This window comes from Cydia pomonella, chromosome 13 (assembly GCF_033807575.1).
Source record: "Cydia pomonella isolate Wapato2018A chromosome 13, ilCydPomo1, whole genome shotgun sequence".
Taxonomy (NCBI): domain Eukaryota; kingdom Metazoa; phylum Arthropoda; class Insecta; order Lepidoptera; family Tortricidae; genus Cydia; species Cydia pomonella.
Genome location: NC_084715.1, coordinates 1 through 119,747, shown reverse-complemented (window position 1 = coordinate 119,747; position 119,747 = coordinate 1). Strand labels below are relative to the sequence as shown.

Sequence of the window (119,747 nt, the reverse complement as noted above, 5' to 3'; positions counted from 1 at the left end):
CTGTCACCTACGTTAGTCCTTCTGCATATCAATGAGACGCTGCAAATCAGCGGCATCAACAAAAAAGTTAAGTCGTATCAAATCGTTTTGAGAGCACTAGCTCCCCTGACTGCCACAGTCAGTATCGAAATTCTTGGCGTCGACATCTCAAATGAAGTCCAGTTCCTCGGCCATTTAGAGGGAAAGACCAAATTAGCTTAAAAAAAGCTCTGTGTGCTGTGGCGCACCGCTTACCTATAATGTTCTCATCTATGGGCAGGGGCACCCCAGTACCAGCTTTTCCCTCTGGACCGCATCCAGCGAAGAGCGACTCGAATTGTCGACTGCCTGCGTATTTCGGATCGGCTTGACTCTGCGCTGCGTAGAGATGTGGCTTCGCTCTCCATTTTCTATCGCATGTATAACGGTAACGGGGAGTGCTCCGAGGAATTGTTCGGATTAATCTCTGCCGCTTTTTTTTTGCCATCGCCCTAGGGCCTATACGGTAGGCAGTTCTCAACTGTGCATTTTTCCAGAAACTTTCAGCCTCGCACAACTAAACTGGGGAATGAACTGTCGCCTGCGGTATTTCCGGACCGATATGACCTTCAAGCCTTCAAGAAAAGAGCGTACTCCCATCTTAAAACCGGCAATGCACTTACAACCCCTCTGGTGTTCCGGGTGTCCATGGGCGGCGGTGATCGCTTACCATCAGGTGATCCGTCTGCTCGTTTGCCTCCTATAACATAAAATAAAAATATATCCTCAGGGCCTATGCTAGCTGGCGCGGGTGCACGGAGCGGACGAGCGGGTTAACGAAAAATAGTATGAGCGACGCTAACTGAAGCAGACGCGTGCGGCGGATTTCACCTACAAATAGCACCCGCGTGCGTGCGCACGCGACGGGCGTCCGCGTCAGCTAGCGTAGGCCCTCAAGCTCACGCGGTCGCGGTACCACATCTCGCTGGACCGTTTCGTCGACAATCCTGTTTCGTCGACTAAAGGTCACTTCTCATTATTCATATATCTGATGGTGCCTGTACGTGTTCGTACGGTACCTACAACAGCTGTGACCTTAGACACTAAGTTATATTTTAATGTACATGTACACCTACCCTACCGTAGCTGACACCAGATTGGTACCCACAACAACTGTGACCTTCTAGAATTAATTTATATCTTGATATAATATACCTGCGGTAGCCGGGACCCTAATATAATTTATTTATATCTAATGGTTCCTACGATGGCTGAGACCTTAGGATCCAATATTTTCAAGACACGGGAAGGTTGTACGAAGGTTGCAAACTTAGAATCAATGTACTTTTGTCCTATCCTCAAACACAGACCATTTCGGGATAGTTATGGAATGTTTAGGGTGGCTGAAATAATTAGACACAATTGTTTATACAAAAGTATATTCAGATAGACTTGGAGTGTTTGCGAGTATTGTGGTGCGGGGCAAGCTGCGGCGCCGAGAAGGCGCGGCGCGGGGCGGCCGGCGGCGGCGCGGGCGCGCGCGCGGGCGGCGGCGCCGGCCGCTGCAGGTAGTACCCGTGCGGGCCCATCTCGCGCCGCTGCCAGGGGGACGTCGTTATCCTGATATTCATGACGATTAGTTACACGATTAGCTAGCTACACAATGTTAATACGAGACAGGTATTATCTATACCAAAGAGAATTTGACATAGGTAGAGGTGGAGTGTCAAATAAAACTTTATAGCCACAGTAAATTGATTGCCATCTTTCGACACATGATTAAACCTTTTAGAACGCTATTTGACTTTGATCCTTATTTTTTCACTCATATGTGTTAAATATAAAAAAAGTGGCGCCATCTAATAGATCAAAGACCAAAGGTACTTATGGCGGTATCGTTTCGAGCGATGGTGCCATAACCTTTGGGTTGTGCCAGGTATGTCAAATAGCGTTCTAAAAGTTTTAATCATGTGTCGAAAGATGGCAGTAAATTTACTGTGGCTACAAAGTTTTCTTTGACGATCCTCCTCTATTTCAAGTTCTCTTTGTCCCTACCTACTAATATTATAAATGCGAAAGTAACTCTGTCTGTCAGTCTGTTACCTCTATGAAAATGTATGTAAATGTATGTATGTAATGTGGTATGGAGATAGTTTCAGTCCCGGGGAAGGAAATGGAAATAGGATAGTTTTTTTATCAATCATCATCATTAGTCACACGTAGACCAAGTCGTGGCAAGACCTCGTCATACCATAAAGGAGGATGTCGATCTCACAATTTCGGGATATCGCACGAATTTTCTCGTTCTCTCGTTGACAGAAGATCTCGATTTTTGCAATCTCGGTCGAAATCTCGAGATTGAGAGATTAATTTACTTTGTTTTGAGTTAAGTATCCTTTTGACCTGAGATTCATGTTGTTCAGGAAGTGCTTACGGTCGGCTTTAGGGTTAGCTGACGATAAAAGCACTGTGGCGCGCTATGGCCGAAAGAATCGTGAAACCGGCCGAAGAAACTTAGCGGGCGCGTAACGTAAGGAATACGAACTTTTTGTATCAAGTTCAATTGAACGTTTGTACGTTCAAAACGTTTAATAATGTTAAAAATAATGCACGAAATGTTTATTTTCAATTAGTATCAGGTAAAAGTAAATACCGCTGTTTCCTATAACAAGTATTCTACACATTCCGGTTTATATAATCTTCATTACGTATACACCGTGTTTTTTTTGATTTGCGTTAATTTCGAGGGTGCATTCCTGAGCTTAAATTAAGTAACTTTCTCAAAGATACCGATATTCTAACTAACTCCATTTCGGAGATAATCAATCATAACTTTTTATATTATAAGGCCCTTACGAGCGTGTACACTTGCTTTAGGACCTGTTTACTTATTAGTTAGTGTTTAGTGCGAGTTCATACATTTGCTACTAAACGTACGTACTATCTCGGACGATCGATGTTAGAAATGACATTGATATGTCACAGTTTTCAATTGTTTGGTTGAGTTAAATGTAATGCCCGTGTTACAACAACCCTATATGCAACATTTAGTTACTTTTTATAAAAATAAAAATAGTAAAAAAAAAACAAAAAAAATATTTTTTTTGAAAATTAACTATGCCATTTAGTTTCCTTAAACGTACTTACCGAAACCCCGGAGTTAACGCAATTCAATAAAAACACTGTGTATAAGTTAAAAAAACAAATAACATCTCACGACCGATCTCATTTTGACGACCGGTCTGGCCTCGTGGATAGTGACCCTGCCTATGAAGCCGATGGTCCCGGGTTCAAATCCTGGTAAGGGCATTTATTCGTGTGATGAGCATGGATATTTTGTTCCTGAGTCTTGGGTGTTTTCTATGTATTTAAGTATTTGTAAATATTTATATATTATATATATCATTGTCTAAGTACCCTCAACACAAGCCTTATTGAGCTTACTGTGGGACTTAGTCAATTTGTGTAATAATGTCCTATAATATTTATTTATTATTTATTTATCTCATATAACCAGAACAAACCTGAGCATCACAAGCCTCAGAAATAAATTGCTACCAGAAATGTATGTTAGGTTAGGTTAGAACTGTGACCCCCCACATAAAAAAACTGCTACCCAAAAAGTAGGTTAGGATAGGACTGAAATAAAATAAATTTATTTCAGTATTATTCAAATTCATTGTTATAGTCAACAATTTAGGTAATAATATATGTTTACTACATTATATAATATTCAATTATACATTTTTATATTATACATTTCGCACGTTATACCTATTATACTATAAGTCTTCAGCAATATAGCATAAGTTCGTATTAGCATACCCACAATTATTTATATTTTTTTGCTCGCTTAACTTCACCGCATGCCACCCTCCATTTTCAAAATATGACGTAACGAATCCTAAATAAGTAAGAAATATATACGAAATTTTTGATCAAAATAACACATTTTTAATTACTTTGTCAAATCTTGATCTCGTCGAGATTAATCTCGATCTCGATCAGGTCGGCATATCGCTCGGGATCTCGAAACACCCAATCTCGTGCCAATCTCGATTTAGATTTTTCGTGCGAGATCTAGAATGCATTCCCTAAGCCTGAGGGCATTGTTCAGCACTTGAACTGCTTGAACACCACAACTTAAGGTAGGCCACTACTTAGGCTTTCATCTATGAGGCTCATGATTCGCCGTGTCTATTCCTGAAGCTTTGTGCTCGCAGGACGCAGTACTTAATTCTGTTCGTAAAACTTGAAAAAAAAAAGCTTGCAGCTCTCTTGGAGTCGCCTCCAAGGGGCTAGGCTGCAACTGAGGTCATCACTATCAGTGTCGTTTAAGTCATAATAAATAATAGTTTTAAGACTTTTAAGTAATTATTAGGATTGCTGACGTACCAGATTATCAGCAGCGGCGGGCGCGGGCGCCGTCGGGTGCGCACGCAGGCCGCGAGGGGGACCCCGCTGACGCACTACACGGCGCACTGCTCTAGCACCCTGACGTGTACCGCCACAGACGTACCAGATCATGAGCGGCGGCGGGCGCGGGCGCCGTCGTGTGCGCACGCAGGCCGCGAGGGGGACCCCGCTGACGCACTACACGGCGCACTGCTCTAGCACCCTGACGTGTACCGCCACAGACGTACCAGATCATGAGCGGCGGCGGGCGCGGGCGCCGTCGTGTGCGCACGCAGGCCGCGAGGGGGACCCCGCTGACGCACTACACGGCGCACTGCTCTAGCACCCTGACGTGTACCGCCACAGACGTACCAGATCATGAGCGGCGGCGGGCGCGGGCGCCGTCGTGTGCGCACACAGGCCGCGAGGGGCGCCACGCTGACGCACCACACGGCGCATTGTTCGAGCATGTACTTGTTGCGGGGGTTCCGGAAGTGCTCCGGCTCGTATAGTGCTGCTATGGTCTGGAGTCAGAACATCGTGAAAGTACGAACCAGATAGCAGGTTGAAATAGATGGGGGAACCGAAGGTTTGTAAAATTAATTCTCAACTCTAGTCTGCCTTTCCACTAAGGCGAAGGCGTGCAGGAATCAACCAATATCATTGGTTGTAATCTACATCTCTTCTCCACTGGATTACAACCAATGCCATTAATGCCAATACTATGTGTTGATTCCCGCTCAGCTCCTTCCCTCTCAAGTATCTACACCTCAGTGGAAAGGCAGACATAAGACGGCCTTTAGGCTGTATATAAATACAAACTCATGTTGATATGTGTGTATGGGTAGGCACACGAATGTGTCAGAAAGGCAGCAAACAGAGAAGAATGGCGGCGTATTCAAATGCGAAGTTCGTCACTAATCGCTAAAATTATGACTACGACCACTTTGTCAAGACAGAAGCAACAAAGAAGGGTCATATAGACTCAATAAAAATGTCGTTGGCGTGACGTAGAGCTCGTCACGCTCGGTTTGGCGTTATCTTAAACTTACCAGTCATCCTACTTTCCTATCCGATCGATGGACCATCAGTCTATTGCTCTTATAGGGATGATAATCACACTGCAAGCTAAGGTAAAAACAGTGACGGAAACTATTTTTTAATAATTTCCCTCTATCTAACCCCTTCCCATTAACTAAAAAACCGTATATGTGAATTTCTTGCGCGGCATTATAATATTGAACGTTCTCCAAATGTGCGCTGTCAGTTGACTCGCTCGCCATACACGTGGGGTCATTTTTGAACTCCAGTCTCACTTTTACTTAAAGTTATTTTAGTTCGTCGGGTAGAACACCGATGAAGACAACGACATGGATAATTGATGTGACATGCAAACGTGGGCAACTCACTTCGTTGTAAGCGACGTCGATCAGCAGCTTCACCAGCCGCACTAGTACCACCCAGAAGTGCACGCTGTAGATCACCATCCACACGAACAGCAGGTGCTGCAACAAATAAGTAGTAAGCACTCGTTAGTACGAGTGCTTATATAAGTATAAAAGTAATTTTACTGAAACCGTCCATAACATATCAGACTAAGAGGTGTGGCTTTGTGCACGGGGCCGGGGCGTCAAAGGTTGAGGATTGGTTGAGGGCTTGTACATATGTACAGGAATTAGTTATCCGCGTTTGCTCGCGGAAAGCGCCTCGCATGTAACGCTCTAACGCTCCGGGCTTTCATCCCCACACGGCCTTTCGCGAGCCTCGAGAACAGTCAGCTACAGAAATAACTAACCCCCCTGTATAAAAATTTGTTTGTCAACTATCTCTGCGGCTGAATGTTGTACACGCCATAAGCTCGCTGGACATACCTGCAGCGCCAGCTCCCAGTAGGGAGCGCGCCGGAACATGCTACGTCGGAACAACACGACCAGCAACCGCCGGGCGAGAGCCGCAGCGCCCGCCGCCCATAGTACAGTGGGTAGCGCTGACAGCGTGCCGGTGCCGCACTTGCACCACTCCAACACCTGCTCAGATAAAGGTTCGTTATAATCCGTATAATACAAATAGAGCGGAGAGAGCACCTACTTACCTATACCGTACATTAAAGGAGTGACGGACGAAATTGGACGCCTATTACGTCGGAGGTTTAGCATTAGGGCAATTCATGTAAAGATTAGAAATGTCTCGCGCTCTCCAAATGACAAGAATCCGCTGGGTAACCCGGGCGTATACGAGATACCTGATTGCGCTAAATCCTACATAGGAGAAACCGGACGCATCGTACGTGTTCACTAGACTCTTAGAACACAAACGAAGTATGAACTGCAGCAACTCCGCAGTGGCAGAGCACGCCCTCGATACAAGTACGTCGCACTGTCTTCGATTCGACAAAGCAATATTAATACTGGTAGGGGATAAATGTTACGTACCAAGTAAAATACGTGAAGCGATGGAGATTGGGCGGCGCCCTTATTTCAATCGGTATAGCGGCTCGGCTGTGCCGCCAGCATGGAAGCCTATGATCCGTCAGCAGAAGGCCAGTGAGTGTGGTGACAGTGTAGTGGACATAGTGAGGTCGTGCTGTTTGTCGCTACAAGTGCTAGGTGACTCAAACCCAAACACACCACTATGCCTGCCTGCAGTGCCTACAACGACAGTGCAAGACATCCTCCAACCGGATCTCTCAGCGCGCGCGCAGCGTGCGATGCGGCGCGCAGAGAGATCGCACTGTTAGTGCTTGAGAAAGGAGAACTAGGCTCTCCGAAACATGTCGCGTGAGAGACTAAAAATACGTAAATTTAAACCGTAAAATAAATTTAGTTTAAAATTGATGAAATTTCGCTCGCTGCCCCCGCGCCTATTGACTTATACTGGGACTGAAAAGGTACCGTGTAAACGACTATAGAGTCGGTCTGCTGGTCACTGGCGGCGAGATTTAGGCGGCTGAAAATTAGTCATCGTCTAAACGGTCTGAAGATGTGCTGCCGGTAGACACTGGCGTCGTAATTTAGGGGTCTCCTTCTAAATCAACCTTTATATTAGGTATGGACGCAGCAAGACTAGCAATTTGTATATTACCAGTACATCATACTTAGCCCTAGGGCAGTAAAGTAAGAAATGTCTCAGCTCTAAATGCAATGGGCGGCCGAGCTAGGTGAAGTCGAGGTCGGCAAACATGTGATCCAGAAGCTTCCTTATTTGCTGCCCGAGCTGTGCATGCTATTTTTCTGCTCGACGGAGCCGGAAAGTGCCAACTTCGTTTAGCGAAGCGGGCCGAATTTAAAAAAACCGGCCAAGAGCATGTCGGGCCATGCTCAGAGTAGGGTTCCGTAGTTACTCTTCCGTCACAATAAGCTAAACTGGAGCTTAAAGTATGGTAGATTGTAACAACCAAGGGATGAACTGTAGGTGTACGTCTTTTTACTATGAAGGGGAAACTTTTTGCGATAACTCAAAAACAGCTAAACTGATCATATCCGCTATAGTTTTCATTTAATGTCTTTTTTAAGCTCTACTTCCAAGATTTTTTTCATATTTTTTGGACCTATGGTTCAAAAGTTGGAGGGACCCTTTTTTTTTTCTTTCGGAGAAATTATCTCCGAATATATTCACTTTATCAAGAAATGTTTGTTGAAGACCCCTATTAGTTTTGAAAGACCTTTCCAACGATATCCCACTCTGTAGGGTTGAGGCAAAAAAAATTCACCCCCACTTTACGTGTAGGGGAGGTACCCTAAAAAAAAAAATTTTTAGTTTTTATTGTAAGACTTTGTCGGCTTTATTGATTTATATATCAATGCCAAATTTCAGACTAACGACCACGGAGCAAAGCCTCGGACAGACAGACAGACAGACAGACAGACGGACATGGCGAAACTATAAGGGTTCCTAGTTGACTACGGAACCCTAAAAAGGCATATTGCGGTGTACCTAATAGTTAATGGACATCCAGAGAAACATGGCTTAACTTTCGAGGAGTTAAGAATAGGGTTGTGAGTTAAGTAGGGCGGCAGCTGAGGAGTTTATTTACGAAAACTAGGTATGGCGGAGTAACTGTACTTTTAGCCTTAAGCAAAACCTAATTTAATTCCCAACACGCAATGGGTACACAAGCATTCGAGAGAAGTGTGAGTGGTTGAATACTTGCCTCGTCAACAATCATATTGGCCACACTCACACGGGCTTTGAAGAAACTTTAGAGGGTTTGGAATAGACCATACTTGTTTAATATCTGTTATCATTGATGTTTACTGGTATTATTAATTTAAGTGAACAGTTAGAACATACAAATTATGTTTTCCTTTATGTCACCATGGTAGATGGCGACATTTGAGTGACATCCCCAAGACGTATGGTTGATTTGTTACATGACGTAAGTAGTTTTCATGAAAATAAGTTTTTACTATACCTACTTACAACTACTTCCGATTCGTTGACATACTCTCTACTTTCTTTAAAGTTCAATAATAACTACGAATTGTAGTTTACAAACCAAATTAAGATGAAACCATCGTTACAATATTTATAAGATAAGTTCTCATTACAACAAAATTAATTTTCAAACTTTTTTTTACAATACAAAACGAACTCCCCAATTGCCCGCTAGATGTCGTTGTACCTATAAGTAAATGGCGCTATTAAGATTTTTCTGCGGCGACATATAAGGGCTGGTGGAGTTAGAACATCATACTAACCTTGCGCAGGGTGTACCGTGATCAGGAAGGCGGTTGCCCCAGGCCGGGGCCGGCCATTGCACCGCGGCTGGATGAGCTTGGTCTGTGACTATCCCTCGCGGGTATGTCGTGCGTGTAATTTTTGGTAGTTGGACTCGCGCGTCGCGCAGTCCATGATATAACTAGAGAAACGTGTCAAGAATCAAGATAAATAGGTCGTAAGGTTGACTGACCTATATCTGATCTAACGGAGAAAGTAAAGGCAGCATCGTAGCAGGAATAGCTGGACAAAAACTGGCTGGACAGCAACGATTATCTTAGCAATGCGCATTTATATGTTACGGTAACCGCTATCATCAAGCGGGTTATACTGGGTGTTGCCTGTGACTCGAGCAAATCATACTCCTCAAACATTAAAAATTTAGTTCAATAACTTTAAAAAATTATGAAGTCTTTAGACGTCCTATTTTTCATATAAATTAAATATTAATCTTAATGTAAGCTCTGATCTGTGTAATTGTTGCTTGTCACGATTTAATCATAACACAATTCGCAATAGATTGCGTCTTAGAATAAACTTTAAGGTGTGTTAAAAATACTTACTTTACTCTTTGGTTAAAGATCAAAATACAAACTGTTTTTAAAAGTCCAAATGTTGGTTACTTTGGGGAGTATATACAGACTACAGTTTAATTTTTGCTCGTGTTACAGGCTGCACCTGGTATAGCTCGTTTACAATTTGAAATCAACGCCGGATAATAATAACTAAGACGGGCTCCTTTTTTTTCACGTTCGGACGGTACCCTATGTCAAGCAGGGACTGCATAACCGAAAAAAAAAACGATACCTATAAATAATGGTATGACGTCATACCGGTTTAATCCGAACCATTTAGGTAGACGAATAAATTTATTTCGCTACCGAAAAATAACGTTATTTTTTCGGGTACCTTAATCGCTTTCATAAAGGCACCCTATCAGCTTAGGCGTCGTTGCCAAGCCGCCCGCGCCTTGCGCCTACTTGGTTCCTATTGGATGAAGCTGTCTATGTAAGTGTAAGCTCGTAAGCCCTTTTATCAGTTTGGCTATAATAACGGTTAAGGTGTATACCGGAAAAAGTACCGGTACCATTATTTTAAAATGGTAGCGATACCTTTATATCGGAACCGCGCGGCCTACCGGTATAATGTATTGGTATCGTAATTTTATACCGCTACCATACCGTTATACCGTAACCAAAATCAGTCCCTGGTGGATATGGAGCTTATAGGGATATGCATTCTTACTCTTACTGCCAAGTTTGAGCAAAGTCAGCGTGGTCAGAGTCTAGTTAGCATTAGCACAGGAGCGCCGCGACGCCCGCGCCCTAGAGATAGACAATCCGTCTTATTCTAACTGTATTAATTAGAGAGGGGAAGGGTAGTCTATCTCGCGGGCGAGATACTGTTGCGGCGCTCCTGTGCTATACCTTCTCATGATACAAAGTGATGATACTGATTTGATACTGACCATATTGTTCAAAAATGTAAAACCATAAACACATTTTGCAAACCTACTCAATCAACAACAAAACAAACCAACTAGATCTAAAGCTTTATTGACACGATCTTGTCAACCCGTCACCTCGAGTCAGTCACCATAATGTCAAAGAAATTGTAAAAACATGGAAATATTGGGAAATGGTAAATTGTGAGTGATGTCGATATTACAGCATCGCCGGCTCCGCGCCCGCTGACGCATGGCGAAGACTGTCAGCTTCAATGCCAACTGTGTAAGTACCTTTTGGTTTTAGTTGACAACAATTATCTTGGTGATCAGTCTTCCGGGATAAGGCCTAGTGACTGTTTACACATTGATTAGTGTTTAGTGCGAGTTTATTATTACCACTAAACGTAAGTAGCAAATGTTTTATCTCGCACTAAACTCTAATCATTAATCTATGTGTAAAAAGACCCTTTGCTAAAGGCCCTTTTGGCATTTCCTTGTATCACCAGACTTGAGAAGCGATATCATCCCTTGGTTCTGGCTTTGTCAAACGTGTCTGGAAGTAAACTCCTAGAAAATTGCTGGCGAATGGAATGACTTCTGTTTTCTGTTATCCTTCATAAATATTATCTAGATATCCTAAAGTAAGTACTTATTGACATACATGCCTTTTCATCAACTAGACAGTAAGTTAAATAAAATCGACGTAAGCGCGGTACCGGTTCGTCGTGGACATAAGGGACGAATGTTCAGCACAGCCATGAAAGATATTCCGAGTCTCTCTTCTCTCCATACATGTCTCTGGTTGCAATGATGACGGTTGTCGCAGAACCTGAGTGACTCATACTTGGAGGACGCTGCCAAATGGCTGAGCTGCAACGGCGAGGTGTGGGGCGTGGGGCCGACGGCCCTGTTTGCGGCTGCAGCGGCGCTGTTCTTGCATCACGAGCTGCAGGCCTCGCTGTTTGGCCCTGGAGACCACCCGAATGTGACATTGCTGGAACATATCCTCGTGGTGAGCTGTCAATTTCTTTAATCCCGTCTGCATCCCGTGCGAAGGGGTTGTAAAATGAGGGCCCGGTATAAGGCTGCGGAGCAGACTGGACGTAAGCGGTGCGCGGTGCGGCAGGCGGCAAATCAAGGCCGTTCATTCCTACATTTACTCATCAGAGGAAATTGTAAAGGTCGCCGTTGTCGGATACGACATGGAGGACTATATATATATTAGTAAAGTAAAGCGACTGACGCGCAATATATGAATGGCCTTAATTTGCCGTACACCGCGCCACGTGCCGTTTTGCTTCCAGTCGGCGGCCTAAGTCGGTCGGTCCCAATGCTAAAAACAGCAATTCTCTTAACTTAACTGATCATCATTGACTTTTGCAGCAACTCGTATTCTGCTGCTCTGTCTTTACACAACTGTCGAAGGAAGATTGTTGAGATTTTTAATAAATAATCCATATTTCTGTCCATGATACTAACCGGCTTGCTCTGTCCGCAGACCGCCATGGTGGTGGGAACGCTGGCACTGATGGTGCACATCTGGGTGTGTCTGATGCGGTTCTTCCAGTACTACCTCGACACCCTCATTAGAGATGTGAGTATTTAAAATCTCGGTATACTAAACCACAGATTATATAATAATTCACGAAACACAAAACACGGTTAGATAGTAAATTCTAATGGTTGTGTCAACTTTTGTTTGACAATTATTTTATGTGTCTTCACTCAACCGACCGACCGGTCTGGCCTAGTGGGCTAGTGGGTAGTACCTTGCCCATAGATTAGTATATATTATTACTACCTTGCCTATAAAGCGGATGGTCCTGGGCTCGAACCCCGGTAAGGGCATTTTTTTTGTGTGATGAGCACAGATATTTGTTCCGGAATCATGGATGTTTTCTATGTATTTAAGTATTTGTATATTATATAAATCGTTGCCTGATTACCCACAACAACACAAGCCTTCTTGGCTTACCGTGGGACTTAGTCAATTTGTGTAAGAATGTCCTTACAATATTTATTTATTTATTCATAGCTTGTTGTTGCAGGTTGCCTTAAAAAAAGTTCATCATGTGTCAAGCCTTCACTTGATTGTCTAGCATTAAGAAGATGACATGTGTAGGGTTCAGAAGCGACGCGATTAAAGTAATTTTATTAACAAGCAGATACGTCTGCGAGCGATACTCCAAATTTTATATTAAAGGAAAAAATGGAAAAAGTTACGCTTCCGGCAGGACTTGAACCCACAACCTCCGCAATCCGTGCGTTACTCTTAACCAATTGAGCTACGGAGGCCTACCCGAACCTCGCAAATCTTTCCATTCCTTCCCTTATGTATACACGCCCCCTTCCCTTATGTATGTTACGCGGAAGTGTAGCTTTTTCCATTTTTTCCTTTAATATAAAATTTTGAGCGACGTGGTTAGTTAGAATAGTCTGAATTCTTGCTCCTCGTGTTCCAGAGCCCCAATGTCCTACTGGAGATGACGACGGCGGGCTTACTGGGATCCTCGCAGCCGGAACTGGCTGCACTCGGCCCGCTGACCCGGTTCCTGCGGCAGCAGCAGCCCCAGATCCACATCACGCTCTGCTGGCTGCTGGCGCTGTGCTACGCCGACTACATCAGGAAGCACTACTGCACTAGATTCAATATGCCGTATTTGGAACAGTGGTTGGTGTGCATCTAACCTTGATTTATGATCAGTATACTTAAGTAGTTTCCGTATCCTTGATGCTCGTTTTTACAAAAGACGCAATTCACTCAATGGATTTTGAATTTTCTGCTTTTGAAAAACTTATAATCATAATGTTTTATTTGTAGAACATTGGTACTCATAGGCCTTTACGTATATACATTTCAATCGCTATGTTTTGCCGCTTGGTGACCAAATGTCTAAGGAAACTAAAATTAAATTAAATAATATAAATGTCCTAACTTATAAAACAAATAAATTAGAATTAATAAATTACATTTATAATTAAAACACAATTAAAATTACAATAGAAATATATGATTACTCATGATTATAATTAGTGTTTTATTAATCATATTGATCAAGATATTATTCTATGGAATAATATGCCTTCTTTACAAAAAAAATTGTATATATGTACGTCCTGTAATTTCCATACGCTGTCTGGTAAATTATTATATTTATTATAAAGTCGAGGTTCTTTCCCCAATATACTTTTTGAAAGTAGTGATGTTTTATATTATATTGTGTTTTATATAAATTGTTGACGGAGTCTGCATTCGGAGACTCGAGTCCTTATGAGTTCTCTTAGAAAAAACTCGCCTGGGGACTTAAAGACTCGGAAGTTTTTTACGCGTTTTTAGTTTTTTATTTGTAACAATTGAATGACATGTAAAATGTATTTATTTTACCAATAAAAACCTGTATATATGTATCTGTATATCTGCATTTACCCTGGTAGACCTTACCCATAGTCTTTGCAGACCTACTCGTATTACAACGTGGCTTGGTTACATTTTACCCTGCAGCGCCTATTTATCGAACAGTAAATTGGATTTAAAATTAGAATGCTGACATAGAAGCCCATACAATGTGACAATGCGTGGACACCCAATTAAATATAGTTGTTAACCTACGTAATTTTTCAATGGTTTGAAGGCAAGGGGAACTGCACGCGATGGCGGAACGGCGCGCTCGCGGCGCTCTGTCGGCAGCGCACAGTTTCGCAGCGGGAGTGCGCTTGCGGCTCCGGGGCCTTGCACCACCGCCACCGACTAACGAGGCCCATACGTAAGACTCACTATAGGTCTCTTCGTAAACAGTCTGAAGGACAGCAACGCGGTGAGAGTGCTCTGCGGCTCCAGGGGCCTTGCACCACCGCCACCGACTAACGAGGCCCATACGTAAGACTCACTATAGGTCTCTTCGTAAACAGTCTGAAGGACAGCAACGCGGCGAGAGTGCTCTGCAGCTTCGGGGCCTTGAACCGTCGCCACCGACTAACAAGGCCCATACTTTAGACTCCCTATAGGTCTCTTCGTAAACAGTCTGAAGGACAGCAACGCGGTGAGAGTGCTCTGCGGCTCCAGGGGCCTTGCACCGCCGCCACCGACTAACGAGGCTCATACGTAAGACTTATTATAGGTCTCTTCGTAAACAGTCTGAAGGACAGCAACGCAGCCTAGGGCTCAACGGGCTTGCGCTGTCGCCGCCGCTGACTAACGAGGCCCACAAGTCCCTCTTCTCTCTTCATCCTCCTCTTCGTGAATGGTCTGAAAGAGGAGCCACACGTATGTATGACTTAGTATCATTTAGTATATGTACACCGCATTTTTAGGGTTCCGTAGCCAAATGGCAAAAAACGGAACCCTTATAGATTCGTCATGTCCGTCTGTCTGTCCGATTATGTCACAGCCACTTTTTTCCAAAACTATAAGAGATCTAGTAAGTAGTTTTTTTAATACATCTTAAATGGTACGGAACCCTTCATGGGCGAGTCCGACTCGCACTTGGCCGCTTTTTTTCAATCATATATGATTACAAATACTCTGAATACCCCGGTATGATATCTATGGGCAGGAAAGTTTCTCTTTTACATTAGATAGTATCTTGCTAGCATTTTAGCCTTTTATAATTTTAAAATCAACATTTAAAGTTGGTTTACAATACGTGTTAGGTTGCGTTTCCACCAGAGATGCACGAGGGATGTGTTTTAAAGAACCAATAGAATCAGTGCACGCTGAGCGGCGAAAACAAATGAAGTGATTCTATTGATTGATTCTATTAATACAAACATATACCTCGTTTGCATTCTCGGATATCTCTAGTCGAAACGCAGCCTTAAGGTTGTCTATATTTTATTGTTAATAAAATAATGAATTAATGATGTACCTCTCCCAATTTCTAACTTTGCTGAAGAGGGCAACGAACATTACGTTACAAGACCATAGTATATGCTCTGCTATAGGCGTTGTGTTGTCCACTAGAGTGTCACGTCGGACAAGGGGTCGCGGAATGCCCTCAACAGGTGCGGCAGCTCGGCGTTGGGAGGCCGCTGCCGAGCCAGCGAGGCCGAGGTTTGCACGCACAACGCATCAAGTACAGCCATCGACACCGAAGACTTGCAGAAGCTTAGAGCGTACATCAAGGTACGTGCCGTGCGGCTGCTGCGATGCCGAGATCTGCCTTTGAGAAGTCTCAAACTTTTACACTAGCAAATTTCAACTTTGATAAACGCTTGCTTGCTTTGCTCCAGAAACTAGTCCTGTAAAACAAACAATTTATCAATCACGTAATCTTTTCGTTCGTTTGTCTTCTTAGTATGAAGGTCTGGAGTGGAGTGGACTCAACTTATTTTGTTGTAATGTATCTTTGACACATTTTAACACGATCATAAGACAGCATTTGCGCGCACCATTAAGCGTAAGCGAATATATAATAAACATAACAAATTTTGAAATAACATTTGGATTATAAACTCCGAATTGGTCTGTTTGCAGGCCACGCGGTGTTCGTGCGGCGGCGGGACGAGTGGTACACGAACATGTTCAGTCACACCGATACCTACGCCACCTTCACCCGCGTCTGAAGTGCAGTCAGTCAGCCAGTCGTGTGGCGGCCGAACCAACACTACAGTGTCCTTCGCACAATCTCTCGAGCGGAGACGAAGCAGCGTATGGTAACAGAAGTGTGTCCATTGCACAAACAAGTACAGCCACGCCGGTTCCGACGTCGCTCGCGACAGATACCCAGTTGTCCGCAAGGCGCACGACCCTGCACTGCGGTGTCCGTGGAACATGCATCGGCTAAGCGGAGACGGAACAGTATATTGTGGACCGAGATTAAAACGACCCTTGCTATTTATTATAAATAAATTTATAAGAGCTGGCACGAGATTTGTGCTGAACTGTCAACATTTTCATAGAAAAACCGCTCCAGGTTTCGTGACCTTTAGGAGCGGCAGTAGATCTGGCTTGCTTGGCTGCTTCTGGTGTTGATTGCATGAGGTAGACTATTGCAGAGTATGAAGGTTTAATCTTATTGAATCAGGTGCTCTCATTTCCTCGAAGACCTTTTACGAGTATGTAATAATTTTTAATGATTATCAAGCTGTTTAGGATATATTTTTATACGTTTTCCGTCATGTATCATACTAAAAAACGTCATTCCCACGACAAAAACATGTTCGTAAGTAAGTAGATAAGTCGATATAAAACTACTTGCTTGAAGGCACGAAAGGTCAATTTATTCAATATGATTTTGAACGTTCTTGGTGTCCAAATGTTCTTATGGTTTGTAGATACTCGAATCGAAATGAGATTTGGTTGTTTGATAAGGATCTGCGGTCTCTGGTAAGCTATTAAATTTGTATTTAGTAATAACTATTAGGTGAATTAATAAATGATACACGGTATATGACCAAATGATGTTTGTTTTTGATATGGTATAATATTATAAGATTGGTCAGGTAGAAGTGTATTTGTACGCTGTAATTCTTATTCCTTTGGCGACTTATTCCCGGTCTAAAGGCCGCGAGGGCGAATATTCAGTAAATTCACAATTGGCGACGGTCGCCACGTGGCTGATTGCCCCATCGGGCATACTTATGCCGACTATGTGATCACTACTTTTTGGCAAATCCACATGAAATTCTTAACCTGTTATTACGATCCGACGGCCCGATTCGAAGAATGAGATAAGTTCTTAAATAATTTCTCATTTACATATCGTTTGTATGTCGGATAATTGACAGAAGCAGCTCAATTCGGGTAACCAATGGCGCTTGACGTTAGAGATATCGTAGATAGATCTTATTGGGACCACAGCGGAATCGAAAAAAAAACGTCAATTTTGACATGTCGTTTAGTTATCGATCTTTTAAAGATTTTTCCAAGATTTTAACTGTTTCTTAATCATTCTTCGAATCGGGCTGCGAGTAAGCCTCCATGTTTATCCTATTTATGATTCTTTACTTATGATACTGCTACGCGCTACGATGTGCTATGTCGTAGAGCTGCTACGCGCTAATCGTTCGTTACGGAGGGGGGAGGGGGTGACTGGCACCCAAGACCCAGCTATTGGCACATTTGTTACGTGACTGGTTGTTGCCCTACTGAATAATATTGAATATATGTACCGATAACTAGCAGGATGCCAATATAAGTAATGAAATAAAACACAATAGTTTGAAACAAATGTCAGACTAGCTTGCAATGGCTGATGCAAGACGAGTCTACGCATTTGCATATATTGTCTACCACGATACAACACGACACGACACGACAACGACACGAACTATGAACACATCACTATATCCGAACACTTATAACAGAACATACAAATAATCTTCAAAATATACTCTGTGGGTATATGAACATTTTCATATTTTTTTATAAAAACACTTAACACATATACATATATCTACTACCTAAGCTACGTATGTATATTTGTTATTACTTGTGAACACGCTACGTAATCGAAATTATATATATATATATATATATATTATTTATATATGAAATCACAACTCTACCAATATTAATAAGTACTTCGATATATGAGAAGGGAACGAATCGCCTCACAAGCAGACAGGCTCGAGCAAGTTCCAATATGTTAATTATTCATTAGGCTACTTATCTACGTTATCAATTTGCTAATATTTTGTAAGTATGTATTTTTCGTGATATACGTTAAAATGTAAAATAACTAGATGTATTCATAAAAGCTTTTCAGCACTACTTCGTAATTTAAAACTTTATTTTTCCTATTAAAAGGTAAAGACATTATTGTTGCTATAAGTTCTATTTAATTATTCTAGTTTATAATAAAGTTATATTTCTAAAATTGTACACCATGTCCTGCACACGACTATGTTGACTAGACTTGACTAAGCTATGTATGTGATCCCATTACACTTGTTGTCGTCAATTCATTACACATATAACATAATAATTATGATACTATACACATACATCCAATGTGTGTACGAACGCTGCAGCATCTCCGTATTCATTGCCCTGGAATACAGAGATGCACGTAGAGATTCGAAATTGTATATCATACATATATGTACAAGGGGTTTGCTTATTATATGTTTCGCGTAAAGCATACTTCAAAGAAGTAATATGTATTGCACGATTCAGTTATAGTCTTCCCAGCATAATATCATATTTACACAACATACACTTTACCGTACTACGCCTAGATATTAGTAGATATATCAAATGTCATACATTTTGTTGTCTATAACTATAAGAAATATTATTATACGGTTATGATAGGTCTCGAGAATGTTTTTAAAACACGTACTATTTACAGGCGTCTCGTAAGATGAGTAAAATGTATATAAAATAATAATTCCTTATCTTATTCCCTTGTGTCAATAAGTATGCAGAAGCGAGGAGGTAAACAACATCAAATCTCAGATTACCTTACAGCTACAATCAATGTTTGGCTTTCCTTAAATTCGACCTTCTCTAAAAGAAGTAGTACATTTTTACAAAGTTATTATTTAAATATTATCTTTAGTTCGTTACAATGAGATGCGAAAAAGGTCAATATTATATTTTAAATCTATAGATTAAACGTCTTAAAACTCGTTAAAATTAAAAGATCTGTATTTAGGAGATCTTTCAGTTAATAATTAATAGCTAAACAAAACACAACGCTAGAAAATCGGAAAATAGATAGATCAAATCAGTGCCCCCGATAAGATCTCTTCGTCGGTCTACCGCAAACTTGAATTAGATTTAAATAAGATTAATTAATGTTGACCTACTGGGTACGTATAGCTCTTGAAGATCATTTTATACAATTAGGCCGTCCGGGAGTGAACGTAAGACATCGTCCGCCATTCGATAATTCCGACGTATTCCAGATCAGCTATTGAATAGGAGAAAGGCTATTTAATAGGTACTGAACATAAACATGTACTTTAAGTTTAATTGCTAGGTACTGCTTGGAACCGCCACCGAGCTTACCGCGGCCAACATCAATCGAATAATACTTTGTCCAAATAAAGGTGGCACTTCGATTGGAAAATTTATCTATATATATATTAATAAAAATTGCGATATTTATCAAGAGAGGAACATTTAGCTGGTCTGGCATTCATCGATCTGGTAAACAAACCGCGGCAGCGTAAACAAGACTGCATCAAATGAAACACTCTTTTGTTCAATAAAAAGAGAAGTAAATACTTTCAGCTATGAACTGCCACGTCTGTCTAGCCAGCAGAGGGTGTGTCACACCAGCCACTCGGCGGGCGGCGGGGCGTACAGCGGTGGCGCCGGCGCCCGTCACAGGCTGCACAGCGTGGCGTCCGCCGGCGGTATCGTCGTCACCTCCGGCCGCATGATGGTCTTGATGCGCTGCCAACAAAGCACGTTGTTAGGGCTCTTTCGGGAGGTTACAGAAATATCAAGTAGACGACTTCATCGTGTGAAATATATGATACTCGTTTTGGTTTAGGAACGCACAGTTCAGTCTACTATAGCTAAGTTCGGATCGCTGGCTTTTATTGGACCTATCGTATGTGGTAAAAAATCGTGTGTTCAAACCTTAGTCGTGTCGTATATTTAGAATGAAAAATCGTTCTCGACATAAATTAAAATAATAAAATTAAAAATTCTATCAGCAGCGGTATTTTATCACCTGTCATGCCATGCGTCACTTTCGCATTTACATACTTGTTAGTACGTGACAGGTATGATGACAAATGATAAAGAGCCGACCATATTAGCCCTACAGGATCCTTATCATACATAGACAAGAGGTTATATATGAGCGACTACTTTATTTTCTGCAGTAGTCTGAGGGCCTTCGCCTCTTAAAAATTAAACGATGGACCACTGGACACTGACGCGTACACTGAGACAATGAATTTGTTTGTGACACAAAGAGCAGTAGCGGACAGTTTGAGTGTGAAATGGTGCTCGTTAGAGAGAACAACTGACAGAGAGACGCAGGTTCGATGTGGTGGAATCACTCACGTTGTAGAAGTTCCCTGGTGTGATGAGGAACTTGTAGATAATGTAGAGTGGGATGGCGGAGACGGTGGTCCCCGTCAGCAGCCAGCCGACCTGGATGGACCAGGCAGGGTAGGTGTACTCGCCGCCCAGCATCTCCTCGTGCGCCAGCAGCGAGAACACGAACAGCACCAGCAGGAACACGGGACTATTTACGGGAACAAACAAAATACTTATATTGCTTTAAATGTGGTACATAAGATGTTGCAATTTGATGTAGGTTCACACCAAGAACACCAGCATCTGATATGATTTATTATATACGACATTTTGCTATGGGATACCCAGGTGCATTTTCAACGAGCTATTTTTAAGTGTCACACGCGTGTTATTACTAAACCGGTAACAAAAATACTTTACACTATTTTTAGGGTTATGTACCTCAAAAGGTAAAAACGGAACCTTTAATAGGATAATTTTGTTGTCCATCCGTCCGTACGTCAGTCCTTCTGTCAGTCAGTCTGTCCGTCTGTCTGTCTGTCAAAACCGTTTATCTCGAGAACGCGTGTAGGTATCGAGTTGAAATTAAACCGTATAAACAGGTCCACAGTCTCATCGTGCGGCGAACAGCTAAGTGTGCATTTTAAGTTTAAACTGGATGTAAGTTTGTTACTCGCGGGCTCCCGAGCATATTAAGTAACTGACCTGAATGCAGAAGGAAAGTCGAAACCGTACACAAACACGGCCGGCCTCGACACGCACCTGATGTAGGACCAGCAGGCGCGCCAGAACCAGCCCGGCTCGTGGCCCAGCATGCTCTTGACGTCCTGCGAGAAGCGGCCCACGCCGTACACCCAGCACACGCCGGCTGCCTCCGCGAACACCACGAACAGGATGGCCAGCCCCGGCCCGTACACGTTCAGCAGGTCCACCAGGTACACGCCGCCCTGCGTCACACCCAAACATAACGTCAAGGACATCCCCGTAAAAGGCTACTTTTGGCAGCCATACATAATTTAAGTCTTAGAGAGGAAAGGTTTTACCAGCTTAAGTTTCATGTGGCACCATATTTTTCAATATCCTTCAATCCTTCAAGAAAAGAGCGTACTTCCATCCTAAAGGCCGGCAACGCACTTACAACCCCTCTGGTGTTGCGGGTGTTTGTATTTGTCCGTCCGTCTGTTTGTCCGTGTATCACAGCCATTTTATTCGGAAATTATTAGATATATTTTAACGAAATTTGGTACGCAGATGTATTTTGTAAGCCGCTACTTAGTTTAGAAGTTAAAATTTATACAAATTATTTTTAGAAGAGCACTCCATAACGTGTAACTAAATGTAAAAAAAAAAACATATACAGTCAACATACATCCTATAAAAATAACAGCTTGCTTAAAATGCTTTTTGATTAAATGAAAAAGTCTTTTTGAAAATAATTACTCTGAAAGTCAAAAATATTGTGTCCCCCATCCTCTAACTTTTGAACCGAGCGAGCGAAAATTATGAAAGTGCTGCGGGAAGATACGCTCTTTTACTTGCACGGCTTTTTGCAATGTATGAAGGTACGGAACCTTCCGTAATGCGTGGTCCGACATGCCCTTGGTCGATTTTTTTAGAATTGAATTAAGCACCCTAAATACGAGAAGAACTAAGGTAAACATGACCGCATCTATAAACGCCACTCCGCCTAATAGAAACCCTTGATTTCAGCGTCCGTGGAACAGCATCTCATCCATCTCACCACATTTACACCCCGCTCCTCGTACATTACCCGCTATCAGCGCATTACAATAACTAAATAATTCATTCGCTCTCGCAATGGCCGCGATAGTGACCGGCGAGGACGAGCACATTTATAAATTGCTGGGGAAGGCCGAAGGGGGCATGGTTCCGAAGTCGCTAAAACTGTGCGTATTGGATTGCTATAGATATTTTTTCCGTACGCTTGAAATATTTTTTTAATGATAAAAAGAATTGAAAAGTTCACTTCGTTGAGCAGGATTTTGCAAGAAAATTTCAATATAATTTTCTAGAAGTTAATTTTTGCTTGGTAGTTACAATTGAGTTCACAAACATCTTTATAAGTCAAAACTCTCTAAGACACCGAATATAAGGGATATTAAAATCGCTTGCCAAACCCCAGACGGTTTTTATTTTATTTCTTAATTATAACTACTCGTTTGAAACTCAAGTTAGAGTCTGACCACGCTAATTCTTTTTGTCAAATGCTACGTCAAGTATCTAGAGAATAGGGATCAGTACCTATGCATTGTTACTGCCGAGTTTATGAAGAGTCAGAGTCTACTCATATTGTAGCAATTCAATGCAACGATTTGTGGGTGTGAAATCAGATCCCGGGATTCGCGGGTCAGCTTCCTGGCTCCACGTGAGACTATTGAATGTTACAAATTGTGTGAAACGTGAGAGCCACTCAAATCTGACTCGTGGTTCCGCAATTGGGTCACAGATTAACAGCTGAAGGAATACAGATGTTTGATAGTAAGGGCAAAAGGCGCTCTACACAGTAGATGCAACAAATTGAAATACAAGTTGTTTATTTCAGAAATACATGGAATATAAATAATAGAATACTAACTCCTTTATTCATTAAACTTTAAGGGCCTAATCTAGTTAAATTATGTTTTATCCCTTTCTAATGTATGTATTTGTACATAAGTCAAAATGCCAGATAAAGCTAATAGCTAATTCAGGGCAGTAACGCGTTTATGAATAACGCCATATATATTTCATGTGTCGTTAAAATGTGGGCCATCGCATGTTAACCAAAACTTTCCTAATATTGGCATTAGATTAACTAGCCTAATATCAAATCCAATCACAATTTTAGGTTAATTATAAGCAGTTAATTAAAATTCATTAAATCGGCGCTGAGGTGAAGCACTCATCTCATCACCATCCATTCCATATTACAAAGTGAAAAAGATACGTATAAGGAGCAAACGAAGGTGACTTCCACAAGTCGTATTTGTTGACCAGATATCACTGCAATCTTATAAGTTATAACATACAAGTATACAGCAGCGACTCCGTAGCTCTAATACCCAAAGCTACGTTTTAACTTGGTTGTAAACTAAACGAATCCGTGCCGCCGAGAGCAGCTGGAGTCAAATCGACATCTACAGACCACACGTACACGTACGTACCTAGTGTTATTTTTAAATCCTGCTAGTCAAACTATTTTATGTACTTAGGTTTAATCCTTAGTTATTCAAACGAGTTATTTCTCAAATAAGTTGTTGAAAAATCGGTGAAACAATATTTTGTGCCTATGATGAGAGATGAGATTGATGAGGGGATGCAAAAAACGCAAAATGCGCAAAAAGAAATTGGAACTCGTTCGGCATTATCCTGTTCTCGCGACGTTGCACGCGGCGCGGCGGTCCGTGCGGACCTCGTGGTCTTTAACGTGGGCTGATAAGGTCTACTGTTGCTTAACCGACTGATTTTTTATTGCTGTCCCTCAAATAATAATGGTAAAATAATAATATGCATAAATGTCATGCATGATATTTTTCATGTCTCATGTTCTGAAAGTGGGTCGTTGTCTTTCTAAAAAGTGTGCAGAAAATGATACGTTTCTTCTCTAGAGCACTGTAGTTTCTTACGACGTTTTTTTTTTTTTTTTTTACGATAAGTAATTAAAGGTTTGGTTCGTGTTTTTTTTACGCACATGTATTTTACTTTCCTCGTATTTGAAAAGAAGAGTGTTGAACTCGGGTGAAATTCACAACGAAGTTATAAGGGGTTCGAAAATGGCTTGAACAGATTAGAAAAAATTATGGTATGGCCGCTTTTTGCTCAACTTGGAGGGGGCACTGCCGTGCCCTCAGATAGGGATCTATAAAATACGTCGTAGCGTTTTAAAATAAATTAATTCTAATGAAACAATAATAATTATTAATATTATTGTACAGGAAACAGACGGCAGGGCTGCAGGATGTTCCAATAAAGGAACATTAAACTTCTCGACTAATAAAGTAGTTAATTCAATGAAATTGATATTTTGTGTCTCTGCCGACATTTTTATTTACTTCCATATGCCGTGATACGTCAATTATATAGTTATTTGTACAACAAGAGAGCAAAGTTTGATATTTCTTCGAATGCGAGGTGTAAATAATTTTGATCTCGTGTAGTACACAACATTTTTCACGACAGCAGTGTGAACATATTTGAAAGGTAAAAATATAACCGGAAAAAATGTAATCCGTCTTCATCACTATTTCCATTCATGTTTTCTTAAGGTATTCTAACAATTAAGTTTAATTACCGCAATAAAACAAAACGAAAGAAATTTCAATAAAATAATGCGGAAATAATGAAGTAACGAACATCAATTGACAGTTCAATCGACAACTTTTTTTTGTAAAATAAAAACTTTCTAAGATACGGTCCGAATTGCGGATACTACTATTTGTCAACTATAGTAGAGATCGTTAAAAGTAGAATTATTTACTTTGCGTAACAATTGCGTATTCTTTTAAGTTCATTGTTTTGATTGTATAATAAAATAGGTAAAATTTGGTGTTTTTATTAAATTTTAAACTTCATTAATTATTTTTTACGATTGAGGACTCGTAGGGTGTTTTGGAACGATGCGGTCTGGCTTATTTCTTATATTATTTCTAATATAAACCAATATACCGTTGAATTACGCACTTATTTTTGTCTCTTTCTTTTTGCTAATGACATGAAAGGGACAAAGACAATAGAATCCAAATATTTCGAACTTGTATTAGGCCCCGCACGTCGAAATGAAATTCGAATATAAAGGTCACTTGAATGTTATTTTGTCTCACTTAGTGAGTAAAATGCGATTTTTCTCACTGTTTTTAAGCAGCAAATTACCCTTGTTCCAGCTGCTGACGTGAAAAATGTTTTTACATAGTTTGGGTACGGTGAGTACAATATAATTTTGCGTTTTACGCTTATTATAAATTGTTTGGAAATAACAGCTGTATAAGCTATGTGAAAAATATTTATGGTTACCTAGATTATATTTCTTGTGAATGTAATTGTTTCAAAATGCAAGGAAAATCCAATTATCTTAACATTTAATTTGTAATTATGTAGACGCACTTCATTCCTTCATGCAAAGCAAGGCAAAGCGGCTGAGACTCAGACGGTCCGCTCGCGAGGCTGCACATAGGCTTATGGGATGCGTTTTATAAATTCTGTCTTTTATTGGCAAACCGTGGTCGGCAAGAGTTAGTTCATTCAACATTTTCATTAATTATTTGATGATTCTATTCTTCTTTGGCCCGAGAAATACCTAACAACAGTACCCCTAGTGTAACTTTGATCGACATCATAACGTGACGAACGCGTTTGCGTTAAGTCTCATTTTGTATAGGATTTTGAGGTTCCAAAACGTCCCGCTTGGCGCGCTCTTTCGAAATCCAATACAAAATGAGACTAAACGCAAACGCGTACGTCACGTTTGGAAATCGAATTTATTTACACTAGAGGTACTGGTTGTTGAATTAGGTGTGCGTTTGCTATTTGAGAGTTCTGAGTTCGAATTTATTCGTGAGAGCGGCGAGGTCTACTTATAGTAAAATTCCCGGTTATTTTATTCCAAGCCAGTAGATAACCGGAGCATGCCGTACTTACAAAGGTGCAGGTGGGGAGCGCGCAGATGTAAATGAGGCCTAGCAGCACCGCGACAAAGATCTCGCGGTGGCGGCCCAGCGCGCGCGGGTACTCGTCGCAGAGGGCCGTCGTCACCGCCTCCAGGCCTACACGTCACGCACACATACATATTATATGACATCCTTACACAAAATGACTAAATCACACTGTGAGCTCAAGAAGGCTTGTGTTGTGGATACTCAGACAACGGTATACATGTATAATACTTAAATACATAGAAAACACCTATAACTCAGGAACAAATATCTGTGATCACCACACAAATATATGCCCATACCGGGATTCGAACTCAGGACCATCGGCTTCATAGGCAGGGTCATAGGTAGGTTAGTTAAAATCTTACAGATGCAACGCATAGTGGTTTGGCCGGATACCGGATATCCAGCCGATGGGTCACCCGAACATTCGGTATCCGGCCACCATATATCCGGCTAACAGTTTTGTAAATAATTTATTAAATTAGATCGGGCGGTTGCTCAAAGTTCGATGCATAGATCGATAGTTATAGGCAGTCGTTTATCGATAAGTGAACCAAATTCACTTACTGTTTACAGTGAGTATTGAATAACGGTAGGCGCGTTACAATTTTCTTCGTATTTTAATATCTTCGTGGCGAGTGCTGATTATTTAACTATGTTATTTATATGATGTTTTAGTGATTAGTGCATATTGTATTCATAAATATCGGGCTAAATTATTATTGGGTATCCGGCCGGATACTAAGCAATTATCCGGTATCCGGCTGGATAGTAAAAATATGGCGGGATAGGCCGGTTATCGGATAGTAACCGGATATCCGTTGCATCTCTTTACAGATCATCAAGCATCACAATGTTCTTTAAGGTAAGTTAATATAAGTTGCTCTGCCAGGCTTATCCAAGTATTGTCAATATGATGTATCTTAACATTGATTTATTAGGTGCGTTTTAACACAGTTAAGTTTTATCCTTTCTCTGGTAAAGTGCTCCAAAACTAAGTAAGTAGAATAATAAATGATTGTGATTAGGTATCAAACATTGGCAACTGTGGTGGTGTTATATTTATCAGAGTCAACACTCGATTACGAAACATGGAATAAAAGACTACAACAAGAATGGTTTAAGAACTACCTCCAAAGGTGCTGCCCAGGATCAGCGTGATGAGCATGCGGAAGAAGATGATGGCCCAGAAGACGGAGCCGGTCATGGTGGCGATGGCCTCGGGGTACAGTTTCCAGTCCAGGCCGACCTCCTCGATGCTCTTGTTGAAGAGTTACCTCCGAAGGTGCTAATCAGGCCCAGCGTGATCATCAGCATGAGTAAGCAAATTTTGGTCTAGAAGACGGAGCCGATCATAATAGCGGCGATGGCCCAGGGCCCTCCAGGCCCACCTCCTCGATGCTCTTGTTGTTGAAGCGTTACCTCCAAAGGTGCTGTCCAGGCCCAGCGTGATGAGCATGAGGAAGAAGATGATGGCCCAAAAGACGGAGCCCGTCATGGTGGCGATGGCCTCGGGGTACACGATGAACACCAGCCCAGGGCCCTCCAGGCCCACCTCCTCGATGCTCTTGTTTTGGACGTGTGCCATGTACCTGACAAACGTTTTTAAATCAGTTAGTTTTTATATGATATATACACTGAAATAAATGGCATATACAAAAAGCAACCAAGTCCTCCACCGACCTCAGTGAGTTCTTTCCTGTTTATGATTTTCATTTAGTAGTTTACTTCATAAAATAATACAAATATAAAACATTACATAAAATAATTATTTTTGCTCCCAATCATTTGTTATGACGACTTGTTTGGCCTAGTGGATAGTAAAGTAACCCTGCCTATGAAGCCGTCAGTCCCGGGTTCAAATCCTGTTAAGGACGTTTATTTGTATGATGAGCACGGATACTTGTTCCTGAGCCGTAGGTGTTTTCTATGTATTTATACATTATATATTGTTGTCTAAGTACCCACAACACCAGCCTTGTCGAACTTACTGTCAATTTGTGTAATAATGTCCTATATTATATATGTATTTGTTCCCAAGTTTTGTCTGGCGGTGAGAATGTATGTTACCTCGTGCTCTTCGTGGTAGCACTTGTGTGTGTACTTCTTAATGGAGATTTCTCACCCCAGCACGGAGAAGATGACGAAACCTGCGAGGAAGCTGGTGAGGCAGTTGATGGAGGACGTAACTAGCGCGTCTCGATAGCAGTTATTGTTGAATTTGTTATAGGAAGACAGTGCGAGCAGCGTGCCGAACCCCGGACCCAGCGAGAAGAAGATTTGTGATGCTGCGTCGATCCACACCTAGAAAGATAACTCTTTATAACATACAGTGAGGTGTGTGAAGAATGACGGCATGTTGTAAAACTTGTCACCAACAGCTATAATGTCACCACTGCCGTCAAGAGTAAAACAATTACGAACAAGTAGCAAACGGAAATTATTTAAATGAGGCAACAGTGCGTTCAAATAGAAAATATAATTAAAAATATACAGTCAATAATTCGCTCCAATTATTTAAGAAATGAAGTTGGTGTACCTAACAGTAGTGTATTAGGCCCCTTATTATTTGTATTGTATATTAATGATCTACCTGACATTTCCAATCACCAATATATTCTCTTTGCTGATGACATTTCTATAATTATTCCTTGTAATAATGTAACTACATATAATGATGAAATTAATAATTTAATAAATCTTGTAGGTAATTAATTAGTTAGTATCTAATAATTTAAATGTTAACTTATATGAAACTAAATATATTCAATCTTGTAACAGGAAAGAACATGACAAAATATGTGTTAAGTATAAAAATCATTTAATATTTGAAACTAATCAGCATATATTTTTAGGAATGTTACTCGATAAAAATAATTCATGGAAGCCTGAAATTGAAAAGAAATGTAAAAAAAAAAATAGTTTTGTTTATATACTACGAATGCTTTCAACTCTAATAGATATACCAACAGCTCTCCTCGCCTACCATGGATGCATAGCGTCAGTTCTCAGATATGGCCTTTTATTGTGGGGTAGCTCTTGTGAGGTTGATAGGCTGTTTATCAGCCATAAAAATTATTATAGTCTCCTTGCCACAGTCGCGGACAGGGTAGTTGGCGCTTTCTGGCAGTACTGGAGCAGCCTACATGCCCATAATAATCGAGCTAGTGTACTACATTATAAAATAAAATAGTTATTAATATAGGTTTAATTTATTAGGTAATACGTTACTAATATAATATAATATAATATAATATGGAAATAATTCTGAAATAAATGTTTATTTAATTTATTTAATTTTAAAAAGTGCATAAGAGCAATAAGCAACCATTTACAACATGTAAACCCTTGTTCAAAGAACTCAACCTCCTTACTTTGCCATCAATGTTTGTACTAGAAGTAGGTAAATTTGTAAAACATATCCAGAACTATTCACACAGTTAAAGAGTGTATGTAGTTTCAATACTAGGTACCCTACCAAACTTGTGATGCCTAAAGCAAAATCTAAATAATGCAGCAGAAATTGTTACTGCATGGCAATAATAGTAGTTTATGTGACTGCTACATAATAAAAGGCATTAAAATCACACGAGTGTTTTAATGCCTAATTATGTACAGTTACATACACTATTTTATCTACACACATATTATAAACTTTCTATGAAATATTAATAAACCCAAATTACAGCCACCGTTGGGGCTTCGTTGCCAAATCGTGACTCTCTTGGCGGAACTCGCGGATATGTGGTGGCGTCACCGAAATATTTTTATCGCTTATTTTACAGGAAACTTTTGCTATAGTTACCTTAACAACAACAAAATATATTCAATTTATACTTAAAACTAATTAAAAGATAAACTGTACGTCAAATGGCGGTAAATGAAAACTTTTTCACGCATGTAAATTTTTTTTAAATTCAGAGAAAAACAAGAGTCGGGGGCCTGTTGCCGTATCATTCGATACAAACTAACATGCGAGATACGCGAGATATGTCAAAATGGTATGCAATTTACATTTCATTTCGAACAAAAAGGCATCTCGACTGATATTAGAATAGAGTTCAAATCGAATTACTATTTTTTCGGAGATGTTCCAAATTTGAATGCATAACCAAATCGATTTTGATGTAGTTATGATTGTTATGAAGCTATAACAACATTATCACAGATAAGAAATTTGTTGTAACAAAACAGTTCATCGTAATGTTGGCCATTATTTACGGATTTTGAAGGCATCATAGAGGGCTTATGATATGTGTGTAGATAAAAGGGTATAACAACATTCCGATACAAATTTGACGATCCTCTACAGGAGATACTATCTTGACATTATTTTAAAATACTAGTATCCTGTAATTGTTTAATTTTTGAATTGATATTTTATTGATTATGTTTTTGTACATCTGTTCTGACGATCATAATATCTTTCTGAATCTGAATTCTTGTAGATTGACATGCCTGCAACAAATAAGGAATATCCACAACCACTCTTCCTTAGAAAATAACATGAATGGTTTATGAACAAGCAATTTTACTCCCTACAAGAATATTTGTCGTGTAAAGGTTTGTAGCATGTTTTTAATAATTTCATGACTCCGGTCTATATATTATAGATATAGCTAAATTAATTTAGTTCGTAGGTACTAGTACAATAAGATATATATCGCGAGCTGGATCTCGGCAGATTGTGATGAACTTTTGTAAATACTAACACCTTTTGTACTCCCTTTCATGCAATAAAAAAATTATGAATTATGAAAACATGGGCTGGACGATGGTAACTGCAGGTTACTCAGGTGGGTTCTCTTTTTTCATAGTCTCACCTTAGAATTCTTGAGCTTGTGCCACTCGGGAGTGAGGTAGTAGCGGATGCCTTCGGTGGCACCGGGCAGGGTGACTCCCCGCGCCAGCAGAATCAGCAGCACCACATAGGGCGCCAAAGCTGTCACCCACACCACCTGACACAACCATATTACAGGGTCCGATCAACTATGATATAATTATTATACCGTCATCATAACTATCTATCTGTCCACGCTTCCAATATCATCCTCCTCGCGTTGTTCCGGCATTTCGCCACGGCTCATGGGAGCCTAGGGTCCACTTGGCAACTAATCCCAAGAATTGGCGTAGGCACTAGTAGTTCCTGCTGGCATTTTTGTATCACATATGTTCACCATCATATGTGATACAAAGATGCCAAGAGGAATAGATACGTACCTTCATAAAAGAAAATGTTCGGATACTGAGAATGACTCGAGATTGGTAAATGGTATGGTCTTAAGAAAGACAGATTCCAAATATATTTCGCTCGTAGAGATCGGGACCAACCCTTGACCAGGCTTGGCAGAAGATACAATTTGATTGATCAAGGTTGTTTAAAGAAGGCATACCTTGCCAGCACTGCGCACGCCTTTCCAAAGCGAGAAGTAGACAAGCACGAAGACCCCAAACACGCAGAGTGCTAGCGAAGGCTTGATGGGGCCCATGTCGTCCAGGCCGTTGGATCGCTGCTGCTCCAGCACGTTGCGTCTGCGCATTGCAATGTATTAAGTACAAATAACATACGAATCTTGACCACATGTTTCCTATTTTAAGTGGATGTAGATATTCCAGCATATCTTGTTTTAGAATAACCGCAGCGTAAACAATTCGCTATGATTTACGTATATTATTATATAAGCATATTATATATTTTTATCTCAGCTTAAATCATTGATTAAACTAATAAGGAAATGTTGAATTGAAACTCAGACTGAAGAACATGCTTTGATAATTTGTTATATTATTATTTGGCAATGCTGCATACTGTACAGTACTAGATCCATTTTATGGTTATTTTTATTATGTTATTATGTCAGGACACAAAATCAAAATATTTAATTATATTAAAGTCATACAAATAATTATGCAATTTTATTTTAGATTTAGTATTTATTTTTTGTTTACATCATTTACTTTGATACTTACTTTGTAATAGTATTGAAATATTTGTGTTTTTTGTATTGAGTAGTATTGACATTGTTTTATTTTCATGTTTTTTACTATTGTGACACTTTCACATTCTCTCATTTATTTCCATTTGCATTATTTGTTTTGTTGTTTATTAATTTTAATTGTAATTTTAATTTATATTTAGATGTTCGATCCTAATTCTTATTATTATTCTTATAAGAAAACGATCATTATAATATGATAAGTAGTACAAGCTGAATTGTAAGTACCTATACATATTTTAACTGTGTAAAATTGTATACGTGAGATAAATAAACTAAAGAAGGACATGAAGGAGCGACGAAGTGAATAACAAAAAGAGTCTATCAACTCTAATTTGATGGTTTCAATGGATCAGTCACTACTTAAGTGATCGAAAAACTCCTTAGCAGGGGTGGAGGCGTTAGGGTTGGTCGACTGCGCAGTGATGGGGGTGCAGAGGAGGGTGTTCCGGGGGCTGTCTCTAGTCCAGGGTCCAAGTTGATGGAGGCCATTGGATACTAACTCGAAGAACTCCTTAGCGGGGGTAGAGGCGTTGAGGTTGGTCTGCTGCGCGGTGACGGGGGAGCAGAGCGGGGTGTTCCAGGGGTTGTCGCAGCTGGTCCAGGGCAGCTCGGAGTTGATGGAGGCCAGAGAGGCCACGAGGTAGTAGACCGCCCAGCCGATGATGGTGTTGTAGTACATGCCCATGTAGATGTCGATCATGCATATCGCGTAACCGACTCCTGGTGGGAAACGAACATTTTTATTTCATGCAGAATTGAAAATTATAAAATAAAATTTAAATAATCGTAAATAGAATGAACAACACGTCTGATTGCAATTAGTTATTTATTAGTTTCTTTTGGTAATTGGCACTATCGTGGTTAACCTTTTTGAGGCCAATGACAGATATATCTGCACCGTAGGACTCTTTGACCGCAGGTCCATCGCCGAAGACGGATTAATAATCCGTCACAGACCACAGAGCAACATAGACCCACGTGCATACGCATAAAGTTCAATGTCAGTTTTGACACTTCGGTGACGTGGCGTTCGACTGACAGCTTTTGTATTTGACATGGAGTCGAAAAAGTGAATTAAACCTACGGGGTCAATTTATCATGGTTTAGATACGACAATGGTGTCCCAATACATGTCCTCTTTAAAATAACGTCACTGGCAATAGTGGCATAGAATAAATAATAGTACTACCGATAGTGGTAACAACAGGGTGTCATCCATTGGGCATTAGCGTGTCGAACACTGGTACTTATTTAACTAACTCTTACTGTCGCGATACGTAAATATGCCGATTCCAAATAAGAGTAAGTGTTAAGATGGCCCAAAGATTTATTAAGCCAACCAAGAACATGAAATTATAAAAAAACCATATCATTAAACTTATAATTCACATCGTAAGTCCGAAGAGGCCCTTGAAGCGGACAGACGGACAAAGTAGGATTAATAGATTCAGAGCGCGCCGCACGCCGTCGCTGCACCCGAAGCCCGCACAAAGATGCACAAAAAGCAGGCGGTTGACGAGCCTTTGAATGGCTTGTCGCTAGGTCTATACCATCATGCCTTATAGTCTCTAACTCTCTATAGGTACAATTAAACCAATACAGACGAAAACGAAGGTATTTTACTTTAAAACTAAATACTCCGTGTAACAACAGATATGGATTAAGATGTTATCGACTTTCGACTTTTAAATGGTACCTACTGATATTAAACAAAAAGGCCTAATACGGTAAGGCGTACATCACACGTACATTCTTACGCACTTGAGAAAAATGATATTTTTTACGTTGTATAAAATAAGTATTTAATTATGTACCTACTCAATATAGGTATAATACAATACAAATAATCTTTGTTACACACCTCAACACAGAAACAATACAAAGAATACAGCACATTAAGAAGAAGTAAACAACAGGCGGTGTTATTGCTGAACAGCGATCTCTTCTAGACAACCTTAGGTAATAATAGGTAATCATCTAATCAAAATTGTTTCATATAAGTGATTGAATAGTCTTGTATGGCCTTGCCTATCTATATTGTATGTCCCCGCTTTATCTCCTACGTCGCCCTAGGCTGTAGAGTAGCTGCATTCTGCGCCGGCAATCAAACGAGTTAAACCGACAAGGCACTAAATTGTCACAAATCCGATCATCGCGAGCACAAAACGAATCCAGCAGCCCGAGAACTAATAACAAATCCACACCAATTCAATTAGTAGGCGCGTAAACTTGGCGGCAACTTTTGACGTTTCGCGCCGCCATCTTGAATCGAATCAGCGCCATCTGTCGGCAATCAAATGATGCTGCGTCGGTAATTAGTTTATGAGTGCGATAACAGATCTGAAAATCTAATAATATCGCTGCGAGTGTAAAATTGAATTTGCTTTGCAGACTATACAGAATCTTTTTCACACCCTCATACGTCATACATGACTGAATTTTATAGGTGAATATAAATTTATACATATAGGTCGTTCATAACAAATTTAGTTCTGAGAGCAATCTCAAAATTACGAAAACAAAAAAAAATTAGCTATTTTATTTAAAAAAATCAACTATCGACATGGAACAGAAAAGATTTTTCGTGATGTTGAGGTTATTGTCATTGAAGTTTACGAAACCTTCAACTCGCAGATATTCGCAGAACTCGCAGATAAAAGATGCATAAATATCGTGTATAACTTATCACGTACGTTCATTACGACATATGTTTGATGTGTTTCTTCCATAGGAGTCAGAAACGAGCATCAGTCAGGGCAATGATTGTGCATCGATACGCAGCACGGACACGCTGATAGCGTTTATGACGCGTTTTTATGACGGATGCAATTCCAGTTGCTGCCTGAGCGCGGGCGGATACCCCGTATACTTCCTTGCTTACCTTGTGCAAGATTTAAGTATGTTTTTGTTTTAGTCGAGGCTTACCTACCTACTCTACAATAATAAATACCTAAACTACCGAAGCTCCTTCTTTTTTAGGGTTGCGCAGTCAACTAGAACTCTTATAATTTTAAGTCAGTCTATAACTAAGACAAGTAGTTAGTATTTAGTCGTCAGTATCAGTACCTACTTACTTAAATAACCTTCAGCTCTCCAATCTCAACGTGGTCGAAAACACCTAAGGCATGCGTGCCGCTCATGTTTAACTTATGCCAGATCTAAAGCTCACGTTATGCTGGATTCCTTAAGAAGACAAGGCTCGCGCATCAAATAGGAAATCATAGAACTTCTCAAAGGCATCGCGGCAATTTATAGACTTGATTCGGGAGCCACTGAATACAGACTGGCTAATGTACCTACGGTGATTTATTCCCAGTAAGTGCCTATTGAAAGTGACATGTGTGTGTTCAATTATGGAAATTAAATTGTAACGATTACCTCCTTGAAGTTAGATGTTTCACTTCGCAACTAATGTAAATTATATTTGAGCAGACAGCATGGAAATGAAAGTAAGACAAAATGAAAACAGCATAAATGGTACGAGTAGACCTTTGGTTCGTAGACTAAGTTTACACGGACTTGGTAACAATCCTTTAGGCGGAATACGTTATCTGCTAATGCAGGCTGTACACACTCGTCGAGAGCCTCTCGTCGAGAGTCACGGCAAAGCTCTGATTCAATCGGAGAACCACGAGACGAGAAGAAAGCAGTATGTACACACCCGTTCTCGGCATATCTCAGTGTGTCTCCACGAATGTATACTGCCCGCATTAGAAAGTCAATGAATACAATGCTTATCTCGTAGGAGCGCCATATTTGACGTTGCACTTGGCATGAAAACTGAGTAAATACACCGAGTCAAAGTGGTGTAATAACAATTTAGCGGTGAAGTCTATAAAAAAACCTATGGAAAAAACAATAGTTTTTGACTAGATTAGCATCATTACAGCTTAGTTCATTGTGCATAAATGTTCTGTTAAAAATCTGTTACAAAAGTTGAAAAGAAAAAGTTTCCTAGCTAGGGAAGGAACCTGTGATTGGTCAAATTACGAGGTTGGTCGCTGACGGCAGCTGCGCGGGCCCCGGGGCTCCGGGCCTCCGCTAATAGAGCACGGTGATCTTATTCTTATACAGTCACTTTCCTAAGTTTTCGTGATGTATTTTTGAAATAAATACTCGCTTTTAATATTCTGAATTTGGAAAAGCACGTTATGTCAAAAACGCTGCTATATTTTTGCCTACAGGTGAGGTGAAGAGCCGGAGAACATAGGAAACTCAAACTTATACTGAACTTTATTTAAATCGATTAATTAAAATATGGATTATAAATTACACGCAGGTATACAAATTATAATGGTTCTACTAAGTTTAATAAGTAACTTTACGTAATTAAATACTTATTTATTTACTTAAAGGTTTTTTTATTTCATATTTCTGAAACGAAATGTATCACGATTAAAACGAAACGTATTAAGGTGCCGTAGTTTGGAGAGCGGAGTTTTTGAAAAATCGTAGCGTTTGTTTAGATCACAATACGGTTGCCAAAAATTTAATTAGAAATCTCGAGCCTCCGTTGATCGAAAACAATTACGAACACGGGTCTAAAAATGCATCTTAAAATTCAGCATAAAAACTAATAATATGAAAATTGCATCAAAAAATGAGCAATACATATTTTTGCAATATTCAAACTCATCGATATACCTATGTATTATTCAAACTCATCGATTATATTTTCTTTTATTTAAACTTCCAAAAAAATTAAATTAAAAACATGATGTTTACGATCCCGGGCACGCATACCCATCTCACTTACGCTTACATTCAGTGAGAGTGAGAAAAGAACCCGAAATCTACGGGGCCTTAACAAATGAACAAGTTACAAGTAAAGTACAGACAAAAATTTGAGAAATAAAATTTGGCTGCATTGTAACTGTTGATTGCTTTGTAACGGTTCTGTTATGGGCAAACAATGCGACGTGCCGAGCTCAGCAAGCACGAATCAATCAATCATGCGATCCTCGAGCTCACGGCACCGGCTCGAGGCTGGCGAGCCCGGCGCTCGCAAAACACCGTCTCTACCGTGCCGTATTTCTGTAAAATTAAGTGAACGTCATAAATACATATATATTATTGTCTTTGGCGGCGGCCAAAAGAGCGATAAATCCTACCATGTGGCTCCCATACAATCGGATTACACGTTGTTACCCAAAAATAAATGATTTTGTTCTTAATTTTGGAGTCTGTGCGCTTAACGGAGCATGATAAGATTGATAAGAACCGGTTTTTTTATCAATTCAGATTTTTTAAATGGTTTTTTACAATTTATCGTCAAAAAAGGAACTATAACAGGTAGTATAAAACTAATTCTACCTCCGAAAAATATTAGTAAATCGAAAATGTAAAGATATTCTGCCCAACGTCCGAAAATCGGGCTCTCTAAGAATGACCTTTTAATAAATCTTGTTTGATAGCATTTTGATATCATGAATAACTTATAATATTATAAATGCAAAGCTATTTTACATATTTTTCTCTAATTATGTTACCTTTTCACGATTAAACATCTGAACCGATTTAGATGTAGGTAGTATGGAGATAGTTTGAGTCCCCGAGAAGGACATAATTAGTAGGATAGTTTTTATCAGAGTGTAGGCAGTATAAATTGTTGATATTTTTATGTATAACATCAGTAATTGGCATAGATTAACTGGTCGCAGTTCCCTAAGAGCGCGGGACATAGTCTGGAGCGCTCAGCTAATATTTGCGCTCCGGATCCAGGAACGTCGAGGCCGACGGCATCACGGCACACGTGCGTAGCCACTATAGCCTCTTTTACAAATACTACCAACTCTCACGAAACATTCATAAATAAACCCATACATTTGGATATTCTTTTTTTCTTGTTTTTAATCAATAGTCCTAGTGATTCTAAGTATATAAGAAAGAACTCAAAATCAGTTCTCCGTTTACTGAATAACCCTAAATATACAACGTCGTCAGTCAAGATCAGTTTTCTAAATATAACCTCTTTCGCCTTGCTTCTCTACGGGGATATGCCTTAGCACACTTGTCTAATAGACGCTTGAACAAAAAGCCGATTGCTGGCTCGCAGTAAACGCGGCCCTTTATAAATATACAGCAGGCAATGCTTTTAACGTGCTGCTTAAAATGTATGAACGCCAACAGCGGTCACATTTGTTTGGTCGAGTGATAGCTTTTAGCACGAGAGGGTCTCGGACCACTGGCCAGGAGGTTGGTCGAGAGGGTCTCGGACCACTAGCCAGGAGGCTGAGGCATACAAATACTTATTTATCCTATGTTTAGAGTATGTACTTCGTGGGTGCTTCATTAAAAAACAGCGTCAAATAATTGAAAACCTTTTTCTTGTAATTATGATGGGCCTGCAGTTCCTGCAACTAAACAGCGATTGCAATTTTTATTTATTGATTCGGTACTTCGGAAGCGGTAAGTGTACGAAAAGTTCCACATTTATCATTTTAACCAGATGATTCTTTTGATGTTCGCACTGAGTATTTCCCTCTCAGAATTCTTGACACATTTTTTAAGCTCATGGAAAATCTTAATGTTTTTACTATCTTAGTACATATTCGTAGTTTGTAAAGTTTGCTACTATTGCCATTTGTGTGTAAGACTCTGAGGTTAGAGAAGATAAAGTGATCTGTATGTTGGAGTACCACCTACCTACATGAACTAAGCCTTGAAACCATCTCTAGTCATAAAAATAAATAGGTATAATATTATTCGCGAATTCCCAGCGGCCACAAACAGTTATTGGTCGTAGTTATCCTCGGTGGGTAATATTTAAAGCTACTTTGATGTGTTTGTAAAAGCCTGAATGGCGAAGCCCGAGGGGCCCTTTCAACATATAAAGACATCTTATCTGTCGGCTCGCATCCACTTTCATAAATAAGCTATTGATCAATGGTTTTAATTTAATCGTAATTGATGTCGCTTTTCAAAATTTGTAGACAGGTAAGATTTTTTTTACAATATTGTCTAAATCAGGTGTGATCTTGGTATTACATCAGTCGATTATTGGGGCGTACTATTTGAATATACTTTCTCGGATCTGTATTAAACTTGGCAGGTATATGCAACGTACCTATCTATAAATAAATAGGTAAAATTCTTTTCATGTTCTAAACTGAACAGACTAGGGAGCAGGTAGTAAACAACATCGAGTACCAAACAGCTCAAATCCAACTCCACCAGAAATAGCACTTGTTGATCTTTAGGGTTCCGTACCAAAAAGGTACAAAAGGAACCCTTATGGTGCGACTCTGTCCGTCCGTCCGTCCGTCTGACACAACGCTAAATATCTCGAGAACCACTTAAGCTATAGATTTGAAATTTGGAATAGTTATGATTATGAACAACGCTAACCCAGACACATTGAAAGTATTATTTTGTTATTTTATTTTTAATAACTATGGAAATGCCCAATATAAACAGGGGGCAAAATTTTAAAGTCTAGTGACTAGGACAAGTGGGATATCATTTGAAAGAGCTCAAATAGAACATTCCAAAGCAAAGCAAGCAAAGCAAAGCAAAAAATATTGATTTATGGCGGACAATGTGAAAAAAATACCATTCCCCCGTATCTCCGAAGTTTACCGATGAAAATTTATGAAATTTTTACATAATATTAACATTACTATAAATTTTACAGGAAAAATATAATCAGAGACAGATCTAAAGATAGAAAAAATAGAAGTAACTTTTTTTTTAAGTAACCAAAAACATTTCCGAATTTAGTTTGGTATAAGGTTATATTAAAAACACCTTTTTACAAATATTTTTTTTTAAATCAGTACACACGATAGAGAATTATCCACGAAAAACCAACATACGTGCAATACATCGCGCAAATTAGTTAGACAATTTGCCGATAGATGGCGCTGTACACAATTATGCTTAGTATAGGTACATCTGATCAAAAGCCTTTCGCCTTTATAGTTACAAGAGATAATTCAAAGTTTGTACGGAACCCTCGGTGCGCGAGTAAAACGAACTCGCACTTTACCGAGTTTTTTTATTAACTGTCCACATTTAGGGATCTGCACCGGAACAATGCGTGCCGGCATCCCCGGGCCCGGGGGAGTACAATCACTTAGCGCATTCTCCGAAGCAAACGGGACAATCGGCAGTCGCGCCCAGAATGCCGACAAGTAAATACGGTCGGGGTACGAGTAATAAACCGTAGTTGTATAAAATCGCGCCGAGGGAGTCTTTCGACTTTACATCGATCGGTTATTAATCTATAAATTAAATGTTGAGATGCTGATGGTACCTACTTATTAATTTATTAACTACCTTTTGGAGCTTTTGGATTGGCGGGGTTAGAGCGGTTAGGAAAACTCGACACTTTTTGTATGGAAATGAGCGCGTACGCGCCTATGCTACTTTCTGATATGAGCGTTGGTATAAGTTTTAGTCTTACTGGTTATGGAGCTTTTTTTGCCAAAAAGCTGCATTTTGAGATGGAAGAAAGCCACTTTGCACGGTTATAGTGGAGACCCAATAAAACATTTTTTTCGAAGCACTCGTAACTTTGTCCCTTAATAGGAGCCAAGATAAAGCGAGGTCTGTTAAAAACAGGGAAAAAATCTACAAGTTTCACAGATCACCCGATTAAGATAAATTTTATTAACCGACGAAAAAAACGGAGGAGGTTCTCATGTAAACGCGTATACTTATACAAATTATTACATGCTTAATTTTTGATTACTTTGAAAATAACAAAATGATACTACCTTGCTTTAGCTATTAACCTTACAATCGGTGAGTGAAAAATCAAACATCCCCTATTTTCCTATCCTTAAGGTTGGATTTTTTTTCCAAATTTATATGGGACCAACTTCGGGGTATACCCTTTCCAATAAAAAAATAATTATCAAAATCGAACTACTCTGTAAAAAGTTATGCGTGGTCATACATAAAAAAAAAATACGCGTCGACATGAGAACCTCCTCCGTTTTTAGGGTTCCGTAGCCAAAAGGCTTAGGGTTCCGTAGCCAAAAGGCAAAAAACGGAACCCTTATAGATTCGTCATGTCCGTCTGTCTGTCTGATTCTGTCACAGCCACTTTTTTCCGAAACTATAAGAGCTGTACTGTTCAAACTTAGTAAGTGGATGTATTCTATGAACCGCATTAAGATTTTTACACAAAAATAGAAAAAAAACAATAAATTTTGGGGGTTCCCCATACTTAGAACTGAAACTCAAAAAATCTTTTTTCATCAAACCCATACGTGTGGGGTATCTATGGATAGGTCTTCAAAAATGATATTGAGGTTTCTAATATCATTTTTTCTAAAATGAATAGTTTGCGCGAGAGACACTTCCAAAGTGGTAAAATGTGTCCCCCCCCCCCCCCCCGTAACTTCTAAAATAACAGAATGAAAAATATAAAAAAAATATATGATATACATTGCCATGTAAACTTCCACCGAAAATTGGTTTGAACGAGATCTAGTGAGTAGTTTTTTTTAAATACGTCATAAAATTTAAAAAAAAATTTTTTCATCAAACATATACGTGTGGGGTATCTATGGATAGGTCTTCAAAAATGATATTTAGGTTCCTAATATCATTTTTTTCTAAACTGAATAGTTTGCGCGAGAGACACTTCCAAAGTGGTAAAATGTGTGTCCAAAGTGGTAAAATGTTGAACAAGATCTAATAAGAAGATTTTTTTTAATACGTCTTAAATTGTACGGAATCCTTCATGCGCGAGTCCGACTCGCACTTGGTTTTCTTTTCTTTTCAGTGCGCTATTGTTTTTTTGTTGGTCGATTCGTTTCGTGTTAGCGCCGGTTTTTTTATTGCCTTTTAGTTTTTTTCGGCGGTTAATGTCAATCGAAAGAAAATAACTTTGTTTAATGTAAAAATATATAAACAATTTTTTTTATTAATTATAAAAAAAGCAAAAAAAAACCAAAGACGCTTTATTTTTCAAATATTATCTTCCACGTTAGACAATATTTTCAAATTTAATACTTAGAAGTAATCACTGACTAAAAATCGTCATGTCAATAAAAGTAGGCCAACTTCTAAAACTTGTATCTCAAAAACTACTTGACCGATTTTGATGCGGTTTTCGTCGTATATTAAGCAAGATATTTGACTTTAATATAAAATATTTAGACATTCTTCAAAGTCGAGGGCATTATTTGCAAGAATATAGCGCAAAAGAGGAAAACTAGGTTTTTAATGATTTCACACTAATTTTGTTTGAAAAGATTTTGGTTTTATTTTTTTACGTAAAAAAAGTGTATTTTTTTCCAAATCATGTAGGTAGGTAATTTTTTTTAAATATTTATGGATCCTTGAAATTTGTGCTTTTTTTCTTTTTCCTAACAGACCTCGCTAAATCTCGGCTCCTAGTTTTTGGGTGCTTTGGAAAAAATCGTCTATTTTGGTGTCTACTATATGCAAAGCAGCTTGCTTCCATCTTAAAGTGCAGCTTTTTAAAAATAATATGCATGACTAATTAGAGAAGAACGCTCTGTCGTGTCATGCTGGCATAGCAAAGGATGACTCGCTCTAACACTGGGGGGTTGCCACCTTTTTCTTCAGAAAAATAGTATTTTTGACAAAATAATGAATAATGAAAAATAAAGCATTTACTAGAAAAATAAAAAACGTATAGGTCTCCGATTTGAGACGAATTGTGGCGTAGAAAAATCCAAGTCGCATACGATGCGATATCGGTGACAATTGTACTCGTATACCCCTTTCTTTAGTGGTGGACATATAGTATTTTTCGTACTATATTGTTTGTGTATAATTGAGAAGTTTCAGGATAGACTTCAGAATAAAACACAGGAGTAGCAGTATAGCGTGTACTGGGGCCTTATTCGAGATGCACAACTGTCAAATTTCGCGTCCACATCAAATCAACACTTGATTCTATCGCATGTTGATTGTATCAAGTGTTGATTCTATCAACTGTGGATATTATCATTTGGAACAGTCAAAACTCATTCATAGAAAAAATAATCAAACAAAAATCAACTTTGTTTATTACTACTATATAGTTTGAAATGGCTCTGAACTCGAAATGGTTCGGTTTGATTTGATTGTCACCTGACTGTGGATTGCTAATGTCAAATTTTGACAAGTGTTGATTTTATTGCTAGACTTTATTGTCCATGGGCTTGGGCACCATCTTGGATTTTTTGACGTACGACAGGGAATACCCTTCCTTTCCTACAATATATGGCATAGAGTAAAGCGTCTTTTTTTTTAAACATAAGTTTACAGGAATCAGCGACATCTTGTATTCGATAGGATAAGTAATGCGCTATGAACAATGCGGCGGCGAGTAGTGAAACTGTACCTGACAACGTCAATCAATTAAAAAGTGACCACACAGTTGATGGTCGATAAAGGCGATTATTAATTGAATTTTAACGACAATAAAGAACTATTGACATGCGATCTTTTTGTTGAACCCACACCTACACGTCGAATAATGCTCGCTCCACATATTCTCCTATAAACGCTCAAAATTGTAAAAAAAATTGATGCAATTTACTCCGCACCCAGTCTCAAGTTGCTTCTAAACCACGTTCACGAACCAAGTTGTAACCTAACACATCTGTAAATATAAGGCATATGATTTAGAGATAAAGTCCGTTTTTTTTCAATTACGAGATGGTTCATGAATAACCTTTATTACTATAAAAATAATACTACATTTGTCAATTTTTTTTTTGTATTGCGCTATTACATAATGCATAAAATTGATATAAAGATAGGTACCATAGTAGCTCGCTCACTTGGTCTATCAACAACTATTTAATGCTCTTTGTACTCGTATACGCGACCCCATTGTATGTACAGTCGCCATCAGATATATTACTTACCAAGACCTAAGTACCTATTATTTATATGTACCTACACAAAGAGAATTCCTATGTTAAAAGGAGATTAAATACATATTTTGTTATTCAACTACAAATAAAATAAAATTTATCTTTTTCAGTTAACACATTTTTTTACCGATTTATTTAATAAAATAAAACATTAAAGTATTATGTGACTATATTTCATTGTCTTCGGTGTAGATTATTTACCTACTGATGTTCCAATTTCCTGTATCAGTTTGGTACCAGGAAATATAAAAACTACACCTCTTCAAAAACTTTGCTGGTAGTTCGACATCTGTAAGTTTAAAACACTTAAGTCAAAAACGTATACATAATATATTTGCCCTATATTCTGGTCGCTCGGTAGGGTGCTCAGAAGGCTGGGTGCATTTCCGCGCTGGTTAACAATGCTGATCCTCTGGTCACCAGAAGCCTATATAAGGCGCTCTCATAGAGCCACACTAGTGCCCTAGAGTTTCAAATTCAACCCCAAGTGCCACAAATATGTAGTAAAGGGTTTAAATTCTGGATCAAGAACATGGAATACTGTTCGCTAGTAAGGCCATAGGTATTAGAAAAAAATAATAGTAGGACACGGCCGTGGTCATGGTAGGTGGTACAGGTGGGCCAGGCAAGCTCTGAAATTATGCACCTATTTTACTATAACTTTGTTCACCCGTGTATATTTACTGTTTCCATGATAATCATTTTTAATATGTAGCCCGTGTAATCGGGCTGTATCATTGGTCTCATATTTTTTAACACAAAATCATAATTTTAATTCAATAATTAATGGTGTTTTACATATTAATCATTAATGTACCTATTTTGCAAAATTTTCTTGCATATAATAATATTGTTTACTTCAATTGACGTGTTTATTATTTTCGTTACTATGTCAACGTTAATACTTAAAAAATTATAACGTGAAGGTTAAGTCCGCAGTACAGTTACAGTTTACGTACATAGTGGCATTAGCACAGTCGGATTAGGACCAAACTCTGAACAGTCATGAAATTTGGTATGTATATACGTTAAAGGCCCCTTTTTCATGCCCACACCATTTGACATTTGGGGACCTCGAGGAACCGCAGCCATCGTGGAAAATGTGGACCATCCAGGAGAAATTCGCGTTTTACTCTAAATCTACGTTCTTTATTCAATAATCGTGTAAGGCAACATTCAAGCTTATAAAATTCTACATAAAATAGTTTTAGACATCTTTGCGAAAAAAAATGATCTTGCTTTAAAAAATACTTGCTAAACCCAGATTTAGCCCTTATACCCTTTCATGGGATATTCTCTTAATAGGAAACTTGGAAGAATAAAAATTCAACTTTTAACTATACATTTGTACATAATCTACCCCAATATCAATATTTTACTTGACTGCAACTTAACCAGAAAGTAGGGTTATGGGTATAAGTACTGAGGATTCAGGACAACCTGTAGCTTAGGATACTGGACGGATTTTTTAAATGACGTATTATTTAGCCCTAAACCTTTTTCTTCCGTTAATTTTAGTAACTTTGTATTGCATAGCACTTGTATACTAACTGTGGATCTACTGATGTCTGTTTTACTGTACTCCGCTCAATAGTTTAGGCGCTAGAAGAAAAAATATGATTTAATATTCGGAGTCCTCTCAAGGCGGCTGTATTGATTTTTCTTTAATAGAACAAGTAAAAGTAGGTTGTGAATGGCAAGAGGAATCTAACGATACGTCATTTAAAAAAATCCGTCCAGTATCCTAATACCTAGCTACTGGGTGTACTGAATCATCAGTACTTACACCCATAACCCTTCTTTCTGGTTTAGTCACAGTAGAGTAAAATGTTAATATTGGGGTAGACCACGTACAAATGTATAGTTAAAAATAGAATTCATATTCCTCCGAGTTTCCTTTTAAGAGAATGTCCCCTGGAAGTGTATAAGCGTTAAACTTAGATTCAGCAAGTATTCTCTATAACAAGATGTATTGTTCTGCAAAGATATCGAGGACTTTTTTGTGTAGAATTTAATGTGTTGATGGTACACATTTTCCAAGATGGCTCGGATTCCTCGAGGTCCCCAAATGTTAAATGGTTTGGGCATGAAAAAGGGGCCTTTAATTTATATACATAATAAATTTCATGACTGTTACAGAGATTTCGAGGTTGGTCCTAATCCGATTATGCTACATTGTGCGTCCGCAGCAAATTCGGTTCTCCATACAAATGTAGTTACGCTCTCATTTTAAATCGGCTAGCTAGATTGCTCTGAAACTTTGTACTTACAATAGGATATGGTATGTCTATGCCTATAATTAATTTAAAACATAAATGTGAAATGAGAGCCAATTAAGTTCAATATTAAGAATATGTGTCGTTGTTGACTCGCCGACAACGGAATTGAGATCTATATGGGTGCCATGTTCTGTGCTGTGTAGAAAATCCTGAAATTATAAAGGATTTGTCTTGGCTAGTTTTTACGTATAGGCTACGTATCACCGAAACGTCACAAACACCACGAAGGTTCGGCTTGTACGGGCCCTCGTTTTTCCTATATTCTTATACGCTGCGGAGACCTGGACTATCCGAAAGACAGAGGAGAAGACGATAGACGCCCTAGAAATATGGTGCTGGAGGAAAATGCTGGGGATATCCTGGACCGAGTTTCGGACTAATGTCTCCATCCTTAAAGAACTCCGTATCAAGCAGCGCCTTTCGACTCTCGTAAAGACCTGCATATTCAGTTTTTTCGGTCACGTCTCGAGGAGGAACAACGACTCCATAGAGCGTCTAGTGGTGCAGGGTAGAGCAAACGGAAAAAGACCGCGCAAAAGGCCACCTATGCGATGGACTGACCAAATCAAATCTGCCATGAAGGGTCCCCTGAACGCATTTGCCAGAATGGCCCCCAACCGCGAAAAATGGCGAGAAATCGTACGGCAAGCAACATCTGCGCCTGATATCAGCAGTTGACCACGACGCTCTGCAAAGAGTACAACGACAAAGAAGAAGAAGACGTATCATATTTGTCTAAAATTTGGTTTGTTGGTACACACACAAGGGATAGTCTCTAGCTAGGTACGGGGTGCCACACTCGTCAGCGCGACGGCGATATTTTTTACCTTTTACCTAAATTCTCAAATTTGTGTACGGGCTCAGCTCCTGTTTCGTCTTAAGCCTGAATTTAACAGATTCTGACTCACAGGGGGCTTTGAGCATGCTGTTGCGTTCGTTTTCAAATTTTGAAAAAAAGAACTAGCCTAACAACACAATAAATGCTTGTTTTTCCGCATTCTTCACTATTTCTCCCTGTCTCACTACTATCTGACCTTCTAACCCAGAGGGGAAAATATACCTTATTGGGGCTACTCCATCTTCCTCATGATAATATATTTTACTTTACTGAAAAGCAATCGGTACATGTTACAAGATGCACATTGTTAAGAGCCGGGGTTAGAACCCACGACCATTGGTTTTAAAATGAAGCTTTGTATATAATTTGTATTTTTATAATAAATCTGTTTTCTTGTTGACATTTTGTGGTATTGTATTGCTTTATGTTAATTGTCAAGATAGTTCTTTCATCCTGGACAATTGTCACATGCGTCACATGTACGTTTTATGATAGATCTACATCGACGCAACTGCATGTCATTGTCAAAGAGCATATAATCACTACGTTTTAAGAGACGAGACTTCCATACTAGCGAGTGGAATCAGTTTGTTTCGCAAATCATTACCAAAATGTACGACAAAGAACTGTCAAAGAAGCATAGTACCAACATAAGCGATTTAAATAGTGTAGTACCCTACACGCTTACGATTCTTATCGATATCGATAAAATGGGGAGGGTTGAAACATAGGCTCCTGTCTACAAATTTTGTACTCGAAATCAGGTTAGCATCGAGTCCACATTTAAGTTGTATGTTATATAGTGGATAGTTCTTAATTGGACTACTATCTGGTCGGGCTTAATGTGGACCCGAATTATTTTAATACAGTTTTTAAGTCGTGTTTTTTTATTTTATTAAATGCTTGATTTTCATAATTATGTGCACATACATGTTTGAATAAATGTAACTTTTCTATGGGAAGATGTATCAGGTCTTCGTTCCCAACAAATTTGGCCCACTGCCTGCATCTGAAAACATACAGCCTTGGAAGAACATGACTTTATCTACAGTTTATATTCCATGTGTTTGCTAATGAGATGATCAACTGATTATTTCGCGCTAATATGCATCTATAAATCATGTTTTTCGGCATCCAGTTATCAACAACCCTTTATCAATGCTTTAACTTTTTATGTATTTATATGTCTGTTAATCATGAGAACGGGTCTGGCCTTGTTGGCAGCGAGCCTGCCTATGAAGCCGATGGTCCCAGGTTCAAATCCTGGAACGGGCATTTATTAGTGTGATGAGCATGAATATTTGTTCCTGAGACATGGGTATACATATATATATATATATATATATATATATATATATGTATATACATTATTACACAAACTGACTTAGTACTAAAGTATGAATGGCATGAGTTGTGGGTATATATATATATATTGTTGTCTAAGTACCCACAACACATGCCATTCATACTTTAGTACTAAGTCAGTTTGTGTAATAATGTCCTATAATATTTCTTTATTTATCATAAAAACAGAGATTAATTTTCTTACATTTTAGAATAAAGATAAAAAAAATATGTTAACTAATGACCATTAATGCATAAGTAATAGATAATTTATGCATTATTAATCTTCGACGAATTAATTATGGTCATATTGCATGCTAGTTCTAAGGAAATTTCACATATTTAATTTAATTATTTACACTGATATACAAATAAAACTACAGTTATCGATACTTATAGTACATCCCTAGTTCACAACGAAAAATAATGTAAAATATCTAATTTTCGATGTGTTTATAGCCTGCTGACCCAAAATAAGGTCAAAAGTATCTAAAGCAATACTTACCAGTCTTCATCCAAGGGAAATTTCGCCATAAAATCCCTTTTTTCGTGATTTTCTCGAGTGGCTCGCTTGCCACATATTTCACACTTAGTAAACCGTTTTCTCGCTGGCATTGTAACAAACTCGCTCTTTACTCTGATCACGGTTGACTATTTTCGATTTTTGCACTAAATAATAAAGAAATTACACGAAATACCGGAACAAAACATTGAAGCCTTCAAAACAAACAAAGCAATTAGGCTGACAGTAGACTTGATGTAAACTTGACAGAATAAATAGCACTGACGTTTTCTTTTTCTTCGTTGGCAATGATTTGCGAAACAAATTCCATACAAAACTTTTTTCTTCCTAGTTGCGTCAGCCTGATCGGAATTTGGCAGCTAACTCCATCTTGCGTCCAGTAGAAGAATCAAAATCGTACAGGTAAAACTACTCTCTGCCTTAGGATCCCCTTTTAAATGTCATAAATCCAAACATGGCAGCCATACCCATCGACAAAAAAGTCTACCGTTGATCTAATTTCATTTGACAGTTAACTAATACGTATTCGACACGCTTATATTTGACAACTAGAATCCTGACTAGAGCTGGGACTGCGTACCAAAAGTACGTCTCTGTTACTCGTACCAAAAGTACGTCTAAAATACCAGTTTTACGAGTATGACCCCCAATAGGCAGTTTACGTATTTGCCGTGCTTAGGCGTCTTACAAATAAGGATTATTTATACAAATATCGACTTATTATTTCGGTAAGGGTCGGAAATATGGTGACGTTTTGAGTGAAGGCTATGAATCTATTGTCATATTTTTGTTAAATATTATTACATTATTTTTAGATACAACAGACACCCAGACGACCATCTGTTAACAAAATTTTATTTTACTTAAAGTAACGGTAAGAATGGAGGTACGAGGTGATAAAAGTTTCATATTTGTTTTATTTCAGAAATCAAAGTCCGTACTTTTAAATACTCGATAAGCTAAAAGTAGTCTATTACAAATAACCTGTTCCAAAAACTATTCCGGTACAACGCCCCGCCTCTAGTGTGGATATTGTTCACTGACAGGTGGTGATAATAGCAATTCGACAAGTCACAATATTTCTCACATCAAATGGAAATCAACACGAAACGTCACTTTTAGCATGTCGAATAAGGGCCCTGGTCGGTTACAAACTGACTTGCATAACTCGTTTTAAAACTACCCTTTATTATAAACACTACATCCCTCCACCAATAGTTATAAGACAATCCATATAACTAATAACAAGCTATAAGTAAAACACATCGTTATGTACGAGTATTAATAATCGGGTTTTGGATTTCTTGTGCTTCTTAATGGAAATCGTCGTACATAAACATCTGATTCCAACGGCTCGTCGTCATTATTTACTCCGCGGGGTGTAATAGAAGAAGGTGGTACGTCAGGGACAGCCGTGGTACCCTGAAGTTGCGGCGATGACGTTGGCGAGACGACACTTGGAAACGAGCCATAAGACATGTCGGCGTTGTCGACCTTCTCCCCCGCAGCCGCAGGCAGCGGCGCCGGCGGCGGTGCTGCCGTTTCTGAAGGCACCTCCTCTCTCGGCTCACTGGGTCTTAGGACGGGCACATCGCCGTCGTAGCCGTCGTCTTCCAAAGCCTTACTGCCTTTGAACATAAGCAGCTGGTCAACATGCTTTCTAGCAGTTACTTGAAGACTTTTAATGTATACATTGTACATTGACGAGCCGATGGTACTTAAAATTGTTCCTTGTAACCACGTATGTTTTGTGCCATTTTTAAAATATGATTTTACGAGAACACTGTCTCCGACTTTAAATTTAATTTGCCTCTTTCCATCGTAATATTTACGCTGTGAGATCTGTTTTTGGAGCACATTTTTATCAGCCGAGGATACTGACGGACTGACGTCGGGTGCGTCGTCGGATATCGGCACGAGCGAATCGAAACGACAGCGCAGCGGCCGCCCTAGCATCAGCTCGGTCCGGTGTCCGGTCGTACCGTGGACAGAGTTTCGGTACTCAAAAAGAAAATAATTTATTTTATTATAAAAATCGACTTTCGACAGATTTTGTGCTAATATTGTTTTTAAACCCTTCTTTATAAACTTAACGCTATTCTCTGCGATACCATTCGACGCGGGATGGTAAGGCGCAATTGTTACGTGCTTTATGCCATTACTTTTGCAAAAGTCCTCAAATGCCGCCGAAGTAAAATTCGTAGCATTATCCGTTACTAACGTTCTAACTAAACCGAATCTAGCGAACATATCGCATAGTTTCGCTATAACGCTCGCCGAGTCGATACTCGACATAAAATAAACCTCCACCCATTTGGAGTGCGCATCCACTGCTACGAGCACGCGGTGGCCTGCCAGCTCCGCCATGTCGAGGTGCAGGCGCTGCCACCGCGCGCGCGGTCGCGGCCACACCGCGAGCGGTGCGCGCGGTGGCGCAGCGCGGATCGATGAACAAATAGTGCAAGAACCTATCTTTTCCTCAATCTATTTATCAATATTTGGCCACCACATATATTTACGCGCGTTGCTTTTTGTCTTAACCACTCCGAAATGTGAATTATGCAGTTCATTCAATAAACGTTCCCTATAGATAACGGGTATTATGATTTTATGACCTCTCATTAGACAGCCTTTTTCTAAAGATAACTGCAAACGGCAATTAAAATATGGCTTAAGATCGCTATCAACTACTTTCCTAGGCCAACCTTGCAAAATATATTTTGATATTATGCTTAACACGGGATCATTACGGGTTTCTTCTTGTATATTTTCTACAGAAATAGGATGAATGTCATGATACATAAAATTTATAAATAATGCTTCATCCTCCACTAAATTATCTTCATTAGCAACCAGTTGCGAATCTTTTAATGCGCGTGATAAAAAATCGGCTACGTTATCTGCGCTCTTAATGTACTCGATCTTAAAATTGTACGCCGATAAAAACAGAGCATATCGTTGCAAACGATTGGCTGCGAACTCCGGTACCCCTTTCTTGCTGCCAAAAATCGAAATTAAAGGCTTATGGTCGGTCCTTAAAATAAAAGGCTCAGGTGTACCGTACAGGTAATGGTGGAATTTTTTTATTCCGAAAATTATAGCAACCGCTTCTTTTTGAATTTGAGCATAATTTTGCTTACTCTTAGATAATGACCGAGATGCGTAAGCCACGACGCGCTCGGTGCCATCCGCTTGCGTTTGAGCCAATAAGGCTGCCAGACCTTTGGGGCCCGCATCTACAGTGACAATCGTTGGCAAATCAGGGTTGTAGTGAGCCAATACCTTATCAGACGCAAGCTCCTTTTTGATAGCTTCGAACGCGTCGTTCTGAGCAACGCCCCATTGCCATTTGCAATCTTTTTTTAATAACAAATTTAAAGGATTTAACATACTGGCAGCATCCGGAATAAATGACCTATAATAATTTAGCATACCTAGAAAAGATTTTAATTCCGTCACGTTCCTAGGTCGTTGACATTCTAGAACAGCATTAACCTTCTTTTTAGACTTGTGTAACCCATTTTTGTCTATAACAAATCCTAAATATTCTACGGAATCCTTAAAGAATTCACATTTTTCCTGTTTGACGCGTAACCCGGCATCCTTTAGTCTACTTAAAACTTGTTCCAGCCTAGCCACGTGAGATTCCCTATTTGGCGCGGTAATTAATAAATCATCTAAGAATATACACGTGCCCTCAATGCCAGCTAACAATTTGTCCATACATTGCTGAAAAATGCAGGGAGCGTTGGATAAACCAAAAACTAAACGGGTATACCGGAATAATCCCTTATGGGTATTTATGCAGGTTAAATTGCGCGACGGTTCGTCTAAAACCAGCTGATTGTAAGCTCGGGATAGGTCTAATTTTGAAAATTCCACCCCGCCATGCAATCTAGAAAACAAATCTTCTATTCGCGGTAACGGATAATTGTCAATAAATAGAATATTGTTTAAGGTTACCGAGTAATCTCCGCAGATACGAATATTTCCATCCGAACGCAACACGGGAACAATGGGCGTAGCTATATCGGAATGTTCGACTTTCTCCAAAATGCCTAAGTCTAGTAACCTCTGCAATTCGGTTTCAACTTTAGGCTTTAACGCTAAAGGTACCGTCCGCGGCTTGCAAAACTTAAACTCGGCATCTTTTTTAATTTTTAAATGAATTTGATAGGGAGTAAATGTGCCAAGCTCCCCTGAAAATACCTCCGAGTACTTTTCGTGCAATTTTTTAAACAACTGATCCTCCTTTATGTTATGACAATTACGGTTACACAAATGTAAGTCAAATTTGCTAATAAAATCGCGTCCCAGCAACGGCAATGGCGACATTAGCGAATCAATCGTGGCAATAATAAAAAATTTAATCTCAATTATACGATTATCAAACTTAACAGGTAATAAGATATACCCCACAGGTGTTATTTTATTGCCATCGTAACAATTGAGCCTTACGTTACACTTGCCTAAAGCATAATTTACTTTAAATGTTTTTACGTAAACATCGGCGGGTAAGACGGACACTGCGCTGCCGCTATCAACTTCGCACAAAATCGACTTATTATCAATCAACACAGATTGCATCATAGGTTTCCCGTTAATCGAACGGATAGGAAAAAAGTCATAAATACCTTCGCAAATATCGTCAGTATCCTCTGCTAAGAAATTTGTGGTCTTAATTTTAGATTTACACACTCGGCTCAGATGGCCTTTCTTTCCGCACTTTTTACACGAATACTGAGTAAATTTACACTGCTCTTTGGAATGTCCGTGATATCCACAAGCACTACACTTAGATTTTTTTTATCGCCCTCCGCGGCGGGGCGCAGAGCGAACACATCTGCAGGTGCGCCGGCGCTGGCGCTGACCGTACTGCTGTTGCCATGCACCGCCAGCCGCGCACAGCGCACGCTTTGCGCTAGCTGCAGGGCTTTATTGAACGTTAACGAAGTTGGGTCTTCGGCAAAAAGTTTTTCTTTCTCCTTTCTGTTTTCTAGTCCAAGCACAAAGCGGTCCCTTAACGCCGAATCAAGTTCCGTAGTGAACGAACAATATTGCGCCAGACTGCGCACACGCGCCGCCCAGTCACTTAACTCCTCTCCGGGACGCTGCTCCGCTTTATAGAATAAATATCGCTCCGCGAAAACACATCGCTTAGCTTCAAAATGTCCGTCTAATTTCGCAATAAGGTCGTCATAGCTGACCGATTCTAGGTCGGCTGGAAACACTAGGTCCTTTGCGATGCGGAAAGTGTCCTCCACCAAGGCAGAAAGTAGTACCGCTCGACGTGTAGCACCAGATTTATCGGTCTCTTCTGTAAATTTGTTCGCCAAACAAAACTGAGCAAAACGACTTTTAAATATGGCCCACTCCTGCGTGCGGTGGTCGAACACCGGGCTGTTACCTAACACCAAATTCGTTGCTAACATCTTCTCACTTGTGATTAACTGATTTTTATCAAAAAAACTTCACTTATTATACGCGTGTGTTAATTTTTCGTCGCCACTGAGAAGTTTCAGGATAGACTTCAGAATAAAACACAGGAGTAGCAGTATAGCGTGTACTGGTCGGTTACAAACTGACTTGCATAACTCGTTTTAAAACTACCCTTTATTATAAACACTACAATAATATATAGTATAAGTAATTTGACCAAAATACAGTACGATACTACCCTAAGTAACACTGGCGTGGCAACCCTAAGTAACACTGACCTTTGAGGGCGGGGCAGATGCGCTTCCAAAGTGTGAGGCAGCCGCAGCGGTGGTACTGCCCCAGCGCCAGCTCCATGAAGAAGAGCGGCAGCCCGCCGAACAGCAGCATCACGCAGTACGGGATCAGGAACGCACCTGCAGCATTACTATGTTCAGAAACGCAGTTCTACACTCTACTCAATTGAATTTGAACTCTCATGATTCATACACTATATAATTACGCGTTTGAAATGGAAGTAGAGACGAATCAATTCGTGCGTCGCGCTTAGTTAATAAAAATACAAGAACAACTGATAATTTATTAATTAATTTCAACAATCCTAAGTTAGTGACCAATTCCAGAAATTCTTTCATCCAAAAATATTACGGATGACATTCAGTACATGCGTAAATGAGGTATAGATATTTAAGTAACTTTGATGAGGGATCTACGTTATTAGCAAGACCATTGTGAAAAGAGGTACATGAATAAGGAGCATTCCACCAGAGTGTCGCTTACAAACACTACTACACCTATTCTCTTTACTTTTCTGAGAAGGTTAGTTTTTGGTACCCTAAACTACACGTAACATAAGTACTACGAGTAACTACACTAGACGTAAGATAAGTAGGTACTAATATTGATATGTAATCTTGGCAATTTGATATATCTAATTTTAATGTAATCAGAATATTGTTAAATTTTATTAATAAACTTATTTATTTATTTAATTGGTTGTAATCTATTATGTTTGTTGTAGGATCCCAGATGGTCCAAATAAATGATAATTTAATATAATTTAAATCTTTGATCGTGAGTACATGTGATTATCTGTTTGAATACTTAAATCAAAATGAGCATCTAGTAAACGTTACCTCCTCCGTTCTGGTAGCAGATGTAAGGGAAGCGCCAGACGTTGCCAAGGTCAACGGCGAAGCCCACCACGGCGAGCAGGAACTCCGCCTTCTTGGCCCACGTCTCGCGCTGCCGCGCCGGCGTCAGCGACACCACCACCGCCCGAGCTTTGGGCGCCGGCTGCAAAAGACACTCGTTAACTATACTACAAGAAACAGTAGCCTTCTTGGCCCACGTCTCACGCGACCACGCAGGGATCAGCAGCGACCACCACCACCCGGGCTTGGGGCGCCGGCTGCAACACACACGCATACGACAAGAAGCAGTAGCCTTCTTGACCCAGCCGGGCTTTGGGCGCCGCCGGCCCGAACCCATACTGATTAACAACACTAGAGCCGACAGCAGACTTCTTAGCCCGTCATGCGACCCCGCGCTTTGGGCGCCGGCTATTGGGTATAACAGAACATCAGAGGTTTTAGAACGTGTAATTCTAATATTGTTTACCGCCGTACATGTATAGTGAGAGGTTTTAGGTCCAAACACAGTTGCGAATGCAGCGGAGTCGGTGCACCACGAAGAGGGTCGCTATTTTATTTTTGCATGATAACGACTGTTATGCTTGGTGCAGTGGGGTCAACTAAGTGGCACATCTTAGGCGCTCGACAGAAGCTTAGGTATTTACCTATATTTATGGATGCGTCTAAACGGTTATTCTTATTCATTCTATATTTCCTACTTACCGGGGTGGTGGCATCGTTGGGGGTGGTGGCGGGCGGGGGATCCGGCGGCATGTCGTCCGGCTCGTCGCCGGCGCAGCGCCGCTCCGGTGCCGGACTATCCCCCTGTGACAACAACCAAACATTATATTAAATCAACAATTAATCTCGACCACTCTCAACTAAAGACATACAATCGAGATTAACATGCATGCATTTGAATCACAAAAGATTATATATCTATACGCTCCTTCTTGTGAGAGAAAATAGTCAATCGCTAGTAGCTTTCTAGCCAGCGATGTGATGGAGGAGGTACTTAAATATACCTTTCGATGCGTAGTGTACACTTTCGTAAATTCTTGCTATGAATCTTGAATTTTTGTTAAAGTACAAAATACTCGACTCTGATTGATTTCTAGGGACTCTATTTTGTAACGTCATAAAATCTTATTTTATGCTTATGAATATGTTACGAAAGGACTGTAAAACCGTGCTGCTATTAGCGAAAAACTGACGGTTGAAAACCATTCAGAAAGCCATTACATTCGTTGGCCCCATCTCCAAGTCTTTCTTGTTTGTGCTCGACTGTCAACACAGCCGCGCCGCGAGTACTACGGTCTCCCCAACCACCGGGCATTTTACTCCTTTCCCTGTTCCCTTATATAAAATGACCCCTAATCCCTTAGTAAATCTACGTAAACTTGAGCCCAAAAGTATACTGGTGCGGTAAATCGCTCGGTTAGCGTCGCGAATAACCAGAACACAGTCAACACGTGGCTCTGTTTGACAAACAGACCGACAGATTGCCGGATAAATAAAAATAATGAACAGTGACCCGCGCGGCCGCAGCGCACGCCCACACAGAGGAGCTACTCTCATTACATTTGTTCAGAGTGACTGTAACTAATATAGCGATCAGTAGGCTAGATATTAATTGATCGTTTTCCTCACGCCACAAGTCTCGCCCAAAGCCTCGCCGATCGTCAATGTGGATGCGAGTAACAATTACCAAGAAACTTAACGCTGGTAACATTTTCGATGTTATTACCACAAAATGTCAGATCCATCTACCTACACTGGTCTTACCTAGATTCACCTTCAATTTGTTACAACTGAACCACTGACGAAATAATTCTAGCGCTCAATTTGCCTTATTATTGATTTTCCAGCGAATTAGAGTTTACAACGCATTAGTGTCGTCCGCAAAAATGATTAAGTTGATATCGGGTATTTCTTTCGTGACAAATTGTATAAGTTCATTTATTTATTTATTTATTTAAAACTTTATTGCACAAAAGACAAACTTAATGTACAAAAGGCGAACTTAATGCCATGAGGCATTCTCTACCAGTCAACCTTAGGGCAAAGCAGAGAAGATTGTAGGCGGCGCGTTTAAAACTAAAAGAAATTGTTATTGAAAGAATTAGAGTCCTAATACACATAAATTAATTATAAACTACTTAAATACATAAAGACACATACATACATTACATAAATAAATAAATAAATATATATATACATATATATACATAATATACATAACCGATTCGTGAGACTGATACTTAATTGATCTTTAAACTGCCAGCAAATAAATCACGCAAAGATTTTTTGAAAGCAAACTTGTTGGGAGCTTTTCTAATGTTAGGGGGAAGACTGTTCCAGAGACGTGCTGCCTGAATGGCGTAAGAGTTAGACATGAAGCTTGTTCATTCCTATAGATAAACAATAAAACAGGACCCACAAATCCCACAATAGAACCTGATGCACGCTTCTCGTTATTTTAACGGGTTTGGACCTCATAACATTCTCACCTCACAGTTATCTTATACATCATTTCAATAAACTGAGTTCTGTCTTGAAGTAAGATTTTATCAAAGTTAGAGTATTCACTAACGTCATAAAATTCCAGTCTTTTATATGTGCGTGAATTTTGAAAAATCAAACGGTCTGAAACTTTTTCACTCATTATTACATGATAGCGACTAATTTCCAGGCTATCATTATCAAAGGTCTAAATTAAGGTATAGCATAATCAAAAACCGGTCAAGTGGGAGTTCGTTTTACTCGCGCACCGAGCGTTCCGTACAAATTTTGAATTATCTTGTGTAACTATAAAGACGAAAGACTTTACCTATACTAAAAATAATTGTGTACAGCGCCATCTTTCGACAAATTGTCTAACTAATTTGCGCGATGGAATGCACGTATGTATATTATGTAAAAAAATCATAATTTTTCTTCGGTAAACTTCCCCCCCGAATGGTATTTTTTCACATTTTCCTCCATAAATCAATTTTTTATTCACTACGGATTTTTTTCTAATGTACGTAATTCGAGCTCTTTCAAATGATACCCCACTTGTCCTAGTCACTAGACTTTGAAATTTTGCCCCCTCTTCATATTGGGCATTTTCCATAGTTAATAAAATAAATACTTTCAATGTGTCTGGATTGCGTTCAATACGTTGTTCATAAGTGTAAGGCCTGAGTGGACGCTCGAGTTGGGCGTGCAGCGGGGCGGGGCGTGCGGCGTGCATGTTAAACAAATGCAATCGTATAGGAGCGGTCTTACTGCACGCTGCTCAAATCCCTTGTGAGCCCGACGCCACGCTGCACGCTCCGCTTCGAGCGTCCACTCAGGCCTTACACTAACTATTCCAAATTTCAAATTGATAGCTTAAGTGGATCTCGATTTAGCGCTGTGACAGACATACGGACGGACAGAGTCGCACCATAAGGGTTTCTTTTGCACTAGCGACACACATACACACACACACACACATCTTCTTATTTTAGTACGTAACGTTATTGTCAGTTTAAATTCGAAATGTCTCATGAGTGGTAAATCTGCTCAATGTAATCTGTTACGGGTTTAGCGGGATTTGCTTGTTGCTTCGAGGAAATGGCGGGGAACGGCCAGATGTTGCCGACTGTACCGTGACCGAGTGAACGGCCAGATGGTTTCGCAGACTGTACGTGGTGGAACGAAGAAGGCTTATTTTCAGTAAATGATCTGTGATGCGTGCTTGGCGTTGGCCAAATCTTCCGACGTACTACAATGTTTCATTTGTTTCGAGTATAGAATTGCCTTTTAACCTTCAAATTCAAGCATTTAACTAGTAAATAGGTAATTACTCCAGTGATATTTAAACAATTTAATAATAATAACAAAGGCTTCTTTTTCTTTCTATTTCTATTATATTTTAAACGTTACATAGTTTCTGTCGTAGTTAATGAAATTATTTATAATTACATTTGTATATATTGTAATCCTTAGTAGCATTAGAATCAAATCTACGTTAGGTTCGTTTGGACGCCCCACAGAGACGCCCATTTATTATTAATTCATGTAAAGTTTTATTTACTGTTGACACAATTCAAAGACAATTTATAAAATAAACTTTTGGCTGATTCATTACGAACTCCTCCGCCTTTGTTCCCGGGTTTAAAAGTACTTACTTAAGTATGCAGTATTAGTATTACTAGTTACTTAACTATGCAACTCACCGTTTTCAGTAACCCGGGAGTGAACTTTGATAAACTCATTCCGCACAGCAGTGAGCAAAAAACCGTCACCGACGGGAAAGTTGCTCGATAATTTAGCGTCCCAATTGAAACTATACTTTAACTTGTTTTTGCCCCCAAACACCAACATAAACGTGTAGTTATAATTAAAGTAGGCCAAGTGTTGTTCTAGGCTTTAAAACGAGCTGTAGAATATTTATCATTTCTTGAGTTAGGTAAACCTAATCACTAATCACGAAATAAAAAATCGAAACCATGTGTTACATGTATTCATTATACGACCGGTCTGGCCAAGTGGACCCTGCCTATGAAGCAGATGGTGCCGGTAAGGGCATTTATTTGTGTGATGAAAACAGATTTGTTTTGTTTCTGAGTCATAGGTTTTTTATGTATATAAGTATGCATTTATCTATATATTTATGTATATCGTTGCCTAGTACCCATAGTACAAGCTTTGCATAGTTTGGGGGAAGGTAGATCTGTGTAAGATTGTTCTCAAAAAATTAAATTCAATCGAAGTCGAAGTCGTACGTAGTTGTTCAAGAAACAAATGCACTTCCTTAAGTATGTTGCCGTCGGCGACCACAAATTGATCCTTTTGACTTGTCTACCCACCACTCCCATCAGGCAATCCGTCTCGTCACGTGCTTGTACCTACCACTTTTCAACTCTTCACAGCAACTTAAGAACTTAATAACGTAACATTTTAATTAATACAGCTCAAATTTCTACCGATTTTCAATGTGTTTCCCGAACAGACAGTAGACACACCGTCGCGTCACGTGATCGTATGACTTCAAAACTCGTCACAGAAACGTAACAAGATAAGTAAGTAAGTAAGTAAGTAAATATTCTTTATTGCACCAACAATTATACATTTTACATACATGTAAAACTACAAATGAATTTTAAAGGAAAATAGAACCAGGTAACAACAGGCGGTCTTATCGCTAAAAAGCGATCTCTTCCAGACAACCTTTAGGTAGCAGGAAATTTCGAACTCATACAAAAGTCAACAGGTAGTGCAAGGAGCTAAATATGGAGACTATTAAATACAAACACACATACTACTTATATAAGTATTAAAACAATACCTAATATACTAATAAATATACAATATAATATAATACAATATATATATATTTATACTTACACATATACAATATATAAATGGCAACATAAGGTAGAGATAGAAAGTATAGTTTCAGCAGATTTTTGAAAATGGGGAGAGATTTAGCTAATCTTAATTCTACTGGCAGAGCATTCCATAACCGAACAGCCCGGAAGGTAAAAGAGCTATTATAAAATTTTGAAGTAGATAAGGGAGGAGCAAGAATATGAGTCTGAGAACATCTGATAGAAGAGAGATACTTGAAACGCTCTTTGAGATAAGGTGGTGTAGCGGGGTTAAAGAGAATGCCATAAAGAAGGGCAAGAACATGAGAGTCACGGCGAAGACGAATAGGAAGCCACTTGAGCTGAGAACGAAACTGAGACACATGGTCATATTTGCGCAAGCCAAATATAAACCTTATACAGAGATTCTGGAGGCGCTCAAGCTTATTCAGCTGATCCTGCGTAAGGTCAAGATAGCAAATGTCAGCATAATCTAATATGGGCAGTAAGAGAGATTGAGCTAGCGCAATTTTAGTGGCGTAAGGCAAGAAATTTCGAAGTCTGCGGAGCGATGCAATTGCAGCAAACATCCTCCTACTAACCTCACTCACCTGAGGTGCCCAAGAGAGACTCTGGTCCATCATGACACCGAGATTCCTTACCTGGAGAGAGAAGGGAATCTGAATACCGTCAAACACAATGGCAGGTAGAGAGCCAAAATCAATCCGGGCAGTAAGCTTTGAGCTACCTACTACCATAACCTGAGTTTTAGTAGGGTTTACCTTGAGACCGTAACGCTTACTCCAATCTAAGATGCTCTCCAAGTCAGTGTTCATGGCGCAGATAGTCTGTGGTAGATCGGCAACAGAGCCCTGAGAGTATATTTGAAGGTCATCAGCGTAAAGGTGGTAGGAGGACAAAATATTGGAAGTGATAGAGTTTATAAAGATAGAGAAAAGAAGAGGAGACAGCACGCCGCCCTGTGGGACACCAGCAAGCGTGTTGCACCACGAAGATCGAGAGCAATCCACCTTTATACGCTGCCGACGCCCTACTAAATAACTGCGAAACCAGTCAACTACCGCAGGAGATACATTAAGTGAACGCAATATGCCTAGCAAGATATCGAAGTCAACCGTGTTGAAAGCATTACTGAAATCCAAAAGCGATAATACCGTGATCTTACGATTATCCATACCAGCCCGGATATCATCAGTGAGCTACCTACAGCTAATATTTTCACTGACTTTGAATTATTAGTATTATCAGAGATATATGTTTATAACTCCTTAACTAAATTCTCTTTGAAACTAGCTCTGAAATACGAGTACTTAGAGCAAGACTAGTATTTTACGATGAATATATATATATTTTAAATACTACGTCGGTGGCAAACTAGCATACGCCCCGCCTGATGGTAAGGAGTCTCCGTAGCTTATGTACGCCTGCAGTTACATGCACGTTACCGACCCTACCCTCCCCCCCCTTGTTGAGCTCTGGCAACCTTACTCACCCCCATAACGATTTAAGAGTCCGGTAACGATTTTAGAGCAAAAATGTAAAATTGATAGATTTATAGTTTTAAAACAAATAGATTTAGTCATTGAAATTGTACACCTTTTGTCTAAATAACTAGTATTGTTTTCAATTAGCACGCAAAAAATTATGGTGGTAAATTATAGAAAATAATCTAAACGAACAGTTTCAGCAAATATTCTAGATTATTTAAGTGTCAAAATTACGTTGAAATTAAGTCGATTTTCAGAGAAATTGTCACTTGTTTTGAAGTAATCTCTGAAGAAAATTGATTTTCTGTACACTACTTCAAATTTATAATAACAAAAATGAAGTTTATTAAAGTTGAAGTACAGGATATGTGTAATACAAAATTATCATTTTTACCACTCCAAACTTTACGAAATTTAAAAACAAGAGCTTTTAAATCAGTGTTTTACGCGCGTATACCTCGCTCGCTCGTTTAAGCGAGTCTGTTTTCAAAAAAATTATTTATTAAAATGAAAAATAACAAGACGTGCTAATAGAAACTAGTACTTGTTATTTCTTATTCTATTAGTTAACAAAAGGTGTAGGTACAATTTAATCGACTAAATCTATCAATTTGACAATTTTGCTCTAAAATCGATAACGGCCTCTTAAGACAAATATTTTTTTGCATATAAATATATTTTATTCAAGTCTTTTATCTTTTTACTATCCCCATTTTTATAAAAGAATTAAATTTCCAATGTATATTCAAAATTTGCACACATAATAATTTTTGTTACGTGTAAATGTGATAATATTGCACTTATCAGGATTAAGAAATAGTTGATTAATCTCACAATATTCAGATAGAGAATTAATATCGGCTTGAAGCTCGCAACAATCATTGACTGTGTCAATAATTTTGAATTTTTTTGCATCATCAGCATATAACAGGTGATGACTTCGGCTAACTACATCACCATTTAATTTCATTTCATTTCTATTTCTAAGACAAGGAAACAAAAGTTGGATTTATAAACTGTATAATGTAGTATGTATGGTTAGCTGTGATATTATTATCAATTCCATCACGCGTCAAAGGTTAACTAACTTTATTTAAAAGTTTCTAACGAGGTAATTAGGTACCTATTTGTTTCCACTTATTTGTAAATAAAATTAATGTATTAAAGTGGAACAGAATGCCTTGTATTATTCGCAGCTATAGCAGTCGACTGTACATAATATGTAGTTACGTAGATACGAGTACTTAGACTGATGCCCGCACTCGACTCGTGCCCGTCTTCATTACGTTTGTTTCTCGTGTTTATCTTCGCCGGCGCAGTTAATGGCCTAACCGGATCAATTACTGCTAATCCGACACTAAACCTCCTCACGTCTCTAAACGATCACATGCTTAATGAACCTATAAAATAAACGCCTGCAAATCAAAACGTCTAGGCAAAGGATTTAATTAATTCGAAGTCACCCCTGTATAGCTACAACATGTAAACTAAATATAAGCAAGTAGATAGTCAAAGTTAACAAACACATAGGATAATTACATAAGTGATTTTAATGGATTGTTTCTGAAAAAGATGACAGTAGTAAAATTTCTTAACAAATCCTAAAACGTAGTTACCTACTAATAAGTAAGTATTAACAATACCTACAGTATTATCATACCGAAAAAGGTGAGAAAAAGAAACTAAATAATCTTCGGTCAACTTATTACAAACATTAACGTATTTAGGGTATGCTTTGCACCACAAACATTCAGCAAAAGTTTTATCAAGCCTGTAAAATAATTGTTTTATGTTATGAGCACACTTAGGTTTCAGTGAAATGATCGGATAACATGGTGCACATTATGGGCGCTCGTCGCCGCAACGGTAGGGCTGGCCGGCACGGGACCACGCACCACGCTGGCCGCCGGACGTCTCGGGGGCTTACACAAGATGACAATCGTATATCGCGATAAACGCCAAAACCAAACGAAACAAAAATAATAATCGGTATGAAAGATACTTGTTAGATATAATTACAATTTCCATGAGACACCTATACATTTCATATTTGTCCTTTTGTTTTATTGTTACTTTTTTAAGTATAGTATTTGGGACATTTAGTATGTTGATTAACACATGTGTAATTATTGTCCCACATGCCTCTGTGTGCCCGTCCCGCGACTCCCGCGAGCGCCGCCCTCGCGCCGCGCAACAAAGATCGAGATTAAATGTTTAATGCAAAACATTTAGCGGGCCTTTGTGGCCGCTAGGGCCCGAGTTATAGTCGATAAAACGGCCATTCATCATTTATTGCAAGCCCTGAGCTAGCTGATTTAAAGAAAAGACTAAGTAGGGCCGACAGACGGAAATCAACAACTTGTCACTTGGCACTGGAAGTACAGTCGGCTTATAATTGTCATTAAATGTACTAGGTAAATATCAAAAGGTAGGTATAGAACTAACTAATTGCAATAGTAGGTATCCTATAGTCTAGGAAGGTCCTAATCTTATCTTGTATTTACGGGTGGCAGCGCATAAACAGATTACCTGTTGTTGTCTGCCACCGACGAGATAAAAAAAACCACTAATATTGTTAATGTCAAAGTATCTATGTCGGTATGTCTTTTACCTTTTCGTGGCTAAAATATTGAACCAATTTTAATGACATTTGCAAGTGTAAAGCGGAAGCTGGGCATATAGGTACGTATTTTTTTTGGGAATTCGCCTCCTAAGGGAAGGATGCCGAAATGACACACAGACCGCGAGCGGCGCCGCAGGCACACTCACACCTATAGTTTGTAATAAAATATCTACCTAGTAGGACGTGAGTGACTTCATACAGAGCTTTTTATACTGCCCTGTCGAATAAATGATCATTCAAATACAACCAAACAGTTGTTATTCTTACTCATTACACAGATTACATCAGTCCACAGTTCCACACCAGTTGACACAAGTAGGTAAATAAATCAATCGATTCAATAATTTCAATATCTAAGTGTAATTAAGACGGATTGGGAGAACTCTTTAAATTAATGGAATTAAATCAAACAAATCGACGATTTGTTAATTTAAGAGAGTTGTTTAACTTTTGTAATCGTTTTAAAAAGAAATTAATTCGTGTTTGACTGCTATAGATTGTGAAATATTTATAATTTTTGCCCAATAACTGGTACCTACCATTTTATTCATAACCAGAATGAATATTTTAGGGTTTAACATTTATAGTGAGATATATGTTCAAATGAATGTTTCTCTGGTAATGTTTTTACACTCATTCATTGCTGCCGTCGTAGCACTGGCACGTGGTAATTCGAAATTCATCTGAAACATCGGATAAAGAAAAATATACCGACTTTTTTATTAGAATAGAATTTTAGTGTTATTCAGCCTGTTACAAAATATTTAGTAAGTATTAGCATCTATTTTTATTGGCTGTAGCGCGTGCCTGAGACTTGTGCGTGTAGTGTAAGCCTCAGCCAGCGGTCGAGAACGAGATTGCCCGCGTGCCGGCCCGGCCTACCGGGCCGTACACGGACGAGCCATCGTCTGACAATTTTAAACCTTATTATAATGACATAAGATCCACCGGCGGTCAGTTAAGAGTGTTGCTGTGAGTACATTGCACACTTTACACACATACCATCACAACAGGGTCGCTTAATCGCAATCGGATATTCTATATATTACGATTCAGGCGGATCGTATAATTGTATGCCACAAGCATGGTACATGGTATATGCTCGGACAAACCGAGATCCAAGATGAAATGTGTTCCGCTAAAGACTTTAGACATTCTCAAGAGCATTTTGTATGAATACTATACTGTCGCGCGTTTATGTCATTTTTGCATTGTTGTCTACTGAGATACTTACCAATTTCCATTAATTATTTTAAATTACTCGTAGAAAAAGTATTGTATACAATAGTAATATCATCAAGCTTTTCAATCTCGTACTCGGCAAGCTTCGTTGCCTAAACACGGTACTCGACTGAAAAGCTCTCTATTAGGTATATCATGTCATGATTGTATTAACATACTATATGGTTTTGCAAAGCTTAAGATTAAAGATTTGTCACCAACAACTATAACGATGCTTGACAATAATCTCTTAATTTTTATCAGAAATATTCTGTTGTGAAGTAAGAGTATCCAACCGGACGCGGACATGACGGCTCTCCGGCCGTGCGGCCGGAAGGAAGTGGTCTTTGTTCGCAATAAGACCTCCGGCCTGTCCGCGGACGAGCTCCCAAATATTGGGAACATTACGTTCCATTACTAAGTACATAGTAACCGCATTCAGGCTTTACAATCAAGGTGTCGATTTGATATTGATTTAAAGTAAAAAAAAGTTTATTGTCAAAACTAGAAATCATCCTTCTTAAACATTACAAATTATAAGAAAGAGAAAAAACAGGACATTAAACATAACATAATAGGTACCTACATAATTTAATATAATTTCATATCGTTAAGGCAATGGGTACCAGTCTCAGCCTGTGCTACATATGTGATATTTATCCAGTACTGATTTTCAACCTGGTCCCTTTTTTTATCTCGGTCGGCTCTGTTTCAAAGCGCTAGCAATGTTACCAAGGGTTGGCAATATCCAAGATTGTATGTGTCTGTAGTGTTTGAGTGTGTGTGTATATGATTTCTAAGTATATGTATATTCCTAAAAGATGTTACTCATACTCATACTCATTTATTCATAAAGTCAATTTACATGTCAAAATAAAAAAAACTAAAAAACTTAAAATTAAAATTACAATAAAAATTAAAACAAAGCCTATTTAAAATTCACATACAAAATTCAGATCAGAAATTAAAATCAATCTGTATCAGGATTAATATCCCAAGTAAAAATAAAAACAAAGCCAATTTATATGTCAAAAAATAAAAATAAAATAAAATTAGATTTATAATTATAATAAATTAAAACTGCGATTAGAAATTTAAATAACATTAGAATCAAAATACAAATTAGGTACAAGGTATATATTCAGTTTCTTATTTAAAAGTTTGTTCAGATAGGTACTGACCCTGTACTATGCATTATGAACTCCTCGTAGGTGTAGAACGGGTGTTCAACGAGCCAGTTTTTTAGGCGATGCTTAAAGTTGCACAAACTTGGTGCATCAATAATGTTTTGTGGCAGATTATTATAAACAGTAGGTCCCATTACATGAGTTCATTTATTAGATTTGTTTTAATTTCCTACTAATTCCTACAAGTTTTCTAGCATTGCGCGTATTGTAATTAGACCCCATTTCAATGAGTTCAAGTTTCCTCTCACGTATATAGCTACCTGCATGATTACTATTGCAGGCAGTGTAAGTATGCTAAGCTTTTTAAAAAGCTCTTTGGCAGGGGTATCAGCAGGCACCCGCGCGATGGTCCTGATGGCAGGTTTCTGCAGGCGGAATACTCATTCCCATTGCGCACAGCGACCCCATAGCTCCGCACCATACTGTATCAGTGAGTGTACCGTAGCGAAATAACAGGTGCGGGCAACCTCTGGAGCCACTGTTTTCGCAAAACGACTCAAAGCAAAGCATGCACTTCCTAATTTGCTACACAACTTGTCAACGTGCAGATCCCACTTTAATCCCTGATCAATTTGGAATCCTAAGAAGTTGGTGGAGATGGTTTGCTCGAGCAATTTTTCATCAATCTGGACTCTCAGTGGACTCATACTGCGACCTGACAAATTGAAGTGCAAGAAGTGCGTCTTTTTTAAATTTAAGGGTAGCCCGTTCCATGCAAACCACCGAGACAGCTATGCTGCTGCGTTATTCAGTTCTTGCTCTAAACCGTCAGAGGTAGGCGCTGTCACAATAGCGGCAACGTCATCGGCGTACATTAGAGTTTCGGCAGCCTGAATTGACTCTGGTAGGTCATTGAGAAGTAGGGAAAAGAGGATATTTGATACTGACGATCCCTGCGCAACACCCATCGTCGCTTCCAAGGGATCCAATCGTATCTTTCCACCGTCACTTACTACAATTTGGGATCTATTTCTGAGTAAGCTAGTAAATAGAGACAGCGTTGAGCAGTGAATACCGTAATGATGCAGCATTGTAGCTAGCACATCATGGTCAGCAACATCGAAGGCCTTGGAAAGACACTCTTGATCCGCTCGGTGTACCCCTTACATTTCATTAAAGTGTCAAAAGGGCCTCTACGTGTTTGCTTCGGCTCCGCGCACGCCTCCCAAAGGTCCGGAACACCATTGTTCCGCGATGGGAAAGACGTACAATTAATATTATGTTATTTTTATTTTCATAAGTCTATTTATTGTTTAATTGAGTTTAATTAGCCTATGTAGTACTTTAATCAAAATATGTGGCTTTGCCGTTTCGTTACTACAAGGAGTATTGTAAAATAAAAAATTATGAATAGTGAATATATTTTTCACCTTACACCCATGTGACGGTAGCGAAACGGCCAAGCCACATATTTTGGCTAAGGAGTAGAGTTTGTGAAGTTAGGGCTTGTAGAGACTAGAGTTAGAAGCTTGACTCTATAAGAGATCTGATAACTTTTTGACAGTGCGAGCCTTATGGTCTCGTCTTGGCTACATTTTATTTACATGAAAATGTTTTTGATGGGATATTTATTACTACTATGGATATAGAAAAACGGAAGTCTCGCTATTCACCAAATCATTCGTCGCGAAACATCGCAAATACATATAATCCCTGCAAGATTCCGTGCCGAAGTCGGGATTATAACATACGTATCTCTACCTGACATACCTGTGGCAGTCTGGGGCATGCGAGGTTCGATTATCGCCCTGTTTGTCCGGACCTCGTTACCAAAGTTGGTGAGCACATCTAACTTGCACTACCCGTTGACCGAACAAAAGCTATAGCAGCTCCGCTTCTCGGAATTGTACACTCGTTTCAAATAGGTACATTTAATAAAATTCATGTTTACAGAAAGAAGATTAAACATATTATTTATTACGCATGTACTTAAAATCTCTGTCTATAATTTCCAGCGCTACGGTTGTTACAAGTAGGGATGATGTACTCGGCTCGAAGTCTCATTTTCTCGCTGTGTAAAAAGAAGTTATTATAAAGTTATACATTATGTGTTACGCCATTTTTCGATTCTTGACCCGAACTAGCCCGAAATAGATTAGGTACTCTATAAGATTGGATGCTGTGGAGCAAGGCGCCGCGTCTCGGTCCGGCGCAGGTTGTCACGTACACTGACGTTTCGCCACAAGTTTTTTCTTTTTTATGATACAGGAGGCAAGTGAGCAGACGAATCACCTGACGGTAAGCGATTACCGCCGCCCATGGACACCCGCAACACCAGAGGGGTTGTAAGTACATTTCCGGCCTTTAAGATGGGAGTATGCTCTTTTCTTGAAGGTATGAAGGTCGTATCGGTCCAGAAATACCGCAGGCGACACTTCATTCCACAGTTTAGCTGTGCGGGGCAAGGAGTATCTGGAGAAACACACAGTTGAGGACTGCCTACCATCTAGGTGGTGAGGATGGAAATGTTGTCGTGCTGTTTTAAGGATGAATCGCGTTATTACCCCTTACTGAGCGATACATACTTATCTCGATACTCATAACTTGAATGAATAATTTGAGGCTTGCAAGCGATATGACGATGGTGATGTGAATTATTATAAATTTAGCTCAGGCAAATTTGTATTGTAATTTGTAACATGAAAAAAATACTATGATGATTTACAATGCCTGTTTTCTAATAGTCCGATTCATAGTTCAATTCCATCTCCAAAATAGTTCATAAAAACACCTTAATCGCATTTATTACGGAATTTAAGAGTTAAGTAACTCTTTGAATTCTGAATATCACTGCAGTACTTAACCGTAGCATATTTCACAGGTGATTTTTGGCGGATCTTTATCTTTACAAGGCAAGATCGTCTTTGTGGTTGATTTAGACGGCTCTCTCTGTTTCCAAGGCCAACGCATACAAAAAATCTAGATGTAACGGCATCAGTTTAAGGGATTTGCATACTTTTTAACAAAAAAGAACAGATTTTGTAGTTTTAATTAAAGTTATACTTTGCAAGAGAACGGTAGCAATTACGGGTGGTAACAATTAAAACAGGTAACAAAAAACAGGAAAGATGTCCCTTTGAGCTCGGCCGGGGCAGAGGGGTAGAGGGGGAGGGGGTAGGGTCAAATGCCGCGCATACTTGCCAAGTTCACTCACTCGATGTTTCCTCACCAAATGAAATGACGAGACTTCAAAGATGTGTTTTGGTTTGTTGTTGAATTCAACTTTTTTTTGGGTTCCTGCGGCGGGACGGTGTAAACATTAGCGCCACAGTTCATTTGATATATCTACTTAGCCAAGAAAATGAAGTTTTATTGTTTGTTATTGGATTGGATACTGGGGCCTAACTTCTATTAGTTTTGGCTTAATATTGCCTAAAGCGGTCCTGTCGTTTTGGACTGTACAGATATATCGCTGTGTAGGTACCTAAATTGTTTTGCAAATGCAAACGCCCTTAACTTTCAGTAACAAAAGTTAAACTTTGACAAATTAGAGCCTAACTCTGGGTATGACCTAACTTATTAGGTACGGGGTAGTATCATTTTAGTTAAAGAAGATTTGTGGACAAGTTAAAAGGTTTCAGTACTTCCGGGAATGACTTCGAAATTCGCTTTTAACCTAAACCTTCAAGTAGAAATAATACCAAGAATATTTCTTTAAATATTACTTCAAGATATAAATAGTACTTATGCTACCGCACGTTTTTAAAGATAAAATGAGTCTATAAGCTAAAGGAGCTACACCAGCATTGCTTACGTTAACTGTGATGAAGACTGCCTACTATACAACTGAATAATATAGTCTGGTTTAATTCTTAAATATGCGATGATTTGCCGTCCGACTGAGTTGAGACCTAGCAATATCATTGTTTATTCTACATTAATAAACGGTTTCATGAAAAAGTATTAAACATTATAAAGAAAAAAATTGGTTTGAAAGATTATTTTATTATATTATATTTAAAAAGAAATGCATCATAACTCTCTTGCTCCTATACACCGTGTTTTTTTTTATTTGCGTTAATTTCGAGGGTGCATTCCTGAGCTTAAATTAAGTAACTTTCTCAAAGATACCGATATTCTAACTAACTCCATTTCGGAGATAATCAATCATAAATTTTTATATTATAAGGCCCTTACGAGCGTGTACACTTGCTTTAGGACCTGTTTACTTATTAGTTAGTGTTTAGTGCGAGTTCATACATTTGCTACTAAACGTACGTACTATCTCGGACGATCGATGTTAGAAATGACATTGATATGTCACAGTTTTCAATTGTTTGGTTGAGTTAAATGTAATGCCCGTGTTACAACAACGCTATATGCAACATTTAGTTACTTTTTATAAAAATAAAAATAGTAAAAAAAAAAAATTTTTTTTTTTAAATTAACTATTCCATTTAGTTTCCTTAAACTTACTTACCGAAACCCCGGAGTTAACGCAATTCAATAAAAACACGGTGTATAGTTATTCGAATTCGACACATTTATCATACACATCCTTGTCTTTAACAGTTTCAAAGTATTTTGTTGTAAGCATTGTCAAACATTGTAGTCAATAAGTATTATTTACATATTGTGGTCAGTTTAGAAGCAGTTAGGTTAATTGTTTGGCTACAGAATAGGATACATTTCTTTGAAAAACTTAAATATTTAAGATATTTCATGCTGAGTAGGGGATATTTACTCAAAAAATTTGTACCAGAAGTGTTTTTCCCGAAAATCCTGAAAGTACCGGGACTTGGATTTTGAAATCCCGGTTCTTTGCTACTCTCACTATCGGGAAATTCTGAAACTTTCAGTTCCGGTACTTCTCGGGAGCAAATCCTAGTCGGCAACCACAGTGCCTCGTGTTGCAGCCTGACTTGCAGGCGCATTGGCCCAGGAGGCTCAGTTCCGACCAAATTGGTGCGACCAATGTGTACCACCGTCTGTCTGTTGTGAAGAGTAAAAAGCACTAGTTCGCAAAAAATAATTTTGCGAACGCTAAACAGCTTCGTAATGTAGCACTTTTTGAGCAACTGTATCAAAATAGTTATTTACGATACAAGTGCAGAAAACAGGAAATTCGCAACGAGTGGTGGGAGTGTTTTAAATCGACACGAATTGCGAATAACCTCACATCTCGCATGTGCATCGTACAACGTTTTACAGTACAGTATTCTTTAAAGTTTCGACATATGCACGGAACAGATTTATTCCCGCACGCGTGCGGGAAAGTAGCACCATATGTACTGTAATAGTACATTAAGATACAAGTGCGAAAAATAGGAAATTCAAAACGAGTGGCGATAAATTAAAACACGACCGAAGGGAGTGTTTTAAATCGACACGAGTTGCGAATTACCTATTCGCACATGTATCGTACAACGTTTTACAGTACATATGGCCCTTTAAATGTTCGACACAGTAACATAATATGCTACTTCTCGCACTAGTGCTATAAAGTAGCCCCATATGTACTGTAAAATATATTATACTTTGATTTGCCCAGAATTCCGTAGGTATTAAAGTACGAGTCCCCTAGTTTTAAACACAATGCTGTATAATTTGTGTAAGAAATTTGAATAAATTGATTTACATATATAAATGTATTACAGAAATAAAGAAAGTACAAAATAGTTGGAACTTAATACTTAGAAGTAGTGACTAACTAAAAATCGTCAAATCAATAAAACTAGGTAACTTCTGGAACATGATCTTATATTTAATCGATTTTCATGCGGTTTTCAGTTTCCAGTAACAAATATGTTTAACTTTAGTATAAAGTACTTATTTGCAAATATTTTTTACCGTCGAAGACACTTCTTGAAAAATATAAATTTTGATCCCCGTACAAATTTATCCCCCTTATTTCTAAAAACGCTGAAACCACTTTTTTATTTTAATATAATACCTTTTCACCAAGTTTCAAGTTCCTACCCTAAATAAAATTTGCTCCCCATACATACAAACTTCTGTCCCCTTTTTAATACCAATAGGGGACGATTTTCCAAAAACGTTAAACTTACTAATTTGAGTACAAAGAGTGTTATTAATTAAATGTAGCAAATTGTCCACTGAAGTAAATGCTATGTACTAAACCAGGGGTTCCCAATCTTTTTCACCATGCGGCGCAGTTACAAGTTTAGTATTTTGCAACGGCGCCCTTGTAAATTTAAAATCACGGTCGAAAAAGAGTGACACGACGCTATATTATTTACCGATGCGAGCGCTCAAATAGGTACCCGCGAATATTTGTGGTTTCGGATAATGATAGATCTCACGGCGCCCCTCTTTACTTTCTACGGCGCACCAGGGCGCCGCGGCGCACACTTTGGGAACCCCTGTACTAAACAAAAAGTGCTCGAAACCAGAGCAGCACCAGCCCCCTCAGCTACTCGTATCCCGGTGGATAACATTTATATTCCATATATAACAACTTAAATACCTACGACATATAACAAAATATAAAATAAAATCGTAAAATTTGTGCCCTAGTTGTTAATTAACTAAGTATCTTACTAAAACTATGTACAGTAACGATTTCTTAAAGTTTGAACTTTAGCGTCTGTTTGTTTTAAAAGTTAGTGAATTAAATGTCAATTATAAATTATAAAGTTTGCATTACGAAAACTATAGACGGATAATAAATGAAATGTTGACAACCTTTCAACGTTCACATCGTGCTAAGCCAAGGTGTAAGTATAATGTTATATAATTATGTTCGCGAGAAACGCTGCTACGGGCTACGGGCTACGGCGTAGCAACTGCCGTAGCGGCGTAGTGTATTTAATGTATTGCACGTTTTAACTAAGGATCAAAATATTTAGCAATAGTATTTGTAGACGCTATTCAGATATTCGTGCATGAGCTCCTTGACCGCTATGCTATATCTCATAGAGATTTTACAAATTTGTACCTTTTTTGACGGAGTGGGAATGCATTAACGCAGTGGGTTTTAACAATTGGCGCCTGCTAAGCTTTAGCTGCTAAGTTTCACACAAGTTTCATTGAGCTAGTTATTACAATTGGTCTAACGGCCCGATTCGAACTTCAAGGAACGTCAAATATTAGGTCTAGATACGATAAGGCTGTAAGTCCCGGACTCGTCATACATAACTTCAACCTATTTGTTCCTATCTTGCACCGAAAATGTGCCACTTAAATGTGAATTGAAATTTAATAAATATAACTTCATCATCTAATTAAAAGTTACCAAAACGTGTCGGCGTTTCCTAAAAACATATTTCTCTTAACAAAATAATTGAAAAATGTCGAAAAAAGTTTAACGAAGCTTTAAAAGTTCTTGCAAACTTTCGTAAATTGTTTAATAATTACTTTTCCCATCGTCACATTCTGAAAAAAGTTAGTACTTAATGTGTGTGGACTCACCTTCGCCTTGAGCAGCCGTCAGCGCTCCGGCGACAGCAGTCGCATGTCGAACCTCAGCAGCTGCGACATGGCGGCGGCGGCGTGCGGCTGGCGGCGCGTCCGCGGCGGGACTGAGCCCGCGGCGGCGCCCGCGCGGTGGGCGGCGCTCAACGAGCCACGCCTCCCACTACTGGAAAGCTTTTGTTTTTGCGCGTTAAGGGGGGTATAGATGAGGAATTTTTTGAGCAGAGTTTGGAGAGTAATAGAGGGAATTTTTCTCTGAGGGAAAAACATGTAATCATTTCATGTAAAATGTTGCTAAGACGAAACCATAAGGCTCGCACAGTCAAAAAGTTATCAGATCTCTTGTAAAGCCAAGCTTCTAACTCTACAAGCCCTAACTTTACAAACTCTACACCTTAGTCGAAATATGAGCCTTGGGCGTTTCGCTGCCGTCACATGGGAGTAAGGTGAAAAATTAATTCACTATTCATTACTTGTTTAGTATACAATATGTAGTTCTTGTGGTAACAGATTATGAATAAGAGAAGTATTGTCTAAAATGTTATAATTGTCTTATTGATTTTTTTGATAAAGTATATAAAGCTTTCGAGGAAGTAGAAAATAAATATGATTGCAAACGCTTATAACATTGTACGTTTGTAGCATTTATGCCCCTCGGTTATGATAATAAAACCTATACCCGATGAAATACTATATAACTAGTAGGTCGTCTCGAACTGAGAACTCGCGGTTCGCCTAATCTATATACCTCAGCGATTGAATTTGTTGCACCTTCTTAGTCGACACTAGATCCAAAACCGCGTGCGATTTATTGCTGGGTCTGTAGAGCCCTTTACTACTAACTTAAATGATAGATTTAAGTCACCATAAACCATCAAAACCAAATCAAATAGTATTTGGTCTTCTAAGTGAGTGCCTCCCTTGAGAGTGCCTGCTCATAATATAATGAATAAAATAAAATGCCCTCAACAATACGTTTACCAAATATTATTTAAATTAGAACAATCGGCCGATTCGAAGAATGAGATATGATAACGATAAGTTCTGGTTTAGATAATTTCTCATTTAGATATCGTTTGTGTGTCGTATAATTAACAGAAGAAGCTCGATTCGGGTAACCAATATGTCACTTTGACGTTAGAAATATCGTAGATAGATCTTATTAGGATCACAGCGGAATCGATATAAACGTCAATGTTGACATGTCGTTTAGTTATCGATCTTTTATAGATCTTTCCAAGATCTTAAACGTTTCTTAATCATTCTTCGAATCGGGCCGAATTTCTCTAAAATTATTACGTAAAAAACTATATAGCTCAGTTAAAAAACATCGAAATGCCGAGACGTGCCTCTCGCCAGCTGTGTTCATATTGAATGTAAGAACCTCGCTTCGCTTCACTCGCTCGTTCGATTATGATGTAGAACGTTCACAGTTCAATCTGTTCTTATTCTTTTACAATTCGTTAATAAATTAGGTACCACCACTATTAAATAATATACTTATTATTTTTATTATTATTAAATCCTTTATTTCAGGCAAAAAAACCCATAAAAGTTATAAAATATACTCACTGTAAATATACTGTTTTTTTTTTGCGAATAAAAAAATAGTTCCGTAGTCGTGCACCTCGCGCTATGGCGCACGGCGCGGCGTCACGCCCGGCCCGCCCGCTGTGCTCTCGCCAGATTTGACCAATCACCCCCTCCACCCTCCGCCCCCACCTGTTGCCTGAACTGCTAACTATGCATGACCGAGGCAGCATTTGTACGACGACTGTAATGTGCTGCTGTACCAGGCTCCGCCGCCGCGCTGACAGGTGCTACCTGCCTAATGCATGCTCTCTGTGTTCCTTTGACGAATGACACATTTGTACTTACTGCTGCACCTGTTGTAGGTAATTTACCCTTGTTGCTTCACCGCTCACAAATCATACTCATATAGTAGTACTCGCAGAACAACATTAATGGTAATGATAGGGTCACAAGGTGACCGATTTTTTATGAAAATTAAAGCATTCTTTTGCTAATTGAGCGACGAAATGTTTGTAAAAATAGACTGCATATCCGGGTCAAAAACTTTTTACTGTGACTGTGAGTTAAGGTTATTACAATTATGCACTTTATCAAATAAACGGATTTTTACGGACGGAAGCCAAATTTTTGTCCTTTATGCTTACCTTTATATTCTGCATGTTAAAACCTTCTACTAATTCTACTTTGAAAATGATGAAAGGCTTAGATAAAATGTAAAACTCAAATCGTTAACTATAGTAATGGCCACAGAAGTGACGCCGGCTTTTTCCGAATGTTTTGACCAACCTTGCTTTGGGTGCTGTAGTTTGCAAGATAAGAAGGTTTACAACAGTGTAGCCTGTAGGTATAGAGGTTTACTCGTCTGGTGTCTTATTGATGAGCTCGCTTGTAGCTGCAAGCTGTAGAACTCGCTATAAGCTTAAAAAAGTAAAAGTGAAAAATACTTAGTTCGTGAGTCATTATATCGCAGTGAACTCACAACGGTGTTAAACACCATACATTATATTGGTGTTTATGTCCTTTATGGCAATTTCCGCATTTTAAAATTTCCAAAAACCGAATCGAGAAAACAATCTATTTCATCATAGAATCTGGCCACAAAATTTCACGAGAATCGGTTGAGAATTGCGACCTGTACAGGATACCATCCGGACATACGAAAGTTTGCCCGAGTTAAAACGGAGACCTTCGCTAACGCTTCGGTCAACTAAAGTTATAACCCTCTGCGCAGACGGACAACGGAGACGTACTCGAATAAAGTACACATCGTGGACACACGATACGCTACAGTAGGTGTAGTACGTCACAACACATTAGTTCTCTAGTTTGATAGAATATGCAGCCGTGCGGCGTGCGGGCCCGACGGGCCCGTCACACCCCACGTGGGTGGAAGGCCAAGGGCACGCGGAACCTGCCATTATTATTACAGTGTCCCGGCGGACACTGTTTGCTTTTTAATTCATTTTGACTGATACGGTAAAGCATTTCCTACTTCATGTATATCAGCTGGAAATGTACTAAGGTTTTTACAGCCAGTTGCTACCCGGTAGCAAACGGGAGAATCATGATTTTCTTAAACATTCTTACAAGAAAGTAGATTTATCAGCGTCACAAACGTCTTTATGACTTTAAATATACCTTTGTCTACGTTACGTGAAACAGTTCTTTGTTAACTCTAATCCAAATCCAATTCGGGAGAATTTCCATTTCAGTGCGTTCAAATCCATAGGTTTGCTTTTACGTGTGCGGAAAAAATGTTCAAGAACGTAACTTTAGTATGGTGTTGTACACGTTAGGCAACGCTCTGCAACGATAGTGCCCGCATGGCCGGCTTATCTCGGCGTCCGCGCGTGACACGTGACCCCACTACCCTTCCACCTTTGTACTTGACACACAACTTAATTTAAGTATACTTAGTTATATAACTAATTATCATACGATGACGGTGATTCTTATCCTCCATTTTGCCGCAGTTAGAAAAAACTGTAGCAATATCTCTGCTGTTGTTATACTTTAGATTTTACTGATATCTAAAAAAACTATCAAACACTCACTCACTCACTGATGATCATCAAAACTTTCAGGGTACTTCCTGGAGTCCTAGAAAGCTGAAATTTGGTATCTAAGCAAGTATTAGTACACAAACGACAAAACAATTCTAAAACTTGAAAAAAGGAGATGAATGTTTGTATGAGACTTCCGCAAATTTTGGTGCTAGAGGTCTGAAAATTTATATAGGGACTCCTTGTTAGAAATAGTATAATACATATTTAGTATTTTTAGTAAATCGGATGGAAGATTATCATAAGCAACTTACAAAAAGAAGTGAAATCTCATCAATTAGAGGTAAGTAGCCATATTGACATTGTATTGTATTGTATTATATGTATCTCACCAAAATCATTTTCATGTAAAATGTTGCTAAGATGAAACCATGAAGCTCGCACTGTCAAAAAGTTATGAGATCTCTACGAGCCCTAACTTCACAAACTCTACACGTTAGTTAGTCAAAGTTTCGTTAACGTCATATAGGCCTAAGCCGACAAATTTATTCACTATTCATTACTTTTTGTTGTAGGTTACCACAGTAGTTTATGTAACGAAACGGCAAAGCCACATATTTTGACTAAAGTGTAGAGCTTGTGAAGTTAGGGCTTGTAGAGTTACGAGTAGAAGCTTGGCTCTACAAGAGATCTGATAACTTTTGACAGTGCGAGCCTTATGGTTTCGTCTTGGCAACATTTTACATGAAATTGATTTTGGTGGGATACATATTTCCGCTTACCTCTAATTGAATTCACAAATATGTACACATTCTTTCACCTTATTGCAATGGATTAAGGTGAAGAAATGCAAACATATTTATTAACTCAACCATACTCCGTCTACATCAGTCAAATCAAGTTAAAATATAATGATTATGGCATTGCACGAGACAAGGAACCCTAACACAGTAGTAATTAAATCAATCTTTAGTAAACACTGGGCAGTTTCGTGGCCGTGTTTATATTAGTATTATTAGTGGGTCCGAAAGCAAGGCGGTGGTTAGCCCATTTCGTAATGTGTGTGTTTGTAATTGCGCACGCTGCTATTACCACCTAGCTATTACCGCAGGGACGCCCGTCGGCAACCTTTGCACCCCTTGATATATCATTAAGTAATACAATTTCATTTGTGGTGCAGAAAATTGAGTGTATTTATTATGTAGGTGCGTGCATATGTTATTAATTACATATTTCCACTGGTTCGTTTTTTATGAGATGTAATGTGCTTTTTCAGTACAATCTAAATAAGAAGTGACACTATTTTTACTTGACGGTCATGTTCAAATCATAGAAAAATTACAAATTAAAGCGCTTGGCCTGTCAGCTGGAGAATGTAAAGTCGCATGAAAGGTTATAGTGGCGAACAGTTCTATTGAAGATGCATTTATTTCTCGCGTAGCTATGAGGTTGCTTGAAACATCTGGCGAAATTGAAGTACAAACGTTGTATTGACTTATCTTTACCTTGTACTACAAGGTCCCATGATGATAATAATGATGATACGTAAGTCACCTCACTACACTTACTCAGCCTACGTTAAACTCATGAATGAGAGGAATATAAGCTAAGTAGATCACACTAATTTTATGGAGTTTTTTATGGAGTTTTTATGACCTGAAATAAAGCCAATATTGATAACACGAACAAAATAGTGATACAGTAATAATACTCTTGTCATTGCTAAAAAAACTCTTGATCTTCTGATAAGTATTTCATCAAAAGGTATAACACGCGCCCGTAAAAATAACGTAAAACATAATAATATGATATTAAACATGACCTTGAAAACCTCTGACCTTATTTCAAAGACGTCTGAGGTTTACAATCTTACAATGATTTAATGGCTCATTAAAACGCTTCTATAAAATTCCTGAACAGGCGGCAAAATGTTGTGCGCCCCTCAAATCTGTCGCGTAAGCTCTTATTATATAGACACACAACAATTCATTTTCGTATTGAATCAGTTCAAGTCCAACCTTCTTGTGGGAAAATAGCAAAACATGGGAATTATTGAGAAAAACGTGAATTTTTCGGTGAGCGTGTCGATCACGGCGCTGAAGCTGTTCGGGTTCTGGGCGCCGGAGGGCCTCACTAGAGAACAGAACATCTTGTATAATTGTTATGGCTTTCTCTCCTTTATGTTTCTGTTAGGTACGAAGTACGAATATGTTTTCATCACACTTTCTCATAATGTATTTTTTCATCACACTTGCTATACTATGCGGTCAGTAAATCCTAGTCTGTAAATTTCGACCTAGAGCTGTAATGTACGTGTTATAGGCAAACTCCGAAGCTCCGGCGCTCCTAGGTTGGACTGGTCAATCCTCAGGTCAGACTGAATGACTTAGTCAAAGCCCAAACAAATGTAAATTTTCGGCCTTTGACTAAACAATTTTCGTCAAACCTGGGAGAGACTAATTTGGTCAGGCAAACGTCAAAACACAATTTTATTAAATCGGGGTTTGACGAGTCAAACTCCGATATAGGTATGAAGTGTCTTATCTTCGTATATTTGGAAGCATTTTATCATTTAAGCAGCTTTCAAGTCTTAAGAACCGCTTAACTCTGCCAGTTCTGACACCTGATTGGTCAGCTTACGTGATTTTCACTTTTATATTTGAGATGCTTTGTGTGGCATTAGGCCCGCCTTTTGTACGATGTGCAATAAAGTATTAAATAAATAAATGCTTTGGAATATACGGAGGTTAGTTTGTAAGATTAGGTATAAAAAAAATAACATTTTTAAAATTTTGATGTTTATTGTTTTAATAATTTCTTAAGTAATTAAAATGGAAAATTAATCATTTTTCTGACATGGTGAGGCATTAACTTTAATGTTAATTGTTTTAATAATTTCTTAGGTAATTAAAGTGGCAAATTAATCATTTTTCTGACATGGTGAGGCATTAATGTTAATGTTAATTGTTTTAATAATTTCTTAGGTAATTAAAATGAAAAATTAATCTTTATTCTGGCATGGTGAGGCATTATGACATTTAGAATTGCACAATACATTAGATCTTTTACATTTGCATAATTTTGAAGAGCATTTTTTATTGCAGTGGCATTTTATAAAGCCTTGGCCACCAAATTTTGAATCCTTTGCACTGATTTCTCTAAGAGACAGCCGAACGTCAGGCACATCTTCGATCTTAAGAAATTTTTCTTTGCATTCTTTTATTTGATTCCTCGAAAAAAGTGTGTTTATTGTCCCGTGTTTCGTGCCTACTCTGTATAAACCATCATCTGTTTTATCTTGTATGATACCCAAAACATTTCGAGCATCTCCTTTGGCTCTGTCAAAGCTGGGAATAGGTAAGGTTACAGTTTTTCCAATCGCGATTGGCGGAAATTTTTGATCAGATAATTGTTTCATAATATCAGCCTGAGCTTGAAGACCTTCTATCGCCTTTTCTTTATTTTTTTTTTATATTTTCTGTCTGCGCACAACGTCTGCATGTAACTTTACTTCCGAAGCCTTCATAGTCTGCGCCAAGTATGCTGTCAGTGCAAATAACATGCACGACCTGATTACAAATAATGCACGTATGTGCGCCGGAGCTCTCTTTTTGGCAAATACAACAAACGATGTCTGAAGAAGTTATCTCAACTGTTGGAGAGTTTATTTCCTTTCTTAGTGGCAACAATCTAGGAACTTTGTCAATATAGTGATCCTTATTTTTTTCTGTGACAGAAGTATCTTCTTTCACAGTTGACGACGACGGTCCAGGTATTTCCATCTCATTTCTTTGTACTAAAATAAAATTTATATAAGTAATTAATGGAATCAGGCGTTATTTTGCAGAAGTCCATCATAATATAAAATAGAAAAATATTTAGCTACTTCCACACGAAAAATGACAAGTTAGTTATGCATTTGTTAAGTGCACCGCCCGCCCGCCCGCAATTTAATACAATACAAAGCGATACAATGCACCTGCACCACCACCACCGTTAACTTCTCTACACGTGTTTCGCCCCTACACGGGGCATCCTCAGCAGCAGTTAGACCGTTATTAGGGGCGAAACACGTGTAGAAAAGTTAACGGTGGTGGTACAAGTGCATTGTATCGCTTGCATTGCGTTAAATTGGGGGCGGGCGGGCGGTGCACTTAACAACTGCATAACTTGCCATTTCTCGTGTGGAAGTAGCTAAATGTTTTTCTATCTTATATTAAAATTCATATACTTAAGTACCTATTTAGCTAAATCAGATTACACATGTAAATAGCAATTATAAGTGAGGGTGTCCCCACATAGCATTCGCCGGGTGTACGTGTTCTTGACGCGAACGCCGCGTAAGCGCCGCGACAACCCGGCGATTACGTCGCGTTTTATGAGCATGCAGTAATTGTACTGGCGTGCACTTACCACGGTGAGATGGCAGACAAGTGCGGGCCTATTTTATAATTTAAAAAAAACTTCGCGTTGCATTGCAGCTGCCTGACTGACGCACTATGGGCCGGCCGGCCGCTCATAGAACGCGAGTAACGCGACGCAAGCGTACCGTTTGCGCAGCGCTCGCGTCGCGTAATTTATGTTCGAGGAACGCCTACTCTCAGCTGACATTTAAAAATATAGTAATTTGAAACGGTTTTTGTTGCTACTTACTAGTGTCATCAGTATTATTCTGCTTCTCACCAGACGAGTTAATAGCGTTTTCTAACTCTTCCTCGGTCTGAAGAACCTTTTTTATTGAATCTGGTAGTGTTTCAATTCCAACATGAGCTTTTCGTCCTAAAAAAAAAGAATTCATAAAATGTTAAGTTTATTCTATTTTCGCAGTTAAACTATTAGATGGTTTGGTCATGTTGAAAGGATGAATGAAAGGACTTTCTCATAGTAAGTTTCGGCTAGCTACCCGTTACACCCTGTAAGGGCATGTTCAGATTCTTGACCCGCGTCGTATCGTACCCGCGCAGAACCCGCACACGCGTTGTACTGTACGCGCGCTCGCCCCGCGGCAGCCCCGCGCACAGCCCGCGCACAACCCGCGCACAGGCGCGGGTCAAGCGCGGGGCGGGCGCGGGTGGACTTCGATAAATTCAATTTGAGATCTAATTGAAGTGTCATAAGACTCAAATTACATACAACACAAAGGGGCTTAAACGCGGGTGCTGATACGCTGGGCGAGCGCGAAGCGGGCGCGGGTCATCAGAACGCGCCCTAATATACTCACCAAACGTCACTTCAAATGGCGATTGTTTTATGCCATGATGGTATGCGCAATTTTTCTTCAGTTGACAGAATCGGAGGCCCTCACTCCAACGATTAGTTTTATTATCTTCCATCCATGCGAACAATATTTGCTGTACATGCTGATTTGCACGCTCCACGCTTCCCTGACTTTGAGAATGACGTGGTTTGCCATGCACTATGGACAATTCGGGCCACATTACTTTTAACTCTTCTACGACACGGTTGGCGAATTCTCGTCCGTTGTCTGATTGAAGCACAGAAGGCGCACCTATAGTACAAAATATATCAAGGAGATTGTGCGCTACTTCCTGTGCTGTTTTTGTGTGTAGGGGACGAAGAATCACAAATTTTGTCAAATGATCTTGGTAGTTTAAAATATACTTGTAATCACGGTCAGGACACGTCTGCATGTCTACAAGATCCACTTGTCCCCGTGCGTGAGTCTCTTTAAATAATAACGGTTTAACGACGAGTCCCTTTTTAGGCTGACTCTTTTTCTTGTGACACGTTTCACATAAATCCAAGTAATAGTTTACGCACTCTTTTGTGACATTTGCATACTTTTTATTTAAAGCTTTCAATGTGAGATCTCTACCACCATGACCACATTCCTGATGAGCACATTCAATCACATCGAATAACTCGTCATCCGTAACGTAGTATTGTATATTTTTTGTATCTGACAATGGCTTAATCAATTTTTTTTCGTCCCCAAAACAAACAACGTCGTAGCGTTTGAGACGGCGATACTGCAAAGACGTTTTCTTTTCAGCTACTTTAGCGGATTCTACCTCACTGATAATCTGCTCATACAACTGTTTTTTTTTTATGTGAAATGAACACTTATTTTTATTCAAATTAGAAATTTTCTCTTTAAACTTTACTTTTAAAGCTTCTTTATCCACGTTTTTAGTAACAACAACACCGTTTGATTCACTCATCTTCAATTTTACACAATTACACGCCCGCACGCTCAATGAACGAACATGAAATGACAAAACAATCGGTCGGAACACCGCGAGAGACATTATGAACCTGTTTAAACATGTTCAGATCAACGTTTGACCGAGTTTTGCAGTCGCTTCTAGGATTGACTAGGCCAAAACCGAAACAGAATAATTTACTTTCGACGTTTGACTGAAAAGTTAGGAGCTCCTGGGTTTGACTAAAAATACTTCAGGCAAAGGGCGAAATTGAAATGTATTTCGGGGATTGCCTGATGGCTTTGGCCAAACCTAGGATAAACCAGTCCTTCCGCGAAGAGACTGTGTATCGGACTTTGACTATAACATACGCACAAAATTAGACAAACGTGTTATTTGTTTCCCTTTTCTTCCTCAAAAGTGTGCTGAAAACCATTGTGTGCGCCACGGGTGGTACAGGAATTACGGACTCGTGTCAATTCACACTCGTTCGTAAATAATTGTTTACCTTCCTGAATACGCAATGCACTTACTATTAAAATGTTTCGATTAGAGTTACCTACTTAGCAGGACATGATGCCATAATATTATAAATTACCCAAGAATTGTATGACCTTTATGATCTTTCATTGAACACCAACATCTCTATGAGGTTTGCCGATTAGGCCAGTACTATAAGTGTTAGTACACTGTACTTAATTATTATCTTAACTTTTGGCATATATTTTATACAATGTATTTAGCACCGTTCTTTCAACTACCAGGAATAGGAAAAAGTTTGTTCCGTCAAACATGTATGTATGTATGTATGTATAAACTCTTTATTGTACAAAAGACAAAATATAAATATGGCACAGGATAAACAGTACAAAGGCGAACTTATCCCTTTAAGGGATTTCTTCCAGTTAACATACTTTTAGGTTCTGATTTGTGATCACAATTTTCGTTGATGCAGCCAAAACCAAGTCGGTTTTAAGTGATACGTCTCAAGTAGAACTAAAGCTCCTTTATTCTTAGCGCACAGGAACGGGACAGTAAACTTTGGTGATCCAAATCCGTGTAGGACCAAATCTTTCAATAAATTCTCAAAAGCCATATGTCGCAGGTACATACCTGATCATCCAGGTGGTGGACCTGTTCCTAATCTGGGGCGATGTGGCGCTGATGACGGGCACGGCCTTCGTGCTGTTCACCAACCTGGCGCAGACCACCAAGATCGTTGCTGTAGTGGCGCGCGCGGGGACCCTGCGGCCTCTAGTCGGCAGCGCGGATACATTGTTGGCGGCAGAGACAGGGCCCGGCAAGAAGATCGTTGACAGGTAATTACAAGATCTGGTGGGTAGCAGCTAATGATGATATCAGGAGCAGGACGTTGCAATGTTTCTACTTGAAATAAAAACAAATTAAATAATACAATAACTTTATACACTAGCGTTTGCGTCAAATCCGGTAGTTCTGATTTTTTGGAGACTTGTTTATGATGTTTATGACATAATGAATAATCCAAGTTTGTGACCTCGACCGCCGAACGCAACTTTGTCAAAAATCGAAAAAAACGCGAATTTATCGGTTATTATTTTTATTTGGGCGACTAAAGGACTAGTTTTTGACTCCCCAGGTCCAATCTAATATTTCTTCCTTCATTTTTGAAATAGTCTTTTTACCTTTTCGTACAAAATAAACTGTATATCTGTACCTCTAGTGTACATTTATTCGATAGCGAAACGTGACGTACGCGTTTACGTTAAGTCTCATTTTGTATGGGATTTTGAGTTTCCAAAACGTCCCGCTTGGGGCGCTGTTTCTAAATCCCATACAAAATGAGACTTAACGCAAACGCGTACGTCGCGTCACGCTATTGAATAAATGTACACTAGGGGTTCTGTATATGTGTGTATTTATTTGTGACAATTTTGGCCTTTACAATCTTAATGTGGCGATTTCCACTAAATAAAAAAATAGACAATTTAGCCCATTTTTTCCTTATTCTATAAATACGAGTATCACTTCATAACAGGCCGTCATACATTTTTTTTATAAAAATATGTAGCGGATAACAGTCACGAAACACTTAACTTGGCGTTTTAAAAGTATGAATGTATTTGTATAGCTTTAAGTTCTCATGTAAGTGAATTGTCAAATTCTTAGTGAGAAATAAAGAATCTTAAACCTAAGAATATACTGTTTTCGTTCCTAAATTATGTGAAAATGTTTTACTCGTATAATATGCCCTAGTTGTTAAGAGCAGGAAGAAAATTTTATTTTCGTGGTAAAACTTAAATCTAATATAATGCTTTTATTAATCAAGCAACATATTATATAACTTAAAAAAACGAACAAAATGTAATGCCGGAAGGAAGTGATTTGAGGGAGATCTTTTATATTTAGTTTTTAGTTTTAAGTTGTTGTGTGTTAGCATAAGTTCGATTTATTTGTTTTAGTTTTAAATTAGTTATTTTAATAAATATATACAAAATGAATAAACTAATCAATAAAATTAATACTACTATATAATAGAACTTAAAATAAACTTATAAATAAAAAATGCTCCCCAGGTCACCTTCATGCATTATGCCTATGGTACCCAGAAGGCTGACAGCGTTGCCTATTTGGATGGCCAGGCTTATCCTCTGGCCGAGGTAGCTGCCAGCCCTCCGGTCATCTGAGGTGTCTGTTAGACGCTGGGAAATTTTCTTGAATATTATTTTTGGTGTCAGTCATTCTCGGAGCGCGCGTTCGATTCATCGTGTTTATCGACTGCGACTTCTTGGCTTATAGACTTCTAGTCAGTCATCTGCCATTTAAGATGGTGGTGATGGTAGTTTTCAAGAATGCAGTTTTTTTATGTAGACGTGTATGTAGGTACGTCACTCAAACATAGGCAGAAAGGAAGAGCTTTAATCCTTATCCTTATATCGACCAAGCAAGCAAAACAAGAGTTAAAAGCGACAAAAGAGCTTGAAGAAGGTCATTCCTTATAGACCGAGTTCTCCATAACATATATCAATATAATATCCTTTATGTTTCTGATAACTGAAATGTATTGTAGTTGCAACCGAGAGACGTGGCAACAGCAACTGGTCTACTTCTGCTTGACGACGGTGACGGTGGCGGGCTGGGCCGGCAGCGCCGAGAAGAACCAGCTGCCTTTGCGCGCCTGGTTAGTGTTTACACCTACTTACTGCTAAAACTGCAAGTAGCGGACTCATAGCATCAGGAGTAAATTCTACCGGAAATATCATCTGACGCAAGACGAGCCAAGTGAAGCGTAACGGCATTACGGCACTACCTAGCTTTTCTCGAAACACTTTGTCATTTTTTGAACTCTCATAACTTGGGTTTGGATTTATTTATACCAGCGGTGGCAGCATGGTTCCATTATTATCACTTGTCACTATGCCCGTCACTTTCGCGCTTACATACTTGTTAGAACGTGACAGGTATGATGACAAATGATAAAGAGCCGACCATCTTAGCCCTACAGATAAACAAAATTCTCGGGATATAATGTCAAAAGTGGACTTATTAAACTTAAAGTAAATAAAAAACGTCTCCCAAGTCGCTGCTGATGGGATAGTTATATATAAATAGCTCTTATACTTTAGATTTTATCTATATCTAAAAATTGATTCCGTCACTGACTCACTCACTCACACACTGATGATCATCAAAACTCTTAGAGTACTACTTGAAGTCCTAGAAAGCTGAGCTTTGGTATGTAAGCTTTATTACCATCTGCACCTGGAACAAACGACCTCCACCTAGCCGACCTATACCTACTCGTATACCTACACCAACCTGTATTTTGTACCGACTTCTGTGATTCAGAGTTTATATATTTATTTATGTATTGTGTATGTATTTATTAATAAACATATCTTGGTTTTTCTTATAAATAAATTACAATGTCAACTGCACATTCTGTTGTATTTGGCTTCGGTTCTGTTTTTATATTTTGTGTTGTTTTACGTGTCAATGGGTACACTACTGGTGTGCTGCGCCACATGCTGAGTGTTATCCATTTCTGGAACCACCCGCAGCCCTGTCACTTCTAATTTACCTAGATTGAGGTCTATTTTAATGTTGTTGTGTGTGTGTCGAATAAAAGCATCATTCATTCATTCATTAGTAGACAAACAACAAAAATATCTAAAACTTGGAACTTTTACCCCCTAACCCCTTCAACTAAGGAACGAAAGTTTGTATTAGAATTCTGCAAATTTTGAAACATTTTTATGTAAAATGTTGCCAAGACGAAACCATAAAGCTCGCATTGTTAAAAAGTTATCAAATCTCTTGTAGAGCTAAGCTTCTAACTCTCAAGCCCTAACTTCACAAACTCTACACCTTAGTCAAAATATGTGGCTTGGCCGTTTCGCTACCGTCACATGGGCGTGACGTGAAAAATGAATTCACTATTCATTACTTTTTTGTTATAGGTTCATACAATAGTTCATGTAACGGAACGGCCAAGCCTCGTATTTTGACTAAGGTGTAGTTTGTGACGTAAGGGCTTGTAGAGTTAGAAGCTTGGCTCTACAAGAAATCTGATAACTTTTTGACAGTGCGAGCCTTATGGTTTCGTCTTGGCAACATTTTACATAAAAATATTTTATTCGTGGGATCAAGAACAAAAAAGAAAGTAGTCTAACGGTCTTGATTAATATTGTTCTTAGTCAACAGCAAACTGAATAAGAAAAGCCATCTTTGTCAGTGCCGGATTAACCATTAAGCAAAATAAGCACTTGCTTAGGGCACCACGTCTAGGGGGGCACCAAAATCGTAGGAAAAAAAACGCACAGGCTGCATCAGCATCGCAGTCGTAGTGTAGTACTTATGTACACGAAACTTTTTGATCTAATAACGAAGGGTCGTAAGAGAGTGAGGACACGTAAGCACATCTCCATCCAACCTTACGCGGAGGCCCTCAAAGCTCATGGCCAAAAAATCTTACCGTCGGGCTTGTGGCCAACCGATTTTCTCGACGTAGATTACCGATTTTGTAGCGAATTTTGCTCTTTTGCACGCCAGATGTGTCGGCCAGGCCGAGTTTCTGCAGAGACGCGATCCTGCGGCCTAATTGTCAAAGTGTTACAAAGGGCCCCGCGAAGGCCGAAAACCAAAAGTATCTTATCAAGTTGCGCTTTCGAGTTAAGCCAAAGGCCGAGCAGTAGGAGAATCGTGATTACATAGGTTTGATTTCAAGCCACTCTTTTGCAGTTCGGTGTTAAGTCTTATGCGACGCTAGACCTTCTACTTTATGCAAACTGCCTCACTTTCACTTGGCCATGGATCCAAATCCCTCTCTCGCAGCAGGGCCTTCTGCCTTGCTCACACTTCGCCATTGGTTGTATTGTATGATAACGCGCCGCGATCGGACGCTCCGGACGTCCAGCCATTCACACCTCGCCGTTGGTCAAATTCAAGCCTGGCTTTCTTCCAGCTCGACCTTTGGCCTATCCGTCACTTCCGTCAGCGCCGATCGAACGCTCCGCGCGTTCAGCCTTATGGAAAGCTCAGCCTTTGCTTTTAAAAACACTGATTTAAACTTTCACGATTTAGGCCAATCAAATTAGATCGAAAAATAGCGTATTGAGGAATTAATTCCCAGCAAACTGGAAATTGTTTTAATATTTTCATTTGGTCTTAAATGCTTGTAATCCGAGTTTGCTCCATCCCAAGAGGTGTGCATACCTTTTGGGATCCCTAGGAAATTTTTTTTCCTTTGGATTGCCAAACCATAGCACTTGGTGATTCAGACACTGGTAAGGCGTTTTCGGATTATTACATGATTTTAACAAGATAAAAAATGTCGATCTTTTTTTTACAATTTACTACGAATACATATTAAGATATCTTCAATCAATCAATAAATTTTATTGCAAGAACATTACATTTCGGTACCTCAGATATCAATTTTAATCATAATTAGAACAATTTTTCCAACGGACGTACCGTTTTCGATTTACAAGCAAAAAAAAACTGAAAAAGAGGAAACATTTATGCACAGCTCCTGGGATGAAGCAAACTCGGATTACATGCATTTTTAGGACCGAATTCGAAAAAATCTAATTTTATTGGCCTATTTGTGACACATTATTATTTAAGAAAACGGGACTTAATCGCGTTTAATTAAGTTCTAAAATTACCTCCAACGTCAAGATAATGATGTCGACTTTACCCAGTCTTCTCCGAGACCCTGGGGACAATGCCGTCCTTGAAACGTCAGGTCAATAATTTGCTATTTACGACAGTTGTGGCCATTGGTTCTTATTCTGACAAGAACCAATGGCCAATGGCTAAGCCCCTACTGAAGGTCTTTGCCCTCACACGAATGAGCTTCGCAGGAAAGTTCTAGAGGTTGCAAAACCCTGTGCGGAGTACGGCCTGTCTTACGTCTTCGCTTACACTATGATATTAGTTGACTTGGCCTCCGGCCTAATGAGAAGCACTTACCTACTGTTGGAACATTACTGCGTTTGAAAAATCTATTCTCAGCAGTAATGCGGCAATAAACGTCACTCAATTTACTATGAAAATTCAATGTAATCTTGATGAGGGGGCACCATGGTCTAGAAATGCTTAGGGCATCAAAATATCTTAATCCGGCACTGATCTTTGTGAACTGTTAGGATAAGATGTTAGACCAATATGCAAGCGAGAAAACATTCGGTTTACTTTAAGCCTATCAGAAGATGTTTTCGACAAGACTGACCTAAGTCAGGAGAAGAAAATGGCTGACTTCAGAAATCCTTTAATTGGCATAGTATAGTGATATGTATTCTGTGCCTATCGACATGTAACAGGTACCCGTACGACACGTCGGTGTCACCGGCGTACGAGCTGACGTACCTACACCAGGTGGGCGCGCTGTTCGCCGCCGCCTACCTCAACGTGGGCAAGGACACGCTCGTGACCTGCCTCATCGCGCAGACGCGCTGCCAGCTACAGCTCGCCGCGCTGCGCCTCGCTAGCCTCACGGACGACCTCACGCCCACCGCGCAGGTACTTAACCCTACCTCAACGTGGCCAAGAACACGCTCGTGACCTCCCTGATCGCTCAGGCGCGCTGCCAGCTGTGCCACCTCGCCGACGACCTCACACCCAACGCCCACCTGGGCAACATATTTGGGTGAACAATCTTGTTCAAAGATAAATAGCTGCCTTATACGTTATGCCGTAATATGGGTTATACACTTTACCATCACATTGTATCTTCAATTGAAATTGGGTTTACAAAAATTGTAAACTCTCAGGGCACTCTGACAGCGGAGCAAGAAGCGGAGGCGTGGTCGCGACTGGAAGTAGCGGCGCGGCGGCACCAGGAGGCCCTCCATGCGGCCGCACAGCTGCAGGCATGCTTCTCCGCGCCCGTGTTCGCGCAGTTCGGCGTATCCATGCTCATCATCTGCGTGACGGCCTTCCAACTGACCGCGGTACGTAGCTTGCAGGCTGTGTACGAAACCTTTATGGCCATACAATTGTGTCCACTGTGACCTAAGATACACAAGTGGCTCACAGTTCACAATGCACGTCTGATCAGACCTGTAGTAGGCCTACAGGTCTGTTCCCCGGACCCGTCTTTATCTATGTTAATTGAAGAGGGACGTGTAGTCTATCTATATATATTAGGCGAGGTACTGTCGCGCCAATCATGTGCTAGCCCGGCAGGTCAGATGAGGTCAGCTTCCTCGGTATCGATATTTAGTCGTAATGCATGCAATTTGAAATTTTATTTTATTTTATAGACATGCCCTCAAGTCTCTATAGCTATCCCTCTACCTATAAATAAAAGTGAGTGATACAAAAATACAAAAATAAAATAAATAAATAAATAAATATTATAGGACACTAGTACACAAATTGACTAAGTCCCACAGTAAGCTCAGTAAGGCTTGTGTTGAGGGTACTTAGACAACGATATATATAATATATAAGTATGTATGTATAAAATACTTAAATACATAGAAAACACCCATGACTCAGGAACAAATATCCATGCTCATCACACGAATAAATGCCCTTACCAGGATTTGAACCCGGGACCATCGGCTTCGTAGGCAGGGTCACTACCCACTAGGCCAAACTGGTCGTCAACAAAGGATGTAGGCATAATATAAAGTGTTCATGTGTTTAATAAATAAGTTTTTTCTTACAGCAAAATGGAAACTTGGTCCGTCTGGCGTCAATGGGCACGTATCTGTTGAACATGATGTTTCAAGTCTTCATATACTGTTACCAAGGCAATCAGCTTTCAGGAGAGGTAATAAAATATTTGTCGCCCTAGAGCATTTAACCAGTCGGAACCGTCTCTATCTGTAATTTTCTGCACCAAACAGTCCGCCGATTTTTGTGGGGGAGGGGCACGTCAAATGTCAGATAAATGTCAGTCCATACAATAAGTATGACGTGAGTGTGGCTCTAAGGTTGTCACTTTTACAAAACCAGCTTAATTAGATCACAGAATTTAGTTTAGATACCATATCGTAAGATCGATGTTAGTAGCAAAGAAAATTTGAAATAGAGGTGTATTGTCAAAGAAAACTTTGTAGCGACGTAAATTTACTGCCATCTTTCGACACATAATTAAAACTTTTAGAACGCCATCTGACTTTAATCCTTATTCTTTCACTGATATGGTGTTCAATTTGTTACATATCAAAAAGTAGCGCCATCGCTGCTATATCTTTGACCTTTGATCTATTAGATGGCGCCACTTTTTAATATTTAAAAAAATATATTCATATCAGTAAAAGAATAAGGATCAAAGTCAGATGGCGTTCTAAAAGTTTTAATTATGTGTCGAAAGATGGCAGTAAATTTACGTCGCTATAAAGTTTTCTTTTACAATACACCTCTATTTAAAATTCTCTTTGGTGGTAGGCCCCCAGTGGGGGCAGTGGGCCGAGTGACAACGTGTTGAACATTTGTAAAGTTGTAATTGTAAAAGACTTATGTATTGTATTTATTAGAGCATGGACATCGCGACGGCGGCCTACTCGTGCGGGTGGACTGCGTGCGGAGTGCGGCTGCGGCGCGGCTTGCTGCTGGCCATGGTGCGCGCGCGCAGGGCGGCCAGGCTGTCCGCCGGCGGATTCGCGACCTTATCCCTTGCGTCCTTTATGGCAGTTAGTAACACACACAAACACATCGCCACTGTACAGCGTATATACTTACCAATTTCAGTTACTGCTTGATCATTGGTGTTAACAACTCGTATATGCGTGTATATTGTATACATATCATTTAAAATACTTTCTTATTTAGTATTGTACATGTTTGTTATGTACTTATGCGATGATTTTGTTGCAGATAGTGAAGACTTCGTACTCTCTGTTCACCGTGCTGCAGCAGGCCGACGAGCAGAAATAAAACGGAAGCGTGGTAGAAGCGGTTAAATTCAACTCTGTTCCAATTGAATATGGTTTAAATTTCATCTAACTGAATTAGTCCTATAGGGCCTACTTAGGAGGCTCTGGTGCTACTTTACCGCGATAATTAGCACGTTATGTAACTATGTCGAAAATAAAAAGGGCTAAGTACTTAGTAAGTTTTATTATGTTTGTTTATTTCTTAAAGGCTATTTGTGCTGTAAAAGGTTGTACGATACATATGCGAATAGGTAATTAAAAAAAATATTTATCGTACTTGTAAAATTAAAAAACTTGTATCGTAATGTACTATTATGTGATCCCTTTTACCTGTCCTTTAGTAATGAGGACACGAAGTGATTATTAAGCATTAAATCTAATTTAATATCAATACTGGATAAGCACTATCGCCTGCTATCGCAACCGGGTGTTGGGTATTACGATATGAGCCACCGGAGCGCCGAGTGCCCCACGAGAGCACGAGTGGCCGGCGTGGGCGGGGCCGCGCGCGCCGCGCGTCGCTCCGCGGCCGTGTCACTCCGATCGCTTTATCTTGCTGTGCTTACACTTACACTACTTGGGGACAATTCTGCGTTAAGAGGAATTCCTAGTGGTGATTTTTCCATACAAACGCTCTCGACTATTTCCTCCCTGGATTTAGAACCTAGAGCAATGATTTTTTCAAATAAGATCAATATCATCAATATCTGTGCCGCTATGTTTTGCTTTTTTGGATTATTTTATTTTGAAGAAACTTACAGCGCCTCAAAAATCGCAAAAACGGCTCAATTGAATTGGCTGTAAAAAAAGGCACAGTATACAAATATGACAATAAATATCCAAAAAATCAAAACATAGCGGCATAGATTATTTCTTCTTCTTGCAATTTCCAAAATTTCATAATGATTGGTTGCGTTTTGGAGGAGGAAACAGTCGAGAGCGAAACCTCGATTTTTGAGTTTTTTGCGAGTGAATTTTAGTCCGAGCTGCAGTTGTCCTTATCGCACGAATTGGAGGCGGAGACAGTTTATAAATATACGTACACAGAAGGATTAGTGATGGGCATAACATCCTTATTAGGGATTGCAGAACCGGTACTGTTTTAAAGAACCGGGATTTTCGGTACTGGTGGAAATAGGAACAGGGATTTCCCGGTACTTTCGGAACTGGTCTAATTATTTCATTATTTTAAATAAAACGACAGCATTTTGCGAATTTAATAATCAATTAATCACAATTTCTTTTACTACGTATAATCACAATAAACAAGGCAATTTTTTTTAGAAATACTTATAGTATTTTACATTGCTCACACTTGTGCGTCACAAGTAAAAGATAACTACTTTGATGTTTGCCACTAGATAGCAAAAATGAAATTACATTAACGAGGGGATTTATATATAAGTATCGCAGTCGTATTGTATAATCCACCGTATTACAATACGGCTAGCCGATAACAAAATAAGGGCCATTTTGAAATACGGCGGTTCAACGATTAAGGTAGGTATGTTGGGTAAATACCGGATGCGGGTGAAGAACGTAGGACATTCATGTCTCCCTAATTTGGCTTTATTTTTTTTAATGTTGGCAACATTGTGTAAGATGCCATTTCATTGCGCCTCGACTGCCAGTGTCCCCGCGTCGCTCAGGGCGTCGGGCTTGTGCTATGCGCAATCACAGGGAGCAAGATATTTTCGCAATTTTTTTCTTCTATCCGATCTTCGCCCTGTAATTTATTTTGCGTATTGTGACGAAACTGTTTTTGTTTTAATGTATAATTTCTTTTTCGATATTTTTTATATAACTATCCAATCAAAACAGACCTAGGACTGCTGCAGACCGATATCCGATCTTGACCCTTCCAGGTAAAGATCCGAGAGAAACAACCCGATCTTTACCTATTTAAAAAACAGCAGTGATTGTCAAACTTTAAATTTTCTTCAATTTACCTACTGACCTACTTAATTATCACATTTATTGTTTTCTTGATAACACTTTCGTACCATTATTTTTATCCAGTACCACTACCAACCCGACGGTAAATCAAAAGGAAGAGATTTTGGGAGTCTATTTTGTATGTATGTATATTGTATGTGTATGTACACCTACTTACGGACAATGTCATTTTTTTAATTTCCGCAACTCAAAGGTAGCCTGGAAGAGATCGCTTTTTAGCGATAAGACCGCATGTTGTTTACCTGTGCTTATGTTTCTGTTTTCTTTTGTATTGTTTTCTTTTATTGAGGTGTGCAATAAAGAGTATTTATATTGTATAGAGATGATGATACATGTTCAATTATATAACAAAATCGAGTAAAATAGATAGCAAATGAGCAATTTTTTGCAATAAAGTACCTACACATACAGATGCATATGTAGATGTGCACGCATACATACATAGCTAGTTTCGGATACAAAATAGAGATAGGGCTTCGAAATTAGTTTCCTTAAAATGCTTCAAGAGGGCTCCCTTTTCCTATATATTTACTTTACTCTTTACATACGATCCTTACATTTTATATAAAAAAGATGGTATATCAACTATATATATAATTTCAAAATTATACCAATAAAATCGCAATTTTACTTATTTTCCATACTTCAAGATGGGCTCTCAGTGACTTTGACCTTTTTAAAGAACTACTTAGTCTTTTTGATTTCTAAGTTTGATTCTTATTTTTTTGGCGACCTTCATTAAAAATGACAGGGCACGATTATTTTTTTATTTCGATTTTTGTCCCTCCTACTTAAGCACGTAATATCTTCCAGTACATTCCTTTCAATAAACAATACATTTACACTTTCACTAAACCTGTACAGTTCACGAGATCTTAAATTGTCAAAACTTCGAAACCTATCTATTATTTTAGTCGTTTTTCTTATTTTATTACTTCGGGTAAACCTTACAATAAGAGGTTTCTTAGCACATTGCTTACATATCAAATTGCCTTATATAAGGTATCAAAGTTTGAGAGCCACAATTTCCTTCTGACATAGGTATCAAAGTTTGAGAGCCACAATTTTACCAATTTTTGTATCAGGGTTAAGATCGGATTCAAAAATACGAATTAAAAACTTTCGATGACAACTTTTAAGTTTGTAATTATTGGTGGCTGCAATTTATATACATTCGAGAAGGGTAGAAACCGGACCAATTTTTTTGTGATATCTTATTCTCTTTCCATTAGAAGCGACTTTTTTTCACCATCCTATGTTCTCCCTTGATGGCAAAACACTCGTTACCCTAAAAAAAGTATGTCTCATCTTTACACAGGTACAAAACTGAAACCGTTCTATATTGAAGATTACCAAAATTCAGGCCGAATCTACGGTTATTATTTAACGATTTGCTCCGTACTTCAAGAATCTATCATGTGCTGAGATCTTGAAAAAACGTTTTTTTACGAGTTCTCTCAATTGGTCCCAAAATTGTCCGGCATTACCCCAACATAATTTACTCAGATTGTCATTGCGATACGTTCTTCAATAAGGCGACCCAAGTTTAGCCCCATCGATCGATCGATTGTAGTTTAACCATATATTTATACCTACTTACAAAATTTCACAACACACCATGATCACACCCCAACTAGCAAAATTTCGTCATATAATGGTTGCGGCAACGTTTCTGCGGTATCCTTTTAGCTCTTACTATTAGTCATCATTACGAAATCATTACGTTTATATGACGCGATTTGGGCCCATTTTATTCAGCATTTCAGTCATATAAAAGTTGTTTAACTGCAACCACCGCCACTTATAGATCTTATAATAACCACCGACGTGACTATCTTATGACAATTTAGCTGTATATTAGCAAATTACATGACTTAAATATGACTGAACTGATCTGTAACTTCCATTTATATGACATATTTGTGGAGTAATCGCATCCTAGGCTACTAAACAATAGAATATAACTCGATACTACTAAAAAAGGAATTCGTCTTAATAAGTCTTGACGGTAAGTATTTTCTTTATTAGTCAGCCATGATGTTACATGTTTTTATTAAGAATGCTCAGAATGTCGGCGTATGGTAGAAATGTATTGCGAAGGTAAGTTTATTGATGAAGTAAACTATGTTTAATAGTAAATATTTAATGCCCCACTATAATTCTTAGTTAATTAAATATAAATTTAATTAATATTGATGATTTTCTTGAACGCCGCGGTTATACGGCATTTATCCAGTTATAAGCTATATAATCGCATCTTATATAGCAAGTTTAGCGGTCAAAGCGCCATTATACATATTTTGTCGGACATATTTTAGGGTTCGTTAGAGTTTCTGAAAAAACCTTTTTACAGATTTTAGTATTTTATTTCTAGAGACAAGTAGCACCGTGAAATATGGTCATTGTAGCTGATGTGGACTGTTTTTTAAGAAAAGAAGATCAATTGTGGAGTGATACTGATGTACAGTGGCCTTGGAGCGAGACTCATTTCATTTTGTCTTCGATGTGTATTGGATGCGGATACTCAACGTCCCCGTTGACAATTGATCCCACACATTTTATTATATCGGACAATAATATAAAAAATCTACACGACACCATTTTTTTCTGGTGCCCAAACTGTTCAGAGTACGCTATATATGATCACTATCCATTAGAGGAATGTGAGTTTTGTGTGAATACTGACAATACTGACAATCATCCCCAAATCATCCAAATCTTCGGATCCACTGCTCTCATCAGCATTGAATTGGAGTTCCATTTCCTGTACGGAGCTATCTTCTACAACGCCACCAACATCAACGTGCATGTTTTCCGACTCTGCAGTACTAGTTTTGTTTTCGGTCACATTTGTTATTTCTACGGAACCACTTGAAAAATTAGCACTTGTCACTTCACTTCGGTTTACCGAAATTCCTTGCGTAAGAGTAGTTTTTAAATTGGTGATAATAGATTGCAGCTTCTTTTTCATTTTCCTCTTGTATCCACCGGTCTTTTTCATGTTTTTCCATTTAATCCAATCCATTTTCATATACTAAATGTTTATATCCAAATAACGTGTCGGATGTCTTTAAATGATGTTTAAGAGCTATAACAGTCATAAAAAGGTAGCATTTATACTAAATAGTGGTATAATAGCAAAGTTGTATCATTTACTCGACTACGTTTAATTCTGCTCCAATAAAGGCATATAAAATGTCATTACTCGACCAAATAGTCACATAAGCATCAGGTAGAGGTAAGTTATTCAGCAATATCTAAATCGCTGAATAAGATACTCATATATAACATGTTCTATAATTCGCGTTTATATGACAGCATGTAACATATATAGCTATTGTGCTGTATAGGTTACATGATGTCATATAATAGCAAACTACATTGCTTTTACTCGACTGCACTTGACATGTCGTAAGTCAGATATATAAGTCACTGTTACTCGACTAAATAGTCATATAAGCCACGTAAAAAAGTGACTTATTCAGCATTTCTTATATGACTTATTAGTCATATAATCAAGTCGAGTAAACGTTTACTCGACTTGCTTACATGACTGATATGCTGAGTAACTAAAAAGCTGCATAAGCTGGCTTTATACGACATGTGCTGTATAATTCACGTCTACATGACTTTTATATGATTTATTAGCTGAATAAGCTCAATCTTATATGACTACTTTGCTAGTTGGGACCCAACTTACTGTCACGGATAGGTACAGTCAAGTGTAAAAATATGGGTGTACACATCTTACTCAAAAATATGTCTCATAGCATCTTATACCAGTGTAATAAGAGCGTAGTACCATATTTATGAGAAGATTCTTTCGATACATATTTTTGCACTTGACTGTACGACGACGACCGAAGCAGGGACATCATTCTTTTTTGCAGTTTTTACCTATATGGTAATTAATAGATACAGTATAATATAAAAATGAAAAACAATATTATGTGATCAAAATATGAGATCTGTGATATGAGACCAAAAACAACTTGCTTCGGGCAGCGCAGGATGAATTCCGTCCGGCTCGCGGGCGACGTCGACATGTCGACACAACGGCGCGCAATGAGTGAGCGCTCACGTCTCGCGTCTGTGTGTGCGCACTCACACTTAGATAGCTCCCGCTCCCGCCCACCGCAGCGCGACAGAAACATAGCTTCAAAAATTCGAGATTTGAAAAGTTGCTCAGCTAGGAATTGCTCTTAACAATTTGAAAGGGGTTTGATTTTATTTTGGTACGAACTTAGAGGTGACATTCCGATGTCAACTGCAGTTGCAATTCTGTTGCGGCGTCTTTGCGTGTGTAGTATCATATTGTTAGAACAGAATCGGCCTCCCTGCTAATATCCTTAATCCTAATTAAGCACACGTATGAGAAACGAATATTACTAGTACGTATATGCGTCCACGGATCTTTTATTAAACATGGATGTTCCATCAAGTGTAGGCTATTCCGTTAAGGCGCGATAGTAAGATACTGATGTCACCTTTCTTTTGCGTCTATTTCTGCGGGTACGAGTAATTCTCTTTAAGGTAACTCAAAGACTGTTTAATTGCCCGTTATCGAACGTCTCCGTTTCAGCTTGGGCAGAAATGCTTTCGTATTCGTGTGTGCGGATATTCTCGTCTGCAGGTCGCATTTCTTTACCGATTCTAGTGAAATTGTGTGAGCAGGTTCGGTAGTAAGGTATAATTTTAGTTGTTTATTTTTCTGGAAAATGTTCAAAATTGCGGAAGTTGGCCTACAGGACGTAAGCGCCAGTAGGGTCTATGGCACTTAAGCATATTGTGGGTTCGGTTCGGTTGGTTTAACGAAGTAACTTTTTTTTTTTCAGCTTATCGCAAGCTTATAGCCACTGATGTAGTACTTTTAAATGAGTCCCCTAGCTGATTATGTCAGCAATCCCATTCCAACATGACGTTATTCAATGTCATGTTATTCAGCTAGCCTTAACAAGTTAGCCTAGACGAAATTACAGGTTGAAAAAAGCATATCCCTTAAAAACAAAGGAGATCTAACAGGCAAGTAAGAATTAAATTAGGCCGGGCTTATTTCTTCTTTTTAATTTATTTTAAATGACACGATTTGACAACTGATGAGGGTATATCAATACCGCTTACTTACCTGTTTAACCTGCCAGGTATTACCTGGCAACTCCACAGAGTGGAATGCAGGCAATCTTTAATTTTTCAATTCTGTTGGGGATATTCTCTTAACTTTTCGATTACGATTAATAGTTAAGATTTTTTAAAACATATATATATTATTTCATATTACGCTGCTGTACTTATGCCAGACATAACATTAAAGCAGTGAATAGACCTGTTATGTTTTATCTCTTTAAATTAAAGAACGTAAAACCACCCAAATATATTTGTGTGAAAATCCGGCCCTGTTTTATACCTGCTCTTCGAGAAACATAACATTGCTTCCTTGGCGCTAGCTAGCCGTGCGCTCGCATTACCAGTGCAAGCGAGGTCTTCGAATACGTATCTTTGTTTCGGATCGCAGTGTCACAAGTTAAGCTGGTTTGAGAGCGTTTAGTCGCCTACCTTAGACGCACCAATAGAGATCAGACAGCTATTCTGTTAGAATTCTGTATTAGTTCATAATGAATCTTATTAAGCTTCTGTACCGTTATTTGAAGCCTATTTAATATTTGAGAGTGCGATGCTGTTTGACAGATGACGTCGACACCTACCCCTTTTGTACTCGTATTTCAAGTTTTAATCCCCTCCACCAGGCGCCCGTGGCGTGCGGCCGCGGAGCTCTTCATTGGCGTTCTGTTTGTCGGAACGTTCGGTTCACTGCAAAAAATTCTTAGAAATCCTTAGATTCTTAGAATTTTTTGTAAGTACTAATTAAAAGTATTGTAAACGGTTTTACCGTTCGATTGTTAATATTACTTCAATGATTTGATGGACAGCTTGTGTTCGTCAATGTGTTTAGCAAAGCTGACACCTCATCGATTCACATCGCGAGCGCAGCGAAGCTGTCGCGTAAGTAAGCGATTCTTATTTTATTTTGTTTTCAGCGAATCGAATCATTTTAAGCACGGAGCAGGTCCTTGAAAAAGTGAAAATGTGAATGGCAGTTTATAGGCCACAGTTTTATTGTCCTCCAAAAGGGAGGTTATAGCGGTTCCTATTACAGTATAGAACTGCCTAACTTAGGAATAACTAAAAAGACGCGCTCTGCGACGTCGTAGTTTATGCTAATCAACTTGTGATTTTGCATTAAGTAACCTTAGGGTAATTACAATAATAATGATCGTAGGATATATTCCGTGCATTTCCAGATTTTCTGGTACTGTGCTGCTGTGATACAAATTATTTTATTTTGCATTTAAATCGAAATATCACAATAAAGACTGGATTTGGAAGTACCCCCAATTTTAGAATGCTTGAGAGCTGGGGCTAAAACGCCTAAAATAAACTAGAATAAGATGTTTGGTATTGCCATGGGTACCATTAAACAGTAAAGTTACTCTAGTATCATGCTGGCTACCAAATTAGGGTCCTATCCGCCTTAAAGTCGACGAAGCCCCGCTGTCGCGGGGCTTCTATTTCCGCTCTGAGGGACGAAAGGTAACTAACAAACCTACATCGAAAACCTCCTTTTCGATCTTTTTGTTTATATCCTTTGGAAAGTTCTTTCTTAATAATACCAATTTTGGATGCACAGTACCGTCAATATCTTTGTGAATTTTATTTTCAATTAAGGTATTTGTACGTAATAATAAATAGTGCAACTGCTAAAAGTGTCTTCTAGTTAAAGCAAGGGATTTAAAAGTGAAACTCTTGTATGTAAAACTGACATATCCCCATTCAGTTGTGTTATTGTGAATTTCGTTTAAGGAGTTTTATTATATTTATATACGTATAAAATTTTAGTTTTGGTGTATAACTGCATACAGGAGGGGCACTATTTACCCCTTTGCTATAACTATAACCCTTGTGAGAAAAGGAGGTTCGAAGTATCTTCTCATAACTTAAGAACGTAATTGAGACTGAGAGGTCGGGTGGTTACAGACCGCCGCTGCCTGCACAAGGCATAACACATATCCTGCTGCGTAAGCAGAGTTGAACAATATTGCATTATGTTAAATTAGCATACTGTAACCTTTCCCACCTGCGCAAGGTGTGGAGAAATTTACTACCATTGCGTAACTTATTGTACCTATACTACCTGTACCTATTATGGATATCCGCCATGGCCTACTACAATAACTATCCTGCTACTTAGCAGAAGGTTTATTAAAATATAAATATGTGCTGTTAAGCATACATACATAACGTACCTAATATTTCCCGCCTGCGTAAGGCGAGTGAATATTACTATTTAGCCAGCTGAAGACCTGCCGCCTGCGCAAGGTGTGCGATTTTCATTATCCTGCTACGCTAGCAGATGAAGCAAAATGGCTACTATAAGACCAGTATACTTAATACAATGAACATGGTTCCAAACGCCAAGACCTTTCCCGCCTGCGCAAGGCGTGTGAAAATGATTAGTCACTGGGGCTAAAAGTCAGACATGGTTTTGATACTGTTATTAGATAAAAGTATATTAAGATCATACAACATGCCTGCGCAAGGCGTGCAACATCCATTTGCCTGCTGCGCAAGCGGGTATCAATTGGTTCAAGGTATCATTAATCAAATATTGGTACTACAAAGCATTTATGATACAAGTACCTACTTAACATGTATCTATTTCTATAAGCCAAGATTTCAACTCCCATGTAAATCTCCGCCTAATTCACAATAATAATTCATAATCATTTATTTGCACATAAAAATCCTACGCAAGGCATTCGAGAAATAATTTTTACTATCGTTTTGCTGCGAAAACACACCCCACTAAACATGAGACTGGCCCAGGAAGACCATAAAACCCTAAAAAGATAAAATAAGCCTTGACACACTCACTGCCAGCGACCCGCTAGGCGTATTCCCTTTTAGTAGGCGCTTTGCGAGACATACTGTTTTCTCGCGTTATCAACTTCGCTCGTAACGCGTAGCTCACGCTGGCACTGAATGTGTTAACTGGCTTTCCGGTGAGTAATATTAAAAATCACCATAAGTGGTTCATACTTCATACGTGGCCCATTCAGTCATGCTAATAATCTTGATAATCTAGAGTTCATGATACTGATCGTTGAATTAAATTTTTTAAATTTGTTTTGAATTGCCTTAATCAACCGGCCGCCCCGCCGCTACATAGTTCTAATGGTTTAAAGATATAAATATATTACCCTGGACAGGTTCAAGGTTCTTGGCCATTCATCATTTAACCCCATTTGGGTCAAACACAACAAAGGTTGGGAAAAATGTATCCCGCCCGTAGCAGCATAACAAGATTGCAGCAGCATAGCGTAGCTTGAACTCCGTTAACGTTGCGTTGTCTACAGGAAAGACGTGAAGGACTTAATAAAATGTCTATGACCCACAACTGGTATATAATCATAGCTCAATGCAACTCATCAACGCAGTCCAAATGAAAGAAAGCCATTTCGGTTATTAATCTAGATGAATACATCAGGCGTTAAAATATATGTCCTAGATGTCGGGACGACTTCTTGTTAATAGCCAAAAGTGCTTTTTTGGATAACGGATACAAACCCTTAAGGGTTGAGATACATACATTTACCTATTGGTTCGAATCTACTTTAAAAGACTATGATATTCAATATAAAACATTACAAATTTCCCGGGTGGAATTAAGCAGGCGTACATAGGCTACGGAGACTGCTTACCATCAGGCGGGCCGTATGCTTGTTTGCCACCGACGTAGTAAAAAAGGCAAGCAACCTCGAAGGTTATTTCTATACCAATGTTCATTAATTGGTGTCCTATGAAATTATTCCCATAAGTATTCAGTTTTTGGCAACAATAATGTACAAGACAAAGTTTCTGTATTGTATACTGTATGTTACAAAATATATATGTGAGAATCAGTGAGCTCACTGAGATAACATTAGAATTGCTTTAAATCACCGTTGATACAATGTAAATGCTAGACAAGTCTGCGCCATTGGGCATGGGCATGCCACAGGTTGAATTACCTACTTAAGTATATATAGCTCTTAAATCTCGTTTAAAGTAATGTAACATTAGTTTTTCTTCAAAAACATAAAAATAGGAAGGCTACTTAATGCCAAATGATTAAATACTGAGTATTTTAACGAAGGTCTTTGACCTTACTATCTAACCCGTCAGTCAATAACATATCCTTGGTAAGATAAATAGTTATGTCCATACATCTCGCGCTTCCTTGAGCTTGCACCAGGTAGTACAAGTAGGTAATCCTGAAATAAGGTACGAGTATATTTGTGGACAAAGCTGGGACTACCAGTTAGCATGGCTATTACTTATATGTTTTAATTTATGCGAATTGTAATTTATTCAAACACTTTAGCGAACGTAGATCTGTCGTCTACGCACAGGCCTAACCTTGGCTTATCAGGAACGCAGACATTGTAATATGTGAAATACAGACGATACAAAGAACCAAGCGGGAGAGCACTCTCCTGGCAGAGTTTTCAAGATTAAATTGTAGCTCACTAACTGAAATTGACGAGCTTTTAGTGCCAATAATACAGATCTTGTTTAAGATTTTAATCAGTCACTTTATGTTTTTAATATGTATGAAACTAAAGGCCAATAGTAAGTATATTCAGGTGAAAGCCTTAAATATACCTATACATCTTGCATGATGGTACATAATTTCAACATGATACTCGTAATAATGATACCTCCAAGAGAAAAATCCTAGTATTATTTTTTGCTGTATTGCAGGCATTTAATTGATAAAGGTTAAGTTCTTACCATACTGGCCCTAATTATTGTACATGTAATAAAATAAAACTACATTATAGGCTGGTTAAAGTATGGGCTTAGGCCCAAAAATATTTTAGAATACTCTCTGGGGTAAGACTACCATCGTAGCGAATATCAAAGAAACATTAAAATGGTTACAGCAAATAAGATTTGTTGTGTATTATGATTGAAAATTGGATATTCTACGAGCTTATTTACATTCTGAATGGCTATGCACTGTACACAACTACAACGGTGAGAGTGGTAACGGGTTGAACTCTTTTGGATGAGTAACATAAAGCTGTTAATAGCGCTACCAAATTAACCTACTATATCACTTACTGTCTATTTGTTATTTAAGAATGTTCAAAAGCGGGAAAATAAGGACAGCTAATGTTAATCCATGAATTAATTGTCCGAGAGCTTGATTACTTCTACAATATAATAGACAATATTGCATGTTGTGATAAGTGCACTTTTCATATGATTTACTTTGCCCTTAAGACTGTAGGATTTTTGGAAAACAAACAAGCGAAGCTCTGAAAAATGTATATAAAAATCGTTTTTGTGAGCCTATAAGTTAAATTGTATCCTGCTTCATAAGTAAATACCAATATTTGGTAACCATATCTGGGTAAAAGACACTTTAAAGTGTCAATAATCAAGTTTATTTTCTTGTTGGCAAGGTAATATAAGGTCAAATATGAGTCAGTTTGTTAGAATGTGGACCTTGAAATCAATTGAAAGTATTGAACCACATATAATGATCGCAATGTTATTTTTGGATGGATAAAATAAAAAGTATAATTATGTTTTCATAATTTATTTTAAAAGTAAAATATGTCACTGCACACTTTAAGCCTTTTCACATTCATCCATGTACCCGGATTATTAAGTACACTTGTACTTGTTGTCTCCACCATTTTCACATATCAGTATAAATTAATCACATTGGCGTTTTCTGACCACCAGGCGATCACAGACACGTCTCAAATATTAAATAGGCTTCAAATAACGGTACAGAAGCTTAATAGCAGCGTTTTACCTTACAATAAAACGCTTATTAAGCGAAATACCTTATTTGAAGCCTATATTTTTAAATTCGCCTGTGGCTACAACACTCAGTTGCAATAAACCAAATCACTTATATAATGCCCGTCGAGGGTATTTTTAACTCACTGCGTTTTCTCCTACCATGCAGGTTGCAATAAGCAACATCTATAGTCTATACATACAAGTCAACTGGTATGTCTCTTCATATTGAAAACGAAATAATAAATAATATCAAATGCAATCCTTTTTCGAATGTGGTATATTGCAACTTCGTTTTATTTATATTTTGAGACCCAATGAAGAGCTCCGCGGCCGCACGCCACGGGCGCCTGGTGGAGGGGATTAAAACTTGAAATACGAGTACAAAAGGGGTAGGTGTCAGCCTATAGTGAACTGCTACGTCATCTGTCAAACAGCATCGCACTCTCAAATATTAAATAGGCTTCAAATAAGGTATTTCGCTTAATAAGCGTTTTATTGTAAGGTAAAACGCTGCTATTCCGTGCTCAATAGAGTAGTAATTCAATAAACGCTACCTATGCGGCCTCACCATTTTTTCATAGTGGCACGCGCCTTTGCGGTTTTTAAACAATAGATAAGACGATAATCCGTAGAAGCTCACGGAGAAAAATAGAAACTATAACAACCGGGACGGGAGTGTTATCATAACAATATTCCATTTTCACCCACGAATTCTAAAACCTATTACTACAAACCTACAAACAGTACTTTCTTTGAAGAAACGTTCGTTATCAAATTATTAAACTTGAGACTACATTAGATTCTTGGATTTTTTTTATTAAAAATTCATATTTTTTTAAAATGTTTGTACAAAATTTGGTATTAATGATAGGTACGAGTAAATACTGTACAATTTTACCCATTTATTCAATTCAATGTTTTTGTATGGCAATATTAAGCATTCGCGCGGCAAACGCCACTCGATTCAAAATTGTGAAACACTCCAATATAAATCTTACCCGTTTGTATTAAAGGTTTAAATTCAAATGAAGCAGCGTGTTAATAACTGACGTTATCGCGGCCGTGTACAGAGGGCCTACCGAGTACCCCAAAGTTCGCAAATTGCGAGCATCTTTCTCTGTTACCCTAGTTACGCCATTGGAGTAAAAGAGATAGTTGCCCGCAATTTGCGTACTTCGGTGTTCGCGGTAGGCCCCTCAGTACTCGCGGATTTTATATATGCGTGCATTTTTCCAATATCAACCTTATACTGTTACGTTTAAGGTTTTTATTCAAATGAATAACCCGATACAAGACCGAGTTGCTTTGAAGCTCATTCGCGTGGACTCTCTATAGCAAACTTTATGAGCGTGAGTTTTCTTATGTGTGTAGTGGCGTATGAATGAATAGTCAAGCTTAGCTTCACTTCGCGCGCCTGCTATGATTAGTTGAAATTTAATCAATAGTGAAGCTTGAGTAAATAGTGTTATCAATTCCAAGGTAATCTAATAAGTAATGTTTTCATTGTGGATATATTTTTAATTTTAATTATGATATATAAGTTTGGTTTATGTAGCTATAAATTTTAGGCAAGCCGGTGGGAATCGAGTTATATGGAGCCGCCACCCCTGCTGCACAGCCTCCTTCCATGTGCGAGAGGGGAAAGAAAGATCAATAGGTACTTACAATATAAAATAAATAAATATAAATACTTTGACTCCTAGGAGTTTAAATTACCCAGCTACGCCTTTGCGGTTTTTAAACAATAGATAAGACGATAATCCGTAGAAGCTCAAGGAGAAAAATAGAAACTATACCTTGAACTTCAAAATGTTTTTATTGAATTGTGATTCTCTTTGCTGACCCGATTTCATTTCGATGGGAAATCGGAGCTGAGGTTACTTTACTACCTACTCCTTAACTTTGAAAACATTCCTTCAAACTAGTCTACAACGAATCGGCAATGAAATAATGCAGTTACCTATCCTCGCAACTCTAAGCGTGGAAGAGAACCCACGCTGCGAAATCTGTGTATAACTATGACTTCAGTCACACTAAGTCATCATAAATCTATCTTGATTTATGATGTCCGAATCCGATTTATTCGTATCTAAATGAAAGGTAATGATGATCAAAGATATCGATGTGGATTAGTCGGTGACTTATCAGGCTGACTCGAGTAGGTTGCTTGACACTGACAGAGTGCAGCACGAGTCCCCGGCGTGGGCGGGGCAGCACGTCACGCCGCGCCTGCCTGCCGTGCGCTCAGTGTGATACCGATAACGGCGCCTTATCTGGCGAGCTGTACTTTGGACATCACTATTTATACCTAATTTGAATTACCTGTGTTTTATGTATGTCTGTTTTCGCTATTCTTTACACGTTCAACAAAGTTAAATTAAATGATAATGTTAAATTCTAAATATGTATATTCTACTACTCTATTATAATATGGCTTGTTTAGGGCCGTGTAAAAAATAATAAATTGATTTTATTTAAAGTGGTTTATTCCTTTAAAATGAAATGCTGAACATCATTACCGTAAAAAACTACAGAATGCGCTATTAGAAATGAACTCATAAATAGTTCAGAGGTTTTGGCTTTAATAAAAGTGATGTCACGAAAATGGACAGCGTGAACAAAGCAGAGAACAGCGCGTTTGAAGCGCGTGTAATAGGCGTGACGGTGACGGTTCGACTATTATGACATTTTCTCATAAGGCTACACACACACCACTTATTGCAGCTAACATGTATCACGATGACAATTAGCAAAATACGCAATACGCTCGGCAACTAACAATCCAGTTTCTTTGTCGCTTTTTGAAAGTACGGAGTTCGTTTGCGTCAAATTCATTAGTTCTGATTTTTTGCAAACTTGTACCTATTATGTTGGCCCAATGAACAATTCAAGTTTGGACCTCGAGCCCCGAACGCAACTAGGTATGTCAAAAATCGAAGAAACCACAAAAATGAAATTTTATTTACAATTGAGCGATAATAACCCCAAAAGATTAGTTTTTCAAGTACTTTCTCAGCACGTTTTTAAATACTATACTACCATACGAGACTAGATTTCAATAATTTTTTTATTGTTCAGTTCAGTTCAGTTCAAATATACTTTATTCATGTAGGCCTAGCAACAAGTACTTATGAATAGTAAGACAGTATTACATATAATTATCTTAAGCTAATTATCAGAGAAATTTATTGATGTTGTAAATATTATACCATATACAACGTGTCCCAAAACTCAACGATAAGCCGGCACCAGAGGATGGAGCTGCTTATGATTAGTCGAGAAAAAATGAGGAAAAAAAAAATATCTCAATTATTTTAGAAATTACAGAAAAAAAATGAAATTCATCGAAAATCGACATCCCTAATGGTATTTTTAACGACCATGTCACAAATATTCAAATATTACTGTTTTTTTTTTGTTTTTGGAAACTTAAGTAGCCCTGCTATCTAACACAGTTCTTAAAAATACCATAATACATGTACATAGTTTTTACACAAAAAATAATCAAAATTCATTTTGTCCCTACAATTTTGAAAGATTTTTTCTTACAGTCCACTTTCAATCATCATGGTGTAAAAAAATAGTATCGACACCACTATGGCAATTATTTTCAAAAGTTGACGCAACTAACCAAGATTCCAAAATGGTATAATACTTTAGGAAACCTAGTCACAAAAAAAAACAACGAATTTTTAAACAAGAATCGATATTATTTAATGTTGGCGGTAATCACTTTTACTGTACCCAAAAAAGGATTTTTGTTGTTGAAAAATGTTGAATAAATGCAAAGAAATGGTACAATTTTTTTTCCTTTTTTTTAAATTCATTTACTACATTATTAATACTACAGTAAATGTTCAAATTGCCTGCAACCGGCATTAATACAGACATGACATCGCCTTAGAAATGATCGTTTTATCCGTCGTGCATATCTTCTACCATTGATATGATCCGCAGCTTGTGTGATTTTTTGGCGAAGCTCGTCCAATGTTGCTATGGGTTTTGAGTAGATTTTGTCTTTAAGACAGCCCCAGTAGAAGAAGTCCAGGGGGTTCAGGTCGGGCGAACGGGGTGGCCACAAGATAGGACCAAGTCGCCCGATCCAACGCCCTGGATACTCTTGGTTTAAGTATTCTCGCACTGCACGGGCATAGTGAGCTGGGCAACCATCATTTTGAAACCACATGTTTTGTAAATCACGTAAAGGCACGTCTTCTAATAATTCAGGCAAGTCGTTTTGTAAAAAGGTCAAATAGCCATCACCATTAAGGTTTCCTTGTAACTCAAAGGGTCCAATTACATTTCCATTTAAGATGCCCGTCCATAAGTTAACCTTGAATTGATACTGAGATTTGTCTTCTCTCATCAAGTGCGGATTTTCATTGCTCCAACTATGTAAGTTGTGTAGATTTGAATAGCCATCTTTCTTGCAGGTTGATTCATCCGACCATAGAACTTTGTCTAAGAATTGGGGATCTTCCCTGTGCTTTTGCAGCATCGCACGGCAAAATGCGACCCGATGTGGATAGTCCCGCGGTAGTAACGTCTGCACACGCCTGTAGTGATATGGGTGAAGTCTGTGACGTTTTAGAATTCGATGTGCAGAACTTTTTAGTATTCCCGTAGCTAGTTCTATGGCACGTACCGAGGTAGTTGAATCGTTTTCTATTTCATTGAGAACTTCTTCATCGCGTTCCAATCTAGGTCTTCCAGTGTGTCTCCTGTCAAATGGTAAACGACCTTCCGCAAAGGCTTGATGTACATTAATAAACACTCGATAATCCGGATGTCTTTGAACATTTGGGTACCTTTCTCGATACAATCTGCTAGCAGCGTTAGCATTGCATCGGCATTCTCCATAAATGAGATGTATATTAGCGTATTCCAACGGTGTGTACGGTAGCGGCATGATAAACGCTAAACAATCCAGAATACGGAAAAAGTCCAATACACAAAACACAATCACAGTCCAAAATAATACCAGGTCAGTACAGTTTGCAGATCACCAGTCCAAAAAGCAAAGCCAAGAGTTGTTAGTATGAGAGCCACATCAATTAATACGGAACGGTGCACAGCGAACAAAGGATCAGAGTGTACTGACTTGAAAATTGTATTAACTACCCACATTTTCCATTGAAATTTTAAAACTTGCAACAACAACCCTTTTCAAAAGTGATTAATATCAACATTTAAAAATGTCGGTTCTTGTTTAAAAATTCGTTGTTTTTTGTTGTGACTAGGTTTCCCAAAGTATTATACCATTTTGGAATCTTGGTTAGTTGCGTCAACTTTTGAAAATAATTGCCATAGTGGTGTCGATACTATTTTTTTACACCATGATGATTGAAAGTGGACTGTAAGAAACAATCTTTCAAAATTGTAGGGACAAAATGAATTTTGATTATTTTTTGTGTAAAAACTACATGTATTTTGGTATTTTTAAGAACTGTGTTAGATAGCAGGGCTACTGAAGTTTCCAAAAACAAAATAAAAACCAGTAATATTTGAATATTTGTAGACATGGTCGTTAAAAATACCATTAGGGATGTCGATTTTCAATGAATTTCATTTTTTTTCTGTAATTTCTAAAATAATTGAGATATATTTTTTTCCTTATTTTTTCTCGACTAATCATAAGCAGCTCCATCCTCTGGTGCCGGCTTATCGTTGAGTTTTGGGACACGTTGTATAATACTAATGAATATAATTCATAGATCAAACTTAAAACTAAGGATTTCACAAAATATCGTCATACAAAAAAAAACAATTGTATAAAAAATACTAGTCTACAATGTTTCTAGAATAAATTCTAAATGTTAAAAAATAAAATGAAAAATAAAAACAACAAAGGAAGTACTTGCATTGGAATATCCATTTCATCATTATTATTCAAATATAAAAAATAATTAATCATTTCGAATCACAATTAATCCCACGTTGTTTTATCATTCATGTAATCTTGTCTGATATAATACATAGATGGTACATATGCAGTTGGAGCCCTGGAGACTGCGTTAGTTTACACTGTGTTGCAGCTCCAGTGGTTGCCCGTATTACATGATTAGTTAGAAATTGAAAAGAACAATTAGACCTAATTTGTAACATAAAAAGGTATTGACAAAAAAAAAAACTCTTTTATATCTAGTTTCGGTACGGTACATACCAAGGTCTTCAAGTTTATTTCTAAGGGTAGTCCTTATATTCCTTTACTGATCGCGAAAAAATACATTGGTACCTTAGAGCCTAGCCAAAATGACAAATGCACATCACCAAACGCGAAATGAAAAGAAAAAAATAATCAGGACGGGAGGGCAGGACATGCTACAAAATGTACCGGGATGGCAGAACATGCTGTAAAATGTACCGGGATGGCAGAACATGCTACAAAATGTACCGGGATGGCAGAACATGCTACAAAATGTACCGGGATGGCAGAACATGCTACAAAATGTACCGGGATGGATTTCTGTACTTAAACTGAAGAACAACAGCGAAGGATTGATATATAATTATTAATAAGATAAATACAAGAAAATAAGAAAAAATACTAATATTAGGAAGTAGTAATACTTAGGTAACTACCATAAAAACTGTTATCTTTAAATTCGTGCAAGGAATAAAAGGTTTTTTTTTTAAATTTTATTTTTTATAAATGCAAGAGATCAAATAGGCATTTTGCTGATTATTTATCGGATATACAAAAAGAAACAATTATTATTAATTCCTTTATTCATTTCTTTATTAATTATTATTATTCATGGTATTGCTGGTGATACAATAATATCATAAATAATTTAACACCATATGGTGTAGACACTACCTTATTCACTATGTTTATAATAATTTGTGTATTTACATGTGGTAAATACACAAATTATGTATTTAAATAAAATGACCAACGACCAGCTGAAAAGCTGAATAGCAAGCTGGTACGTGCGTACCTGCTCCGTATAGCAGTTAGTAGCATTGTTAGGCAGGGGGACAAGGGCCTTCTGGTTCGGAATTCTACAACACATATGTTGACGAGGCGAGCGTAAACTGCCATACCATACCACCATATTACAGACATCAGAAAGTATCATATCTACGGAAAGTCGAAAATTTATTTTGAAATATCCACCAGATCACTAGATTTGAATTGTTTATCACTTCGTGTGCGAAAAACATTACTTCTCAAAATAATCTTTTCGCCGATAATAAAGTAATCCTAATCTCGAGTGCTGATTAGACCACGACCGACCACCGGCTATATATACCGCGGCCGCGCCTGCAGCGCCGGCGTGCTCGCAACCATGATCTCAGTCCTCGTCTTCGGTGTAGTCAGCCTGGTCGGAGCAACCAGCGAGAGCTGCTACTGGAACCGGCCGTGCCCCAACCTCCTGCACTCCACCAAAACTGCGTACGAAACCGTCCGCGGGGACATAAGAGACTATCCCGACCCTGAATGTAAGTACACATCGGCATTATGAGACACATTTTACAGAGTTGGTGAACCAATTTCGCCAGTAGTTAAATACGCGAAATGTAGGCAAGTGGTTTCGATCTCCCGTACAAAATTTTAATTTCGCTCTTTTTTTATTAACAAATTTGTTTGCTACACTATTGTTCACTCCTTAGATAAAGATAGTTTATTATTCAACTACGTATATTACAATGTGCTTATGAACGTCAAATAAAGCTACGCTGGCTCTAACCCTACACCTCTGACCCGAAAAGATTTAAATTCCCCCAGAATTGGAGGAGAGTATCCCAATATGGGACCGGACAGTTTTGACTCGACGGGACACTTTTTTTTCAAAAAATTTCATCTTATAATTAACATGCATTAAATAAGAAACAATGCAATTTAAATTACTATATTAATCATGCATACAGTAGACACTATTATTTATGGAACTGGACAAATACGTAGCTCATTCAGGAAAAGAAAATAAAATGAATAGACGAAATGTGAAATATGTTTTAAACATTGACTTATTATATAGGTCAGTATAGAGGTCCTGTGCCCAGATCTCCTAATCGTATTACTATTATACAAATATTTTAGTGAAAAATACTTATAAAAAGACATGGACGAAATGGACACATATTTATGAATGATTGAACCACCCTTTATGCTTAAATAGATCTTAAATAACACACAAATAACGGAAGTGTGTAAATTTAATTATAAACATAATAATTATGGAGTCCCACAAGGAAACGTCTTAGGCCCACTGCAATTTTTGATCTATATTAATGATTTACCGAAGGGGACTCCTCATAAATGTATTTTGTTTGCCGACGACATAAGTATTATTGTAACGAATGATAAGACGGAACCTTTAATTGATCATGAAATTAATGTAAATAATACAACAGCTGCAGTAATTACCTGGCTTCAACATAATAATATGCAAGTTAACTTATTAAAAACTAATTTTATGAATTTTTATAATTCAATATACATCGACCGACGTCGTATCCGTTATAGAAACAGTGAAATTGTTCTGATAAGAACAGTTTATAGATCGATCGATTGACACTCTGCGGTTAAACAGAGAAACGATGACGTTTGCTCTAACAAGAGCAGTTTCGAGTTTTCCCTGAGAAGGGCAGTTTTATGTTGCCCTGACAAGGGCAGTTTATGCATATGCGGAGCCTGCAGCATCCTCGTCGAACTCGTCATGTCTTCTACCAGCAAGTATCAAGCATCGGAGCGGGACACGGCGCACCGACGACACGATGCGCACCCTACGGAGGCCGGCCGAGAAAAGGACGAGAGCGTTGGCCTCCGTAGGGTGCGCATCGTGTCGTCGGTGCGCCGTGTCCCGCTCCGCTGCTTGATACTCGCTGGTAGAAGACACGTCGACTTCGACGAGGATGCTGCAGGCTCCGCATGGTAACACTAACAGGCTAGTCATAAATAATTAGCAAAGAACTACCAATTATAGAAAAAAATGTTATACGATGTGTGCCCATTTATTTAATAAGGGGAACAATCTATGTGTATGAAAAGTGTCAATCAAAACACCTTAAATAGGTGGCGCCACAATACATCGCGAACAATTTCTTGACTTTGATAAAAAAAAAACAAATCACTGACAGCACAATTCACTCCGTCAATAACGTCTAAGTTCTTCATGTCCTTGTGCTACCCTAGCGCCACTGGAAAGATTTTGAACTATTATTTACAGCGGCCAGCTGGACACTTTAGCAACAGTTTTCTTAGAGAATGTCCGCCGTACCTCTACCCTCCACATGCTACCAAACAACATAAGACCTAATAGCAAATTTAAAAGAACAATTTTTCAATGGCTGCTGTTTCGACATTTTATTCCATTAATGAACCATCATCCAAGTTAATCAACCATCTAATTATGTTAATTGAAGTGGTTTATGCTTGAGACATATTGTCATCTTCATCTTCCTGGCGTTGTCCCGGCATTTTGCTAGGGCGCATGGGAGCTTTGGGTTCGCTTTGCAACTATCCAAAGAATTTGCGTAGGCACTAGTTTTTACAAAAACGACTGCCAATAGGTCTATGTATTTCGTACATAAGTTAAGTAATTTGTACATAACTAGTTATAAGACACATTTGCATGCTGCATAGTCAATTAAGAAAGATGGGACTTGAACATATATATTTTACAGACACAACTTGTATATAACCTTTTTTTAATGCAAATAATAAATGATTATGATTTAACTACTTGGCTACTTGTTCTCTTCATGATATCACTGATTGTGCAGCATGTGAAGCCGTCAGCATCTGGACGCTGCACCGGCACGGCAACCGCAACCCGGGCTCGTCTTCCATCGACATGAAGCGGCTCATCGACGCCGTCCAGGAGCAAATCGTCCAGGCCCACGAGGACGGCCGCAGCCAGCTCTGTGCTCAGGTATCAAGTGCACTTTGTAGCTTTCTAATATCCTTCTCCTTCCGAAAATAATTCAGCTGCAAATATATCCTACCTATATCTACAATCTGTATTTTATCCAATAGTGATGCGATGTTGTTTATTGTATCAGGACATCGAAGCTTTCCGCAAGTGGACGTTCAACGATACGATCTTGGAGGCGCCAGCATACCTGACGGGCACGGGCTACGAGGAGCTGTTCGACATCGCCAAGCGGCTGCGGCAGCGCTACCCGCACCTGATGCAGGGCGCTCCCGAGGACTACTACCTCAGGCCGACCAACTCGCAGCGCACCGTCGCCAGCGTCATGGGCTTCGTGCATGGCTTCACCGACCAAACAAACCTTAACATCACATTCGACGGGCCTTTTGAGAGGGATGACATGATTAGGGTTAGTTTGCCACAAACATCATCTACCTATAGTATGTCTGACTACGACGTTAGTTTATATAGCCATATTTTAAAAATATAACAAGACCTGTTTGTTTTAGCCCTATGAAAACTGCGAGAGATATCAGCAAGACGTGAGAGGTGGCGCTTTACTTGAGGAGCAATTGGAAGAATACGCAAAAACTGCCGAATACATAGCTGTGAGTACATTTTTGTGCAGAACCAAAAATTCCTCTGAAGACATTTCTTCATTAACGTTACAAAAAAATGGACAAGTGTGCTAGTCGGACACGGCCACCGAGGGTTCCGTACATATTTGTACGTACATATTACGGTTTTTATTTATTTATTTTATTTCTTATATGAGTAAAAAGTTAAAAAAATCTACAAAATGGTTTGGTTACATTACCTATACATTGATTATAATTACAAATGTGTAGTGGATTATGTATATGTATATATAATTCTATTGAATCAAACACATATTTCTCACTGGTTTTTTAATTATATAAAATACGTGCTTTTAGTACAAATCTAAATCAAAATGTGAAACTCTTTTTTATGTCATTGTTTTAAAACTAGAAAACGAATAAACTAAATAGCCTGAAGGTTTTAATATCGAACAAAATGTAATATAGTTTTCAGGTTTTTTCCCGTATATGACGATATTGCGTGCCAAGTTTTATAGTTTTAGGTCAACAGATAGTTCCCTATTAATTTTTATTCCCTTGAGAGTACCGAAATATATAACGTTTTCTTACGTCGACGTAGAAGTTTGATTTTTACGCTGCTTCAAGGAACTGTAGATCTGAGTATATAGTTTTTATTTAAACTCGATACCTCCACGCGTTCCCGAGATAAAGGGTCCTGACAGACAAACAGACAGACGGACAACAAAGTGGTCCTGTAAGGCTTCCGGTTTTTTTCCTTTTGAGGTACGGAACCCTGAAAATAAGTTATGTTATAGTTACATATAAATACACAAAGAAATGATTAGCACTATGAAATGTATTTTAACACCAAGTTTATCCTACAGGTCCAGAAAGCAGTTCAAGAGCGGCTGGGCATCACGTACCAGCTGAGCACCACGGACGTGTATACGCTGTACGAGATCTGCCGCTACCACCGCACGTGGACGCCAACCCTCCAGAACGCCTGGTGCGCCGCCTTCTCCGACCAGGACCTCGTGGTGCTGGAGTACCGCGATGACGTCCGCCACTACTACAGGAACGGTTACGGCTCGTGGGTGAGTGAATCAACTGAGCTCACCATTTTTTTTATTTCCTACTCTTTTAGCGGCTAGAAGGAAGGTTATCGTATGCAATAGTGTGATTCCATTCATTACAGATTGATGCAGAAGATTAGACAAAATTACAATTGATAGAAAGTTGACAAGCTAGATTGTCACTTGATTAATCATTTGGACGAAAAAGTACAAACCACCGCCGATCAAAATAGCCATTGTATGCTAATTATTTACATCGAATTTTGTCAGGTGAACCAGCGCATGGCCGGTCCGCTGCTGAAGGACTTGCGCGAGCGCATGCAGGCGGCGGCGCGCGGCTCGGGTCACAAGCTCGTGTCGTACTTCTCGCATAATGCCATGACGGAGATGACGTTCGTGGCGCTCGGCCTGTTCCGCGACGCCGCGCCTGCAGTCGGCGCCCGGAGGGACCCCGCGCGCAACTGGCGCACTAGCTTCATCGCCGCCTTCTCCACTAACATGATGGTGGTTTTAAATAGGTAAATAACTATCGTTTGTAACATTGCATGCCTTACACAATAAATAGTAATATTAGTTACAAATTCTAAAACAAAAGTGGCCTCTTCTGTAGATAACGTGTGCAAATTATGAGTAATAATTGTATAAAGTATTAGAAAACAGGTGGAAAAATAAGACTTTAACGCTCTCAACTTTTGTTATTTATGTCTTGAGGATGTCTATAGGATAGCCAGGATTATTCCATTCCTTACCAAGTGCTGAACTGTATAAGTATGTTATGTGCGCTCTCCAGTAACCCAGAGATTGCCTGAGCTTTAGATTAGCGCGAGTTGGGTAAGCAACGTGGATACGGAGGCAAAATGAGGGAAATCTATCGCTGTTTTATTATCTTTACAATAAGATAATAATCGCGGACTACTTAGTAGACGATAGCCACCGATATCGGTGTGGGCTCGTCACGCAACGAGGTGCTGGCGTACTATGACTGATAACAATCAGCGTGTGTATAATTGTACGACTGTAACTTCATCCATACCATCGACGTAGATTATGATGGTTACCGTCGTCATCAGCGGTAGATTGGCCAAGACAAGACAGATTTAATCAGACTCAGGTTATTGAACTGTTACTACCTAGGTTTTAAACTTCTTCCGAGTTGTTCCATGTCGTCATGGCAGCTTCAGCTTCAAGCGAGTTGATGGGCGGTAGCTAGATGGAAAAATGTTTGATTATTAGGGCCCTGCATTATACACGTAAACTTCTGATCATTCTCGTTAACGAACATTTTGAGCATCAATACTAATCTTGCAGCTACGAGCTCGTTACTCGAGATTGTTAGTATTTCATGTACTAATTTATTAGGTAATTATTGGCTTTTGTATTATGCCAAGATGTATATATTATATTAGAGACTCGTATATTCGCAAACGTTGATTTATGTCTGCGATATAGAAGAATATATTGACGTTATCAGAAAAAAGTATTGTACCTAATGCACTCATTATTATTGACCTATACGAATCTAATCTAAACAAATAAGCAGAAACTTAATCGGATTACTGATGTTGACAAAGACATACAATAAGATCTCTTTTTAGTAC

General features: G+C 38.8%; 5 protein-coding genes and 1 non-coding gene across 11 annotated transcripts; 4 read left to right on the top strand and 2 right to left on the bottom strand.

The window, feature by feature from the left end:
* Window positions 1–216: 216 nt before the first annotated feature.
* On the bottom strand, window positions 217–10,007 carry LOC133523944 (uncharacterized). Of its 3 annotated transcripts, none has more exons than XM_061859663.1 (5): window positions 8,504–9,444; window positions 6,225–6,380; window positions 5,763–5,858; window positions 4,726–4,877; window positions 1,381–1,578 (listed from the first exon to the last, which is right to left on the bottom strand). In XM_061859663.1, the coding sequence occupies exons 1-5, from the start codon at window positions 8,516–8,518 to the stop codon at window positions 1,401–1,403; spliced, it is 597 nt and encodes a 198-aa protein (XP_061715647.1). In that variant the 5' UTR covers window positions 8,519–9,444; the 3' UTR covers window positions 1,381–1,400. The 3 variants fall into 3 exon arrangements, with proteins under 3 accessions (XP_061715649.1, XP_061715647.1, XP_061715650.1); XM_061859666.1 differs by lacking the exon at window positions 8,504–9,444 and adding an exon at window positions 6,786–6,999; XM_061859665.1 differs by lacking the exon at window positions 4,726–4,877 and having other exon boundaries at window positions 217–1,578; window positions 8,504–10,007.
* On the top strand, window positions 9,043–9,204 carry LOC133524645 (U1 spliceosomal RNA). Its single transcript, XR_009800413.1, has one exon. It is a non-coding gene; the product is annotated as a U1 spliceosomal RNA (small nuclear RNA).
* A 612-nt stretch (window positions 10,008–10,619) lies between the features above and the next one.
* On the top strand, window positions 10,620–16,913 carry LOC133523943 (uncharacterized). The gene is made up of 7 exons (XM_061859662.1): window positions 10,620–10,799; window positions 11,343–11,528; window positions 12,015–12,110; window positions 12,979–13,187; window positions 14,149–14,280; window positions 15,479–15,638; window positions 15,990–16,913. Exons 1-7 carry the CDS (start codon window positions 10,767–10,769, stop codon window positions 16,170–16,172), a joined length of 999 nt encoding a protein of 332 aa, XP_061715646.1. The 5' UTR covers window positions 10,620–10,766; the 3' UTR covers window positions 16,173–16,913.
* Window positions 16,914–17,671: 758 nt separating this feature from the next.
* LOC133523940 (sodium-dependent serotonin transporter) lies at window positions 17,672–76,252 on the bottom strand. 3 transcript variants are annotated; one of them, XM_061859659.1, is made up of 13 exons: window positions 74,752–76,252; window positions 56,226–56,327; window positions 55,506–55,665; window positions 54,651–54,785; window positions 32,607–32,826; window positions 31,501–31,639; window positions 30,931–31,065; window positions 28,233–28,411; window positions 27,530–27,699; window positions 26,091–26,215; window positions 21,219–21,403; window positions 20,481–20,664; window positions 17,672–19,859 (listed from the first exon to the last, which is right to left on the bottom strand). In XM_061859659.1, exons 2-13 carry the CDS (start codon window positions 56,274–56,276, stop codon window positions 19,788–19,790), a joined length of 1,755 nt encoding a protein of 584 aa, XP_061715643.1. In that variant the 5' UTR covers window positions 56,277–56,327; window positions 74,752–76,252; the 3' UTR covers window positions 17,672–19,787. The 3 variants fall into 3 exon arrangements, with proteins under 3 accessions (XP_061715643.1, XP_061715644.1, XP_061715642.1); XM_061859660.1 differs by lacking the exon at window positions 74,752–76,252 and having other exon boundaries at window positions 56,226–58,640; XM_061859658.1 differs by lacking the exon at window positions 74,752–76,252 and having other exon boundaries at window positions 55,506–58,642.
* A 2,341-nt stretch (window positions 76,253–78,593) lies between these two features.
* On the top strand, window positions 78,594–94,362 carry LOC133523939 (odorant receptor Or1-like). Of its 2 annotated transcripts, none has more exons than XM_061859657.1 (8): window positions 78,594–80,483; window positions 85,560–85,773; window positions 87,504–87,614; window positions 91,261–91,315; window positions 91,711–91,890; window positions 92,613–92,717; window positions 93,427–93,582; window positions 93,767–94,362. In XM_061859657.1, the coding sequence occupies exons 1-8, from the start codon at window positions 80,333–80,335 to the stop codon at window positions 93,824–93,826; spliced, it is 1,032 nt and encodes a 343-aa protein (XP_061715641.1). In that variant the 5' UTR covers window positions 78,594–80,332; the 3' UTR covers window positions 93,827–94,362. The 2 variants fall into 2 exon arrangements, with proteins under 2 accessions (XP_061715641.1, XP_061715640.1); XM_061859656.1 differs by having other exon boundaries at window positions 78,596–80,483; window positions 91,261–91,459; window positions 93,767–94,360.
* A 19,108-nt stretch (window positions 94,363–113,470) lies between these two features.
* LOC133523938 (multiple inositol polyphosphate phosphatase 1-like) lies at window positions 113,471–119,508 on the top strand. The gene is made up of 6 exons (XM_061859655.1): window positions 113,471–114,081; window positions 116,368–116,516; window positions 116,647–116,925; window positions 117,026–117,124; window positions 117,961–118,170; window positions 118,420–119,508. Exons 1-6 carry the CDS (start codon window positions 113,928–113,930, stop codon window positions 118,669–118,671), a joined length of 1,143 nt encoding a protein of 380 aa, XP_061715639.1. The 5' UTR covers window positions 113,471–113,927; the 3' UTR covers window positions 118,672–119,508.
* The last annotated feature ends 239 nt before the right edge of the window (window positions 119,509–119,747 follow it).

Coding starts and splice junctions, on each gene's coding strand:
- LOC133523939 (XM_061859656.1), top strand. CDS start 80,333: ATGGGAATTATTGAGAAAAACGTGAATTTTTCGGTGAGCGTGTCGATC. Junction 91,460..91,710: donor ACCTCACGCCCACCGCGCAG/GTACTTAACCCT, acceptor GTAAACTCTCAG/GGCACTCTGACAGCGGAGCA. Junction 92,718..93,426: donor GCAATCAGCTTTCAGGAGAG/GTAATAAAATAT, acceptor TGTATTTATTAG/AGCATGGACATCGCGACGGC.
- LOC133523943 (XM_061859662.1), top strand. CDS start 10,767: ATGGCGAAGACTGTCAGCTTCAATGCCAACTGT. Junction 13,188..14,148: donor ATGCCGTATTTGGAACAGTG/GTTGGTGTGCAT, acceptor AATGGTTTGAAG/GCAAGGGGAACTGCACGCGA. Junction 15,639..15,989: donor AGCTTAGAGCGTACATCAAG/GTACGTGCCGTG, acceptor GTCTGTTTGCAG/GCCACGCGGTGTTCGTGCGG.
- LOC133523944 (XM_061859663.1), bottom strand. Junction 4,878..5,762: donor TCGACGTCGCTTACAACGAA/GTGAGTTGCCCA, acceptor TTCTGACTCCAG/ACCATAGCAGCACTATACGA. Junction 1,579..4,725: donor CCGCCGCCGCTCATGATCTG/GTACGTCTGTGG, acceptor CATGAATATCAG/GATAACGACGTCCCCCTGGC.
- LOC133523938 (XM_061859655.1), top strand. CDS start 113,928: ATGATCTCAGTCCTCGTCTTCGGTGTAGTCAGCCTGGTCGGAGCAACC. Junction 116,517..116,646: donor GCAGCCAGCTCTGTGCTCAG/GTATCAAGTGCA, acceptor TTATTGTATCAG/GACATCGAAGCTTTCCGCAA. Junction 118,171..118,419: donor GGAACGGTTACGGCTCGTGG/GTGAGTGAATCA, acceptor GAATTTTGTCAG/GTGAACCAGCGCATGGCCGG.
- LOC133523940 (XM_061859658.1), bottom strand. CDS start 55,860: ATGGGTTCGGGCCGGCGGCGCCCAAAGCCCGGCTGGGTCAAGAAGGCT. Junction 28,412..30,930: donor ACAAGCTCAAGAATTCTAAG/GTGAGACTATGA, acceptor TTATCTTTCTAG/GTGTGGATCGACGCAGCATC. Junction 26,216..27,529: donor CCTGGACAGCACCTTTGGAG/GTAACGCTTCAA, acceptor CGTGACGTGTAG/GCCTGGAGGCGGTGACGACG.